This window comes from Podarcis cretensis (assembly GCF_951804945.1).
Source record: "Podarcis cretensis genome assembly, chromosome: 6".
Lineage (NCBI taxonomy): Eukaryota > Metazoa > Chordata > Lepidosauria > Squamata > Lacertidae > Podarcis > Podarcis cretensis.
Window position 1 is genome coordinate 18,369,123 of NC_137175.1, and position 144,179 is coordinate 18,513,301.

The window sequence follows — 144,179 nt, forward strand, 5'->3', positions numbered from 1 at the left end:
AGGTTTTATTGTTTTAGGCTGCGAAAGAATAACATTAATTGCCATCAATGGAGGCTACTATGAGGCTTGGGATTGTTACCGTGGAGGGGCGAGGGAGGTATGGCGGTGGGGGCAGATGTTATAGGCGAGGGGGATCGAGATATGGATATGCTCGTACCCCTTCCAATCTGCGCCTCATCCCGAGGGACGAGGGTAGGGTGAGCAAGGATTACTCACCTCCGTCACTGGTGCTGTGCAATGCCAGGTCTATAGGCAACAAAACCGCCTCCCTGCAAGATTTCTTTACCTCGCAGGGGGTCAACCTGGCTTGTGTGACAGAGACCTGGGTGCGCGAAGGGGATACTGTTACCTTACGAGAGATGGTGCCCCCGGGTTTCTCCGTCCTCCACCAGTCGCGGACTGTGGGCCGGGGGGGGAGGGGTGGCATTATTAATCCGGGAAGATTGTCCTTTCAGGGCTCTACCATCGGCATCGATTGGCCTAGTGTGGGGCTCCGAGGTGAGCTTGGCTGTCTGGCTGGTGTACCGGCCACCTAGCGCACCAGCAGCCACCTTGTCAGGCCTGCTGGAGGCGGTGACCGACTGGGCCTTGGAGTTCCCTAACCTATTGGTATTGGGGGACTTCAACATCCATGCTGATGCCACTCCCTCCTCACAGGCTCTGGACCTGGTGTCTTCCATGGCGACACTAGGGCTCTCCCAGTTTGTTTCGGGCCCCACACATCAAGCAGGCCGCACGCTGGATTTGATCTTTGGTGTAGGTATAGATGTGATCATGTTTCGTTCGATGAAGGTGCCATGGTCTGATCACTACGCTCTGAAAGCCAGAATTGACTTTCCACCCCTACCCTGCTTAGGTGGTGAGCCGATTTGGGCTCGCCCGCAGAGGCTGATAGACCCTGATAGATTCCTCCAAGCCTTGCGGGACCTTGCTCCACCTGGCGACTCATTGACTGAGCTTGTTGAGGGCTGGAATATCCAGCTCCTGGCAGCCATTGGTGAGATCGCACCTAAGCGCCCTCTGCGACCCCACAGAAACCGGGCTCCCTGGTTTACCGAGGAGCTCTGGAAAATGAAGCGGGACCTCAGACGGCTAGAGCGAGTATGGCGGGGTGCCTGTGACGGAGCCTCAAGAACATCTTATAGGGCTTTTATGAAAACCTACGAGATGGCGGTGAAGGCTGCTAAAAAGTCTTACTTCTTGGCCTCCATTGCATCCGCTAGCTCTTGCCCGGCGCAATTATTTAGTATAATTAGGTCTTTAACGTCCCTTGAGGGACAGCCAAATTTAAATAACAATTTGACACACAGCTGTGAGGCATTTGCAAGCTTTTTTGTGGAGAAGGTCTTGTTGCTCTGCCATGACCTCCCTGCCAATTTGGATACAATAAAGGAACTGGAGGCCCCTCGTCTGTCCTCAGGTCCAGTATTGGACCACTTCGACCGGATATCCCCAGCCGATGTGGACAGACTCCTCCGAGCTGGAAAGCCCACCACCTGTCCTCTTGACCCGTGCCCGTCCTGGCTGATTACAGCGTGTCCAGACGAGGTTTCGAATCTTCCGTTCCTGGGTAAGGTGATTGAGAGAGCGGTTGCTGAACAGCTTGGTGGGTTTCTGGATGAAACATCGGCTCTGGATCCATTCCAGTTCGGCTTCCGCGCTGGTCATGGGACCGAGACGGCTCTGGTTACCCTAACAGATGATCTTCGTAGACAGCTGGATCGAGGCGGGTCGGGGCTGCTGATTCTTCTAGATCTGTCAGCAGGTTTCGACATGGTCGATCACGAACTCCTGGACCACCACCTTGCCGACGTGGGGATCTAGGGCACAGTCCTTCAGTGGCTGCGCTCATTTCTCTCTGGTTAGGGACAGAGGGTGGTGCTTGGGGGGGAATTGTCATCGCGCCACTCCTTGGTGTGTGGAGTACCTCAGGGTGCGATACTCTCCCCGATGCTTTTCAACATCTTTATACGCCCCCTCGCCCAGCTTGTCCGGAGTTTTGGGCTGGGTTGCCATCAGTATGCCGATGACACCCAACTCTATCTGTTGATGGATGGCCATCCTGACTCGGCCCCAGACACACTGACCAGATGTTTGGAAGCTGTGGCTGGATGGTTACGTGGGAGCCGGTTGAAGCTAAATCCTTCGAAGACAGAGGTCCTGTGGCTGGGACGGGATGATATAGGATTGGGGGGGCAACTCCCATCTCTTGCGGGGGCGCAATTAGTGCCAGCACCGTCTGTTAAGAGTTTGGGTGTAACCTTTGACACCTCCCTTTCCATGGAGACGCAGATTGCAGCTATAACAAAGGCGGCATTTTTTCATCTCCGCCAAGCTAAGCAGTTGGCTCCTTACCTCTCTCACCCTGACCTAGCCACTGTGATCCACGCGACGGTCACCTCCAGACTGGATTATTGTAACTCGCTCTACGTGGGGCTGCCCTTGAGACTGACCCAGAAACTCCAGCGGGTGCAGAATGCTGCAGCGAGTCTCCTTACGGGGTCTTCGCTGCGAGATCACATTCACCCAGTGCTATACCAACTGCACTGGCTCCCGGTGGAGTACAGGATCAGGTTTAAGGTGCTGGTTTTAACCTTTAAAGCCCTATACAGCCTAGGACCCTCGTACCTATGGGACCGCCTCTCCCGGTATGCCCCACAGAGAAACTTACGGTCTTCAAATAAAAACATCTTGAAGGTCCCGGGCCACAGAGAAGTTAGGCTGGCCTCAACTAGAGCCAGGGCTTTTTCGGCTGTGGCTCTGATCTGGTGGAACACTCTGTCACAAGAGACTAGGGCCCTGCGGGACTTGACATCTTTCCACAGGGCCTGCAAAACAGAGCTGTTCCACCAGGCCTTTGGCCAGGGCACAGCCTGACTCCCTCCCTCGGCAATCTTTGTGGAGCTCTGGCCCAATGGTTGCCAGTGGCTTGATTTGAGTTAATTTTATAATGAATGATTTTAGAGTGTTGTGTTGTGTTGTACTTTTGTACTGTTTTATTGTTGTTAGCCGCTTCAGCTGGGGAGGGCGGGATATAAATAAAATTTATTACTATTATTATTATTATTCAGTGTATGGCCAGTGACACCATATATATAACCCCTTCAAGAGGGGACCCTGGAATCGCCGCCGCATGGGGGGGTGAGTCACCACTTCACACACACACACGCACACACACACACACACACACACACACACACACCATATAGGGAAGAAAATGATTCCACCCAAGGCCATAACCGCCAAAGTTGTGACGAATTGCTATGGGGAAGACAAAACCTGCCAATGCAGGGAAATTTCTTCCCGGTCCTTCAACAGTAACCAGTCAAAGACCATAGCAGCGCCTGCTAAACAGGAAGAAAAAGTTAACCTGCAAACAAGAAAACATTAAACAAAGGGAGGGGAGGGAGGGTGAATCTCCAGAGCCGACTGCCCGGCTATTGTCAGCTCCATCCCCTATTTATAAATGGGGCTGGCCCCACCTCCCAGCAAAAAACTTGATTACTGAGGCTGGTCATGAACCTCCAAAAATTAACACTGAGAGGCAAGCCAGCCCCTGTTTGCCAGCAAGTGCCCTGGGAACTGTAGCACCATGCGCGATCCGGCAAAGGGCACCCATAATGTAAAGTGTGAGTGCTCATTGTTGTAAGACATTAGTGCTCCATACAATGTTAGGTTAGGAAGAAAAGGGGGAAAGAGGGGGAGGGGTATGGTGAGTGGGGTGGGGTCGGGTGGCAATGCTTCAATTCTTCTGCTTAGTGTATGTGTGGGGTTTTGTGTCAGCGTCACTTGTGTGGGTTCTCTTTACTATTCGCTTGTTGTATTTCTTTGGTGGTGAGAGAGGTTGGGTGTGGCCTAGGGTGTGGTTGGTTGTCTTTGATTGGCTGTAGTGAAATTTGTTTTTGTGCGTGAGTGGTGTGGGTGGGTGGGTGTTTGGGTTTGGGTCAGGTCAGGTCAGCCATATTGATTCGTATGCTGTTGGCGGATTCTTGTTGTTGTCTTGTTAGGCTATGTACAGTACCTCGGGTTAAGAACTTAATTCGTTCTGGAGGTCCGTTCTTAACCTGAAACTGTTATTAACCTGAGGTACCACTTTAGATAATGGGGCCTCACACCACTGCCATGCTGCTGCCACGCAATTTCTGTTCTCATCCTGAAGCAAAGTTCTTAACCCGAGGTACTATTTATGGGTTAGCGGAGTCTGTAATCTGAAGCGTTTGTAACCTGAAGCGTCTGTAACCCGAGGTACCACTGTATGTGATAAAGGGGAATCATATCAGGGTGAATGCGTCTTCTTCTATTTGTCCCCATGTCCGTTTCAGTTTATTGGTTAGTTTTTCTAGTAAGGCTGTTTCCCATACTATTGGATACCATTGGTCTATGCTATACTCCTGACATGTCTCTCCAGTGTCTGGCTATGATGCTTCTGGCTGCTGAGAGTAGCTGTGTTATGGGCTCTTTGTGCTGTGAGTGGGCATTATTATCTTGGAAGATGTTTGGTAGGGCCAGTTCTGGCGTGATTTCTAAGACTTGCTTAGTTATTTTGCATATTTCTTGTATGAATGATGTCCAGAAGAAGAAGCATCTACGGTTGAAGAACACTGCCCTAGAACAGTTGTTTTCAATAATATTCTCAGTCATGTTCTCAGTTCAAGTGGGGCAACGGTGAGGCCTACTAGTGCTCTGTGTAAGATGAGGGTACCTCCTAAAACATGTCCCAGAATCCTTTGCCCAGGGTTTCCATAGCAATTGTTCAGGGTTTCTTTATTTGCAGAAAATTTTCTACACCACCAACTGATACAAAATATGAAGGCAAGCTTATAGGATGCATCTAGACTTAGCCAGAGCAGATCCACTGAAATTAATAGGATTTAAGTCAGTCCAATTGATTTAAATTGATCTACTCTATGTATGACTATCCATTCTTAAGGAAATCAGCCCTGAGTGCTCACTGGAAGGACTGATCGTGAAGCTGAGGCTCCAATACTTTGGCCACCTCATGAGAAGAGAAGACTCCCTGGAAAAGACCCTGATGTTGGGAAAGATGGAGGGCACAAGAAGAAGGGGATGACAGAGGACGAGATGGTTGGATAGTGTTCTTGAGGCTACCAGCATGAGTTTGAGCAGACTGCAGGAGGCAGTGGAAGACAGAAGTGCCTGGCGTGCTCTGGTCCATGGGGTCAGGAAGAGTCGGACACGACTAAACGACTAAACAACATGTATGACTAAGTCCAGATAAAAAAAATGTAGATGTAGATCAGGGGTGGGAGGCTTCTGGCCATGCCTCCTCCTGAGGCCAAACCTCCTCACCAACCCTGTTTTGGCTTAGCTGGAATGTGTCATTGAACTCTGACAATATCTTTTGTTTGTCTGGTTAAAGGATGAAGAGGGGTGTGAGGTGTGACTGGATAGAAACCTCTGCCTATTGCATGGTTTGGAATGTAGCCTACTCAGGGCCATCCCACTTATGAAGCAAGGTGAGGCAAAAGTCTCAGGCGACAGAATCCACAGGGGCAGCAGATCCCGATGTAGATCTTTATTCAGAGCCAGCCCACCTATGAGGCAAGGTGAGATAACAGCTTCAGATGGCAGGATTCACAGGAGCATTAGATCCCGATGTTGATCTTTGTCCATCCCCTTGTTCCTGACGTAGATCTTTCCTCACTCCTTCTTCCCTGGCAGGGAGGTGGGACACCATTTTGGGGTCCACCTCAGGTGCCAAAATGTCTTGAGCCGGCCCTTAGCCTACTTTAAAAAAATGTCTCAGGTATTTTCCTTTGCACACATTTGCTGTGGCCCTATCCACCACAGGCATGTGGTTCCTGAACATGGCTCAAAAGAAAGAATTTGGTACTTGGAATGAAAAAGATTCCCTTTGCCATACATACATATATGCCATACATATATAATTTTCTTTAAAATAAAAGAAACTGAAATACAAGATTAGCCAACTAAGTTAACTGTCACAAAGTGCATTCTGGGCAAATTCATGATAGCGAGGAGATTTCATTATGACAGACCTTGTTCAGGGAGTGTGAATTATCCTACCAGACTAGAGAGAAGGTTTTGTGGCATTCCCAGCTGACACTGATTGCATCACCAAGACATCGAAGTCGAATGTATACATGATTGAATCTCTAACTTTGAAAAGAAGACGGGAAATTGCCAGCCAGCCACTATGAAGAACTTTTGCTATCAATGCTGAAGAGCAGAAATTAACTAGGAAAAGTTCTACAAGGCAGTGGAGATAATGAATCATGAGTTCTGTAAGGGCGAAGCGACCATGCTGAATCAAAGTACAGCTGTCTTATATTTGCTCTGTGTGCATTTTGCCACCAGTAATTTTGTCATCAATTTTCATAATTTGTTTAAACATATTTGTCTTTTGGACACGAGAGGTCATATTTCATAGCCGTGATGAATTTTCTCCTTGGTCCAGCTTTACAGAATTTGCACTTAATTAATTGCACAACCTTTAATTCGACAGACTGTTCATTTCTAATGGCCGTATAGTTTCAAATGCTTATGCTGAGATGGGGAGGAGAGGGGGGAGGGAGCTGCTCTAATGTAGCTGTGTTTTTTAATGCAATTACCAAAGAAAGTTTCAGTCATTTGAAAGGTGCAAATACTGGCCAAGGTTTTTCATGTTGCTCCGGTAATGCTTGGAGCCTGTTTGGAATTGTCCATGTCACTTATTGGCAAGAGGATGAAACCTGGGAAAAGTTTGGGAATGCTAGAAACTTGTTTCTGGAGAATACAGAAGAGGGGCTCAATGACCAGCTGTAACAGGTTCCTTAAATATATCCATCCTTTGCTTAGCTGTTTACCTCTTGCTTCAATTTCCTCTATGCCAAGGATGGGGATCCTCTCAGGCCCATGACCAGTGGATAGGGATTATGAGAGCTGCCATCCAACAACATCTGGAAGACCATAGGTTACACACCATAGTAACTCTTGAAAGCATCAAGACCTCCTCATTGGCTAGCCAGAGCAACGAGGGGACATCAGTTACTCATTTCTGAGGGAAAGGCTTATGCTAGACTTTGGAAAGGGGAACCGGAGAAAGAGAAACCTCAGTGGTCTCCCGTCCAGTTATAGATCATGTCAATAGTCATTTAGTTGTAGCTCAGCGGTGGATCTCAGTGTCAATCCCCAGCCTGTTAAGGCTGAGAAATCCTGGAGTGTCACTCACAATCAGCATAGACAATATTGACCTGGATGGACCAATGGTAGCTTCCTATGCCCCTAGGCCTGCAATGATGCCATAAAATTAGTGTTTCCAGACTGTTCATTGGCCCTCTTATCACATGTGGTATGTTGGCATCTGTCTGTCTCTGGAGACAATGGAGGAGCTGTAGTGGAAATGCGGAAGACAATTGTATTTCGAGGAGTTAGATGGCATGTCCCTTTCCCTTCAATATCCCCAGTTTGATTCTGGTGTTTCACACACCTGTTGGGAGTTTATTGGGTTTTTCTGTATTGCAAGTGCTGGCTGGATGCCTGCTGCAGGTAGTGGAAGACTCTCAGCTGCTCTGTATTAATCATGAGTAATGCCAGGTGCACTTGATTACATCAAGGCAGGCTATAAAAGCCATAGGTGGGAGGGGCCCAGTGAGCTTCTGCCCAGATCAAAGGACCTCATGCTGGGAGACCGACAGTCAGGGTCTTTCTCCTGCTGGTCTACCTGGGGCTCTGGGCAGCTGAAGGGGAGATTGGGTGGCCCCTGTCGGGTATGTTTTATGTTATGCTTTGTTTGTTTGTTTGTTTGTTAATAAAACTGTCTTGGTTCCCCTTCCACCTCCTCATTCCTTTTGTCCTGACATCCTTGGAAATAACTGCTGCATTTGGCAGCACAGGAGTGCACCCTTGGGAAGTCAAACTGTTGGAAGGCTGTAGCGCCTGCTGTGGCTGTAGAGACTGATACAGGAGAGACAGGTTTTGTTGCAGCTGGGGCAGATGAAGGCGCCCAGTTGGGCTGTTGAAGATGCATTATGGCATTTCTTTTCTCTGTGCTCTTCCCAGCAGTCATTCCTCCTCTGGCCATTGCTACGGATACATAGCCTGACTGACTGTCTCCAGGCAGTTCAGTTGTGTGCAAGGGATTCCCACACGGTGGGGTTGATGTTGCCAACCCTCATGTCACATTCATAGACATCTTTGTAATGCAGAGTTGTTCTGCCAACGGGCCTGCTGCCTGAAGCCAGCTCCTCGTAGAGAACGTCATTGGGGATCCTGCCATCTTCCATTCTATGGACATGACCCAGCCGGAATAGATGTCGCTGAGACAGGAGTGCAAACGTGCTGGGAATGTGGGCTTGGGAGATCACATCTTTGCTTGAAACTCTGTCCTGCCATTTGATACCCAAAATCTTCCTGATGCATTGTGTCTCACTGGTCAGTTACTGCCTATCACTCAACATCCAAAAAACCAAAGTGCTGCACCAACAAGTACAAAATGACCCCTCTGCAGCATCACAAATCCAACTCAATGGTGTGATGTTGGAAAATGTCAATCACTTCTCCTACCTGAGCAGTTATCTTTCCACAAGGGCCGACATGGATGCCGAAATCCAGCATTGCCTGAGCTCTGTGAGTGCAGCTTTCTCCCAGTTGAAGTGCAGAGTGTTTGAGGACTGGGACATTCACAGGGAAACCAAAATGCTTGTTTACAAAGCTATTATACTACCATCCTTACTGTATGCTTGTGAAACATGGACGACTTATAAACCCTATCGCCAACTCCTCAAAAGATTCCATCAATAGTGTCTCTGAAAATTTTTACACATCACTTGGGAAGACAGGTGAACTAATACCAGTGTACTGGAAGAAGCAAAGATCACCAGTGTTGAAGCAACAATTATTCAACATCAACTTCGTTGGACTGGTCATTTTGTCTTCCAAATCAACTACTCTATTCCGAACTTAAAAACGGAAAGCGTAATGCTGGTGGTCAACAAAAGAGGTTTAAAGACTGTCTCAAGGGAAATCTTTAAAAATGTAGTATAAACACCAACAATTGGGAAACACTTACCTGTGAGCGCTCCAATTGGAGAACAGCCTTTACCAAAGGTGTCACGGGCTTTGAAGAGACTTGAACTCAGGATGTAAGGGAGAAACGTGCTAAGAGGAAGGCATGCTTGGCATATCCACACCGTGATCAACTCCTGCCCGAAAACCTATGTCCACACTGTGGAAAGATGTGTGGATCCAGAATTGGCCTCCATAGTCACTTATGGACTCAATATTAAAACTGTGTTCATGGAAGACAATCTTACTCAGCTACGAGTGATCACCGAAGGAGGAGGAGGAGGAGGAGAGAAGCCGGACAACATATGACATATGTGTTGTTCAACCCATTCCTATTCTGCAGGTGTGCAACAAGACTGCACATTTGTGAGGATTCACATGTGGGACCAGCATGTCCACTGATCTCTTGTGTGTGAGCATTTCTGTTCTATCAAAAAAAAACCCCACACCCTTCTTTGCGCATGCCCACGTCATTTCAGGTCCACTGTTCATCCTAGTCAGTCATTGGAGTTTGAAATTGCCTGTAATTATTTGACATGAATGGTGGGGTGGGGGGTTGCTGTAATCAAAATGCTGGGAAAACAGTGTGTTACCAACTGCTACATGACCTGATCTGTGTGTGGGGTGGGGGAGAAAATTCCCCTTCCTTCCAGCACAGTAAATTTCATTACAGGAGCTTAGCTATAATGCCTAAAAGCTTTCCTGGTTCTTAACAGGGCTCCCTCACCCACCGAGACAGCCAGTGTCTGGAAATGTGCCCATCAAATCTGTCTGTCAAGTTACCAGGCTTTTCCAAGACAACTAAAAGGCAGACAGGAAGAAATAGGCAAAGGTCAACCCTTGTCAGTTCTTTGTAAATATAATTGTACTGGCAGCCTGTAAGGCGAGGGGCTGCTCCCTAACAACTTTTGAGTTTGTGGAAAAATTGAATACATATTTTACTTGTGTTCTTTTTCCCCCCCTCCCCCATGGTTTATTCCATTGCTGTTGTTTGTAAAATATTACTGCACAGGAGGTTTTGCAGTTGTATTTTGGTGAGATGTTTATTCAGATAAATCATCTCACGTTCCAGACCGGGTTTGAATTATCTGCTGAGGAAATTTTCTGATTACTGTTCTGGAAATGGTTTATCCATTAATTATGAAAAATCTAAAATTTTAGGTTTCGAAAGAAGCTTCTCCCGGTCTAATTGGGTGCTGGATGGCCATAACCTTGAACAGATCAAATACTTCAGTTATCTAGGGCTCACATTCCATCATACAGGATCTTGGAAGCACCACTGGCAAACCTCCCTTCAAAAGGCGGAGATCACAAAGCTAGCCATACCCAGATTCTTTTTCACAAAGGGCGGCAAATATGTTCCAGCAGCCTTAAGGGTTTTCAACGCAAAACCCGTTTCCCAACTCCTGTATGCTGCAAATGTCTGGCATAATGGGGACCTGCCAAAGCTAGATGGCTTTCAGGCAAAATTTCTACGATCTCTGCTGCAGGTACCCAACTGTGTCCCCAACTCCGTACTTCTGTTAGGAGCTGGTGAATGCCCAATTTCAACTAAAGCGTGGTGGGCTGCCCTAAAACATTGGCTCAGGATTTCAGTGATGATCTAGGGAAGGGTTTGTACCAACACCTGACCAATGAGGAATTTGTCAGCAAATGGCAGAAAACCATGGCTAAAAAAGCCACCTCTATTGGTCTGTCACCCCCCCACCCAAACTGTGTTACCTGAGTTAAGAAGACGCCCAAAAGATGTTAAAGCAAAGATTATGGGATAATGCACACAGTGACTTGCAATCTCGATCACACGCAGTCTGTAGTCCGCTGGCAGTAGGAGTACAATATGGGCATGTCTTTAAGTTAACATCTTACATTAAAAACCTGACAGTACCAAACTATCGAAGGCTTTTCACCAAAGCCAGACTAAACGTCTTTCCTTCTGCAGTGTAGGATGGCAGGTTGAGACGTGTTCCCTACCAGGACAGACTTTGCTCGTGTGCTCAAGACATCGATTCCATAAAACATATTTTGTTGCACTGTGCAAAATATGAGCAAGCCAGGGCTGAACTGATACTACCCTTGTTGGTACCTTTCCCAGGAAAATCAGAGGCTCACTATGTCAGGTTCCTATTGCAAGACCGGACAAATGCTACAACATTAGCAGTTGCAAAGTTTTTATTGGTGGTTGCAAGAACCAATGATCCCTATATTCTGAACAAAATGCTTGTTTAACCTGGTGGTAGGCTGTATGAATTGTGTATTGCTTTGTAACAATTTGTTGGGTCTCTGGGCCGTAATAAAGATTGTTGTTGTTGTATAAATCAGATAAATTGAAGGACTGTCCATAACCTACTTTACCCATTGATAAAACTGAGGACCCATCCAGTATTTGGTCCACTCCAAGCAAACCAGAACCTGCAGGTTTTGCCATTCACTTTAGCATAACTAGAGCATGGCTTGTAAAGGAAACAATCATAAATTACTAAGCCAAACCTGCAAACAGGAACCTTTATACTAAGTTGCTAAGGACCTTTGCTGAATTAGAATCAAAATAGTGCATGGAACCTTTTAAAACTGCACTGATTTTAGCCAAATTTTGCATAGTGATTAACCACTGACTGTACTGATTTCCTGGTTTCTTGGAATTTCTGAACAGCAACGAGCATGGGACTGCTAGATCTCAATACATAATAAATGTAATGTTTGGGTAGCCAATGGGTCTCGAACCTTCAATGAGTTAGAGATTTCCCAGCACGCGAAGACTCCAGATCTGGTTGGACTCCAGCTCCCATCAGCCCTAGCCAGAAAGGCCAAAAAGTGAGAGGTGCAGTCCAGCAACATCGGGATGGCCACATGCACTCCATCCCTGCTCTAAAGCTATACATTCCAAATTCCTTTGTCTGGAGAAGCTACTTTAAAGTCAGTGGTCTACTCTGAAGATGACATGGTCCAATGACTGAAGTTCCTCCCACCCCCCTTTAGAGGTGTGTTTCATCTGCCTACATGAAACCAAAGAGAGAACTGCCGAGAGGATGCTAATGATGCTGATGCTGATATTTCATAACGAGGAACATTTCTCTAGCACTTCCAAGTATTTATTTATCCATTTTCTTACTGACACCAGAATATACTAATCTCAGTACAATTAACATTTGCCATTATTTCCCTGTTTACTTACATATTTATTTATTTTTTAAAAAAACCCTTCGTGCTGTCATTTTAGAACCTTGACGCTTCTTGAGCTATTTTTGTTTGTATTGTGCTAAGCTAGCTTGTTAATAAAAAATGCCCAAAATAAATCGAACAAGTAAATAATCCTAGGAAGAGGGGGCAGGAGATGGTGGAAAGAACGGCGAGAAGATCAACTTCCTAGGGCAAGCCAGAGGGGCAAATCAGAAGGCAACAGGGGTTCTGTCGACATGCAAGAAAGGACTGGCCCCCTTTTCAGGTGAGGCTGGTGGCAGAGACATACCTAGGTGCACAAAAATTAGCCCTCTCCGCTCTTGCTAAGAGTTGCTCGGAGCCCACATGCCCACCTCCCCCAGGCCAATCCTCTGCTGCTCTGGGAAGCTGGGTGAGGCACACATCCTCCTCTGGAAGCCTCAGCAGAGGAATTCAGTCGCTGGGGTGGGAATCTGCAGGGCCCTCTCTCCAGCCAGCCAGTGGCACCATCAGAAGTGCAAGCTGAGCGCCCAGTGGGGGTCAGAGGGAATAATAATAATAATAATAATAATAATAATAATAATAATAATTTATACCCCACCCATCTGGCTGAGTTTCCCCAGCCACTCTGGGCGGCTCCCAATCAAGTGTTAAAAACAATACAGCATTAAATATCAAAAACTTCCCAAAACAGGGCTGCCTTCAGATGTCTCTTAAAGATAAGATAGCTGCTTATTTCCTTCACATCTGAAGGGGGGGCATTCCACAGGGCGGGCGCCACTACCGAGAAGGCCCTCTGTCTGGTTCCCTGTAACCTCACTTCTCGCAATGAGGGAACTGCCAGAAGGCCCTCAGCGCTGGACCTCAGTGTCTGGGCTGAATGATGGGGGTGGAAATGCTCCTTCAGGTATAGAGGACCGAGGCCATTTAGGGCTTCACCAACACTTTGAATTGTGCTTGGAAACGTACTGGGAGCCAATGCAGATCTCTCAGGACCAGTGTTATGTGGTCCCAGTAGCCACTCCCAGTCACCCGTCTAGCTGCCACATTCTGGATTAATTGCAGTTTCCTGGTCACCGGAATGAATGAACCAACATATTAAAATACGTCAACAATTGTGTTGCCTTATATATGTATATATGACTATATACTATTATTTATTTGTTATAAAACATATAGATGATAATGTTACATTTTAGAAAATAAAATAGGTTAACCCATTTAGCTGACGCACTCTTAAAAAACAGACAAATAAAACAGGTATACACTAAGGTCAGTCTTACTCCAGATGAATCAATCCAGAATAATTTGCACCTTCTAGTTCGGCACTGAAATTCCCCATGAAGATGGGAATTATCATTCCCCCACAAAGAGCATCTGTCTTCTTACAGTTATTTGGGTTGGTGAGATTCTTCGTATGTCCTTTGGTGAAAAATCTGTGTTTTGTGTGACCTTGGGTATAGTGCAAGACTTCAGCACTGAAAGCCACATCAGAAATACGTGATGAGATGGAGCACTACATCCCATTTTCAACACTAGACATATGTAATTAACATAATTTGCATATTATACCATCATAAGCCTGGCAGATGCCAGTTCTAACTAGTGAAATGACTATAAAGGGGTGAGAATAGGGAAATTCTCACGTACCTTTCCTAAATCAAATTTGCTTGCAAAAATTAATTCCAATTTATATTCTTCTAATTCTCCCCACCCTTCCATTTTTCTCTGTTAAAATTATTGTTGGTGTTAAGGTGTGGGTGAACATATCAGATGACACAGTGATTCTTCAAACAGCTCTTGTTTATTCACAGGCCAGAACAGAACTGAACTGAAGGGTTCAGCCAGCCTGTTTATATAGAGCTCCACTACAACACAACAGTAACCACTTTCTGTAACTATCCAATCACTGAACGTCACTTTCAATCCCTTATTTGCATATGTGGACCTGAGTGAAAACTATCTACAGTATCCCCCTGCTGGCCCAGGGTGAGAACTTCAGTACATAACAGTTGGATTTAGAGATTTCAAAATAAACAAGTCGTAGAAGTATGTGAAGCTGATAAATAGTGTTATTGCCTTTAACGTTTCATTGTTTGGTGCCTGAAACACTGAATTCAAATTCTACTATTATTTCAAATTTGTGCAACTTTTAATTTCAGCTCCATTGCTCTTACTCTGAAGATACGACTTTCAAGTGCAATAAGAACCATAAGAATTTAGTAAGCTCACTTCATATATGGAATGCAGAAATAGAGCTCTGGGCAAATGAATTTCCTTCTTTTTCTTTGAGTGTTAAAGGTTTTGCATCATTTTTTCAAACAGGCTTCTGATACCATGAAGACTAGAAGCTCACTTAAAAAAAATATTAATAAAGCTTAATTTTGTGAGACTTTAGCATGAGTCTTTAGGCTGCACCATTCATTAGACTTCAGTTCTTACCTGCAGTTAAAAAAAACCCTGAATATGACCTGTGTAAGAGCGATTGCCTGGTGGGGGGGTTGGATCAAAGAATACTGATGGATGTTTCAGGAGTGTCAATTTTGCCCCACGGCCATGGGTGCCCAGAACCGTGGGTGCTATGCAGCATGCATGGCCCTGGCACCAAAATTTGTGAGTGCCCAACTCTTCATGGTGAATTTTGTGGATATTCTGGCATCCAGGGCCCCAGGGAGTTGACTCTTATGGATGTTATATTGTATTTTATTCTATTGTTTATTTTATTCTATTTTTCATTACTAGTTGTTTCATGCATTTATTGTATTACCTGCTCTGGGGGAAAGGGTTGACTATAAGTACTCTAATTTGCTGCAGTTTTTGGCACCTGCTTGGCAGGGGGTTGGACTCGATGGCCCTTGTGGTCTCTTCCAGCTCTATGATTCTATGCTAAAAGCTTTTTTGTTTAAACAAGCCTACCCAGATATGCAAAGCTGACATGCATTTTTATATGTGATTTTGATTTATACTGTATATCTTAATATAATGCACTATTGTATAATTTTGAATATAATGTATATTTTTATAATGTATACTTTTATCATTATAAAATCATAATGTGTATTTTTCAGCTGCTCATTTTATTTCTATTTTGAGGGGGTTTTGTAGGTTCAGCGCCGAGGGCCTTCTGGCGGTTCCCTCACTGAGAGAAGTGAAGTTCTAGGGAACCAGGCAGAGGGCCTTCTTGGCAGTGGCGCCCGCCCTGTGGAACACCCTCCTAAAGGTAAAGGTAAAGGTACCCCTGCCCGTACGGGCCAGTCTTGACAGACTCTGGGGTTGTGCGCCCATCTCACTTAAGAGGCCAGGGGCCAGTGCTGTCCGGAGACACTTCCGGGTCACGTGGCCAGCGTGCATCGCTGCTCTGGCGAGCCAGAGCCGCACACGGAAACGCCGTTTACCTTCCCGCTGGTAAGCGGTCCCTATTTATCTACTTGCACCCGGAGGTGCTTTCGAACTGCTAGGTTGGCAGGTGCTGGGACCGAGCAGCGGGAGCGCACCCCGCCGCAGGGATTCGAACCGCCGACCTTTCGATCGGCAAGTCCTAGGCGCTGAGGCTTTAACCCACAGCGCCACCTGTCAAAGGAAAAAACAACTACCATACTTTTAGAAGACATCTGAAGGCAGCCCTGTTTAGGGAAGCTTTTAATATCTGAAGGACTATTGTATTTTAATATTTTGTTGGTAGCCTCCCAGTGGCTGGGGAAACCCAGCCAGATGGACAGGGTATAAACAATAAATTGTTGTTGTTGTTGTTATAACCCTGAATTCTACTGATAATTTTTATGGGTTGTATCCAACACTGCTAACGCAAGTTCCCCTCATGCAATGGGATTTCCCCTTCCTCTCATGTCTCTGCATACCCTCAAAAACTCTTCAGCCCAATATTCATTTTATATTTCGCATTGACCGCTTAGAGGTTTTTATGATTAAGCAGTAGGCAAATTACATTTAATGAATGAGTAAATGAATATAATTAATAAATAAATCAACACGCCTTCTTTTGTGACAAGCTGAAGAAGTTGTGTTGAGGATGACATGACAGCATAAAAGTACCATTGGTTGGTCATAGAACTTAGCCTCTGGCTTAGTTTAAAGTAGCACCTGGGACTAATCTACACTTGTGAGTTACAATGTTAAAAATACGTTATAAAAATGTGACACGAGGGGGTGCTGTCAATGGAAAACTGCATTGAGAGCTATATAACATGTGTGTTTTTCTTAGCGTTTTTTAAGATCAGCGTAGATTCAGCCCTGATATCACATTGCTTAACTAAGTAGAGCAGGGAATGTTTGGAGATGCTCAAAATGTACCCTTCCAATGTTGACTGTGGTGCTAAATGGCATGTAAATTATTTAATTAAACAACTGAATAGTAGCAAGCGGACATTTTGAGTTGGAAGAGAAGGAAGGAAGGAAGGAAGGAAGGGAGGAAGGAAGGGAGGAAGGAAGGAAGGAAGGAATCTTTTGCTGTAGCTTCCAGAATGGTAGCTAAGCCAATTATCCTGTATAAGAAAATTATGTCCAGATTATACAGGTTATAAGTGAGGAGTGAGAGAAGTTTCAGAGTGTCTGTGTGTTTTCCAATGTACCCCCAATAATAGCCAAATTATAACAATAACAATTAATTGAGAGAGGTCTCCAAATTAACCCAACAACAGGCGAAAATGCAAAGTGATTTGGGCTGCAGTGCATTATGTCACATCCTTCTGGGTTTTCCTGCAATGATTCGCCAAAAATCCCCAGGAAGAAATAGTTGAGACCTGATATACTGAGTACTCTTAAATTACACAGCAGCTTCAAGTACAGTGCACAAAGAGACAGAAGCAGGGTGAATAAGTACATTTCAGGCTGTCATGTCCATGAACTGGGAAAGCTCGCCGGCTCATTGAATCATTTTCGAGTGCCCTGGCTCATCCATCGATTCTACAGTAGGCACCTCGGTCAGGATATTCGGAGATGAAAGCTGGAGCAATACAGAGCTGGCTGTAATTCTTGATAAAACATACACTAAGTATTTTTGTTGACTCCAGCATGACATTTCCAAGGTGGTTGGGAAATCAGGCCATTTATTACATGGGATCCGAATCAATGATGAGAGAGAGGTGGGGGGAGAGAAATGGTGGAGGAAGGGGTGGGTAGGAAGAAAGTTCAGCAGGAAATCTAGTGAAATTACTATATCCCAGTAGAACTGCAGGAAAAACTGACTTGCATATCTGAATGTCTCTCTGGGGCCACATTTCTGGACTTGACAGTTTGAGGAAACATCTGTTTCATTATAGGTTATAATAATAATATTATAATAATTTATTATTTATACCCCGCCCATCTGGCTGGGTCCCCCCAGCCACTCTGGGCGGCTTCCAACAAAACACTAAAATACAATAACCTATTAAACATTAAAAACTTCCCTAAACAGGGCTGCCTTTAGATGTCTTCTAAAAGTTTGGTAGTTATTTTTCTCTTTGACATCTGGTGGGAGGGTGTTCCACAGGGCAGGCGCCACTACCGAGAAGGCCCTCTGCTTGGTTCACTGTAACTTGGCTTCTCGCAGAGAGGGAACCGCCAGAAGGCCCTTGGAGCTGGACCTCAGTGTCTGGGTAGAACGATGGGGGTGGAGACGCTCCTTCAGATATACTGGACCGAGGCCATTTAGGGCTTTAAAGGTCAGCACCAACACTTTGAATTGTGCTTGGAAATATACTGGGAGCCAGTGTAGGTCTTTCAAGACTGGTGTTATGTGGTCTCGGTGGCCTCTCCCAGTCACCAATCTAGCTGCCGCATTCTGGATTAATTGTAGTTTCGGGGTCACCTTCAAAGGTAGCCCCACATAGAGCACATTGCAGTAGTCCAAGCGAGAGATAACCAGAGCATGCACCACTCTGGCGAGACAATCCACGGGCAGGTAGGGTCTCAGCCTGCATACCAGATGGAGCTGATAAACAGCTGTCCTGGACACAGAATTTACCTGTGCCTCCATGGACAGCTGTGAGTTCAGAATGACTCCCAGGCTGCGCACCTGGTCCTTCAGGTTAGAATTTAGCACAGGGATTGGGAAGCTGTGACCCACCAAATGCCATTGAGCTCCAAGTCCCATCATTCTTGACCATGCCGACTAAGCCTGATAGGAGTCCAACAACATCTGGAGAGCCACAGTAGGCAATCATTACAGGCACTGCTTTTCTCAGAACATCTCATCATTCTGAAAAATATATCCCTGTGAGAATCCCTACTGCTTTTGTGTTGTATAGGTCCTCATAGGACCAGCCCACCCATGAGGCAAGGTGAGATGAGCACCTCAGGTGGCAGGATCCACAGGGACAGCAGCTCTGGCCTCCAGTGCCCACTGCCACTGCAAGATGGCAGCAACAGCTGCAGCATGCTCCTTGGAGGCCAAATCTGCTGCCTCCTCGGTAGTTCCTGCATGCTCCCTCTTGGTTAATCGGAGGCACTGGTGGTTTCCTCACCCCTTGTTCTTGATATAAATCTTTATTTCCCCCTTGTTCCTGATGTAGATCTTCATTCACCCCTTACTCCCTAGGGAGAGCGCCATTTTGTGATTCACCTCAGGTGCCAAAACGTCTTGGGCTGGCCCCAGATCCTCACAGAGGAATAAGCAACAATAACTTACGCATTGTGACAAAAAAGAGGAGAAGGAATGCATCACCAAAAAAATGACAACAGAGGACACAGCCATGCATAAATTTACATTCACTAGGTGTGTTGTTTTTTTATGTATAGATGCAAATACAGAAAGTATTCTGATTTAAGTAGCAATGCATCTCACCAGAGTGGCGAAGGCTGTGGCCAGGTGACCTGTGTCAGCCACAAAATTATGGACCCTTGGAGTGGTATTATCCTCTTGAATTGAGTAACTTCTTTGGAGAAATAAACATTCCTCCTAGTTGTGAAAGCTGCATTCAGGCCCCTGAAAGTCTTTTGAGGTGTTATAATCGGAGGAAGTTCTTCAAAACAGAAGCTTATCCGGAAGCCTGTCATCAGCTGCTCAGAGTATCTTCAGTACAACAGTAATAATTTTTGTGCTCTGTGGTTCATTGTAAGCCTTGCTGAAATGTATTATTTGCGAGCGTACTGATAATTGCCAGCTATTTAGACTGACTAGGGCACTCTTCAGCAATTTTTGTGCTGTTTGGTTCTTTGTAAGCCTTGCCAGAATATACACTTTGAACTTGTATTGATACTTTGTCTATTTTAGTGCAAAAGCCTTTTCATTATCAATATATTGTTGTTTCTTATCAGGTGTCCTTCAGCATTTTTTTGTGGTCGTTACACAGAACTGTGCTTTTGTATAAGATTTTTATTTGTTTGTTTGTTTCAGGCAAGCTGTGTGCCTGCTTACTCTGCTTTCCAGGTGATAACTGCAGCTGAGAAGCCTCAAGTCTTCTTTTTTTATTTCAACCTTTAAACTGGACTTGGACTGGGCAGCCCTTCAAACAGAGAACTCTCCTCTGTAAAGCAGCCCACCTTAGAGGGAAAGCAGAAGTAAACAGGGAAGAATTATGCAAGTCTTTCAGATGAGGGCTTCAGTACAGATTCCCATCATGCTTTGTGGTGCGTTTTGGTTTGAACAGCAATGCTGTGGCAGATAAGGTGGCCTGGGGTCCACTGGACATATGTAGACTGGACTTAAACTGGATCTTTTGTAGATCTTTTTCTTATCCCAAATTCAACACTCATCCCAAATTCAGCATATATATTTAAAGCACACTGCTTCTCCCAAAGAACCCTGGGAGCTATACTTTACTCCTATGTGTCCCACCACCCTTAACAAACTACATTTCCCAGGATTCTTTGCAGGGGAAGCCATGTGCTTTAAATGCACATTAAATGTGCTTTAAAGGTCTGGTGTGGATGTGGCCTAAGAACAGGAGCCAGCAAACGCTTTCAGCTGGGGGCCAGTCCACTGTCCCTCAGACCTTGTAGGAGGCCGGACTATATTTTGAAGGGGGGGTGGGAGAAGAAGAAGAAGAGTTTGGATTTGATATCCCGCTTTATCACTACCAGAAGCCTCAAAGCGGCTAACATTCTCCTTTCTCTTCCTCCCCCACAACAAACACTCTGTGTGGTGAGTGGGGCTGAGAGACTTCAAAGAAGCGCAAGGTCACCCAGCAGCTGCATGTGGAGGAGCGGAGACATGAACCCGGTTCCCCAGATTACAAATCTACTGCTCTTAACCACTACACCACACTGGCTCTCCTATGCCCCACAAATAACCCAGAGATGCATTTTAAATAAAAGGACACATTCTACTCATGTAAAAACATGCTGATTCCTGGACCGTCCGTGGGCCAGATTTAGAAGGCGATTGGGCCGGATCTGGCCCCCGGGCCTTAGTTTGCCTACCCATGCCTTAGGCTTAGATCTTGCCTCCTTCTCCAGGAAGACTTAAGCCGTTATGTGGCACTGGGGGGGTGTCATTGGAGGCAGGTTATATTTCTCGTAGCAGAGGTCCCAGTGAAGGAAGTACTTACCTAATTGTCTCCTTTTGCAGTCTCTCTCCATCAGCAATGGAGCGCCTGAAAGGCAGGGGACTGGGGGCAGAATCCCGACCACGAGGAGTTTGCATGAAGATTTGACTTTTGATAAACAACAAAGCAGACTAGTGCTGCGCTAGCTATTTTTAACCCACCTTGTGAGTGTGCTTTTTTTATTGCTTTATACAGCATATCTGATTCCCTCTAAAGCACAAACTAAAAAATCTATCCGGCTGTCATTTGCTGCATAGTGCCATCTATCATCATGCATCTTGGCAGTTCCAGTGCATGAGAGAGAGAGGAAGGGGAGTTGAGACAGGAGGCACAGTCAAGGACTTTCACATGTAACAATGGGGGAGGGAAAAAAAACTTGTCACAATTATTTATGACTCTTGCTGGGGCACATAATAGGACACATAAAACCTCTGTTTCAGTTTCAAGCACCCTCACATCCCTGCTCCCTTGTTGAAGTTGGTCGCAGGCAGTTTTTGCTTTACACATACAATTTCCTGAACAATGCCGAACACTTGCGAAGTGACAGTGACAAATACAAAAGAAGCCGGCTTCAGCTCCCTGGGCTGTTAGGAGAACGCCGGTGTCAATAATCGAGGAGGTGTGCCAATGATACCCAAATGCCAGCATGGGAAGCCACTTCCTCTGTCAGCCGTCTTCAATGCACATACACACACACACCCCACAATTTATCTGAGGGCCTGAAATTAGGTGATCCAGCCAGAACCAGCCCTGCTGTGAGGCAGACCATGAGGAAGCAGCTGCCCCATGAAGAAAGGTTGGAACATTTGGGGCTTTTTAGTTTGGAGGTGAGCAAGGGGCAAAATTGTATAGAACTGTATACAGTGGTACCTCAGGTTAAGAACTTAATTCATTCCGGACGTCCGTTCTTAACCTGAAACTGTTCTTAACCTGTTCTTAACCTGTTCTTAACCTGTTCTTAACTTTAGCTAATGGGGCCTCCCGCTGTTGCTGCACCACAGTTGTGCGATTTCTGTTCTCATCCTGAAACAAAGTTCTTAACCCGAGGTACTATTTCTGGGTTAGCGGACTCTGTAACCTGAAGCGTCTGTAACCGGAAGCATCTGTAACCTGAAGTGTCTGTAACCCAAGGTACCACTGTACAATTATTCATAGCATGGAGAAAGTGGGTAGACAAACGTTTTTCTCCCTCTGTAGAACCATAACACTAGAACAGTGTTTCCCAAACTTGGGTCTCCAGCCATTTTTTGAACTACAGTTCCCATCATCCCTGACCACTGGTCCTGCTAGCTAGGGATGACGAGAGTTGTAGTCCAAAAAGCCAAGATTGGGAAACACTGTGCTAGAACCGGGGACACCCAGTGAAGCTGACTGTTGGAAGATTCAAGACCGACAAAAGAAGGTTATTTTTCACCAAGTGCAGAGTTAAACTATGGAATCACTCCCACAAGGGGAACTGATGGCCAGTGGGTGCCAACCTGGATGGCTATTGAAATATACCCGGAGTCGAGTGTGGATTTCATGCTCTTTATTCAGCTCATAGTAGTGAGGAATGGAACTTCCCCCGAAATGTCTGCTTTATATACAATATTTACACAATGGGCCCCACGTGATTGGCTAGTTCCGGGATTCTCCTGTAGGCCAATCAGACTGCTGCATTCTGGATCCTATTGTTCTAGGGCCAATCAGACGGCTGCATTCTGGATCCTATTGTTCTAGGGCCAATCAGATGGCTGCATTCTGGATCCTATTGTTCTAGGGCCAATCAAATGGCTGCATTCTGAATCCTATTGTTCTTGGACACCAATCAGGCTGCTGCAATTTGGATCCTATTCAACTCAGTACATAAGAGCTATAAAAGAGGATTAAGCAAATTCATGTTGAATAAGGACATCAGTGGCTGCTAACCATGGTGGTTGTGTTCTACCTCCACTGACGGAGGCAAGATGCTTCTTAATACCAGTTGGTGGAAACCATGGGTGGGGAGAGGGATGTTGCACTTGTGGGCTTCCCATAGGCATCGGGTTGGACACTCTTGAGAAAAGGATGCAGGCCGGATCTTGCAGACTGTTCTTAATGCTCCTTTGACAGCTGTCACTTACGGCAGCAGAAGCGGGGCTGCAGGCTGGCATGCCATTTGGCCCAGATGTGGTCGTGTGCCAGCTGTGAGAACAGCTCAGGATCCAATGAACTCTCCTTTATTGGAAGGTTTTTCTAAACAGATGTTGAATGGTCATCCATCAGGGATTTTTAGTTGCTGTCTTATAGAGGGCCAGGGTAGATGACTCTACAATTCTACAATTCTGTGGTTCCAACTCTACAATTCTGTGGTTCTATGATAGAGAGGGTCTTGTGGCAAAGTCTCTGCGGCATTTTGATGGACTCATCGAAAGCCGAAGGCCATGGTGGCAATCACTCTTTTAGTACCTACAGTTTTCATTACTGGTGTTACAGTTCTTTCACGTGCTCTAAAAAGACATGCTAAGCCGAAAAAGAGAAGCAAAGGCACAATTGATGTAGATGCGCATTTGCATGTGGGTTTGGGTCTCAATGTTCATCCAGCCCTCTTTGAACTTGCTAGGTGTTTCTAATATGCACATATTTATCTGGGACCAAGAACTTGCACACAAGAAAGTACAAATTGAACCATGACTGTGCTGCCACAGCTCTCCAGAGTTTCAACCAATCAATCATTTTATTTGTATTCCACCATTCTAAAGTTAAAACCATGCTCGAGATGGCTTAAAACATAAGAAACACTACAAACATAACAAAAGTGGTGATATACAATAAACAAAACATTAAAAATGCACAGCCAAATTGAACAATTGCCATAAAAATCATAAAATACAAAAGAAAGATACAAAAACAACAGCAGAAACTCAGAGAGAGAGAGAGAGAGAGAGAGAGCAAAGACCCCTAAACAATACCCCAGCCCAAGATTCTGTTCAGTAGCCTCAGCTTTGTAGCTGGAGTCAATCCAAGCCCTGCTCTCCACCCTGCCAGGTGGGAAAAGGCCTGCAAGGGTTTTCCAGGACTCATAGCTAACATGGCTTCTGGCCTCTTCAGCAGCCTCAGCTTTTGTAGCTGGAGTCAGTCCTGGGTTGACCAATTTCAGGCAGGGGCTTCTCCCAGACCTACCTGGAGATACTAGGGATTAAATCTGGGACCTTCTGTATATAAAGCAGATTGTCTGCTACTGAGCTATGTTCCTTCCCTGTCCATGCACACATCTGAAATCGTGATTAGCCTCATTTAGAGCGTTCCATTTCCCCAACAACTGCTCTGCATTTGATATCCATTCAACAGCTTTCTCATGGTTCATTCTGCTCTTATTAGTAAAAGTATTCAGTTGTGAAGCTTTCACAAAAGAATATACCTGAACTGCTCACAAAATTGCAGTGAATTGTGTGCATAAATTTGGTATATAGGCACACTCTCTTTTTTTGCATTAGCATTCTTAACAGATTTTGATAATCTGTGATCATAATCCATTTTCATGATGCCATAAAATAACATGCAAGCTGAAATAACAACACATTCTTTTTTTATGTTGCTCGAAAATGTAATTCCCTTTCCCTCATTTCCAAATATATTACTGTCGCATAACTTGCATTGCAGGAGATTTCCTGAAAGTGGACTATTGAAAGCTTCAGGGATCTGCAAAGATTTTATCTCCCATCAAATATATACTTACTTTTCACATTGCTTATGAGAAAGATAGACCAATTTCCCAAAGTAAAAGAAAAAAGAAAAAAAGTTATTTTTAAACAGACTCTTGAATGATTTGGATTAGATTCCCCCCCCCTAAAAATTATTATACAAAACTTCCAGCTCTGTTTGGAACCTCCCCGCCCCCCGCAATCCCTGCCACCGCCAAAGATACCACAGGATATTCTTTGTCTGAGATTATGACACCAATTTAGCAAGATGTGGCAAACATACAGCTACCAAGGAAATAGTTCCTTAGCAACAAGGAACCTATTGACAAGCCTCAGCACAGAACCCATTTTCATTCCCATACCATGCTGCTTCTAGGTTTTCACTCTCCACCCCCCTTCCCCCCCTCCCAGTTCTTTATGGCAGGTGCACAAATGTGACATCAAAAAGCCAAATCCTGCTTTTGGATGAACGTGAACATGAGCAGAGATCATGCACACTTTTCTGAAAAGAGAATTAAGCTTCAGATGGGACTACTTCACGATCCAGACCAGGGGTAGGCAACCTAAGGCCCGGGAGCCGGAGGCGGCCCAATCGCCTTCTCAATCCGGCCCATGGACGGTCTGGGAATCAGCGTGTTTTTACATGAGTAGAATGTGTGCTTTTATTTAAAATGCATATCTGGGTTATTTGTGGGGCATAGTAATTCGTTCATTATTTTTTTCTAAGATATAGTTTGACCCACCACATGGTCTGAGGGACAGTGGACTGGCCCAAGGCTGAAAAAGGTTGCTGACCCCTGATCATAGCTGTCAACTTTTCCCTTTTCTTGCAAGGAATCATATTAGGAATAAGGGGATTACCTTTTAAATAAGGGAAACGTTGACAGCTATGCCACTGATCCAGACTGCCGCCATTTTTGCATAGCGGTCAGACACATACTAGCAAATTCAGGTTGTGCAATTAAAGTTGATATGGCACTCTTACACACACACACACACACACACACACACACACACTCCATATCCCCACAAACCAGACTTTTTGCAGTAAGGAAAGTGAGGGGGAAATGCACGGGAAAGAGTGGCCTATCACCTGCTTGGGGGAACATCGTATTGCCTCCCCACAAGCGAATCGGAAAGAATGCCCAATTAATAGCCATCCTCATCTAACCTTCCCACAAACTTTGTGCAAACAAATCAGGGCGAGTGCTCCATAAACAGGTCACCTGACCCTACAGCTCAGGCCCTTTGAACCTTTGCATTTTATTATTCATACATGGCTCTACTTCGTCACTGTGAGCTGTTTCCCCTTTCCATCTGTCAAAGGGCTGATGCAATGATAAATACACAGCCCAGCCAAGGGCCTGATTTTGAAAAGTTCATTTTTGCATAGCCTATAACAATCCTATGAGTTTGGGGTAGGGCGTAGCTTTCTGTAAATATGCACAGGCAAGGGGTGTTCTTGCACAATTTTTTGACAAACAGCAGCAAGCAGCAAATGGGAAACACACTTTTAAAAGGTATATAGCTGTAGGAAGCTGAGGCACGTGCAACTTCATTTCCTTACCTTGATGTCTGGGGGGGGGGGAGCCTTCTTCGCTCCCTTGCCTCCTTCGCTCTGTTGTTTCCCTGTGATTCCCTGGGGGACCTTCAAGTTTGCAGAAGTACAAAAAAGGGGATGGGGTGGGGGAGTGCCTAAGGAGCAGCAAGACCCAAAACAGGGAATTGAGAACCAAGCATGTTCAATGGCCACAGAACACTGAGAATCTATTGGTGGTGGGGAGGAAACCTGGAGGAAGGATATGGAATGGAGTATGCTGCCAACATAGCAGTTCGAAAGCACATCAAAGTGCAAGTAGATAAATAGGTACCGCTCCGGCGGGAAGGTAAACGGCGTTTCCGTGCGCTGCTCTGGTTCGCCAGAAGTGGCTTAGTCATGCTGGCCACATGACCTGGAAGCTGTATGCCGGCTCCCTCGGCCAATAAAGCGAGATGAGCGCCGCAACCCCAGAGTCGGTCACAACTGGACCTAATGGTCAGGGGTCCCTTTACCTTTTTTATGCTGCAAAGGGGCACAGGTGGCTCACTGGCTGGAGCCCTGCACAGGACCATTCCATGCTGTGACATTCTGCTGCAAGTCCCATGTGTGTATACGAACAGCAAACTTCAGTTCAAAAGGAAAGCAGGGCCATCCCAGAGCAAGATAGTAGGTCTGCGTCCTTGGGCAACTTTAGAAGGCGTGAGGGGAGGGAGGAACTGCTGTGGCCCCCTCCTGATAGTGGCAATGCTGTCACTCCCTGGGGTTACAATGGGGTGTAACGAGGCAGCTGAATGGACAGGGGTGCTCTGGGCTGGATGCAGCCAGTGGCGGAGGAAGGGGGTGCAGGGTGTGTGGGTGTCATCCCTGAGGGGGGTGACAAAATGACAAAAATATGAGTTTTAAAACATAATTTTAAAAAATTGGGCCCACGAAGCTTTTTAGTTCAGTCAAAAAACGTAACAAAATGTGGCTGGCACTGGGAGCGACACCATGGAGGCCAGCAGTTACCATGGGGCCTGCAGCATGCCCAAGCCATGTGTCCCTCCTAGGAGTGATGTGTTGGCTTGAGCGCCTGAAGGCTCCACACTGCCTAAAACGGCAGCGTGGGACTTGTGTCTGCCCTCTGCCTCTCCCTCAGGTGACCTACAGCTGAGGGGGAGGTGGCGGAGAGGCACCACGCAGCGCGCCCTGCTCCTGGCTGCAGGATGCGCGCACTGTCCCCGGCACCCGAGCGGCTAGCTACGCTGCTGGATGCAGCAGCCTGGTAAATGAGCTCACATTTGTAGGATAACATTGCCACTAGCTCCTTCCTGACAGATGCAGTGCCACTGCTACCAGGAGAGCCTCGTTGCTGTTCCACCCCAACTCACACACCATCATGCATCACTGCTAGGTATAAATCAGTTTGTTTCTAAATTAAAGGAAAAGGTGAAAACCTCAAAGCCAACGAGGACTGTGTGTGAGATATGTTTATGTGCTTGCCACCCAGTGGCCAAAAGGCAAAAGTATTTCATAAGGAAATATTGGAACTGAGCGTGCTCCAGGCCTGTGTTCTTGGGAGTCGTTCCAAGATGGATGCCAGCCTGAAAACAGTACAGCGAGAACCAGGAAATAAAAACAGTTATCTGTTCATCTTGCTGGTGTAGCCTACATACATAATAGCAAGCTCAGTGGTCTCCAAGAATGTGGCTGGCTGGCACCTAAACAAGAGGGAGGGAGGATATACTGCAACATTTTGTTGTAGGATGCATCTCCATGCTCTGCCACTGGCCTATGGGGTGTTCGCTGAAATATCTGTGAAAGCACGCCCAGGGTAGCCAATGGGGAGCCCTCCAGATTATAGCACTGGATTCCAGTTGCCAACAGCCCCAGGCAGCAGGGATGATGGGAGATGTAGTTCAGCAATATCTGAAGGGCACAACATTGACAAACTCTACTGCATGCCTTACCAAGGGCTATTTCCGTGTTCTCTCTTATTGCGACCCAAATTGCTGCACCCTTCTTCTAGATTTCCCATTTCCACTAGTGTCTCTGTCTGTCTGTCTTTTAAGCCACCATGCTGGTGATAGCTCTGAGGTAGCTGATTGCAGTACTGCTCTCTAGAGGACTTCTTCTTGCATGGAGCACTTTGTAGAGACAGTTTGAATATTTTTCATTCTTCTTTGTCGACTTTATGACATCAATTTAGCAAGACATGGCAAGCATACAGCTACCAGGGAAATAGTTTCCTTAGCAACAGGGAACCTATTAACAACTCTCTACACAGAACCCACTTTAACCCCAAACCATGTTGTCTGCTTCTGGTTTTTTTCCCCTGTTTTCTTCTGTCCTTTTCATGTAACTAAAAATTTCGGTCTTAAATGTCCCCTCTTTTAATGCAGAATTTGATGTCTAGTTTTTTTTTTAATGTTTATGTTAGACAAACAAGCAAACAAAAATCTAGTGGCAAACGCCCAAATGGCTGTGTTTTGTTTTGATATATTGGAAACATAACAAATGTGATCTTGTTGATTCAAAGAATGAACCACGATGTAAGCATTTCCAAGAAAAGAATACATCCCATTTGTCGTTACTTTGCATTTTGAAAATGTTAGAATAAATTAAATGATCAATTTGGTGGGTTGGGTATTATTAAAGACACTTATAAACCTCCTTTTAGGGCAAGACCCTCCCAAGGGAGCAGGGCCGACCATCTCACTAGGTCACACACGTTAAGTATAGTGATTTAATTTACTGAAAATTGCGAATGCTTAGATGCATGGCTGTAATTCTGGAATGTTCCCCAGCAACTCTCGTGTGTGTGTGGTTAATTTTGGTCACATGGGAGGTATCTTCTTACATTCTCCTTTTTGGATTTTGTGTGTGAGTGACTTGACTGTAATGGCTGCATCTCCACGAACACTGAAGGAAAGACTGTGTTAGATAACTCCCCCTCTCTCTCTCTCTCTCTCTCTCTCTCTCTCTCTCTCTCTCGTCAGTAGAGGAGAGGACCACTAATGTTTCTGTGTGAATGTATGTGACAGAGAAACGTACAGAAGTTGATGTTCTCCCAAAGCAGCAGTGGGAAGGAGAAAATGGAAACCTCTCAGAAGGAACCGCATGCCCTCGCTGGGTTATGTGTGGAAGGCTGTGTGCATGCACTGCAAAGAGAAGAAGACACAGTTTGCTTGAATGTTCAAGGAAGAAGCTGTAATCTCCAACTAAGAAAAAACAAGCCTGTGCTTGGATAAGCATGAGAATGTAAATTCTTGGCATATATTCTTCTTTAGCTATATGTTCTGCAAGTAAAAGCTTCTGAATATTTCAACAAGTGTTTGGACATTGTTTTAATTTCAAGGAAAGACTCAGCACTGCACATCATTTGGCTTCCTAGCTGCAATTTAATTACTCTGCAAATGGAGTGAGGCATTTACCTCAGGCAATGTCCGTGGCAGCAGTAGCCTTGGTCATTCCTCCTGAGCTCCCTGGCTGTCCAGTTCCAGTCTAGTTGAAGAATCCTAAAAAGTGGGAGCAGGAGCCTCAAAGTACCCCGTCACCTGAACAGTAGACTGGGCAGGCACAGGGGTCACCTATTCAATATCCATCACTATGGTGAGTTGCACTGCATTCCTATTTAAATAATGGCAATTGTTTCTACATTTCCTCTCTTGTTCTTCTCTTCGGTGATGTGTTTTCTCTTTTCAACAATGCGCCAGTTACCATGATATTCCAGTATGGACTGCATTGAATTCTTGGACACCTGGGGAACATTTATGGCAGGGGAGGCAAGGCTCAGAGGCCAAATGTGGCCCTTGAAACTGTTCTCAGGTCATACCCATCAATGGCCCTGCTTCACACATTTTGGCCTGTCCAGAATGTTCCCTGGTACTCTCAAAATGTCTCTTGCTTGTCCAGTTGGAGGGTGGAGAGAGGGGTATAAATATGTGTACAAGTTAGCCTACAGCACAAAGGTCCAATTCATAGCTGTTGCCCCGCCCACTTTTGCTTCTGGCCCCGCCCACCTCAGAGGGAATGCAGAGCTCAGGCTGGAAAAGATTCCCCACCTCTGACCTAGAGCGTATTGGCTCATTTTGATCTTACGATAATGGATTTTGAGATGTCTTTGACCCAAGGACAAAGTCCCTCAAATAGAATCACAGAATCATAGAAATGTAGGGTTGCCAAGGACCCTGAGAATCATCTAGTCCAGCCCCCTGTGATTAGACATATACTAAAACCGACAACATTTATGTTTCAGTTTCCAAACATAGGTATTTTTGCACTGATACTTTGAGATTTGTGGCCCATTGCAACACAGATATCAGATCATTTGCGCACAATTCTAGTAAAAAATGAGACCTCCCTACCTGTGGAAGAAACCGTACCCTACAGGCAATACCTGTGCCTGTGACATTAACATCTGAAGTATGAGAAAAGACATCCTGCAGAAATCTACTTTTGTCTTGAAACATTTCCATAAGCTCTGTTTAAACCCAATGGGGTTTACTCATGAACAGGAACACTCTATAACTGTCTTTAAACTGATTCTGCCTTTCGTCCCACAGACAGCTCGGAAATAGTGTTCTGCAGTGAAAAATATCTATCAAAATAGCTAAACCTATTGGCTAGAGGCATTGCTATTTTGTTTTGAGAGGAAAGCTCTGAATATTCAGATACTTGAACTTGTGTTGGCCGTCCAAGAACTTTCATCTCTTGCTGTTAAACTGTTTCATTTAAATTGCTATCTCAGCAGCCCCCTGTTGAGTGTCTATTTTATTCTGAATGGCTGTGATTTGATTATCTCTTTCCATGCACCCTAGCAATAGTGTGGATATGCTTAAGTATAATTAGATGAAGTGTGATGTAAGCACCAACAATATTTTCTAGCCATTGGTTTTTAGAAAACCTTGCTAGGGAGAAGCCAAGCAATAAACTGATTTTTTATTTTTTTTCTAGTTTTCATGTAAATTAACAGTATTATAATCCATCATATACTTTAACATTAGTTTTTCTCCAATTCGAAAAGAAACTCTGATTAAAAACATAATTTAATACAAATTATTCAGTGGAGCATAATAAGGGAAAATATCTTCCAACCATAAAACTTTCACAGACATTTGGGCAAAGACAATAATGGTTTTGCAAAAGTTGTTTAAAATGACTTGGGGAAAGATGCTTCCTTATTCTTCTTCTCTTTTTTTATCCTTTGTTGCATTTTGAGGCTAATTTGTTTGTTGTTTTTTTCTTGTGTGCAGATGCATTTAACATTGTTGCCTTTGGGAGGGGGGTTGGTGTGAGGGCTTAAACTTTTAGTTTCAAAATATTTCCTTTCATTTGCATCCTACCTTTATTTCTTCATAGAATCCAAGGTGCCAGACATAGTTCCCAAGCAATCTCCTATCCAGGCATTAACCTAGCCCACACCTGCTTAGCATCCGTAAGATGCTTGTCTCATGTGCCTTCTGACCATACCTGGAACCTTTTGGACCAGGTGACTAGAAAAGCAAGATGCTAGGCTCTTGCCCCATCTTCACTATGTATCATACCACTTTAAAGAGTACCCAGAGCTTCCCCCAGAGCATTCTGGGAACTATGGTTTGTAAAGACAGCTGAGAGTTGTCAGGTGACCTGCTGTTCCCCTCACTGAGCTACAATTCCCAGAGTTTCCTGAGAAGAGGGATTGATCATTTAACCACTTTAGGAACTGTGACTCCGTGTGGGGAATAGGGCTCTCCTAGCAACACTCAGCGACCTTCACAAACTGCAGTTCTCAGGATTCTTTGGGTGAAGCCAAATAACGCAGTGGCGTGATACTACATTCAAACTGTAGTTCAGGTGGGGCCTCAGTTGCTCCTGCTCCATATACACAGTTCTCTTTTTTTTTAGCTGTACATGAAGATAAATATACAGCATTTGTCCTTGGCCTGCTGAGTCAGGTCTAAAGGTTAAGCCATGAGGGAGACTGAGGAACAAGACAGAAGTCAGACTGGATTTTTTTTTTTTTTAAAGGATCCAGGAGCTCAGGAAGACCTTGAACTTCAAATAAGGCTCAGCTGGAATAGGAAGCCAAGCCCTTTTATACCAAACAGGAAGCCACGGACCAGGAAGAGACTGGAGTCACTTCAGCATCTGAAGCAGGGAAGTAAGAAGGCATCCACTTCCATTCACACGCAGCACTGTTTCCATTCCACTGCAATTCAACTTCAGACAAAAATTATGTTATTCTCTCTCTGTCTGCTGTGGCAGAATTTTATATAATTAATTTGTTATGAGGGTTTTTGGGGGGGGCGATAGGCTGAATGCCTTTTAATTTTTGGAATAGCCAAGCTCGCTACCTAGTGAGGTGATGGGTCATTAAGGGGAACAAAGGAAGGGGCTCTGTGTGAGATAGCAAATTGGTTGGGCCCCCTCCCCCAAATAGTGGGTAGCCAGAAAGTCAAAGCCAGAGTTGAGAGCAGAGACTGTGAAGTGGTGTGAGCTGAAAGCAAAGCAGCAAGCCGAGAGAGAGAGTCAAAGCAATGCTTGATTTCTGTTTGAATCCAAGGCTGCCGCTATGGTGGAAGCAAGACCCTTTCTGGGTGTTAATGCTATGAATGCTGTCGTAAGCTCAGGTTGTATAATACTAATAATATAAAAACAATAGTTTTATTATTTGTACCCCGCCCATCTGGCTGGGTTTCCCCAGCCACTCTGAGCGGCTCCCAACAGAACACTAAAAACAGAATAAAACTTCACACATTAAAAACTTCCCTAAACAGGGCTGCCTTCACATGTCTTCTAAAAGTCAGATAGTTGTTTATTTTCTTGACATCTGATGGGAGGCCGTTCCACAGGGCGGGTACGACTACCGAGAAGGCCCTCTGCCTGGTTGCCTGTAACCTCACTTCTAACAGTGAGGGAACCGCCAGAAGACCATCAGTGCTGGACGTCAGTAAATAAACCGTATATCATAAAGATACCACAATCTCCACTGTACCACATTCCAAAGGAAACAGGAATCCCGGAAATCCTGGGATCTCACACCGCTTGGAGATTGAGATGGCGCACAACAAATTTATAGTACTCCACACCATTCATTTAAATGCAGAAGAAATGCAGTGAAGATGCAGGGGGAGAGGTAATCCATTATATATCTTTGTGGACGGATAACAATAGTGAATACCAATTGAAGAGAAGAAGAAGAAGAGTTTGGATTTGATTTCCCACTTTATCACTACTCGAAGGAGTCTCAAAGCAGCTAACATTCTCCTTTCCCTTCCTCCCCCACAACAAACACTCTGTGAGGTGAGTGGGGCTGAGAGACTTCAGAGAAGTGTGACTGGCCCAAGGTCACCCAGCAGCTGCATGTGGAAGAGCAAGGAATCGAACCCGGTTCACCAGATTATGAGACTACCGCTCTTAACCACTACACCACACTGGCTCTCAGCGAATTGTATTCAGTGGATTGACATGTTCCTGACATGGGACAAATAAACAAATAAATTAACAATTTCCGCTCCCATTTCTGTCTGAATTCTCTAATCTTTTTGAGAACCTGCTACTTCAGTGGTTTACAACACAGAGTAGCCAACCACAAGGAGATTCATCGCTTTCTGACATCTTGATACATTGTTGTGGATCTACTAGTGCATGGGTAGGCAACCTACAGCCCAGGGCCGGATCCAGCCCAATCTCCTTCTAAATCCAGCCCACAGACGGTCCAGGAATCAGCATGTTTTTACGGTGAGAGCTAGTGTGGTATAGTGGTTAAGAGCGGTAGACTCGTAATCTGGTGAACCGGGTTCGCGTCTCCGCTCCTCCACATGCAGCTGCTGGGTGACCTTGGGCCAGTCACACTTCTCTGAAGTCTCTCAGCCCCACTCACCTCACAGAGTGTTTGTTGTGGGGGACGAAGGGAAAGGAGAATGTTAGCCGCTTTGAGACTCCTTAAAGGGAGTGAAAGGCGGGATATCAAATCCAAACTCTTATTCTATCAGTAGAATGTGCCCTTTTATTTAAACTGCAACTCTAGGTTATTTGCGGGGTATAGGAATTCGTTCATTTTTTTCCTTCAAAATATCATCCGGCCCCCCACAGGGTCTGAGGGACAGTGGACCAGCCCCCTGCTGAAAAAGTTTGCTGTACTAGTGGGATGGTTGCTCTTTTGCCATTTTTTGATGCTGCAAACTGCTTTGAACTCAATATTAAAGGAATTGCAATATATAAACAAAAAGGCAATGACAATGATGTTGCAGGTTCAGTCCCACAGCCTGGGGGCTTGCTAAGTTAAAGGTTAAAGGTTTTCCCATTTTTCCCATTTCAATAACTGATAAGCCCACTACCAATGCTTCTCAGGGATGGATGAGACATTTAAAGCTGAATCTATTGAATTCTTACCTTCCGAAACAATATGCCAGCTGAAACACAGCTATCCTTCAGAATTCACACTTATCTGAAACCTGCAGTGCAGGTTGCCAACCACCCTTTAAAGTGCATAAAATGAATATATCGATGAAAATAACACAAAATGCATTGTACTTGGGGAAAGGCCTTGCAAAAATGTGTACATTAGTCAAAACCGCATATAAAAATGGGTTGATTAGGAGAAATTTGCACAAAAATGTTGACAAATTTTCATGAGGGTTTTAATAAATAAAGGAATAAATATATGAATTGCAAATTGCTGTGAAGGTGGAGAACTGAATTTGACAGATCCTTCCATCCCTAATCTCTATTTCATCAGCAAAACTGAGCATCAACCTTTGTGAGTCCGTTGAGTACATTGGAGTCACCAACCCTAATCTTCTGCTAGTTGTCTATAAGAATATCAAATGCCAATTTTTGTTAATGTTTTAGGCCTAAGGCACCATGTCACAGGATTTTCTTGTGTGCAAACCCTTTTAAAATCATTAGAAAGTGTACTTCCATACCTTCCAATCAGTTTAACAGGGTTTTCCCAGAGGAACAGTCTTCTGGGTTGGGTCTATGGAAGGTGCTGAAATCACAACATAAGCAGGCATTTGACTGCAAAGTATCACATGTAACAAAAAATATTGCATGTTCCAAAAGTTAATGAAAAAGAGCAATTGCATATCCCCACATGTATATCTCTGAGGGTCTTCTATTAACGGTGACTCGGTTCAGAAAGAAAAGGCAATAAGAAGATAATAAATTAAAAATCTTAATTGACACCTGAAGATATTGCTATTTTTAAGTACAGATTTAAACTAGGAAAAAAGCAAAGAACTTTCTGTTTCAATAAAAGTGAGCCTGAGCAAAGAAAAGGGAAATAAACCCAAAGATAAACACCACAAATAGGATTTTCCTTTTGTTTTAGCTTTAACTGGGGAAATGCTGAATATGCAGTGATTTTTTTCCTTCACATTAATAATAATAGGAAATGGTAGATAGTGGCATCTCAGCACAATTCTAATTTAATGAGAAACAATAAAACAGTTTTCCAAAGGGGCCTATTTAGGGGCAGGAGCAGGGAATATTAAAGTTTCAAGATTTATTTTATTTTTGTTAAGTATGCTGATGTGCATTTTCAGCGGCAATATTCTATCCGCTGATTAGATCTCTTTTATAATTTCCGTGCTTGAAAAAGAACAAAAAAGTTGGCATCCTTTATGTCAGATAATGTCCCCAAGGTGGTTGTCGGATCACTTTTCTGTTGCTTTGGCTACACTAATCTACACTGTGAAACTACATATATGGCGATCGAAAGCTTTGAAGGCTTACTGAGCTGTTTGCAAGGAGCTCTCAACTTGCAGGTGCTTCTCCATTCAAATGATTGACAGAGGATGCTACATACATACATACATACACACCATAAAGAACACCCCCTGGTATTGCATTAAAAACCTACTGCTTGCTTAGAGCTTAATCCACATGCATCAAAAACCTGCTGTTGTCACATATGTATTTCCCACATACAAATGTTTGATGCAACTCCAAAGTAGGGATCCCAATCTGCACTCCAAGGTTTTCCCCAGCCTCTACAGTGGCTAGAAGTGGCTGTTGGGTGGGACAGAGCCACAAAGCTAGACTCACAGTTCCTTACCAAGAACTAGGGGTGCCAGGGCGTGTCAAGAAGAGGTTGGTAGTGTAGGAACGTAAGATGAGACTGCTAGATCTGGCCAATAAGCCATCTAGTCCAGCAACCTCTTCTCACAGTGGCCAACCAGATGCCTGTGGGAAGCCTGCAAACTGGACATGAGGGCAACAGCAACTGGTATTCAGAAGCATGCTGAGAGCCAGTGTGGTGTAGTGGTTAAGAGTGGTAGACTCGTAATCTGGGGAACCGGGTTCGCGTCTCCGCTCCTCCACATGCAGCTGCTGGGTGACCTTGGGCTAGTCACACTTCTTTGAAGTCTCTCAGCCCCACTCACCTCACAGAGTGCTTGTTGTGGGGGAGGAAGGGAAAGGAGAATGTTAGCCGCTTTGAGACTCCTTCGGGTAGTGATAAAGTGGGATATGAAATCCAAACTCTTATTCTTCTTCAATAATAATAATAATAATAATAATAATAATAATAATAACAATTTATTATTTGTACCCGGCCATCTGGCTGGGTTTCCCCAGCCACTCTGGGCGGCTTCCAACAAAGATTAAAAATACATTAAAATGTCACACATTAAAAACTTCCCTGAACAGCCTTCAGATGTCTTCTAAATGTCAGGTAGATGTTTATCTCTTTGACATCTGGGGGGAGGGTGTTCCACAGGGCGGACGCCACTACCGAGAAGGCCCTCTGCCTAGTTCCCTGTAGCTTTGCTTCTCGCAGTGAGGAAACTGCCAGAAGGCCCTTCAGTGTCCGGGCAGAATGATGGGGGTGCAGACACTCCTTTAAGTATATAGGACTGTGGCCGTTTAGGGCTTTAAAGGTCAACACCAACACTTTTGACAGTGGGGGTGGAACAGAGCCATTTTGGCTATTAGCATGACAGTGATGCTCTCCATTCTCAAGATTATAAATGATCCACAATGGCTGGGTTAGAAGGAACAAACTCTGCTTAGCAATGTGCTACTGCAAAGCTACATGCAAAACTAGTCAGGTACCCCTTAGCTTCCTTTCCCTGCTGGTCTCATTCAGAATGGATTCCCCCTGAGGAACCACTTCTAAATCACTTTGGTTCCTATTCATGTTACATGGTGCGAATGCACTGGCCAATCCATTGCTCCTACCAGTGCCTTTCTTCCCCACCAGTTTGGACAACAGTCTAGAGCAGATTTTGAGGGCACACAAGGAGGGGAGAGGAAGGAAAAGTCCCAATGTGTCAGCAGAAGTCTATGTGACTAAGCCTAAATCCTCAGTGCCCTCAGACATTCTCTTGGTGTCCACCATGCTCTTCTGCCACACCTACTGTTTTATTTTTAAAACTGATTTTTGTGTGTGTGTGTTTTTGTTTCAGGGGTTACTTGTTTTGGACAGGGTTGCCTTCTTTTTCTCTGTGATTTATTTAGGAGGGGAGCTGTGTTCTACCTCTTTTTTTGGGGGGTGCTTCTGTGCATTGCCAGTTTGGGGCATTTTGTGGTGCCCATGACGGCTTCTTAGATTCCCAGATGTGCCCCAGGACTAGGATAATAATCCAAATGGAAAACCTCTTGGCAAGCTGTCCAGAAGGCTGGCTGACTGCATCTTTGGCATTTGGACATATAGCTCTGTCATCCCCCCCCCCATACTCTTTACAATGTTGTGTAAGTGTTCTTTCTTTTTTGTCCATTACCAGTCATTCTTTCTAATTAAATGTCCTAAAACAACCCCCCACCTTTGCTGCAACACTATATCTGGTTAGTCTTTGGACAAGGAAGGAAGGAATATTTCCATAACCGTCACCCTCTAACTCTGGCATCATTTATCATCTGTCTTAGGTTAAGAGGCTTGTGCCTTAGCCAGATTCCTTGAGAATGTTCATGGGACAAAGGACAATAGATGCTAAAATTGTCTGGAATAATTGCATAAGAGCTTGTGATCAGCTCCTGGAGTGACTATAGGTTTCAAAAAAGCACAACAATAATTCCCTAGTTTATCAGTTTCGTAAGGTCTGTTTAAAAATTGGTGGTGGGGCTTGTGACTGTTTCTTTGTCTTTCACTCTACAGGTCTCTGCGTTAAACAGAAAACTAATAAAGAGGAAAAAAAGCAGGGACCATTTTCTCCCTTGAAGGACACTTAATGTACAGTGCCTTTGTTAGGATTAGTTTGACCATCTGGTCCCATCCATCTTTCTCCAATTTGATCCTGTGTTAATTGCTCCTTGTCAGAGGGCGTGATTGACATTGTATGTATTTTCCCTTCTCCAAGTGGGGTTCATTACCACAGTGATAATGCTGAAAGCAAAGAAGATAAAATTAAAATCAAATCTTCAGAATTGCTGCACAGCTGTTTGGGTGGAGCTACCTACTTTCTGAAAGTATTGCACTAGGCTTTGCAATAAAACCATAACATAAGACTGAAACAATTCGACATTCAGCAAAAAAGGCTGTCGATGGGGGAAACTGCATGGCTTCCTATCTTTCTTCATGCAGGAGGTTAGAGTGCTGAATTTAAGTGTCAGAAACTGAGGTCACTTCCAGGTTGCCTGTTTATTGAGCATTCATCCCAATTTGTCTGCATTAAGTTTTGGGGGATGTTAGACAACAGCATCTATTTATTGAGAATTTGTTCTGATTTGTTTGCAGGGAGGTTATATGAGGTGCATCAAGCAGTTGTTGTCCCACATTTTCCAGTGCATTTTCTCGTCACTTTCATTACTTTGAAAGGTCTGGTTTTGTGGGGAGAGGAGTTCATGTGTGTTATGCAAGAGCTTCAAGTCAACTTTAACCACGTAGCCCAAATTTGGTGGTACATGATTAAATCCCATCCAAAAATAGCAACCACCCAGAAGCACTCTTGCATTTTCCCCACACGTGTTGTTCAAAATCTCCACTACCAGCAGTTGTTTTCTTCCTTAGAGGTACATGATTTACATATTTAGTGTTGTGACACCTCCAGCTTGGACATCCCTCCCCTTAAATATTAGACAGGTGCCATCTCTGTTGTTTTTTTGGCACCTACTGAAGACCTTTCCCTTCCAACAAGCCTTTTTTTTGTGTAAAAGATCCCAGTCTGCATCTGTCTTAGAATTTTTAAAATATCTTTTATAGACAGGTTTCTTGTTTACTTGTTGTAGACAGCCAGGAGGCAGATAGACCAAGGGGATCTTATGCAAGAAGCAGAAATTTTGGTGAGGAAGGAAGGAAGACTTCAAGGAACAAAAACACTACTAGCAAGTAAGGGTTCCTTCTAAGAGCCTGGTGAGTTCAAGGACTGTAATACATTGTGGCAAGAGGATCTCTGTTTGTGCAGCATTGATTTGGATTTTCTCCAAAGGGAACATGTTCAGTTTCTGTAATTTTTGAGCATCACGTTTCTTTCTCTGTAGCTTTGCATGTCTTACGCTCTACACATCACCCTTAGTACAGTGGTACCTCGGGTTACATATGCTTCAGGTTACATACGCTTCAGGTTACAGACTCCGCTAACCCAGAAATAGTGCTTCAGGTTAAGAACTTTGCTTCAGGATAAGAACAGAAATCGGGCTCTGGCAGCGTGGCGGCAGCAGGAGGTCCCATTAGCTAAAGTGGTGCTTCAGGTTAAGAACAGACCTCCGGAACGAATTAAGTACTTAACCCAAGGTACCACTGTATACTTATTTCATGTCTCATAAACCCTGTGTGGTCTCAGCTTATTCCAAACACTCTCACACCTAGAGCTTTAACAACCAGGCTATCCAAGGAGGCTTCAGAGAGACTCCAGGGAACTTTTGGAAGCTGATTGATAAGGGGCAGCCTGGTAAACAATTACAGTGGTACCTTGGGTTACATACGCTTCAGGTTACATACGCTTCAGGTTACAGACTCCGCTAACCCAGAGATATTATCTTGCTTCAGGATGAGAACAGAAATCATGCAGCGGTGGCGCAGCGGCAGCAGGAGGCCCCATTAGCTAAAGTGCTGCTTCAGATTAAGAACAGTTTCAGGTTAGGAACAGACCTCCAGAACGAATGAAGTTCTTAACCTGAGGTACCACTGTAATCTCTTGTCTGGCGGCAGCCTGTAATTCAAATGGGGGAAGGTAGGTACAAGAGAGGGGCACACTCTGCTGCAGCCTGGTCTCCCTTTGCCAGACACCACCCTTTCACATGCTCACCAAATACAATATTTATCACACTCACATGGCATTTGCTTTATCTACATTCTCTCTAGACTCAGGAGCAGATGGAGCAGGGCAGAGGTGCTTACCTGACCTCCCAGCAGGTGAGACGCTACTGCTCAGCAGAAGATGCAAAGCAACAGCAAGTTCAGCGCAGTGCAAATGCACCAGCAGAACCAATCCAGCATTCCTGCAACCCGGAGTTGCTTACCCTGCTATTAGCCCTACAGCAGAAAATATACGAGCGTCATAGAGCTGACTATCTTTTTTTTTTCTTTCTGCTGTACATCTAAAAGCAGCTGGGTTGGGAGAAGGACTTTAGATTGGGGAAAACTTGTGAACCAAAAGGGGTCAAGCGGCCCTCCCCTAGAATCAAGTTCCAATCAAAACCGGCACCCCTCCACCAACCTCCTGTGGCCATTTTAACATAAAGGACACCCAGTCATGGACATCCCATGTCGCATCCTTTTTTGTTGCCAAGATTTCTTTCTGAGATGGAGGGGAGATATCAAGAGCATTGCTGCTAGGAATTGTATCCGTCAGCTTGCTTTGGAATTGTCAGCGATAGCTGTAAGTTCATTGAATTAATGTTCTCCACAAGTCAATGCATTATTATTATAACTTACATCCAGAGAGTATAGTACCAGCTTAGAAAACACATTACTTTACAGAGCTGGGTGAAATATTTTGCACATGCAGCAAATGTGGCAAAATTTGCCACTTCACTGAGTTTGCACAAAAAACAGGGATGGGCGGGGGGAGCAGGGGAGAGAAGGAGGCAGAAAATGAAAGTAATCCCCATTTTCCCCAACTATAGTAAGACTAATTACTTCATTAGCAAAAGACAAAAGTGAATGTTTGAAAGGGCGGGGAGTAGTTTTCTTACATTTTATGTAAGCAGCCCTGGATGATGTTATGCAGGAACATATTATCTTATGATATTACTCCAGGAATGAAAAGGGAAACAAGAGCTGGTCATGAATATATACTGCAATACATGGACTGGGGCAGGCTGCTAAATTCTGGAAAGGGTGCATGCAGAGGATTTGGATGAATCCCAAACCAAAATGGTCCATTCTTGACATATTCAGAACTTGTCTAAGCAGGTTCTCTCCAAAGTGCCCTGAACCGAAGGACGCTTTGGAGATTCAGACATTGAAAAGAAACGCTACAAGCAGTGTGTTTGCAAAATCCAAACACTCCAAAGGCAGAGTGAAGAGATGGAGGAGGGAGAGCTCTTTTGTTATGGACGGCTCTGGCTTTTAATTGGAGGGAATGGTTTTACCAGGGCTCTCCAATCACAGAACTTTGGAGGCGGAATGCCAAAGTAGTTTATCACCCTGTTCTTTCCTTCCTTCCTTCCTTCCTTCCTTCCTTCCTTCCTTCCTTCCTTCCTTCCTTCCCTCCCTCTGTGTGTATAGGTATATCAATATGATATGCAGAGATGTATTTACAATATAAATGCCCGCACAGGTACTCTAATCTGTGGTGTTACTCATTGCAGTTGGTGAGGTTCATGTGAAATAGTTAAGGATGGTAATGTTGTTGTTGTTTAGTCGTTTAGTCGTGTCCGACTCTTCGTGACCCCATGGACCAGAGAACGCCAGGCACTCCTGTCCTCCACTGCCCCCCGCAGCTTGGTCAGACTCATGCTGGTAACCTCGAAAACACTATCCAACCATCTTGTCCTCTGTCGCCCCCTTCTCCTTGTGCCCTCCATCTTTCCCAACATCAGGGTCTTCTCCAGGGAGTCTTCTCTTCTCATGAGGTGGCCAAAGTACTGGAGCCTCAGCTTCACAATCTGTCCTTCCAGTGAGCACTCAGGGCTGATTTCCTTCAGAATGGAGAGGTAATGTACAATAGACCAATTTTGTTTTTTCTAGCATAACAACATTCTAGCTGCTTTTAAATGGTGTGACAAGCTACAGGCTGCATCCAAGTGAATTCTTTGTAGGTTATCCACAGCACAAAATTTCAATGTACTGCTTCCCATTTATGCTCCTGTTCCCCACATAACTGTCTCTCCAGGTAATGAATGTTGTTCAGTGTGTTGTTAGAGCAATACTCTAGAAATAACTATCAGATCCACCATGTTTAACATTCTGTTAAAAATTCTTAGGTTTTAGAAAAGAGAGAAACTGGTGTGTCCAATTTGATTAAGACACCTACCTTCAGAAACCAGTACAGGACAGGTTGTTGCATAGTAAGGCTGCAATTTATTCCATTTCCTAACTGTTAATTTCCACATTCTGTTTGAGCTTTCACACAGCGTAAAAGCCACTTCTAGAAAACTAACAGAATATTATACATGTTTAGTGACTTGCCCAAGGCGGTTGACTGAGCTTCATGGCTGAATCTGGATTGGAATACAAGCACTTGAGTCCAACATTTTGTCCTCTGCCAGGCGTCAACAGCTCAGTTGATGGGAGCATGGTGTTGATAATGTCATAGTTGCAAGTATGGGACAGCTGCATATTCCTGCATTGCGGGGGGGGGGGGGGGTTGCACTAGATGATCCTCGGGGTCCCTTCCAGCTCTACAGTTTGTGGTGTAAGAACGGTGGACTCGTAATCTGGTGAACCGGGTTCATTCCCCGCTCCTCCACATGCAGCTGCTGGGTGACCTTGGGCCAGTCACACTTCTCTGAAGTCTCTCAGCCTCACTCACCTCACAGAGTGTTTGTTGTGGGGAAGGAAGGAAAAGAAGATTGTTAGCTGTTTTGAGACTCCTTAAGGGGAGTGAAAGGCGGGATATCAAGTCCAAACTCCTCCTCCTCCTCCTCCTCCTCCTCTTCTTCTTCTTCTTCTTCTTCTATGATTCTTCTATGGCACAGTGGATCTGTGGTGCAAAGTGCATGGGCTTAGGTGGCCTCTAGGCCAGAGATTTTTACTGTGTCCCAGCCTGAGAGGAAAAAACCCTCTCCTGCAAAGCAGAAGGTGTATATTTTGGGACCAGGCTACTTGAAAGACCGCCTTTTCCCTTCTCAGGTCTCCTAATTAGAAGGTAAAATGTAAGTGGTAAAAAGGGAAAGGACCCCTGGACAGTTAAGTCCAGTCAAAGGTGACTATGAGCTGCGGCGCTCATCTTGTTTCAGGCTGAGGGAGCCGGTGTTTGTCCACAGACAGCTTTAGGGGTCATGTGGCCAGCATGACTAAAACACTAATGGCGCAATGAAACTCTGTGACAGAAGCCAGAGCGCATGGAAACACCATTTACCTTCCTAACAAAGCAGTACCCATTTGTCTACTTGCACTGACTGGCATGCTTTCAAACTGCTAGGTTGTCAAGAGCTGGGACAGAGCAACGGGAGCTCACCCTGTTGTGGGGATTTGAACCACCAACCTTCCGATCAGCAAGCCCAAGAGGTTCAGTGGTTTAGACCACAGCGCCACCTGCGTCCCTTTTTTTCACACACACATACACATATAATTCTTTTTTTAAAATAATATTTATTACTTTTAAACACTACAAAAAAGAAAGAAAAAAGACAAAAGAAAAAAAAGACAATACAATATAAAAAAATTACACAACACTAACACAATAAACTAAACAAAACAAAACAAAAACAGTTTAGCACACATCATACAATTTCAGTATCTTATCTTTCATTCACTTGTTTCAACAACCTCCTCACACCTCCCTTTTTGTATTCCACTTCTATTAATTGTTTCAGCAATTCCTTTCCATCTTCCTCTATTTTCTGTCCTATAATTATCTTAACATATTCTAACCTTATTTTTCCTTTAATACTCTAATAATCTATGTATACCTAAAGCCATATAACTTCATTCCAACATTTTTCTAACATTCATTAATTTTACAATATTTCTATAAATAGTCTTTAAATTTTTTTCCAATCTTCTTCCACCGACTCTTCTCCCTGGTCTCGGATTCTGCCAGTCATTTCCGCCAATTCCATATAGTCCATCAACCTGGTGACCTTCTGTCCGATGCTCTTAGCTCTTTTCCAAGTCCCTTCTGCAAATCTTCTTCGTATTTATACAAAAACTTTACTTTGTCTTCTACTGATCTTATTTTTATTTTCCTTCCTTTAAAACTGAAGAATAGACCTTGAGGAAACTCCCACCTAAAGATGATTTTATTCCTTCTCAGCAGGGCAACCAAATCTCTGTAGTTAGACCTAAGATCCAAAAGGTATTTCGGGACGTCTTTAAAAATTTCCACTCTTGGCTGTTGTACTTCTAGGTTCTTCTGGTAGTGCCAACAGTCTCTTATTCTGTTCTTCTCTTTTTTCCCTCCTCTTCCAAATCTGAAGGCCCTCACAGTTTTAAACTCTTCTTGACCCAGATCCAAGTCCCAAAAATCAGCAAATTCCTGTGTGAAGAAGTCTATCAAACTTTCCTTCTCCAATTCAGGGAGGGCTCTGATCCTCAAATTCATCTGTTTTTCTTTAAATTCAATCATAGCAAGCGTCGACTTATGGTCATCAAGTTGCCTCTGTAAGGCTGGGACTCTCTCTCTCACCAATTGTGTTACTTTACATTCAGCAGCAACGGCTTTCTCCCTAGCTTCCTCCGCAGTCTGCCGTATCAAAGTAGATTCCTGTATCAATTTCTTGATTGTTTCTGTGTTGATATTCATCTTTTGTCCCAGATTATTTATACTTTCTGTATTTAAGTCAATTTTAATAGTTGCAGCGTCTACTTTCGCATTTGTCACATCTGTTTTCTTGTTAAGCTGTTCCAGTGAATCACTTATCTTACTTAATGCAACCGCTAAGGCCTCTTCTGTCGACATTCCTCTTGATTTTAAATATACTGTTACAAAAGCAATAGCAGAAGAAGTAGGGGGGGCCTGATATTGAGGCTCTCCTAGATTGCTGCCAAGTCCTCCCAGACCTTAATGTTTTTTCAGGAATTGACTAGTCCGTTTTTTCCTTTCCATTTGCCATAACACTTAACCGATTCAAGGTCAGTCCCAGAGTCTCACAGCTTTTTATCTTGCAGCTGGAAATTCCCCAGCCCAGCTCTTGTAACAGTTTCAAAAGCTTCCTCTAGGGGGAAACAGTTTCTGTTTATATTTAAACACAGCTCAAACAATGAAGTTAGTTTCAATTTTCAGTTACTTTTACTCCTTTTTAAAAGCAGACAGAGACAGTAGAAACAATGTATTTCTCTTATTAGCTAGCTGTCAACGAACGTTCTAATCGCTGTCAGTGAGCCTTCCAAAGAACGTCAGTCCTGCTAGCAGCCCGTTTCCAGGGTCTGAGCGGCGGTATTTTAACTCTCTTCACTCTCTCCTGCAGGCATATTCAGTTCACAACTTCCCCCCCCCTCTTCTCCTGCCTCCAAGGGGGGGGGGGTTATGTTCTTTACCAATGGAAATTTAGTCCTTTACAATAGGCTTTCCAAGGCTTCAGCTTGCAGCCTCAATGCTTCAGTCTATTTACAAAAGGGGAAGGCGGACTTCCTGTATTGAACCTCCCCGTTACGATACCAAATTAAACTTTTAGAAATCCAATTCTCCCGCTTCAGCTCTACTCACGGGTAATTACGTTAAAATCAAATTGTCCACAGGAAAAAGTCAGCGTTCTCCAGCAACAGCTATGCGGCTTCACTCCGTGGAAGAAGCAGACGATTCGAAGCACCGCGCCGCTCACCCCACGTCGCTCCAGACCCCCGAAACCAGGTTTCCCCGCGAGTAGGGGAGGCGCAAAAGGTGCCTGCTGAATCCCACGCTCACAGGCTTCTCCCGCCTGTGATTTTTTGCAGGTCTCCGCCTTCGCCGTGACGGCCAGACCCAAATTCCCACGGGGCAAATTCCTCCCGATCAGAGGAATTCCGCCATTACCGGAGGCACCAACCCGGAAGTCCCATACACATATAATTCTTACATGTTCTTACATTTAATTCCTAGCTTTCCTCCAAGGAGCACATGGTTCTCCTCTCATTTTACACTCACAACAAGCCTGCAATGTAGGTTAGGCCCCAAAAGCCCATGCCAAATGAAGTGAGATGCATGGCAATTATGAAGAGGCCCTTGTCAGTGCTATCACCCCGTTTATAGGGCAGCCTCCCCAGAGGTCTTTAAACCAACTTGTGTTTTTAATCTGGGCCTCTTAGTTGTACAATTTCTGTTTTACCATGTATCTGCCAAATTGAGTCCATACCAACAGAATGAATGAATGAATGAATGAATGAATGAATGATGAACAAATGCATGAATCTGGGGAGCATTGCTTGGTTCAATGGGCCCATCACTTAACCTGGGTTCGGTTTGTGTTGGGTCTATTAAATGCCTATGGCTCCCCAGATAACTGTCTGAACATGGTGGGTGCTTGAGGTGTCCTTGGCTGTCAGCCGCAGATAATTTCTGGGCTATTATGCAGCACGCTTTGTCATTGAGGTATACCACTGGGAATTGGATTTATAGGCAAAGTTTCCAAATTTGCACGTTTTGAGGACAGAAGAGCTTATCTGTCACTTTCAAGGTACCTCGCAAGCATAATAGAGATTAAGAAATTAATAGGCTACTCTGAAGCTGACTTCTGGTCTAGTGTGTTCCAGCAGCTTAACTTGGCTCAGTCCCTGCAAACACAAGGCACATATTGACTGATCTTATTGATACCCCTTTCCTAAATGTCAAGACAAGAAGTACTTATCCCTTCGGATAAGCTGTGGCAAGCAAATGAATACAGTGCAGTTCATCTGCTCAATTCATTCCTACCTTCCCAAAGGGAGAGTTCGTTTGTCTTCAAAGCTGCAGAGGACTCCCCCCCCCCCTCTCTTTCCAAGCATGTGAGATAAATGCATACCTTCAGAAAACTATTTCTACACCTCTGGAGTCACAGCTAAAACCAGGCAGGGAAAAAAAACATCATACTGGAAGGAAGGATGCAGAGAAAATCAGATGCAATTAAAAAGAAAAGTCCCATCATGCTTTAAGCTGTTGGGTATCTTTCCTTTTAAAGCATTGCCCTTATTTTTAAGGGAAATGTCTCCATTTTGTTATATCCTTTCCCACCATACTTTTTCCTTTCTGTCTTGCTTTCTGCTATTATAGCCGTCTGCTATTTAAATCTGAATGACTCCTTGGTGTCTCAGCTGGTGGTCCCAGCTAGAGATGTTCATACCCCACACACATTAATAAAATACTTGCAGCTAGTACAATGGGGCTCAGAGGTGATCCAGCCAGAGTTAAAATCATTTCAAGAGAGTTAAGAATTGAAATCATTGGTTTTATTCAACACCAGTCATGCTTAGTGTAGACCCATTGAAATTAATGGACACAATTAGCTTAGGCCCCTTCATTCCAAGAGGTCTACTCTGTTTAAAACCTCATTGGGTGCAATCCTATATATGTATTTGCACACTTCCTGTTACGTATATGCAGAGGTTGTACATAATTTGTATGTTTAGAATTTATAAGAAGCTTGAAGACGAACGGGTTTTATAAGGTGCTTTGTATGCAGAAACTATAATAATAGCAGCAACAAGTTCCTTTGAAATATGTTTCTCAAGAGCCACACTGGAATCAGTGGCATGCCACAATGGCACCTTTGAACAATGACACTTGCGCACCCAGTGCCACAATCCAGTTCCCCAACTGTTCCTGAAATCCCTAATTTGTGTTGAGATTAGCACAGAGTGTGTAGTACACATGGCTGCAGTTGGTCTGCAATTACATCATAAAAGGTACTTTGCGACTAACACCCACTGTGTTGGCTTTTTGCACTTAAGTGTCACGTCAAGAGTTTTGTAAGCGGCACATAATGGGTAACCAATGTGGGTGGCTAAATTACCCTTCTAAGATCCAAATAATACTGCACGTTCCAAAAACTTTGTGCTTTTGAAACTGTTCCTGTTTTGTTCTTGTTCTTCCTAAATTTGCACTTGGCAGTGCTTCATCTTTCCAAACAGACATTTTCTATAATGTACTTTCTTATTGTCAGCGCTGCTGGGAAGGAAATTCAGTCAGCCATTAAGAGGTGGGAAAAGCATCCTGCTGTTATGTATATGAGAGCAGGGCATTGTCTTGTCACACAGATACGAAGCGGCAGAGAGAAAGAGAAAACCCTATCAGTATATGATGGAGGTTGCAAGGTGTCCTTCAAACCTCAATTACTAGAGTACATCCCAGAATATGAACAGGGGAAGGGGCTTTGCACCACCAGACCGTTAGTCCACCTACCTCAGTATCAGGGGCTGGCAGGGGCTCACAAGGGTTTCAGAAAAAGGCCATTCCTAGCCCTACCTGGAGATGCTGTGGGCTGAACCTGTGACTTTAATAATAAAAATATTTTTTATTACTTATACCTCATCCATCTGGCTCTACCACCCAACCACAGCCCTTTCTCTAAGTCAAAGTTCATTTCGGGGGCCTAATCTGGGCCGCTGGTTGGTTTAGGTTTAGGTTTAATCTGCCCTTGCGGCAGTTTATCTCCTGAGGTAAAATCTTTAAAAAAGCTCACCAACTTTAATCCTAAAATATGCTCAACAACTTTGTGGTAAAATTGTAAAAAAAAAAGAGACAACAACTTCAATCCTAAAAAAAGTCAACAACTTTGGCCGGCCCTCATGCATGTTCACTTCATCAAATCTGGCCCTCCTTGAAAAAAGTTTGGGCACCCCTGCAAGGGGATAATGATGAGGCCACTTATGAATCCTGTGACTTTGAAGAGGGTGCGATAATGTCACAATGAGGAAGAAGCATTTAGATCTTACCTGTCATTGCTATAGCTATCCCAGAAAATGCAAGGTGCAATATATATATATATATATATATTCCAGGATACTAGATAAAGGTGGTGGTTTGACAGGAAGAGGGGAGGGCCATAAATGACCTTACAATGGTTTATTAACGGTTGTCACCAGGGCTTTTCTTCAGCCGGAACTTGCCGGAACTCAGTTCCAACCCCTCTTAGGTGGGCGCCATTGCCATTTTAAGAGAATAAGGGCAGCATTCATGGTGAGTCCCGCCCCCCTCTTTTTCTAGAAAAATAACATTGGTTATTGTACTCAGAGCTGGAAAGGAAATTGCCTGCAAACAGATTGGCCCAGATTTTTGACTTCCTTATAGTGATAGTCATAATTTTTTGGTGGATAAGGCATTGGGTGCAATCCTTAGTCTAACTCTGGGTTGGGGTGAAGTGGTGCATCATCTCCATACCAAAGAGGTGCAATCTCAGGGTACACCATTAGAGGGGTCATAATGGATGTCTCTGTCCAGAAGCCAAGTGGAGGGGAGCATAGAGCTTCCAGCAGTGGCCTTGGAGGACCATCTAGGGAGACCCACACCTTGGGGATGTCCCATAATCCCAGGCATAACACTGCTCAAGCATCAGCCCTCCATCTGGAGGCTAAGAAGTGGAACACACCCAATGCCTAACCCAAAGCCTACCTGCAATTGTAATCAATAAAAGTTGTGGCCAATTTTTAAATCCTAGACCATTGTCTTCTGCAGTTTGTTACAAGTATCTCTGTCTCAGAACCGCTGAGTGTCCCTATTTTCCAGGAAGAGTCCCAAATTTACAGAAGGTCATTTAAAATCAGAAAGTCCCGCTTTTCCTTAGGACGTCCCTAGTTTCATCAGAGAAATATTGGAAAGTATGGAGTTTAATAATAATAATAATAATAATAATAATAATAATACCTTTCTTTTCAATGTACAACCTGTGTACAATGAAATTAACCGAGCCTCCCCACCCCCACCCCCCCATACACTCAGTCTCATTGCACTCTGTGTGCTTGACCCCCAAACCAAGGAGATAAGTAACTATACAATCTTTAGAAGACATCTGAAGGCAGCCCTGTATAGGAAATTTTTTTTTTAATGTTTTATTATGTTTCTATATATGTTGGAAACCACCCAGAGTGGCTGGAGCAACCCAGTCAGATGAGCGGGGCATAAATAATAAAATTATTATTATTATGGAATTCCATAATAATGGGTCGTCCATATTTTCTTGAGAGAAAGGTTTGCTTTCTGGGGGTGAGGGTCACTGCAAGTGGGTCCACAATCCAATCTAGAAATCCCTATAAAAGAACCAGTCCTTCAGTGGGAGAAAGAAGGGGAAGGAGGGAAACCTTTGTATAATGTCCATCAGCATGGAATACGTTCAGCTATTTTGTGGTTTACTTTTGAAAGCTTCCAAACAGCTTCGGGGCTTCCTGAGTGCGCAACTTGAAAATAATTTTTGGCAGTAAAGAACTGGATCAGCACACTCATTGTAATAGTCACTCTAAGACTTCTAGAAGCACAACATGCGTCGGTACAAAGAACAATGAAGTTATTGCTTCCAGGGAATATGGGAAACAGCTCAGGAGGGCTCCGAAAGTGCCACGAGGGGAATTCTCAATTGTGAGTAAAACAAAAGGGAACAGGCATGGAAGGAAGCATCACAAGATGTGGCATGCTGGTGGGGCGGAATTTTTTATATAAAGAATTTGTACATGTTTTTAGTGTTCTGGGGAATACAGAATCATAAGGTGACCCCAGGCAGGACCAATCGGAATACCACAGGGAGGAACAATAATCCTGATATTCCTCCTTGTTCATCTGAAGGTCGTTCAAACGTTGTTTCTTCATATTCTCATATCCATCTTCTGTACCACTTACTTCTTCCTCAGGGCCTAGACGATGTAGCATGCATTTAAGGCATGTTTTAAAAAGGTAAAGGACCCCTGACTGTTAAGTTCAGTTGCAAACGACTCTGGGGTAGCGGCGCTCATTTCACTTTACATCGGCTGAGGGAGCCGATGTTTGTCCGCAGTTTTTCTGGGTCATGTGGCCAGCATGACTAAGCCACTTCTGGTGAAACCAGAGCAGCGCACGGAAACGCCGTTAACTTCCCGCCGGAGGGGTACCTATTTTGCACTTTGATGTGCTTTTGAACTGCTAGGTGGGCAGGAGCTGGGACCGAGCAACGGGAGCTCACCCTGTCGCGGGGATTCGAACCGCTGACCTTCTGATTGGCAAGCCCAAGGCTCAATGGTTTACACCATAGTGCCACCCACACATTTAAACCACATTATTTCCCCCAAAGAATCCTGGGAACTATAGTTTACCCATCACAGGACTGTGGTGTGTGCCAGCAGACATTTCCGTGGTTTGCAAATATGCCTAAAACACTGGTATAGAGGAATCCTCATCCACTGCATGTATGTAGAGATAGATAAAATCCACCAGTGGGATCAGAAATATATTAATACAGCACTGCACTGATTTCTGGTAATTTTGATTATTTCAAGTAACTATATTTACTTTTGGCTATGGATACAGATACATCATCAGTCTACTGATGATTCAGATGGGATAATTGTTCAGATAAGATGTAAAGTATGCTGACAAGAACCTTTTTGCAGCTATTCAGATTTAAAAGACAAGAACTTTGCTATGTCTTCAAACAAAAAGCAACTGTGAACGTTCATTTTCTAGCACCAGCGTGAGTAATTTTTGGGTGTAAGTGACTATGATCACACTGTATATGCAAATAGAAGTTAAAAATACACTTCTCAAAGTATGCTTGTTTACACAATATTAGCAGTACTTTATAAAAGTGGATGTTAATTAATGCTTCGCTTTCTATGAGCTTGCAACGGCATGAGAGAGACATCAAAATAGTTCACTTGCAAAATTACTGAGACTATTGTGATCAAAATAATTCAACTATTACTGTGTCCTCCTTTCTCCCTTTTACTCATTGGCCTATTATGATCTGCTGTTTTTGTTTATGATTATCAAATGAAATCTCTTGTATATTTATGTTTATGCAGTGGCTGGTTATCACAAAACAATAGATGAGGAAGATGGGAAGGTGGTTCTGAGGTATACTCGTGTATACTCTTCCTTCATGATTTCCCATTTCTTCCATGTCTTGTACATGCGCTTCTTAAATCTCATCCCATCTGTAAACTCCTTATGCTGCCACACTGGTTTCCTTAGATGTCTCCCACTTTTCTTTCTTGTTGGATTTGTCTGCATTTCAATATTTCACCTTTTGAAAAACTGCCATCCATCTTAGACTCCCTTCTCTGAGTATTTTTGACCATGGGATCCTACCCAGTAGGACCATGGAATCCTACCCAAAATGCAGCAGTCTGATTGGTCCTAGAACAATAGGATCCAGAATGCAGCAGTCTGATTGGTCCGCAGGAGCCACCTAATCCAACTCCAGGTGGAAGTGAATCCGCAACCTGATTGGCCTACAGGAGAATCCCCGAATTAGCCAATCACATGGGGCCCATTGTGTAAATAATGTATATAAAGCAGACATTTCGAGGGAACTTCCATTCCTCACTACTATGAGCTGAATAAAGAGCATGAAATCCACACTCAACTCCAAGTATATTTCAACATCCAACTACACTCAGTTTTCCCTCGCTTTTGTATTTTGAAACTCAGGAGGGCATGATCACTTCCTCCCAGGGTAGTTGTGAGATTAAATCTGATTGCGGGGTTTGGGGGAGAGAAAATCTTGTAGTCTACCGTGAACTCCATAGAGGCTGGGCAGGATAAAAACACAACAAATGAATAAACTTGAAACTTTCAGCAAGCAAGACATGTGCCCCAACACTGCGCAATTCTCCTTTCCCAGTCACTTAAATAAAGACAATTGTTGTTTCGTATGATAACTTTCACTCATTGAAACTGACATTCAGGGATTTGGAAAGCATCTTTTAATTTAGAAGATTCCGAGAAAGTGAAGGTTTGGTAGTGAGTTTTTAATTTGTTTTTCTATCTATTTTCAGCACTGCAATTTCCAGCTTCCTTAATTTGAGATTATTTTCTCTTGTAGATCAAAGAAGAAAGATACTTCAGAATTAAAGTATTAAAACACATTTTACAATGGTCACTACTTTTTTATGAGCCAGCAAGCAAAGAATAATGATGATAGTTATAATTCCTGGTGAGTCAGGCATAGAATTTACTAATTTAGGTCTTGGGTTATGTCAGTGATTTTTAAACTTCATACCTCCAAGACTCCTTTCCCTGTTCATTTCTGTCAAGGGTCCTGCCACTAGAACCTCCCATGCCTCACAGTTTATTCTGAGGCACACATGAGTGTGCTCACCAGTCCTGTTGTGTGTTTCACTATTCATAGAATCATAGAGTTGGAAGGGAACCCTGAGGATCATCTAGTCCAACCCCCTGCAATGCAGAAATATGCAGCTGTCCCATACGGGAATCAAAGCTGCAACCTTGGCGTTGTCAGCATCACACTCTAAGCAACTGAGGACTCAGCTACATTCGTAAAGATAAAGCGCTTTATATGTGCTATAACACCGTGACACCTGATGGCACTGTGGAGTCCTGTTTTTTTGCAAACGGGATCTCCCTGTTACGAAGTTTACAACGCGCTTAACTGAATCGCTTCTTTGATATGTCTAGATCCAGCCTGAGCTATCTTAACATCTCACCTAAGAGATCTACAGCAAACCTTTTTAGAACTAAAATACCCAGCAGATGAAGTTAGACAACAGATCAACAGAGCCAGACTGATACCCATAGAGAACTTGCTGCAAGACAGACCCAAAAAAGAAAATAACAGAACACCTCTAGTCATCACATACAGCTCCCAAGTTAAAACAGTACAACGCATCATCAGAGATTTACAACCTCTCTTGGACAATGACAGTTCTCTTTCTCAAGCTCTGGGAGGAAGACCTTTCATTGCCTACAGACAGCCACCCAATCTTAAACAACTCCTAACCCACAATAATACTACAACCAGACTTAACACGGACACTGGCACCAGAGCCTGCAATAAACCCAGATGCCAACTTTGCTGCCACATACACCCGGACAACACCATTACTGGCCCCAACAACATCACACATACCATCTCGGGACTATTTAATTGCTCATCGTCTAACATTGTATATGCCATCAAATGCCAACAGTGTCCTTCAGCTCTCTATATTGGACAAACAGGCCAAACCTTATGCCAAAGAATAAACGGACATAAATCTGACATCAGGAACCACAAGACAGAGAAACCAGTAGGAGAACACTTCAATCTCCCAGGACATTCTATACAAGATCTCAAAGTAGCTGTTCTATTACAAAGGAATTTCAGAAATAGACTGGAAAGAGAAGCTGCTGAATTGCAACTTATTACCAAACTTAAAACCATGGAGAGACCAGGTCTGAACAAAGACATTGGATTCTTATCTCATTATACATGACAAAGCCATTTTTCACCTTCTCACCCCTTGCTTTTTCCTGTAAGACCTATTGCAGTCGTTAAGAGTCGTCAACAGGCTCATCACAGCTATCTGCCAATCACCCAATCCCACCACCCTTCTGAGTAATACCCCTCCCCACCTTCTCACTATATAGAAGGGTCTGGTGACTTCTGTTTCAGTGTATCTGAAGAAGTGTGCATGCACACGAAAGCTCATACCAAGAACTAACTTAGTTGGTCTTTAAGGTGCTACTGGAAGGAATTTTTTTATTTTGTTTTGACTATGGCAGACCAACACGGCTACCTATCTGTATCTTAACATTGTTACAGGTGCCAGAAGCTATTCCAGAAGCACGCCAAAGCTGCAAGTTTAGGAGGAAATCCATATGCAATGGGCAATATATGGAGATGACTTGAAAGGAACTCTCTGAAGTGCCTAAACCTCTGTAGTAAAGTTACTCTGGCGATCCAGCAGGTTTCCTCCCCCTGTGCCTTCAAGGTTATGTTAATGTAGGGAAACACTTTTTGACTAGTGAGGAGCCCACCATAGTGAGGAGCCCATCATGTTACTTCTGTGCATGGATCTAGCCAAACACAGCCCACTGCTGTTCTTGCAGTCCAAAACAGAGAGCAAAAGCAAGATGTTAACTATGAGGTGTAATCCATTGGAGCAGTCAAATACAACATCCCTTGTTTCCCTAGAGTGGACACAGGGAGGGGGATGTTACTCCCGCCAGTATAACTTCCTGTTCCACTGGTCTGGAGCGTCCTCCCCCTCCATGTGACCAGGGAGATGGGTGTGACCCTGGCTGACTCCATAAAGAGCCAAGTCACGTAGCTATCTTTCTCTCTTGATGCCATGCTGCTCTCCTGCAGCCTTTTGTTCTCTTAATGCTGTTCTCTTAATGTATTTTGCTGTCTGCTGGCTCTCAGCCAGCAGCACATGGGCTCAATTCCCATAAGGGGTGAACTCACACTATGTTCTGTAACTACAAGCTAAAGTCTGCCTTCAGGGATCTTACTGTGAACTGAATGTGAGTTACTTGTTACTTTTAAGGAAAGACTATTGTGTCTTTATTCTTTTAAGAGGGATAAAAGGAGACACCAGGAATAATCCAATCTGGGCTACCCAGACTGGATTGCTTAACTAAAGAGATTCAAACAAATCTGCAAACTAGCTTCCTGCTGTACAGTGGTACCTCGGGTTAAGTACTTAATTCATTCCGGAGGTCTGTTCTTAACCTGAAACTGTTCTTAACCTGAAGCACCACTTTAGCTAATGGGGCCTCCCGCTGCCACGGCGCGATTTTTGTTCTCATCCTGAAGCAAAGTTCTTAACCTGAGGTATTTCTGGGTTAGTGGAGTCTGTAACCTGAAGCGTATGTAACCTGAAGCGTATGTAACCCGAGGTACCACTGTACTGAGGGGGATCTGCTCTGCTACATGACTCACTAGTGTGAGTGAAGGAAGGATAATATTTAATCAATATATCCTCTGCTACTGTCCTTAACATTCTCACATGAACTAAGTCTCAGGTGAGCCACCATGCAAGGTGGCCTGGTAAGTCACAACTTGTGCTGGCCTGCTCTGTGGAATTACTATTACATGAGCCCTGATTATATAGAAGTGGCCCTTCTTCGGTGATGAGTCCCCATCACCACCTGCTTCCAGTCCTCTTTCCTCCATGAGTAGCTCAGCTGTGGAGCATCTACTCTGCATGCAGAAAGTCCCAGGTTCCATCTCCATCATCTCCTGATGGGGGTGGGAAAGTCCCCTGTCTGCATCCCTGGAGAGTTGATGCTCATCAGTTAGATGTGCCAATGATCTGACTTGGTACAAGCTGGTTTCCTATGTACCGGCCGATCTTATGACTTCTATGTTGTGTGTGTTCATTCTCCAGCCAACTTGCCCACATGAAATCGATGACGGTGGCTAATGAAAGCAAGAGAAATGTTCATTTAAAACCTGGCTTGCTTCTTGATACCCCAGAAATATGTCATCCAGCTGCAATAGTCTTCAGCTAATCTTGAAAGATCACAGAAGGGGGTAGGAGAACTTCAAGGAGATGTTAATAAAGACGGCAAAACCCACCCTGTGAAAGTTATTAAGAAATCAGACACTACATGAGAAGAAATGATTGCAAATGCAGACACACTGAAAACATAGCAGAGGTAAAGTCCAGATTGGCTGCCCGTATGAGTTTCAATTTATAATATTTTGGCATTTTGAAATGAAGACTTGAGTCATAAGCATGGCTGCCAATAGTCCCACCTGGGCCCTATGAAAAAGATAATAAATACGTTCTCCCTGCACTTTTTCTTGTCATTGTATAGATATTGCAGTGATTGCTTTGGGGGTTTCAAGCAGGAGCTCTGTATCCATGTCCCCCTGTGCCTTTTCTGTTCCATAATCAGACTGGGGTTATAAAACATTTTCATCTGTGTTCTGTATCTGAAAACATCTGCATTGTGTTATATTTCACCTTTGCGCCAAGAAAATAATATGTTTTCGATCTTTCAAGCACCGTCATGTAGTTTTCATTAATAAAAAAGGGGTGGGGAGGGAGGGAGGGAGAGCACCCAGGAGGATGGAGAACTTTACCATCTATAACTCGACATGGGCTTTGATAGAAAAGAGACCTGGAGGAAAGTTCATATAATCCAATGATATTCACTCAGACCCGGAAGAAGAGATTGTGTACAGATGGAATCAGCTTTGTACATCAACTCCTTTGAGGGTGCCTCCAGTACCACATGCATGTGGGGGGGAAGGAGATGGAAAAGGGGGTGCGTCGTCATCCAGAACTCGGGAGTCCATGCATGATGTGCCCATACAACGGGGTTTGTTTCTAACTTGATGAAGCCATACTTATGAAGAAGAGAGCAAAGGAAGGAGGCAAGGAGAACATCAGGGCCTGCTCCAGTCAGACTGTCCCCTCCTCTCCTCCACAGGAGACTCACCTGTCCAGTGAGAAGCAAGAAGAAAATGAGGAAGGCAGGCAAAGATGTCGTATTCATTGATGATCTGGCAGGAAGGGATAGTGGTTTTTGCTCTCCGGTCCTGCTTTTCGACTTCCAATAGGCTTCTGGTTGGCCACTGTAGGAACAGGATGCTGAACTAGATGGACCACTGGCCTGATCCTGGATGTTCTTCTTCAGTCCTTATCAGTCCTGCTGTAGTCAGACTATCCCCCTCCTCTCCACAAGCAGGGGCAAATTTATGTCATTTATTTGTTTTACTGATTATAAAATTGTAAACTGCCTTGGTTGCCTTGGCAGAGAAGAGGTATATAAGTGAAACAAACAAAGAAGCACTTTAAATTGGGCTAGATCCTAGTCCTGATATCTTATACAGTGGTACCTTGGGTTACATACACTTCAGGTTACAGACTCCGCTAGACCAGAACTAGTACCTTGGGTTAAGAACTTTGCTTCAAGATGAGAACAGAAATCGTGCGGCGGCGGCAGCACGGCAGCAGCGGGAGGCCCCATTAGCTAAAGTGGTGCTTCAAGTTAAGAACAGTTTCAGGTTAAGAACGGACCTCTGGAATGAATTAAGTACATAACCAACACTAGGGAATTTGACCTGGCACATGTGACATGCGCTTTATCTATGAGCGCTCCTTCTGTCAGCTGTAACAGCATTGATCACCTGTATTCCAGGTGTGGGGTGGAAAGATTATTGTCCTCCAGGTGTTGTGAGGAACCATGGAACATCCAGGTGCTACCAAACTACAATTCACATCATTCCTAGTAAGCATTGCCAGTGGCCTGGGATGATGTGAATAACAGTCCAGCAATGTTTAGGAGGACCATAGTGTCCCCACACCTTCTTTTCCCCTTCTGCTTCCTTCTCATCAGTCTGAGCCTGCCAGTGGACCTTGACCATTCCCAAGAGGATCATAGTATCCATGATAATACCTTCCGGAATTACTAAAGTGTGATAACTTTCCATAGATCAACTGGTAAATAATTACCAGAGCTGTGGGGCAACCACAGAAAGGCCCTTTCCCTTGTATCCACCCATCTCACTTGTCTAAATAGCAGACAAACCAGGAAAGACTCTACTGCAGATCTTAACATGTGGGCAGGTTGATATGGATCCTTCAAATTGTTGGGTCCAGAAATGCACTGGAAACCAGTGCAGCTGGTATAGCAAAGGTGTTACACGATCCAACTGGCTTGCCCCATCTGGATTCTGGCAGCTGCATTTAGAACCAGCTTAAGTTTCCAATCTTCAAAGGCAGCCCCATCACAGCAGTCAAACCTGGATGTGACTAGAGCATGGATTACTGTGGTATGTCAGGTCTCTCCAGATAGGACTGCAGTTGTGAAATCACTCCTGGCTACTGCCTCCAATTAGCACAGAGCTCAGGAGAACTCCCAAACTGTGTACCTAGTAGGCCACCTTCTGGAGCCAATAAACAGTTACAACTTTATTAATACAATAAAATATGACTCTATTTATTTATCTTACAGAGGTATCGGTAAGGGACAAGGTGCCACCATCCTCATGGAAGAAAAACTGTGATCACTACATTTTTACTGATCTGCTTTTTTAAAAAGTCAGTAGAACATGACCAATGGACTGTTACTTGGAGGGTGTTCCACAAGCGAAGGGGCCACCACAGGCAAGTCCCTGCTTCTAACAAATGCTTGTCTGGCTTGAGCTAGTAGGAATTTCAAACAGCCTCGCTGGAAGATCTCAGCGGGTAGTAGAATACTCCCTGCTGCTAAAGCTTTATAAATGATGCAGCAAGAGAAACTGCCGTGTGCAACAAAGGAAATGTTGCTTGAATGTAGCATTGCCAACAGAACAGAAAAAGGGCCCCAGCTGCTGGGCCCACTCCCCCCCAAAACAAATTTTACCTCTGGGCCAGCAGAGAGGAATTTCTGCATGAGAGCCAGAAACCAAGCTGAGTTGCCAGAATTTGTTGAGCAAAAGCCAGAAGTAGCAGTTTTCCATAATACATGAGCACTTGAATTGTGTAGTCCAGAGATAACCTCCAGATGTTGCAGAATCACAGAACTACGGAGTTGTCCCCAGCTGTCAGACTACAACTCTCAATAGCACCCCCAAAAGTCAGGGGTGATGGGAGTTGTAGCCTACACACATCTGGAGGACCACAGGTTCCCCATCCCTGGTGTCACCCATGCAGATGTGTTGAGGTGTCGGGTAACTGAGCTCAAAGCCTTTGCTTGTGTGTGCCTCTTCCACCACAAACACACACATGCACAGGTCAAGTAGAGCCAAGGGAGACTGGGAGGTGTTGGGTGTTGGGAGAGGGGAGCTGGCAGTAGCTCAGCAACATATTAACATGACATCAGCAACTATGACAATCGCTCATGTTCTCTCTTCCATATATGGCTCCCACATGGCTCTGTACTGAAGATAGGGTCAGCTTTTGCTATTGGGCTGCACTGATCTACTCTCAAGATCCGCCCTCCTGATTCTATCCAGGTAACAGAACTTGCCTGATCAAAATTTGGCAATCTTAATTGAATGACCCTTACAGTCTTGATGCATAGGAGGCCTCACCAACTTTTGGGGGATCATGGGCACATTTGTCGTGTGCAACTGCATGCACCCCACAACCTAATTCGTTGGCTACAATAAAATACTTCACTCAAGTCAAATATCAGTGGTGGGGGGACCCCGCTTGCCCCAGGAAAGGCCTCTGCATGGATGCCATGTTGGCCGTAGCTGATGTCTAAAAGTAACTAGTGCTGTTGGTTCAGTTTACTTGGCTAATGTTGCTTCTCTCCATACAGCAACATGTACAACACTTTTGTTCTTCTGATCAGTAATTGGATGTTATACGTACATAAGGCAGAAGGTGAGAATTCCATTTGCTGGGATCATTGTCAGGTCAAATTAATTAATGGAAATGCACCAGGGTTGAGTCAGAAAGTATTCCAAAACAGATTTCTGCTATTCAGTAGACAATGACAGTGTTAACTCTTTCTGATGAATATTTGTGTGTGTGTGTGTGTGTCTCTGTGTGTGTGTGTGTGTGTGGTGTGTGTCCCCTGTTTTAAATTATCCAGAGCACACACAATAGCAGCTTTAGCCAGGCTAGATTGTCTCTCTCCAATAATGTAAATACAATTAGTTGATTTAAAGCATATTTCCTGTTGTGCTTATCTGCTTAACGTTTTGCCGCTGTGCCATCCGAACCACATTGAGCCGCCTGCTCCATGTACCTCCAGGAAGAGCCAAAAGATGGGAGGAAAATACCACCCGAGGAAAAAGTCTATAAAGATTTCTCGCTTTTCTAATCCCTTCTCTCTAATGTTTCTTTGTAAATTTGTCAGATGGGAATGAAATTGCCTCATAACTCTCCAGACGTGAAGAGCATCACTGCACAAAATTACGTACTTGTCAAAGCAAGGGGGAATTTATGCTGGTGTTCCTGAGATGTGATTTTATACAGTCTATTTCCTTTCTGCAGATCATAGCAACTAGAGAGACAAAAACAAGTAGTTTATGTATATCTTTTCTTTTCTTGCATTTTTTTTCCAATTTAGTGGCTCTCTCCCTCTCTCTCTCTCTCTCTCTCCCTCTCTCTCTCTCCCTATTTCTCTCTGCTTCCCTTTCCCCTTTTGTTTTCTTATCCCCTTCTCCTTTTATCTCCAGTTTATTGCTAGTGACAGTAAATTTCCATCCAACATCACTATAATGATAGCAGCTATGATTCCACCAATATTAGGCATTCTTCCCTGATGCCTCAAGGTGTGGGTTCCATTCGGTACCCCTCACACAAGCCCTCATCACAAAGGATTAGAGTCTGGAAACTTTTCGGGCTGTTGTGAGAAATCGTGGAGGGATGCATGTTTAAGAGAACAAGATTTTTAAGAATGGAATTGGGATGAGAAGCAGAGCCCAAAGGGCTGCCTCACACCAGTCAATTCTGCTCTCCAGTATGTGGTTCTGCTCCTACCAGTGTGCTATGCCAGTGAGCAAGGAAAAGTGCTTCTCACTGCACTGACAGAGAAGGGACAAAACACTACCCCCTTCTCTGACTAAGTGGTGTTCTGTGTTCTGTGTTTATGCTGGCTGGAATGGGAAAGCATCCACACTAGGGATAGGGAAGGAGTTCGATTGAGTTCACACTTAAAGGGGACCCTATGTAATTCACACTTTCTGGGGGAAAGAAAGGCAGACCAAAACACAGCCATCCTTTGAAATTCACATATCTCTGAATCTTGCAATGCAGTTCTCCAGCCAAACGATGTGTACAGAAAGGCATGATCTAGGGGGAAGTCTGCAGTAATATGCAAATATTGCATGTCTTGGGAAGGAGGCATACAAGACGCCAAAATCTGGCAACCCACCCACTGCCTCTGGCATAGTTACAGTGTCCCTGCAGTGCCCCAAAGGGTAAAACTCCTCTAAATCCACTTCTGCCATATTGGATTTAATTTCTGTGATGGAATGTTAATATTTCTTCATTTTTAGGATAGGAGCTTTTCCTGTTACCCTTCTGGGCTTTCCTAATTCTTGGCCTTTTCATTGGCATCTTCCCTATTTAAACATAGTTCTTAATGGCATATGAGAGAGCCACATTCTCAAAGGTCTTACCCTGAAACACAATCTGCATCCCTAAGAAACAGCATTGCAATTCATTATTCAAGGTAGTCCTTTCGTTGAAAATTATGGACGGTACCCAACTTAGTCATACTCAGAGTAGACCTCCTGAAATCAATGAAAGCCCATTAGTCTCAGGACTCTCGTCTTGGGAGATCTGTGGGTGCTCTTTGCAGGCATCTGCCAGGGAGCTGTACAAGTGTTTGGTTGCGGGCCTCTTCTTCCTTCCCTTTGTGTGATGCACTCCAAAACAATGGCTGACAGTGAAATCACTACCCAGAAGTTACCTAGAAGTTTCGAATTTATTTAAACAAATTATATGGATACATACTACACTGTGTGTGTGTGTGTGTGTGTGTGTGTGTGTGTGTGTGTGTATATATATATATATAAATCAGAAATTGCCAATTGGCAATAGTAGGGGACGTTGCTGGCTGTGCAATGGAGACTGCTGGAGGGGTGCTGTTGCATCATCTTGCGAGGTCAGTGTGGATGGATATGCAGTGATGCAGGGAGTGGTCATCACTGACCTAGTCCAGCAGCCAGGTTCTTCGGACAGTCTTCTTGCATTCTTCTTGTTGTGAGTTTGATGGTTCCATTTGTAGGTGGCTGGTACGTGGACATTATTGCTGGCCCAGTTCCTGACTAGTGGACACTGGTGTGTTTTCAAAACTGCTGTGAATGTGCCTGTTACCCCTGCCCCCTTCCTTCCTTCCTTCCTTCCTTCCTTCCTTTCTCTCTTTCTCTCTTTCTCTCTTTCTTTGTTTCTATTCCACCCTTCCTCCCAAAGGATAGCTCAGTCGGTAGAGCGTGAGACTTTTAAATTCAGGATTGCAAGTTCAACCCCAAGATTCCTGCATTGCAGGGGGTTGGACAAGATGGAGATTAGTTAGCCACTTTGAGACTCTTTAAGGGGAGTGAAAGGCAGGATATCAAGTCCAAACTCTGCTGCTGCTGCTGCTGCTGCTTCTTCTTCTTCTTCTTCTTCTTCTTCTTCTTCTTCTTCTTCTTCTTCTTCTTCTTCTTCTTCTTCTTCTTCCATTCTATGGCTCTATGATCTTAAAACAATTCCAATAAAGACAAGTATTGGGAAAGATCTCTAGTTTTAAAAAGGCCTCTTGCATTTCCATTTTTTTCCTTGCCCCTTTTTCCTTTCAGACAGAGCATGCTCTGGGTTCGGTGGAAGTTTCTCTAGTACAGCAGTGACATATGCCTAGCATGCAAGCCCGAGTTGGTCCTGTACATCTGCTTGTTTGTTGACTGTGCTCGCGTCCTGTTTTATAGACCCAAAAGGCTCTTAAAAGCTGCTTGCAAAAGAGCCTCTCTCCATAAATGACATTCAGGTCTGGCACTGGGGCCAGCATTTCTCAGCTGGCATTTCCTGCCCTCATCTTTCCTGAGGTTGCCCTTCAGCCTTCACCCACTAGGCAGAAGCTCCCACTGGTGTCCCTCGAGGCAAAGGAAGTGGACCTGAGGAGCTGGATCTCTGCCCACAATGGAGGCACTGGCTAACTCTTTAAAGGTCTTCTAGGAAATGCCTCCTAGGGGCTGGAGGGAAGAAGGATGCTGGAGAAGAAATTAGTTAAGCTTTTCAGCAGGTTATGATTAGCAGTAATAATAACCCTAATACAATTTGTTTGCTACCTTCTTTCCTCCTTTTTTTTAACAGCTTGGATCAGAAGGTACTTGTTTATAACCCCTCGTTTACCGTGGCCCAATATCATTACAATGTCTACCCTTTTGATATATGTTTGGTTGTTACCCTTTTAATAGATTTTTAAAAAGAAAGAAAGATTTAAGTACTTCATTCTGTTGCATTTTGACAGCTGTTAGCCATCATTTTTCCATTCACCTGCATTTAGCAATACCATAAAGGGAGGCAATCTGAGAACTAACAAGAGCCGGGCACTACAAGGTGATAATTCTGTATCACTTCGGCCTATAAATACCTGACAGGCTTTGCGCTGACTCAGCAGTCTGTAACAAAGTGGCAGCTGTGCCCTTTTATCTGTGTGAGTGTTTCACAGCAATTGGACTATCAGCCCCTGCAGTGAAAATCCATAGTATCGATCAGGCCATTTCTCCACTGTAATTCTTTTGTAGGAAATCCCTGATGACAAATTTTAGCTGCACCACTTTTTGATCGCTGGTTTGATGTAAGTGATCTCCAAGGGCAGAGTTAAGCTCTCAGCCGTTCCAGATTATCAAGCACTAACTTTATTTACTGAAACTACAGTTGTGGTCACCCAAAGAAGGGGGAGGCGGAGGCGGGGGAAGGATGGGGAGGAGGAGGGAGGGGGGTAGAGATTGAAAAATAGGAATGAAATAATATTTCAAAGAGGCAGGAGATGAGAGGGAGAGAGAAACAGTTGCGTCAGCTACTTGACTCTAAATGCGGGTTATAAAAGCATGTTCCACGTTTATAAACTCATAAATAGTGGGAATGTGTTTTGATAAAAATGCCTCTGTGATGGAGGGCGATGCTGTGAAACTGAAGTGTTTATGGACACAGTCCGGAAAGGCAAGCCCTTCTTTGTTTGGTTTGTTCCTTGGGGGGCTGTGACCATTCGGAGCCTCATTTTTAGTATATACTCGACGGAGAAAGAATTAGTTACAGATAGGTAGCCGTGTTGGTCTGCCATAGTCAAAACAAAAAAAATTCCTTCCAGTAGCACCTTAAAGACCAACTAAGTTAGTTCTTGGTATGAGCTTTCGTGTGCATGCACACTTCTTCAGATACACTGAAACAGAAGTTTCCAGACCCTTATCACAGCTATCTGCCAATCACCCATTCCCACCACCCTTCTGAGTAATACCCCTCCCCACCTTCTCACTATATAGAAGGGTCTGGAAACTTCTGTTTCAGTGTATCTGAAGAAGTGTGCATGCACACGAAAGCTCATACCAAGAACTAACTTAGTTGGTCTTTAAGGTGCTACTGGAAGGAATTTTTTTTGTTTTGGAGAAAGAATTAACGCTCGGGCTTGTGGGCATCCAATGAAACTGAGCATTGGAAGAGTCAGGGCTGATCAAATAATGTACTTCTTCATGCTGTGTGTAGATAAACTATGAAGACATGGCAGTGATGGCCCACAACTTGGTGTCAGGAGTTCAGGTCTCTAGCTTGGTACACAGTAAAGGTAAAGGTACCCCTGACCATTAGGTCCAGTCGCGGACGACTTTGGGGTTGCGGCGCTCATCTCGCTCTATAAGCCGAGGGAGCCGGAGTTTGTCCAGCTTCTGGGTCATGTGGCCAGCATGACTAAGCTGCTTCTGGTAAAACCAGAGCAGCGCACAGAAACGCCATTTACCTTTCTGACAAAGCAGTACCTATTTATCTAATTGCACTTTGACATGCTTTTGAACTGCTAGGTGGGCAGGAGCTGGGTCCAAACAACGGGAGCTCACCCCATCGTGGGAATTCGAACCACCGACCTTCTGATCAGCAAGCCCTAGACTCAGTGGTTTAGACCACAGCGCTACCCGTGTCCTGGTACACAGTAAGCGTAGGTAATTAAAAAGAAAGATTTATTGCCAAAACAAACAGATAGCTCTGGCCAGCTCTAATGGAGCTGCTAACATCATGAACTAGGATGACCCTTCTAAAGAATTGTTCTTCTTCTGGAGCCAGAAAGAAGTGAACAGTCATGTCTGACATCTCTGAAATTGCTTCCTATCTTGGAGCCTCCCTATTCGCCGAGCCCTTGGACTAAGAGGGTCAGCACCCGCCCCTTCCTGATTTTCCGAGAGGCTCCTCCTTGGCTCTTTCCCTCCTGATGAACTACTTCCTTCTCTCTTCACATCCCAAGAGCACTGACAGGCTTCCAACTCACTCTCCAGCACTCTCTTATCAGCTCGCATTCCTAAGGGCAGGGGAGTTGGCACTCGTTTATACTCATTCTTCCTGGCAGTTAACTCTCTCTGTTCCTGGTGGCTTCCTTCATCTGGCTGCAACTCTTCCCTAGGGGCTGGCTCATTCATGACACTTGGATGGCTTTAAAAGAAGATTAGACGATCAGCGGAGGATAAGGCGATCAATGGCTACTAAATGGGAGGGCTGTGCTTTGCCTCAATGGTTGGAAGCAGCAATGCTTTTATTTATTTTTTTACCATTTTTTAATTGGTTTTTACAGTTTACATTTATATTCAAATCATAATCATACATAAAAAAGATCCCCTGAATCCTTGGAATTCCCTCTGCCCCTCCGTGGGTCCCATCAACATTTTCAACTGCGTCTTATAAGATCCTCCATTTTTCCCATAGTTCTTGTTACATTATGAGTGTTCTTACAATACTGTCAAAGTTTTTAGTTGTTTACAGTGTTCTCCAAGATAAATTTCTCCCATTTCTTAGTAAAATTTCTATCTTCTTGGTTTCTGATCTTCCCGGTCATTTTCGCCATTTCAGTGTAATCCATCATGTTTATCAGCCATTCCTCTCTGGTCGGGATCTTGTCTTCCTTCCATCTCTGGGCCAGAAGTATCTGCACTGCCATCGTCATGTACATAAATAGTATTTTCTTCTCCTTCTGCATCTAAGGGTATAGGATAAAGGGGCCCCTGACCATTAGGTCCAGTCGTGGCCGACTCTGGGATTGCGGCGCTCATCTCGCTTTATTGGCTGAGGGAGCTGGCGTACAGTTTCCAGGTCATGTGGCCAGCATGACTAAGCCGCTTCTGGCGAACCAGAGCAGCGCACGGAAACGCCGTTTATCTTCCCACCAGTGTGGTACCTATTTATCTACTTGCACTTCGACGTGCTTTCTAACTGCTAGGTTGGGAGGAGCAGGGACTGAGCAATGGGAGCTCACCCCATCGCAGGGATTCGAACCGCCAAACTTCTGATCGGCAAGTCCTAGGCTCTGTGTGCCACCCGCGTCCCTCTGCATCTAAAATTCCTGCAAAAAAATTATTCTGTTTAAGCAGCAATGCTTCTAAATGCCAGTTGCTGGAAGCCATAGGAGGGGAGAGGGCTCTTGCACTCAGATCCTGCTTCCGGGTTTCCCATAAGCATCTGGCTGGCCGCTGTGAAATCCACTGCTGGACTAGACTTCTCTGTATCTGTTTTGTCCCTTACTAAATGCTTTTGTTCCTTAGAAAGCTGCCTTGTTTGTTTGTTGTATTAAATTTGTATAGTGCCTTTCATCCAAAGATCACAGAGCGGTTCACAATATAAAAATGCAAAATGAGAACACAAAAAACATAATAGAACAAACACAGAAACCCATCAATAGCCCCCCCAACACATTTAAAAGGCCATAGACTGTTAATCAGCTCAATGTCTGGTTAAAGAGAAACATTTTTGCTTGGCACCTAAAGATATGCAATGAAGGCACCAGGCGAGCCTCCCTGGGGAGAGCATTCCACAAATGGGGAGCCACCACAGAAAAGACCCGTTCCCATGTTGCCACCCTCCAGACTGCTTGTGGATGATCCACATTTAGAATGGTCTCAGATGATGATTGCAGGATCCAAGTCAGTTCGTACCAAGCAACACCAGGTTAATACCAGGTTCATACCAGGTGACATTTGTTCTTCTAGCCCAGTGTCTGACTAGCAGCAGCACTCCAGGGTGAAAGGCAAGTGGTCTTTTCCATCACCTGCTTCTAGATCCTTTTAGCTGACAGGGACACCCGCAGCTGGGGACATTCTACATGGAAGGCAAGTGCTCTCTACAAGTGAGCCATGATCCCTCCCCATACTGTTACTTAGTCTATATCTGTGCTGAAATAATAATAATAATAATAATAATAATAATAATAATAATAATAATAATAATAATAATAATAATTTATTTATATCCAGCTCATCTGGCTGGGTTGCTTCCAACATATATCAAAACAAAATAGAACATTTAACATTAAAAAACATCCCTATACAGGGCTGCCTTCAGATGTCTTTTTAAGGTTATATACTTACTCATCTCCTTTACATCTGATGGGAGGCGGTTCCACAGGGTGGGTGCCACTACCAAGAAGGCTCTCTGCCTGGTTCCCTATAGCTTCACTTCTTGCAGTGGTGGAACTGCCAGAAGGCCCTTGTTACCAGATCTCAGTGTCCGGGCTCAGTGTTGCTAGCTGCTAAAAACCTTTTTGTTTCAGCAAGCCTACCCAGATGCATAATTTAGTTATGTATTTTGTAGAATTTTGCTGATTTTTATCACTGATTTATTAATAATTATTTTATCTAACGTTGTTTTTAAAATATTTTTTATTTGCATACAGTATGACAGAACTCTCATTGACCAGGAGACACAGTTTTTAATACGTTGCAGCAGTTGCAGCTAGAGTTCTTTTATTAGGTTTTAGAAAAAAGAAAGAAGAAAGAAAGAAAGAAAGAAAGAAAGAAAGAAAGAAAGAAAGAAAGAAAGAGAAAAAAATGAACATTGCCTTTAAATTTTTAACGAACTTATAGTGCAATCCTAGCAGTTCGAAAGCACATCAAAGTGCAAGTAGATAAATAGGTACCGCTCTGGCAAGAAGGTAAACGGCATTTCTGTGCGCTGCTCTGGTTCGCCAGAAGCGGCTTAGTCATGCTGGCCACATGACCCGGAAGCTGTACGCTGGCTCCCTCGGCCAATAAAGCGAGATGAGCGTCGCAACCCCAGAGTCATTCGCGACTGGACCTAACAGGCAGGGGTCCCTTTACCTTTACCTTTACCCAAGTCTACTCAGAGACAAGAACGATACTCTCAAGTAAGATAGTATATGACTGCAGCCTAACTGAATAAAGATTTAGAAAGCATTCCTTACAAATGTTGGCTGCAACCTTGGATGGATTTAAAAGAAGATTAAGACAAACTCATGGGGGATAAGACTACTAGCCATTCTCAGAGCTCATCTACATTTCCACTTGCCATGTGCTTTCTAGGCACGAGCCCCAGTGATTTTCCATTTGCCCGACCACTTTCCCTGGGAAAACCCACTGAATTGGAGCAAACCCAATTGATGTTTGTTCTGATTCCGTGGTAGACACCAGGCTTCCCTGGGGGAAGGCTGTAGAACAAGTGGAAGCATGGACAATCCCTCTGCGATAGTACACTTCTGAGCACCAGTTGCTGGAAATGGTGAGTGCGAGAGGGTTATTCTGCTCCGCTCCTGCTTGTGAGCTTCCCATAGTCACCTGGGTTGCCACTGGCTTGATCCAGCAGGCATTTTCTTTTCTTTTTCTTACAATTTAGAATATTCATTTAAAAACCTTAAAATATCAATGACTTCCCTACTTCTCTTTCCATGGTTCATTTTGCATAACATAAATCCCTGCATATTTTATATAAACTAAACCATTCAGTGTTCCATTATTGCATCCATCAAAACTTATTTACACTGTTGAATCTATCTTAATGCTACCAACGTTTTCAAGTGTACACAATTTCCCTCCATATATTCAATAAACATTTTTCAATCTTCTTTAAACGCATGTTCTTCTTGTCCTCTTATTCCATGGGTAGGCAAACTAAGGCCCGGGGGCCAGATACGGCCCAATCACCTTCTAAATCTGGCCCACAGATGGTCCGGGAATCAGCGTGTTTTTACATGAGTAGAATGTGTCCTTGTATTTAAAATGCATCTCTGGGTTATTTGCGGGGCCTGCCTGGTGTTTTTACATGAGTAGAATGTGTGCTTTTATTTAAAATGCATCTCTGGGTTATTTTGGGGGCATAGGAATTTATTTATTTATTTATTTATTTATTTATTTATTTATTTATTTATTTATTTATTTATTGCAAAATATAGTCCGGCCCCCCACAAGGTCTGAGGGACAGTGGACCAGCCCCCTGCTGAAAAAGTTTGCTGTCCCCTGCCTCAATCTATAAGTTAAGTCTGCAAGCTGCGCATATTCCATCAGTTTAAGTTGCCTTTTTTCTTTAGTTGGAACCTCGCTCATTTTCCCAGCAGGCTCTTCTTATGTGGTTGAGAGCTGTAGCAGCCTGCTGGTTTTTTGTGTGGAAGATCACTCCAGAGCCTCACACAGCTTGTTCCCATCCTTTCCATTGTAACTGGAACAACCATGAAGCAAATCAGAGGACAGCAGGAATGCAAATTCTTCTCAGAAGAATACGGGCTACTCACTCCTGAAGTTCTGGAGCTGTGTGTACCACATCTTTGTAAAGCTGTGGCGTCTTTTATGAGCAGTGCCCCATCGATATTGTTAAGGAAATAAGACTTTGGTAAAGTTTCCATTGCATCAGGGCCAGCTTACTTGGAGCAACACTTTGGCGTGTCACACTCTGTCAATATTAGCAAGGAATAGGATGTTGCAGGCAAACGCTTCTCTTGGTGGATCTTAGCCAATTGCATCTACACTATCTAGTGACCTCTGTTGTTATGTGGGCTGACAATCCAAGACAGCTTCTGATCTCAGGTCACTGAACAATGAGCTTTTGCAACACTCAAGGCAATTATGAACTCACGATTTGTGTCACCCACCCGGCATTTCACCTTCTTGATCTCCTTCTTGGGAATGTATTCAATAAAATACAAATTTAACATGGGTCCCAGCACAAAGAAGAGGCATAAGCCCAGGCTAAATTAAACCCAGCTAAATTAAACCCAGGCTAAATTAAACCCAGTTAAGTTCCTCAACCACATAATCTCCCCTCGCTCTTTTAGGGGCAAGGTGATGCAAAAAAAGGACATACTACATTGCATCCCATTAGACCAGAGAGCACAGATGACATGGTGTGGCACATTTGCGCTGCCCTGGGTGAAAGCCATTGACAGAGATTTAGAAAAAGTTGGTTGTGGGCTGAAATGTAGTGATCGGTTCTGACAGCATCCTGCTCAACTTGATATTATTTCTGATCTGCCTCCAACCAAATGCCAGCGAGCAGCGCCTTGCTTCTCGGAGTTCAAGAGGGTAGTTGCAAACACAGGCCATAAAAGACCTGCATGTCTCTGGCTTGTAGAGAGTCGTAATTCTTTCCAGCAAAGTTACCTTTCCTGTTTCTATGAATTACTCTTACATTCTTGTAAGAGATATGGTTTGAGGTATTTATGGCGCATTCAATTCTGCTATCATTGATTTACTGGACCAAACCTGCTCCAGGATATGATGTAAAGCCCCTTCTTCCAAAAGGAGAGGGCGGGGAACCTCCTTACATCTCATAGGGAACTGCATTTTCTGCCCTGCTGCCCTCCAGCAGATGACCAAGAGAGATAAACAGAGGGCACTTCACTCTCTAGTTGCAATGCGCCTGGTGATATGAAGGAATCAATCAGACAAAAGCAGATTATTAGAGTGTCTGAGAGAGATCAAACATTGCTGGCATCTTCACCCACACACGGTTGATTTACAGGCAAGCTGATAAAGTGCTGCAGCTCACTGTCAGAAGTACATGACAGTTCCTCTAGCTCTATGGATAAATTATTGCTGAAGCCCATGATAACATTTCTCCACCTAGCAACCAAACATAACAGGATGTGGCTTTTAGCACTAAGAGCCAGAGCGATACAAAGAGAAACACGGGAACTCATTTTGTAGGAATGAAGCATACCAGAGAGGGAGGGGGGAGTCACACAGCACAGACACAGACACAGACACATGTGTGTGTTCATGTGCGCTTTGTGTGTGTGTGTGTGCGCGCGCGTGCATTTTGCATATTTGTTTGAAGGCAAATGTTGGGAGTCACATGAATGGTAGTATACTTAATATGCACTGGGTGTCTTTAAATAACCCACCTATGGACTGACTCGTGCTAATCTACATGATGCATTTGCATGTTTGATTGTAAAAAAATGATGTATATGCTGCACATAAAATGAAAAGAAATGCATACGAAAAAGGTTTGTTCAAATACCGCTGGCTGCATGACCATGGACATTAATTGCTTGTTCAGATTATGCATGTCAGCGGTATATGCATAGTTCTGATTGTTTCTGTAATGTTTAATAAATCTCTGTAATGTGCATGCATGTGAAGAAGGAAGGAAGGGCATGTCCAAGTGGTTTGTTTGAATATCATGGCTGCCTGGTGTTTTTTATCATATCTATGCATGCACTGTAATTTGTATTTGCAGTTTTAAAAGCTATACCCTTTGATGTGTACGTGTGAGCTTCACTGCCTTGCGTCACATTATTGTTTTACTCATTCCAATGTGGGTATAGCAAAGGGACTAAAAAAAAAAGGTTAAGTAATGAAAACATAGAATACTATTTAAAAAATAAAACAATGGTCTGTAGCTAATTTATTATTATCTATTAAATTTGTATAGCACCCTTCCTCTGTAGATCTCTAGGCAGCTCATAACAGCAATATGCAAGATAAAAATCACAAAATACATAACAATAACAAAAACAAAAAAAGGAAAAATACTTCTACAGCGCTTTGGGATTTGCTCCCACAAGATGTAGTAAAGGTAAAAAAAGGTAAGGTAAAGGACCCCTGGATGGTTAAATCCAATCAAAGGTGATTATGGGGTGTGGTGCTCATCTCGCTTTTCAGGCCGAGGGAGCCGGTGTTTGTCCACAGACAGCTTTCCGGGTCGTGTGGCCAGCATGACTAAACTGCTTCTGGCACAACGGAAACATCATGACGGAAGCCAGAGTGCATAGATACACCATTTACCTTCCCGCCGCACCAGTACCTATTTATCTACTTGCATTGGTGTGCTTTCAAACTGCTAGGTTGGCAGGAGCTGGAACAGAGCAGTGAGAGCTCACCCCGTCGCACAGATTTGAACCACCAACCTTCCGATCGGCAAGCCCAAGAGACTCAGTGGTTTAGACCACAGCACCACAGCACTGTGATGTAGTGATGGCCACCAACTTGGATGGTATGCCCCTCAAATGTATCAATTTAATCAAGACGCCCCATTTGGGGGGGGGACATGCTCTTGCGTGAGATTGTGGCCCCAAAAGATGAGCACCATGCTTTTGCAGCGGTCACAGGACTCGTGGGGGAGCACGGGCCCCCCAAAGACACACATTTTTGAACAACATGCTCTTGCGTGAGATCACTGCCCTAAAAGGTGCACACTTTGGAGCGCCGTGCTCGCGCGCTGGTCACATGACTCGTGGGGGAGCGCAACACCCGAAAGATGCACATCCTGTTTTTCCTCTGGAACATGTTGGAGGGTATAGGATGGTGTTAGAAGATTACATAAATTCACAGCGAGTGGAGCTATCTGTAGTTACTAGCCACCATGGCTATGTTCCATCTTCACTGTTGGAGACAGTACACATCTGTATGTCATTTGCTGGGAATCACAAGTGGGGAGAGTGGTTCTGCACCCATATCTGCTCATGGGTTTCTCATGGGTGTCTGGTTGAGCCCTTCTGGACCAAACCTGCAAGCAGAACCAGAGCACAAGAGCATTCTCCCCTCCTGTAGTTTCCAGGAACTAGTATAATATCCATTGTACTAGAAGAAGCAAAGATCACCAGTGTTGAAGCAACAATTCTTCAACATCAACTTCGTTGGACTGGTCATGTTGTGCGGATGCCTATTATCGTCTTCCAAAGAAACTACTCTATTCTGAACTTAAAAATGGAAAGTGTAATGCTGGTGGTCAATGAAAGAGATTTAAAGACTCTCTCAAGGCAAATCTAAAAAAATATAGTATAAACACCAACAATTGGCAAACACCTGCCTGCGAGCACTCCAATGTGTCATGGGTGAAGAAGAAGAAGAAGAAGAAGAAGAAGAAGAAGAAGAAGAAGAGGAGGAGGAGGAGGAGGAGGAGGAGGAGGAGGAGGAGGAGGAGGAGTTTGGATTTGATATCCCGCTTTATCACTACCCTAAGGAGTCTCAAAGTGGCTAACATTCTCCTTTCCCTTCCTCCCCCACAACAAACATTTTGTGAGGTGAGTGGGGCTGAGAGACTTCAAAGAAGTGTGACTAGCCCAAGGTCACCTAGCAGCTGCATGTGGAGGAGCGGAGACACGAACCCGGTTCACCAGATTACGAGTCTACCGCTCTTAACCACTACACCACATTGGTTCTCTTATATATGAGATTATGAGTCTACCACTCTTAACCACTACACCACACTGGCATCTTTGAAGACGCTCAAACTGAGGATGCAAGAGAGAAACATGCTAAGAGGAAGGCACGCTTAGCAAACCCACACCGTGATCAACTCCCGCCCAGAAACCAATGTCCCCACTGTGGAAGGCCATGTGGATCCAGAATTGACCTCCACAGTCACGTACAGGCTCACTGTTAAAACTGTGTTCATGGAAGACAATCCTACTCAGCTACGAGTTATCACCAAAGAAGAAGAAGAATATCCAGTGTAAGAGGCAGTATGTCTCTGAATGCCAGTTACTGGATAACATGAGCAGAAGAGTGCAACTGTATGTGGGCATCTGCTTAGCTACCGTGGGATCTAGATGAACCTTTGGTCTCATCTAACACAGCTTTTCTTAAACTATTTTATTTTATTTCATTTATTTTACATGCGCTCATCCATAGGATCTCTCATTTGTGACAATAATGTGCATATATGCCTGTGCCTAAGTATGCAAATGCAGTGTACAAACATATACGGCCGTTTTAAGCCCATGTGCTTTAAGCAACACAAAATATGCATGAGTTCACCGAGGACAAACTAGATTTGTGCTGCTGGGTGGAGAAGGTTCCACAGAGAGAAAGAGAAGCAAATGGTTTTCCATGCTAGCAGTGGGTTCACTTCACTTTTTAAAAACAAATATTAAAAGGATTCATTCATGTAGAAGACAGCATTACATGGAAATTGAGTTCAGAGCAGAGCAGAGTAATATTGTACACTTACCTAACACATGGTTACCACCTTTGCATTTGGGTGGGGGAGGGAGCAGAAATAAGGCCTTTAAAAAACCATACACTGTTTTTAATTAACAACATTTCATTATTATTATTATTTTTATTATTAATTATTGTTGTTGTTTTACTTTACTTGGGACCATGATATTCGCCAGCATTTCCAATATGAAAATTCAGTAATCAGAACTGATGAGAGCCAATAAACTGAAAAGTCATCTTGATAAGTCAGAGGCATTGTGGGTAAGTGGCTGTTGTTGCTGTTATTAATTATTTGTATGATTTAAATATATTTTAATGTGTGTGTGTGTGTTGATTCTATCAATGTTTAATGGTTTTTAATTTTTTGTTTCTTTCCCCTACGTTTTTAGCTGTTCTTATTTTCATCTGTAAGCCACCTTGAGTCCCTGCCAGGGGGGAAAAGGTGGGGTATAAATAAAGATATATTACTTAAATAATTAATTGGCTTTCTTACCTGCCCTTCATCACAAGATTACCACAATATACAAATACAGGTTTAAAATCATTTAAATAATTTTTAAAAGCTCAAGTACTGGGGAGGGAACTGTAAGTTTTACAAAACTGGCTTCTTCTTTTTTAAGAAACAGGGGAAACATACTCTGGAACAGACATTATTGGATCATAAAATCATAGAACTGTAGACTTGGAAAGGACCTTGAGGGTCATCTTGTCCAACCTCCTGCAATGCAGAAATTTCAGCGAAAGCATCCATGACAGATGGCATACCCTCCAAGATGTCCAGGCCCCAAACCAAGATGTGTGTATTTTGGGCCACATTCCCAGGTGAGTCACATGACCCGCCCAAGATTGTGGTTTTTGGGGAGGTGAGATCATGGCATGAGATTGTGGTACCCCAAATGGCTGCCATTTTCCTGGGGCAGTTATAGGGCTTCAGGTGGCCATCCATCCTGTTTGAAACCTCCAAGATAGGCAAGTCCACCACTATCTGAGGGAGTCCATTCCACTGCTGAACAACAGTGGTTCAGAGCGGTGGACTAGTAATCTGGTGAACCGGATTCGATTCCCCGCTCCTCCACATGCAGTGCTGGGTGACCTTGGGCTAGTCACACTTCTCTGAAGTCTCTCAGCCTCACTCACCTCACAGACTGTTTGTTGTGGGGGAGGAAGGGAAAGGAGATTATTAGCCGCTTTGAGACTCCTTAGGGTAGTGATAAAGTGGGATATCAAATCCAAACTCTTCTTCTCTCTTCTTTTACCGTCACTCAGTTCTTCCTGATGTTTAGTTGGGAACTAGCTTTTTATTCCAGTTTAACAAAAAATCTTCCTTATAGCTATACAATTATTTGTTGTACTCTCTTTATAAATCCATGCAGAAATATCTACATCAAAAGTTCCTTAGGCCAGGTGTCCAGAAGCTACCAAACAGCACCAGTGGCAAGGGAGGTCCAGTTCTGGCTATGGGGACTCTTAAACTGGACATAGTTTAGGGTCTCAGCATGTCTTAGAGTCACGGATTTACTAGGATTCTGGAAACAGGGTTGTCCACAGTAAGCAGGGATATGTGGAATGTGTGGATTATTTTCTGCTACTGCCCATTTATTGTCATATGTGTTGCGTAAAAGGGATGGAATGGGTAGAAACTCCAGAATTTTTAAGAGGGGAAAATATTCCTCACCCCACTTGGCCAGCACTGAGAGCCTGAGCAAGGCTCTGACAGCCTCCCTGCATTTACCTCAAAGCAGTTTGCAGCTACAATACACCTATTAGAGTCAGTGGCAAACCTCCCATAGATTTGAGCAGAGCAGGAGCTGCACCCTGCATCCTTAAATCAATGTTTGAGCAAATTAATGTGCAGTTGCAGATCTAAACTGTGTGCTGGTATTCATTTCTTTCTTGGCATGTAGTCATACTTAATTGCATGTCGAAATCCTGTCTAATCTACATTGTGTGCATGTAATTAGCCACCGAGGTTCATAATAACTGCTTGGATGGATCTGAAAAGGGGACCCCTGAAGCGTTCTCTTCGTTAACAACAGAGCAATTCCATGTCTCGCGAATCCCTTCTCCTGCCTTCTTGTCTGAATCGCTTTGAATGTATTGCCCCTCTCTGTTTCAGCAAGAGCGCTTCAGAAGATCCGACGAAAGGGGTGGCAGAGTAATATGTTACAATATTTAGCACAGCCCGCCAGACACGCATACATAGCCTACTGATCAATTTCCAGTGGTGTGCAAAAAAAAAAAGAAAAAAGAGAGGGGATTTAGCCGTAAGACTCTGGAAAATGCCAACGGGAATCGCATGGCTTAATCCTTGCAAGCAGCACTGAAAAATTACCCATAAACATTTCACCATTGTGGTTTATTATTACAGTCAAATTTGTTTTATATACTTATTACTGAAGGGATAATAGGGCAGGTGTCCCTTCTTTATGAGGCAATAATCTGGCTTGCTTTGTAGTTTATACCTACCACTGAGCTGGTTCATAGCCAAAAGAAAGGGGAAATAAACTTTGTTGTTGTTGTTGTTGTTGTTGTTGTTGTTGTTGTTGTTGTTGTTAGAGTTTTTAGACGATTTCCATTAGATAGCTGGAAGCTGAAGATCTACCAAGAACTGTTGTGACTTGGACTCCCTCAGAAGAGGTGGACTTCTCCTTCACAGTAAGTTTTTAAGCAGAGGTTGGATGGCCATCTGTCAGGGATTTTTTAGCTGTGATTCCTGCATTTCAGGGGGTTGGACGAGATGGCCCTCATAGTCCCTTACAACTCTATGGTTCTATGATTCTATGGTTCTTGTGGCCTAGAGAAGAGTAGGAAGAAGGCAGTAGGGCTGGATGGGATCCTGTGGACTTCCAGTTGCTATTGGACTTCAAAATCCCTTCAGCCCCCAGCCAGCATGGTATAATAATAATAATAATAATAATAATAATAATAATAGAATCATAGAGTTGGAAGAGACCACAAGGGCCATCGAGTCCAACCCCCTGCCAAGCAGGAAACACCATCAGAGCACTCCTGACATATGGTTGTCAAGCCTCTGCTTAAAGACCTCCAAAGAAGGAGACTCCACCACACTCCTTGGCAGCAAATTCCACTGTCGAACAGCTCTTACTGTCAGGAAGTTCTTCCTAATGTTTAGGTGGAATCTTCTTTCTTGTAGTTTGGAACCATTGCTCCGTGTCCGCTTCTCTGGAGCAGCAGAAAACAACCTTTCTCCCTCCTCTATGTGACATCCTTTTATATATTTGAACATGGCTATCATATCCCCCCTTAACCTCCTCTTCTCCAGGCTAAACATGCCCAGCTCCCTTAGCCGTTCTTCATAGGGCATCGTTTCCAGGCCTTTGACCATTTTGGTTGCCCTCCTCTGGACACGTTCCAGTTTGTCCGTGTCCTTCTTGAACTGTGGTGCCCAGAACTGGACACAGTACTCCAGGTGAGGTCTGACCAGAGCAGAATACAGTGGCACTATTACTTCCCTTGATCTAGATGCTATACTCCTATTGATGCAGCCCAGAATTGCATTGGCTTTTTTAGCTGCCGTGTCACACTGTTGGCTCATGTCAAGTTTGTGGTCAACCAAGACTCCTAGATCCTTTTCACATGTACTGCTCTCAAGCCAGGTGTCCCCCATCTTGTATTTGTGCCTCTCATTTTTTTGCCCAAGTGCAATACTTTACATTTCTCCCTGTTAAAATTCATCTTGTTTGTTTTGGCCCAGTTCTCTAATCTGTCAAGGTCGTTTTGAAGTGTGATCCTGTCCTCTGGGGTGTTAGCCACCCCTCCCAGTTTGGTGTCATCTGCAAATTTGATCAGGATGCCCTTGAGTCCATCATCCAAGTTGTTGATAAAGATGTTGAATAAGACCGGGCCCAAGACAGAACCCTGTGGCACCCCACTAGTCACTCTTCTCCAGGATGAAGAGGAACCATTAATAATAATAATAATAATAATAATAATAATAATAATAATAATAATAATTGTATACCACCTTATACTCGCAGGTCTCAGGATGGTTCACAGGATAAAATCATGATATAAAAACAGAGAATCCATAATAAAAATTAAAACAATGGTCAGGGATGATGGGAGTTATAATCAAGTAACATTTGGAGGGCCACAGGTCATTGGGAGGGAATCTGTAGCAAGTCTGGGAATCCTGAAGACCATCAGCATCAAATGAATGCTCCAACTGTCCCTTAACGCTCAGAAACCCCAGTGGTCAAAAGTGAGGCTATCCTCAGACTGAGAAAGTTATTATGCCCATGAATATCTGGTTTGCCACTGTAGGAATCCTGTTGCTGGAATAGTTAGGACTTTGGTCTGATCCAGCACAGCTTTTTTTAAGATGCCATTACAATACTTGATGGCTTTAAAGAGAGAATGACCACTAGTCATATATGGTTAGGACTGGTCTGAGAACACATGATGCAGCCACCTTATTGAAGCTAAGCAGGTCTGGGCTGGGTCAGTGCCTGGATGGGAGACCATCTGCAAACCTCATCTACTGTATCCTGTCTTGATTCTCATGAAGGAAAGTAGGTAGGATATAGATAGATAGATATATACACTAAACAACAACAACAATAACATTGCATGTTTCAGCAGCCATATGCTTTTCCTCGTATGGGGAACAACAACCAGATAGGGCCAGTTCCTTCATGCTGAACTTTGGAGTTTCCAAGAAGCATCTTGATGGTCGCTGTGGAAAACAGGATGCTGGATCAGGTGGTCCTTTAGCCTAATTCAGTTGGGCTCTTTGGACTGAACCTGCACATTCAGAAGCAGTATGCCTGATTGCCAGATGCTGAGGACAAAGGGGCTGGAAGTGACACCAATTCCCCATGACACCTGCTCCTAAGCTTAGCACCTGGCTTGCTGCCCATCAGTACTGGGATGCTAGATGAGATAGTTTGACCCAGCAAGGCAATCCGTATACTCTGTGCAGGACTGTGTGTCAGGCCCATTATGGCAGGTCCTGTGTTTTAAATAGCTATGTACAAACTGATGGTTCCTGCTCCTGACAGCTGTTTTATGGGGGGCCCAGCTACTCGGGTTGTTGGTTAGCCTTCAGATGATGCTAAATAGCATGCATGCCCCCAAATGTCCACCCCCTCAGCTGAGTCTTCTGTGGTGAGGTGACAAAGTATCTTATCACTCAATATTTCAAAGGCTCCAGACAACCCTAGAATGTGTGACTGCAGCCTTTCTTCTCCATCGCAGCCTGCCCAGGGGAGATTGGTTGCCAAGTTGAGATTAGGTAGGTAATGTATGTTATCAAGGGAAGGAAGGCTTTACCCATGATACACTGTTTCCCCTTTTGCATTTGTCACACCGTAAGGTTGTTTTTCTCCCCCTCTTCTTCCTCTCACTCATCTCTTTTTCTTTCTTCTTTCGTACTACATCCCCAAAACAACCTGCCGCTATCATTTTGTTACTCTTGCATCCTTCACCACTTTGAATTTTAATATGGAGGGATGTGTTGGTATGAGTACCTTGTAAGTATTTAAATAAGTACTTTGGGTATATTTAGACCCATTCATTTCAGTGGAAGTGAACTAAGCAGCCTGAAATCAATGGCCCAAATTCACCTGCACCTGCATTATAATTACATTTCTATTTTTACTATTACTATTTACATTATTTCAGCTTCTTACCTGACTTGTGCTGTAACTTCCCAGGAAGAATCACAGCAGGGGGTATACACACACACACACACAATGTTGAAAAGTGGTTTAAAACAAATTGCAGTCACAAGTACAAGGTGGTCCTATATATATTTGCTGAATATGTACAGGGTGGGTTGTCTGAAGAACCTTATTTTTATTGATAGGTTTAATTAGTCTGAATCTATTTAATCCATATCTGAAGTCCTTTATGAAGGAGCATTTTTCATGATGGGTTTTGTGAAATGTCATGAACCAATCAGATCTTAATTAATCAAAATAAAACAAAGGGGTCGGGGGGGAAAACAGAACTGCATGAGGAGGGTTGGACTAGATAACTCTCAGGAACACTTGCAACTCTACAGTTTCATACCCCTCAACTGTCCTAGTAAAACCAAAACATTCCCTTCTTTTTACATGCGAGACCACAGTGGTCAGTTTGGGCTCCGTGATCTTGCACGATCTTGCACCATGATTTCCTCTCAGAAGTGCTGGGGGGGGGGGCATGATCTTGCACAGGTTAAGAATTATCAGATACATTCAATAATTCCCCAGCTCTTCTGTCAGTCATTAGGAATGGTTGCATTCTATAGGAATTCTGGAACATGTGGTCATGATATAACAATACATTTCCCCACACAGGATCAATTGAAATTAGTGGGAGATGCAACCACCATTTTCATGAAACCACTCCCATTAATTTCAGTGGGATTTGGCTTTAGGCTGGTCATTCTTGCATCAACAAATAAGAATAAAGGCACCATGCACCAAAGAGAGAAAGTGAAAGAGAGAAAGAGAACTAAATAGGGCATAGATTTGCATAGCATATGCCAGGCATAGGCAAACTCCGGCCCTCCAGATGTTTTGGGACTACAATTCCCATCATCCCTGACCACGGATCCTGTTAGCTAAGGATGATGGGAATTGTAGTCCTAAACATCTGGAGGGCGGGAGTTTGCCTATGCCTGGCATATGCATATGCTTTTATAAAGATGCAGAGTTAAAAAAAACAAGTATTATAATTCAAATAGGTATACAGTACATCTCACCATAGTGGTGAAGACTGACAAGTTGACCCGTGTGTCTGCTCAATCTGCTGTCCTAGCAACTTCAAGGCTCCTGCTCTCCCTTTTAGGAACATTTACACCAGATTGGATCCATACACCCCTCCAAATAGAGGGCTGGGACCTAACTGCCCTGATGTAAAGTAGGACACCTGGCTAGGACACTTTACTTGGTTTGTACTTGGTTTGTACTTGGTTCTTTTATGGAAGGAAAATTCTCGTAATCTTGATGGTGGCAAATGGAATCCTCCAACGCTCTTACATCGCTAACCCCCCCCCCCAAAAAAAAAAAGTCAGTTTGGAAGATGTGCTATCAGGTTCATACTGCAAAATGGCTAGTAATTGGATTTTGCAATATCCCAATTACATGTTCGATGCAAATATTATGATCACAGGTCTTTACAGCGGTAGAGCATTCTAATGGCACCCCAGTAAATTGAACTCCAGAATGAAAGCATTTGCCAGGGAGGAAAACTCAGAGAAATGTTTTATCCAAAAGTCCCCACGGAGCACCTCGGAATTTGCTTTGCTATGTACAGTAGATTATAGAAAATTGACTCAATTACGCCTTCAATTACAAGGCGTGGCTCAGTGGGAGTAGCACCCCATAGCCAAGTGAGGGGCTGGGGCCAATCACTCTTCACCAAGGAACGTGGCACTTGAAAGTCAATCACAGAGCACCAGGCTGAAACTCACTGTGGTGCAGGATCATAATCTGTGCTTTGGGGAGTCATTTATTTAAGGCAGTTGTAATCCCACTTGAAACAATAAACAGCACTGGAGCTTGGAGGGCATTTTTGCACGAATGCTAACATTACACTAACATATTAAGTTAATTCCTAAAGGGCAGATTTTCCCCCTTAGGCAGCTAGAGCAGGATAAGAGGAATGTCTTGGGTATTTAACTCCCTGCAACAAGAAGTGCAATTATGGAAATGCACACAGGCACCGTTTTACCCAGGGAGGCTGAAGTGTTAAAGGTGCTTTAATTGGAGGAATTATACAGACTTTGCTGGGGTCCCTTAGGTTCACAAGGATTTGCCTTCTTCACAAGCAAGAGTGGTCATGGCCTGCAAAACAACTGATTTAGCCCTGAGGGACGCATCCAAATTATCACTGAGGTGTGGCAAAATGTTGGCTGTCTCTGTGACATTTTAGGAAAAGACCCCAATCTGGAAAAAAAAATACGAGACAGTTGCTCCACTTGCTAAGGTAATAATAATAACAACAACAACAACAACAACAACAATATTTATACCCCACCCATCTGGCTGGGTTTCCCCAGCCACTCTGGGCAGTTTCCAACAGAACACTAAAATACAATAACCTATTAAACATTAAAAGCTTCCCTAAACAGGGCTGCCTTCAGACGTCTTCTAAAAGTTTGGTAGTTATTTTTCTCTTTGACATCTAGTGGGAGGGTCTTCCACAGGGCAGGTGCCACTACCGAGAAGGCCCTCTGCCTGGTTCCCTGTAACATCTCCTCTTGTGTTTTGCATGCAACAACGACAGGGGCTATTTCCTGCAAGAGTAGCCAGTTTGTTGCCCTCCATACATTATTGGGCTACAACTCCTTGGCCATTGGCCATGCTAGTTGGAGTGAGAGGAGCTGTGGTTCAGTGACAACTGGAAGACACCAAGCTGGCTACCCCAACCTCTCTCACCACCAAAGGAACACAAGTGAATAGCAAAGAAGCTGTACAAGCGACGCTGACACAAAACCCCACACATATTAAGTAAAATAGAAACATCATCACCCAACCCCACCCCCATCCCCACTCACCTCTAGCCCCTCCACCTCTCTCCCCCTTTTCTTCCTAATGTCTCAACAAACAAAACTGACCTGTAAAAAATGTTACTTGAAAAAAAAGAGAGCGAGACATTACACATACTTTTGTAAACCAAGAAAATCTTTAATAAAAATACATTAAAAAAAAAACAAAAGCAGATCTATAGAATAACTTTATTTTCCATGGAAGGAGTTGGCCTATGTTATAAAACAAATTGCTCTACTGATGGTTTTGTGTGTTTTTTTAAAAAAATTATTTATACCCTGCCCTCCACGGCCAGAGCTGGGCTCAGGGCAGCTAACACCAGTAAAATTACAATAAAAACATAATGGGGGTGGGGGAGATTTTTTTTTTAAAAAAAGATACAGGTTAAAATGCAATTTAAAATGCAGCCTCATTTTAATAGTTGCCCATAGATCAAAACCATAAGGGGACAGAAACATAAGGGTCAGACTGAGTCCAAACCAAAGGCCAGGCGGAACAGCTCTGTCGTGCAGGCCCTGCAGAAAGATGTCAAGTCCCGCAGGGCCCTAGTCTCTTGTAACAGAGCGTTCCACCAAGTCAGGGCCAGTATTGAAAAGGCCCTGGCTCTAGTTGAGACCAATCTAACCACCTTGCGACTTGGGACCTCCAAAGTGTTGTCATTTGTGGACCTTAAGGTCCTCCACGGGGCATACCAGGAGAGGCGGGCCCATAGGTATGTGGGTTCTAGGCTGCATAGGGCTTTAAAGGTCAAAACCAGCACCTTAAACCTGACCCTGTACTCCATTGGGAGCCAGTGCAGTTGGTAAAGCACTGGATGAATATGATCCCATGGCAAGGACCCCTGGCCATTCCAGGGTCCAAATGCAGGTCCAAATAATCCAAAACGCATCCATATCCACCCACAATCTCCTTTGTTAATGCTCACAATCTCTGAAGAACCAAGCTCATGCAATAAACATGTGGATACATTAAATATGTGGCCTTTCTAACATAAATAGCAGCCACCATTCCAAGATACTCCTAGGACTCCAATGGTTCCAACAGAAAGTTCACTTCCAAAGTGAAAAATGGCTACACAATGTGATTTTCAAATGGACCATGGTGTAAGATAAGAGTGGGGAACCATTTTTTTCTCCTGTCAATTTCATCATGGCATTGTGATGCAAATGCATTTGGAATATTCTGTACAGTTCTGGTTGTCCAACAGTTGAAAAATGTTCAGAAAAGGGCAACCAAATGGTCGAACAACTCCCTTATGATGAAAAGTTTTTTAAAAATGGGGATTTTTAGATTAGAAAAGGGTGATTGAGGACATGACAGAGGTGCAGAAAATTATATATTGCATGGGGGAAGTAGATAGGGGGAGGGGGTTTTGCCCTTTCTCATAATACCAGAACCCAGCGACTTCCAATAAAATGGAATATTCAAAGATTCACGATAAAGGGGACAGCTCAGATTTCAACAATGGAATTCACTCCCACAAGAGGTGGTGATAGTCACCAACTTGGGTGCGTTTAGAAGAGATTTGACTGTAAGTAGCCACTAGCCAAGTTGGCTATGCTTCCACCCCTGAAGGCAGTAAGCCTCTGAATATCAGTTGCTGGGTGTCACAAATGGGGACAGAGCTGTTGCTGTCAGGTTCTGCTTCTAGGCTTTCGAACCAGCTGGTATGTGGTTGGTCATGGCGAAAACCAAATGCTCAGGCCTTTGACCTGATCCAGAAGGTCTCTTCTTATGTGATGTCAAGGACTGTGTGTCCCCTCTGTGGTAATATGTGGGGGTCCGCATGCCAATAGTGGGCAGAGTCAAAACCCAAAGTGGGTGAAGACCCCCTGTTTCCCCCATCTCTTTCCATCCCCCCAGTGTGGTGTGGTGGTTAAGAGCGTTGGACTCATAATCTGGTGAACCAGGTTTGCTTCCCCGCTCCTCCACATGCAGCTGCTGGGTGACCTTGAGCTAGTCACACTTCTCTGAAGTCTCTCAGCCCCACTCACCTCACAGATTGTTTGTTGTGGGGGAGGAAGGGAAAGGAGAATGTTAGCCGCTTTGAGACTCCTTCGGGTAGTGATAAAGCGGGATATCAAATCCAAACTCTTCTTCCTTCTTCCTTCTTCTTCTTCTTCTTCTTCTTCTTCTTCTTCTGCTTCTGCTTCTGCTTCTGCTTCTTCTTTTCTCTCTCCATTCTGTAGGGGGGGGAGTTATCTCCCTCTGTGTGTAGCACAACTCCAAATTACAATTAAATAATTGTAATAATATTACAATTAACAAACTATCTGATTGGGTCCTGTGGCTCAAACCTCTGCAAACTTACCTCAGAGTAAATCCCACTATACTACTCCTGCGTAAACATGCTTGAGACTGCACTACAAGCCAGATCAAGATCACCTTTGTAATAATAAAATCCATATACCACATTTCCAACTTTTTGTGACCTTATAAGTATAAAAAGGGTCATTTTCCCCCCTTTAAGCCTCTTCAATTACAAGAAAATTTCAGCACTTCCCTTCCTGTAAGAGTCCTGCAGTATCTCACAGTAATGATCAGAAGGCGGCAAAGAGAATTCAGACATCTCCCCCAAATTCTGTATTGAACAAAACGTTCATTGATTCCTGCTGTGCTTGCACCCTTTTCACAGTCTGCTTTTGTCTAAAACAGCCTCCACCGACCTGATACCCTCCAGATGTTTCGGGCTTGCAATTCTTATCAGTCCCAGCCAAAAACATCAGCTGGTGGGAGTCGTAGTCCAACACATCTGGAGGGTTGGCAAAGATGAGTCTGAAGAGTCTGGTAAGCATCTTATAGGAAGGTGTGCTCAATAAGACAGCAAACTGTTGAATTTTACCTATGTGAAAACTGTGGCAACATTTCTTTACCTCAAACCTGATTGAATCTGTGTTGATTCCTTGTGATTCAGATCTCCTGGAGAACCACAGATGTTCCATTAGGTGAACATGGCCTGCTTCAAGCAGCAGTCTTTGGGGTACATTCAGGAGACCATAAATTGTCAAGGACTGCTATTATATTTTGACCACTAAGAAAGCAGGAGAGGAATACCATTTTTGTTTTCTGCTACAATGTCTTGGCTTGTCTCTGCAATGACCCCATGTCAGGTCTCTTATAAGATATTGTATTAACACACATCGTGTTTTCTCAAAATCATCTTTAGCTCTCTTGCTTTTCAGAGATCTAAATTTCTTTGATCACAATACAGAACAAACCTTAACACTGAAGACCTACTAAAAGAGACAAGCCTCTAGCTGGTGCTTTAAAATATGCTGCATTGGAGTAGGCTGGATTTCTAGGGCAGGGGTTGGGAATCCTTTCCCGTCTGTGAGGGCCACAGTAAATAATAATAATAATAATAATAATAATAATAATAATAATAATAATAATTAATTAATTAATTTATACCCCGCCCTCCCCAGCCAAGACCGGGCTCAGGGCGGCAAACACCCCTTTTGGGCAAACATCCCAGGGGCCACATATCAGTGACAGGCAAGTGAGGGCAAAGCAATGAATGTGAATTCTGAATAGCTCAGTTGGGTAGAGCTTGGTGTTGATGATGCCAAGGTTGCCGGTTCGATTCCTGTATAGGATAGCTACATATTCCTGCATTGCAGGGGCTTGGAGGAGATGATACTCAGGGTCCCTTCCAGCTCTACAATTCTATGATTCTTTGAATTCTAGTTTTGTATGCTGCTGCCTGCATCCATCTGTCTTGGGGAACAATGGAGGGGTGCGCCTTCGGGGGTGAGGTCAAACTGTTGGGCGGTTGTAGCGCCTGCTGCAGCTGTAGAGACTGATGCAGGAGAGACAGGTTTTGTTGCAGCTGGGGCAGATGAAAACATCCGGTTGTGCTACTGCAGATGCACCATGGCGCTTCTTCTTTCTGCGCTCCTGCCAGTGGTCATTCCACCTCTGGTCACTGTTATGGATACACAACTTGCCTGGCTGCCTACAGGCACTGGGGTCGTCTGCAAGGGATTTCCATATGGCAGGGTTTACGCTGCCAGCATTCATGTCACTTTTGCAGACATGAATGCATTGATGGCCTGCCAACTGGCCTGGTGCTGGAAGCCAGCTCCCCGTTGAGCACATCCTTGGAGATCCTGCCATCTTCCATTCTGTTTTGCATGCGACAGGGGTGGGAAACCAGTGTGCACCCAGCTATTGCTGAACTCCAACTCCCATCAGCCTCAGCCAGCATGTCCAATGGTCAGAGAAGAAGAAGAAGAGGAGGAGGAGGAGGAGGAGGAGGAGGAGGAGGAGGAGGAGGAGGAGGAGAAGGACAACTCCCATCAGCCTCAGCCAGCATGTCCAATGGTCAGAGAAGAAGAAGAAGAAGAAGAAGAAGAAGAAGAAGAAGAAGAAGAAGAGTAGTAGTAGTAGTAGTAGTTTGGATTTGATATCCCGCTTTATCACTACCCAAAGGAGTCTCAAAGCGGCTAACATTCTCCTTTCCCTTCCTCCCCCTCAACAAATACTCTGTGAGGGGAGTGGGGCTGAGAGACTTCAGAGAAGTGTGACTAGCCCAAGGTCACCCAGCAGCTGCATGTGGAGGAGCGGAGACACGAACCCAGTTCCCCAGATTACGAGTCTACAGCTCTTAACCACTACACCACACTGGCTCTCTGAGATGATGGGGGTTGGAATTCAGCAACATCTCATGTGCCACAGGCTCCCCCACCCCACCTCAAAAACAATAAGACCCAAGGACGGGAGCAGCAACATTTTGATTCACCTCCTGCACTTTGGGTGCTTGTATTTTCAATACTGTTCCAACTGGATTTTATTTTTTTTATGGCACTATCTTATATAAAGAACATCTGCCCTATTCTTTTTCCTTTCCCCAAATCTATCTTGATGCTGTATTTCAAAAACCTCATTTCAGGCTTCTGTGAATACAAGCCCTTCCCAGAGGCCCGAATGCCTTCATTAATTCTGGGTACTCTTCCACTCAAAACAGAAGCCGGTGTCACTAATGGCACCCATTCTTATCATGTGAATGATTTAGAGGGAGGGAGGAGGGGGGTGAAATAAACAGGGGATAAGGCCCAAACACAGGCGTAAAACTTTAAACCTTGATTCATACCCCTTATGAATATATAAATCAATAACCAATTGTCCCACTAGGGATTGGGTTGCTGGTTTTCCCCTTGTTTGTTTTGCAAAGAAGAACCCAAGTGCTATCTCATGTCCACTTACATACTGTATGACTGCAGTCCTTGACATAGAAATATCACAAAGGGTGAGCTCCTTTATTTCGAGCAGAATTAATAGCAGGCGCTGTAAGGGTAGAAAATGTCAGTGAATATTGTGTGTGTTTTTCCCAAGGACTGGGAGGATTCTTGCCGAGGAGAGATCAAGAGATGATAAAACATAGTTCCAAAGAGTTCTGTGACCCTTTGCTTATTTCTTTCCTCTTCCTTTCCCCTAAATCAGGTTCTGATACTTGAGAAATCCATGGGCTCTAATTCTGAGCAACGGATCCCTCCTAAAACTATGGCCATGATTCTTTGAACAGGACACTCCATATATACCCCGGACATCTGACTGGGTTGCCCCAACCACTCTGGATGGCTTCCAACACATATAAAAACATAATTAAACCTTAAAAGAACTTCCCTATATAGAGCTACCTTCAGGTGTCCTCTAAAGGTTGTATAGTTTCTTATCTCCTTGGCACGGGGGTTGCATAACTCCATACCCTCTAACATTTCTCCAATGAAAATAGGGATGTCCTAAGGAAAAGTGGGAGGTTCCAGGGTCAAATCAGAAACTGGGGTGGCTTCTATAAATCCAGGACTGTCCCTGGAAAACAGGGGTGCTTGGAGGGTCTGTTGATAAGGACTGCATTTTGCTCCCAAGCCTGAGGTTCCCCATCCCTGCCTTAGCTAAATCCATGTACAGTGATACTTCTAGCTACGAACTTAATTTGTTCCGGAGGTCCGTTCTTAACCTGAAACTGTTCTTAACTAGAGGCGTGCTCTTGCTGCCGCTGCACCGCCAGCACATGATTTCCGTTCTCATCCTGGGGCAAAGTTCTCAACTCAAGGTAATTCTTCCAGGTTAGTGGAGTTTGTCACCTGAAGTGTTTGTAACCTGAGGCGTTTGTAACTCGAGGTACCACTATAACTAGAAAATCGGGACTATACACAATGCTTTCAACAAGAGGCTGGAGATTACACGACTCCTGTACAGTGGTACCTCGGGTTACATACACTTCAGGTTACATACGCTTCAGGTTACAGACTCCGCTAACCCAGAAATAGTACCTTGGGTTAAGAACTTTGCTTCAGGATGAGAACAGAAATTGTGCTCTGGTGGCACGGCAGCAGCAGGAGACCCCATTAGCCAAAGTGGTGCTTCAGGTTAAGAACAGTTTCAGGTTAAGAATGGACCTCCAGAACGAATTAAGTACCTAACCCGAGGTACCACTGTAAATGGTGGCACAGATAAGATGCAGATGCATATCTAAGCATAAGAGGATCCTGCTGGATCAGGCCAAGGCCCATCTAGCTCAGTATCCTGTTCTCATTTCAGCCAACCCTTTGGCCAACCAGATACCTATGGGAAACCAGCAAACAGGACCCAGGCACAAGCGCACTTTCCCCTCTTGTAGTATTCAGAAGAATTCCTATCTCTGACAATGGAGGCAGAGCATAGCCACCAGAAACAACCACTGATAGTCTTGCCCATGATTTTTTCCCAATCCTCTTTTAAAGCCATCCAGGTTGGTGGCCTCCTTTGGGAATGAGTTCCATAGTTTAACGATGCCATGTGTGAATAAGTACATTATTTTATCTGCCCTCTGCATGTGGCTGAGTAAAGCACAACAGGTGTCTTTTTTATCCATCTTCAGATGGAAATCTCCCTGCATATGAGTGCAACAGGTGCACATATGTATGGCAATCCTTTTATATCATATATGTATAGTTATTCCCCATATAATTCTGGAAAGCATATTGCCAGTACGTATCTACTCATACACACTTTGAGGTGTGTGATGCAGGGACTGTTCAAATGAGCATTTTTAATATTGTAAAAGCCATGGGTTGATTTTTTTCAACTTTAAAATGCCAAAAATGATGGGTGCTAAAATGTTGTAACATGATTTGGGAATTCAAAATATATTTTCATTAATTTAATATAATTTAGTTTTGCTTAATAAGCAAATTAGGTGTAGAAGTGCATAGAAAACATTGAAAATGATTGCCAAGTACTTTCAGTTATGTTGTTGTTGTTGTTGTTGTTGTTGTTGTTGTTGTTGTTGTTGTTGTTAAGCATTACCTGGTATTTTCAGAAGGTAAAATTAAAATTCTTCGGTTTTCTGAAAGCAGTTTATATCCTTCTTCGTCAAATGTAGACTTACCAGGCTAAAAGTTGTCCAACCACAAAAAAATAAAAGCAGATTTGAATTCCTCACACCCAAATAACATATTTTTAAGACCCCTCACTGAATAAATTTGCAAAGCTTAAGTATCACCTGCTAAGATGACATGCCCTAATGGGTTAACCTTTCCAGCAGACATGAAATGGTTCTGTGAATGCTAAGTTGAGATATGAAATGCACCATCATCGTCATCTTCAAAAACAGAATTTCATTCATCTTCAGAAACAGGGTCATCAAGACCAACCAAAATCATGCCCCTGTTTCTTCTTTCTTGTTAGTTTTCTACCTTAGAAGCCACAGAGAGCCAAACAAAAATGTCACCCTTGGCCTCACAACACAAGACACGTTGTTATAACACGAACTGGTTTTCTAAACAACTGTTTACAAGGCTTGAGTTAAAATAGTAGTAAAAGTCGTCTCGAGCCAAGGAATGACACTGCCTTCGCCTTGCTGTTTCCCTCCCCTGTCAGTCCTTGAAATGACCTTGGTTTAATTACCTGCATCTCAATGAGTGAATCTACATAGAAACTGAAGGTTAATTAATGAAGGATCGTTTCTTACTCTAAACCCATTAGGCAGTGGCTGACAGCAAGTCTGGACCATGCAGTATTATCCTATATCTCATTAGAAATGGCCAGATTGATGTGTTAGCTTTGGTCTCAGGAAAAGAAAAGAAAAAGAAGCAGAAGAAGAAGAAGAGGACATTTTATTAATGAAGAGTACCTGTAGTCCTGCTATGGCCCCAGTATTCCTGAACATTTGGTGGATCAAACAGAAGTAGAGTTCAAGAGGACCACTCAAAACTTGCAACAGAGAACACACATAGAGGAATCACTCAGACATCACTTGAGTGGCCATTCTATTTCTTAATCCAACACAGGGGACCAAATTTCCATAATATTTGCATATGCTAATATATATGAATAGATGCACTTTAGAAATAATTGCTATTGTCCTAGAAATAGAAGGTATCTCACTATAGTTGAGAAGATTGACCAGGTGACCTTTTCCTGCTTAGTCTGCTAACTATGACTTCAGGGCCTCTTCTGCACTATGGAAATTTAACTGTTGACTCTAAGTTGCACAGCAACGATTGCAGCACAGCTATTTGCCAGAATATGTCCCCATTTAAATTAGGGGAAGCTGAACAGCCATTAAATGGAAGAAGTTGCTTCCTTTAAAGTTGAGAATCCATTGTTCAGTGAACACAACCTGGGATATGCAAATTGAATATTCAGAGAAGAAAGAAACTACTAGTTCAAAGGCTATTCATATTTCTCTAAGACTAGAGGAAGCAATTTATTGGATTATACCTTAAGGGTACTTGAAGCACAAAGTACTTCTCAGTTTGCATACGGACACTTCTGACTGAGGCTGGTGGGAGTTGTAGTCCAAAATATCTGGCGCGTACCTGGTGGAGAATTCTGAACTAAGCGGTATCCTTGTTTGGGGTGACTGTGAGAAAGTCTCCCCCAAAGAAACATGTCAAATAGATATTGGTTCTCCCTGCCAGATCAGTCACCATTCTTAGACTGGAGATGAATTTCAGTTCCATGATGTTTAAAACAGTGCTCAGCTTGCAGGAGATAGGAGAGGGAAGCTTGCCCCACATACTTGTTTTGACAGCCCTTTTCAGTGGCATAGCGGGGGGCGGGGGTCAGTTGCCCTGGGTGCAAAATTGTTAGGGGTACAATATTTCAACACCTGGTGCTGCCTCAATATAGCTGTTCTTCTGTCACTGGGCTCCGTTGAATATGGCTTCTTCATGCAATTTTTTTCGTATCTCTGCAGCTGCATCTCTTGGGTGATGTGGGCACCATTAGGCAGTTGAATGCATATACGTACTCTGTCTGTCTCCCTCTCTCCCACCACACCTCTCTCTTTGCAGCCCCAGGCACTGGCAACCCATGCTACGCTACTAGCCTTCTTAGTGCAGTTTTTAGGCTATGGGGTGCATGGTTTAGTTAAAGCTGAGGGGCACTTAGAGGCTGAGACTTGTGGATTTCATTGAGGGGGCCCTGTCCTTGCTCCCATAATTTGACACTGCTTTAAATGTAGGTTTGTGGCCTTGAGTTACTGGCTAAGATTACAATATATCTAGGCTATGAGGCTACCAAAACATGGGAAGGGCCATAGCTCAGGTGCAGAGGATCTGATTTCCATGCAGAAGGTTCTACGTTCAATCCCTGGTTTCCCCAGGTAGCTCTGGGAATGTCCACTGGCCCCAAACCCTGGAAGAATCACTGCCCACTAGTGTCAACAATACTGAGATAGATGGACCATTGGGTCTCACTCAATCCAAAGAAGCTTCCATTGTTCCTATGTTTGAGGGCTATGGCTTTTTGTGATCATTTTTGCCCAGAATTCATGTTTGGCTCATGTTTAAAAGGTAAAGGTACCCCTGCCCGTACGGGCCAGTCTTGACAGACTCTGGGGTTGTGCGCCCATCTCACTTAAGAGGCCAGGGGCCAGCGCTGTCCAGAGACACTTCCGGGTCACGTGGCCAGCGTGACATCGCTGCTCTGGCGAGCCAGAGCCGCACACAGAAACGCCGTTTACCTTCCCGCTTGTAAGCGGTCCCTATTTATCTACTTGCACCCGGAGGTGCTTTCGAACTGCTAGGTTGGCAGGCGCTGGGACCGAACGACGGGATCGCACCCCGTCGCAGGGATTCGAACCGCCGACCTTTCAATCGGCAAGCCCTAGGCACTGAGGCTTTTACCCACAGCGCCACCTGCGTCCCATTTGGCTCATGTTTATTCATTCCTAAAGAGGTATGGGTTTTGTGAGGTTTTCCCAGAGCAAGTCCATTTTACAGCTGAATTCCTGATAAAGACTACATTAGCCTATATGGAACTGCAAGAAAACGTCAACTTGCAAGTTCACAATCAATGCATAGTCCCATATCTATGTTCAAACAGTTGCTGAACAGATCTAGTTCCTTACTGGAGCTGAGAGTCTTTAGGCTTTTATCTCACTTTGACTGTAAACAAGGGAATCTTCAGTTAAGTGCATGGTGGTACTGCAATACCCAGGAAGAAGGAAGCTTTTACCCTTCTCATCTGGAAGCTGTTGAGAACCCTGCTCATTATCTAATGTTTTGCTCCCATTGTGGAGCCTGAAGATTGCACCTGCTGGGTGCTTTTTCTAACCAGAAAGGTAGACTGGCCACTTCTACAGAAAAAATAATGTTAAATGGTGCTGGTAATGCATAACTTTAAAAGCGGCCCATTTTGCTGTTTCAGTGGCTAAATAGGAAACAAATTTGTGTACGTGAATGTATTCAGAATTTCAAAGCCCTGTTTCCTGTACTCTTTCAGTAGTTTATTTCTCTCCCCACCCTTTTGTTTGCCATTGATGCTAATCTGTTTTGTTGCATGTAATGTATATTTTTATGTGTTACACTGTGAAGTATTATTGTTTTACAATGACTGAACTACTGCGATACTATTACTGCAGCCCCAGGAACAGCTGTATAGTTAAAGCAGTTGGCTTCCCCCAATGTTTTACCATTACATAGCCGGGGGGGGATCTATTCATTATAAACATTTGTCCTATCGGTATGAAATTCACCATGGAGATTTGCAAAAGATGCTTGGGGGTTTGAGACCAGAGGAAAGTCTGGGTTCATAGGAGCTGAGTTGGAAGCAATCAGAGTATGGTAGACTATAGGACATGTTTGCTGCTCACATGGTGTGGAAGTCAAAGTGGGCACTGGAACCCACAAATTTCATATTTTTTTATGCTTGAGTGAATATCTAAGTGCCTTAATGCTTCTTGTAAATACATGAATAAATGTGTATTGAATGTGAATATCTGATCAGAATACAGAAGGATCCCCAACTTGTGGGATCCAACAGAAAGAAAGAAAAATGGCAACTGGGGAGATCTCTTCTTAAAGCAATTGGGGAAATCTCTTCTTAAAGCCAACACTGTGCCCTGCAAACATTGCTAGGCAACAGCGTCTCTGCCATCCTTGACCACAGGCCATGCTGGCTGGAGACCAGCAAAGCTGAAGAACACCAGATTGGCTACCTCTGGCTGCTTGTGTAGACAGGATAACACAAAGTGAGATGAAAAACTTCTCTTGGAAATCATGCTCAAGGAAATCCACATAATGAATGATATTAGGGAATAGGATCTGGTGGCCTTTAGGAATATCTTAAGGGGTTTAGGGACACGGGTGGCACTGTGGTCTAAACCACTGAGCCTCTTGGACTTGCCGATCAGAAGGTCAGCGGTTCGAATCCCCATGATGGGGTGAGCTCCCACTGCTTGGCCCCAGCTCCTGCCAACCTAGCAGCTCGAAAGCACACCCAAAAGTGCAAGTAGATAAATAGGTACCACTCTGGCAGGAAGGTTTCCATGCACTGCTTGGTTTTGGTGTTCCATTGCGCCAGAAGCAGCTTAGTCATGCTGGCCACATGACCTGCAAAAACTGCCTGTGGACAAATGCCGGTTCCCACGGCCTGTAACGTGAGATGAGCGCCGCAACCCCAGAGTCGTCTGCGACTGGACTTAACTGTCAGGGGTCCTTTACCTTTTTTTAAACAGGGTTCTAAAGGTGGACAACCTGTGGCCCATACGCCGTATGTGACAAACTTGACCGCTCTCTGGGTGGTATATCAAGCCCTGAGGAGCCCTGACCACATTTTAAAACAGCTCAGCTCCTGGATCGTTAACTGAGCAGTGGGGGAAAGTCTGCTGTTCCAGTCGTACGTTTGGGTTCAATATATTGAAACGGTAGTTAACAGGGTGGTTTTTATTAAGTAGCAGTTGTAACAAATGCTAGTTTTCTGCTGGAGTCCTCTCAGCCAGCACACCACACCATACTCCAAACTCCCACCCCAAGGTCTCTAGTAAAATAAATGTCTCCAAATTACTACAATAACTGCAGTTCCTGTGTTGACAGAGCTGGCTCACCTATTAGGCAGAAGGAAGCAGCTGTCTCAGGCAGCAGAAGTGCCCAAGGCAGCAGTCCCACTTCTGCTGCCAGCACAGAAGTGATGCTGGTGTCACACTGATTTAGGTGAGGTCTGGACAAAATTGGGAGCTGCGTCTCTGCAGGATGGGCTGAGCAGTGACACCACCAGCAGCAGATACAGCAGCTGCAACGGGGATGGGCAAGGTGGTACTTCTTACTTCGCCTTGCTTGTAGGAGCCACTATGGATGCATCTTATTGTCCAGGCCTTGGTTATGTGTGTCTGAAGGAATACAAAAAAATGATCTCTAATTTCTGTTTTCACCAATATCGAATTCCTATTTCATTTACATTCGCGGGTGCCGAGGAGAGAAAATAATGAGCTACAAAAATATTTTTTGTAACCATGAAACAGAGCTCATTTACCTTTGTAATTTTCTCTTAATCTACTCCTAATATTCACTTTGCATTTAATTTGGGCCTCTAAACGCTTTAAAACTATGTCTTTGGTCTTTCCACTTTTCTGAGTTCTGTCATGTCAAGCTTCCTCGCCTCCTTTATGTTCATTTATTTTAACTTTTGCTAGTCTTCTACCCAATCTTTTATCCTTTTTATTATTATGAAAGCATGAAATTTTATAATCCCCCAGAGCTTTCCTAGTCAGCTGCTACAAGGTTCTTAACCTTCGTTAATTTATTCCTTCATTTTTGTCATTCAGCCATTGAGCAGGGGGGCTTAATATTTTGTTATTTTTGAATGTGAAAGCAACTTTTATTAAGTAAGTTTATGGCATTAATAGATTTTTATTTCATTTTTTAATAGTTGCATTTGCCTTCCCTGTGAATTATGCCGCATATAACTTTCCATAACAATTTATATGCTTCATAATGTAAATTACATTTTTATATAATCTAATGCAAGCCATGCAATAATGGGCAACATAATTCTCAATAACTTTTTTCCGAGAGCATCTGTGCGTGCATGTATCCAGGTTGCTGGCTTGAGAGCAAACCTTTTTTTGAAAAAAATAATAATAAGGTTTTATCACACCAAGAGCTTCTTGTGTCTTTTGACTAAAATAAAGAAATAAAAGAATTCAAGAAGTAACATTTAGACCACCATTTAGAGCCACCTGTTTCTGGTAGAGCAACATTTGCTACTGGGAATTTTTTCCAGGGGCCACATGCCACAAGGGCCAAGGCAAAGTGGACAGAGCAATGAATGTACCATTTTCTTTCACACCACTTTCTGCAAACTGTCTCACACGTTTCTCTACCTTCCATCCAAGCAAACATGAGGAAATACCAGAATTCAAGGACACAGTCCAGCCAGGACTCACTCAATGAAGGTTTAGAGCAGGACCAGTGAGGGGTCTGGCTGAGGAAGGTGTGTGACTTGGGAAGAGTACAAAGGGCCAGTCAGGTACACTTTTCGATTCATCATTAGAAAATCGCCATTCGGAATCCAGGTGAAGAAACATACATAGCCTGTGCTGCTATACCAACTGGTAAGGGAGTATTTTTCAGCGGTGGGATCTGAACTCCCAAAATGTCTCTGCTGAAAGTCTTGCCTGGTCCCAAGTTTGTTTTCTTTTTAGTACCAAACTCCCACCTGACAGACACAAAGCCTGGAGAGGACCCAAAGGCATCACCCAAACCAGCCCCCAATCCTATAACAGTACTTAAGAAGGCTACTTTTAGGGTTGCCATATTTTGAAGAGCAAAAAAGATGACACTATGACGACTCTCATTTTAAATACCCCTGTAGGCTACAGAAGCTGTGATATATTGCTGAGGGGAGCAGGAGAAGAGAAGAGGAAAGCAAGTCTTCAACCAACAGTCATATCCATTTCTCATCCAGAAAATATAGCCAGAGACATTTTGGCAAATTTTAAAAAACCACCCAGACAAAAATTTTACCCCAGAAAAAGAGGATGTGTCCTGGCAACCTTAACTTTAAGAATTCTAAATTGCCATATGATTTTGAGTCTAAACTGTGGTTATATGTCTACATCAGGCTTCCTCAACCTCGGCCCTCCAGATGTTTTGAGACTACAGTTCCCATCATCCCTGACCACTGGTCCTGCTAGCTAGGGATCATGGGAGTTGTAGGCCCAAAACATCTGGAGGGCTGAGGCTGAGGAAGCCTGGTCTACATGTATAGGATATCCATCCATTGTGTTTATTTCTATGCTTGCAGCCTACTGGGAGCTCACTCTTAAAAAAATGCTTCTTTAAGAAAGAAGGGAGTATTTCATTGTCAGGTAAAAGCTTTTAGTCATTATGACATACCCTAACGTACAGCAAAAATATTACTAATGCTATTTTGTCTCCAAAGTGCATTTGTTATCGGTGTGCACTTAAACTAGTGATCAAGATCTAGTAAGGAGACACACCTGCTCTGCATTTCATATCTCTTTAATACCTTAGGGATACATCACTTAATAATTTAGTGCTAAACCATTTAGCATTTTAGCCCATCATCGCTTATATTACACACAGGATTTCAGTAACGTCTGATAAAATTATGTGTTAGCTGCCTTATGTGTGTGTAAAACTTAATAAGTCTTCTTCTGCCCTCCCCTCCCTTCCCCCCCCCCCCCACCCTTGCCCAAGTTTAATAACTGATTTCTTACATTTATGGAAGTGAAATTTTATCGCTTGTGGATATAGTTTGAACCTAAATCTTCATATCTTATAAATTGATTTTTAGTTTCCTTTTTGACCTTATGAATTTCAATCAGACGTTGACCTCTTGTTGCTCATGAATCTGACTGATTTAATGTCATATAACAATAATACTGAAGAAAAGGATTATCATAAGAGCCCATAGGGCTTGTTGAAACCCATAACTAGGTTTCGGAGGCCTCTGGCAATCATAATTCTTGACCCAAGACCATTTGCTAATGCCTTCATCTTTTAGCACTCTGGACTGGCCAAGCCTTATGTTAGTACAGTCAAGGAAAGCAGTGAAGATTCCCAGGAGGCTAACAGCTAAAATTGCATATGAAGGATAGATTGAATATACAGCAATCATGTGAAGCATATAAAAAAAAAGCTAATTCTATTTGGATTTGTCATGTTTAGAAAGGAAGGGTGAACGACTATGAAGAGAGTCTTTTGCAGTCAAATTAGCGTTTCTGTAGAGTGCTTAAGCTTTCTAAAAATAAAAAATAAAAAAAATTAAAGGTGTGTTTTTATAGGATCTATTCTTAGCCTTCAGTCTGTTACCATCAACAGAAGACGTGAACAATGGTTTCTTTGTTTGCTTCATTGTGCTAATTTAATTTAATGAAATTTAATTGCTTATATGCACAGGTTTCCTGAATAACTTGGGTGTTGATGTTCATTATTCATTTTTGAAGAAAGACGCTTTAATGCAAAAACAAAAAGCTACCTCCTTTTAAAGATGAAAATAGAAGTTGACTTTCCATCTTACAAAGTGATTATTGCTCACCTCTAAAGATGAATGGTTAAGGATTGAGATCCAGAACCTTATCTGACCTTGCAGAAGCCTATAACTTGATTAATGCAGTGCAATGGGCTTGGAGAAGCAGTGAGTGGGAAAGAAAATATTATGAGGAAAATATGTAATTGCAGAAAGGGACTCATCAGTGGGTATTATGTCCAGGGGTTTGTGAAGTCTGAAGCCATCCTGGAGTGCAGAAAAGGACCTAGAGGGACAAGAAAACACTTTCCTGTTTGTCATTCAGGCTCTCACTTGTGGGGTGCCTCAGGGTTCTGTCCTCTCCCCCATACCTTTCAACATCTACATGCAGCCGCTGGGAGAGATCATCAGGAGGTTTGGGCTGGGTGTTCATCAGTATGTGGATGATACCCAGCGCTACCTCTCTTTCAAATTAGAACCAGTGAAGGCGGTGAAGGTCCTGTGTGAGTGTCTGGAGGCAGTTGCAGGATGGATGGCAGCTAACAGATTGAGGTTGAATCCTGACAAGACAGAAATACTGTTTTGGGGGGACAGGAGGCAGGCAGGTGTGGGGGGCTCCCTGGTCCTAAATGGGGTAACTGTGCCCCAGAAGGACCAGGTGCACAGCCTGGGAGTCATTCTGGACTCACAGCTGTCCATGGAGGCACAGGTCAATTCTGTGTCCAGGGCAGCTGTTTATCAGCTGCATCTGGTACGCAGGCTGAGACCCTACCTGCCCGCAGACTGTCTCGCCAGAGTGGTGCATGCTCTAGATATCTCCCACTTGGACTACTGCAATGCTCTATGTGGGGCTACCTTTGAAGGTGACTCGGAAACTACAACCAATCCAGAATGCAGCAGCTAGACTGGTGACTGGGAGTGGCCGCCGAGACCACATAACACTTGTCTTGAAAGACCTACACTGGCTCCCAGTACGTTTCCGAGCATAATTCAAAGTGTTGGTGCTGACCTTTAAAGCCCTAAACAGCCTTGGTCCAGTATATCTGAAGGAGCATCTCCACCCCCATCGTTCTACCCGGACACTGAGGTCCAGTGCCGAGGGCCTTCTGGCGGTTCCCTCCCAGTGAGAAGCCAAGTTACAGGGAACCAGGCAGAGGGCCTTCTCAATAGTGGCACCCACTCTGTGGAACGCCCTTCCACCAGATGTCAAAGGAAAAAACCAAGTACCAGACTTTTAGAAGATATCTGAAGGCAGCCCTCTTTAGGGAAGCTTTTAATGTATTTTAATATTCTGTTGGAAGCCGCTCAGAGTGGCTGGGGAAACCCAGCCAGATGGGCGGGATATAAATAATAAAATTATTATTATTATTATTATTATTATTATTATTATTATTAGATGTAGCTCCCTGAAGTCTGGTTCTTCATGTTCTATGGAGATAAGGAATGAATTACTAATGCTGGTTCAGCATGTTTTTTGCCTCCCTTGGGGATGCTCCACCTCCACTTAGGTGGGGTTTTAAGAACATAAGAAGACTCCGAATCTGGAGAGTATAGCCATCATGGCTAGTACCCACTGATAAATTTGTCCAATCCTCTTTTAATGGCATCCAGGTTAGCGGCCCTTGCTGCCTCCAGTGCTTAGATTGGTTGATTTGGCTGTAGGAGGAAACACCAGCAGTGCAGAGAGCATGAGAATGGGTTTGGTAAATGCTATCTCAGTTGCAACTTGGCAGCAGGAGCAGGGCTGTCTTTACCCAGGGGTGCAAGGGGTGTGGGGCACCCAGGCACTGAATTCTGGAGGGCATCAGGCGCCCGCCGCTGAACCCGCCTAAGCGCTTAACTATCTACCTGTTATGAAATAATAAATAATTTTGATCAAGCTAGAAAAACAAAATACATATATACCTAAAGGTAAAGGGAACCCTGACCATTAGGTCCAGTCATGACCGACTCTGGGGTTGCAGCGCTCATCTTGCTTTATTGGCCAAGGGAGCCGGCATACAGCTTTTGGGTCATGTGGCCAGGATGACTAAGCTGCTTCTGGCGAAGCAGAGCAGCACACGGAAATGCCATTTACCTTCCCGCCGGAGTGGTACCTATTTATCTACTTGTACTTTGACGTGCTTTCAAACTGCTAGGTTGGCAGGAGCAGGGACTGAGCAATGGGAGCTCACCCCATCACAGGGATTTGAACCGCCAACCTTCTGATCGGCAAGTCATAGGCTCTGTGGTTTAACCCACAGCACCACCCGTGTCCTTTCACATATATACCTAGGTATTACCAAAATGTATACCTAAAAGGTAAAGGTAAAGGGAATGCTGACCATTAGGTCCAGTCATGGACGACTCTGGGGTTGCAGCGCTCATCTTGCTTTATTGGCCGAGAGAGCTGGCATACAGCTTCCGGGTCATGTGGCCAGCATGACTAAGCTGCTTCCGGTGAACCAGAGCAGCACATGGAAATGCCGTTTACCTTCCCGCTGTTTACCTTCCCGCCTATTTATCGACTTGCAATGGCAGGAGCAGGGACCGAGCAACGGGAGCTCACCCCATCACAGGGATTCAACCAAAGATCACAACCTTTGATCAGCATGTATACCTACTGTTCACTAAAGGACTTTCGACTTTGTGCGCTCATTTACCAAAGACGTGCTGCGCCAGCAGTGGCTCTTGTCATTCACAATGGCGGCGCTTGTCATTCTCAATGGCGCCATGCACGCAAAATTAACTCATACATCATAAAAGTTAATTGGGGGGAGCTAAACTAAATTTGGGGGCACTGGGCGGATCTTTGCACGCCGACGGCGCATGTGCTAAGGACTGTGCTGAGCAGGAGCTCAAAGACATTTCAGCTAGTCAACAGCAGTCAATTAAGGTGCAAAGCAAGTTGGTGTCAGGGACTGGGCGGAGGAGGAACGGTGGAGACCGCCTCCCCAGCCTGACCCTCCCAGAGAAGAAGGAGGCAGTTCAGAATTACAACAGGGAGGTCACACCTCAGAGGCAGATGAGAGGAAAAGCTGGAAAATAATGGGAGACGAGGAGGAGGAAGAAGAAGAATCACCAGGGAAGCAACAGCTGACAGACTCAGTGCCTATGGGAGCATTCCAGACCCGCCCCCCAGAACAAGGCAGGCCTTGAAAGTAGGAGAACAAAGAGCTCAAAGAAGAAGAGGAGAAGAAGAGTTTGGATTTGACATCCCACCTTCCACTCCCTTTAAGGAGTCTCAAAGCGGCTCACATTCTCCTTTCCCTTCCTCCCCCACAACAAACACTCTGTGAGGTGAGTGGGGCTGAGAGACTTCAGAGAAGTGTGACTGGCCCAAGGTCACCCAGCAGCTGCAGGTGGAGGAGCGGAGACGCGAACCCGGTTTCCCAGATTAAAAGTCTACCGCTCTTAACCACTACGCCAAACTGGCAGAGGGGATGTCCCAGCACCCATAGTGATGACTCATGAGGAAGTGGTAGAGTTGGAGATTCACTCGGAGCAATTCCATTATTCCAAGAGGCCACATTCACAAGCCTCTCTCTGTGAATATTGAATAAAAGCAGATGGTAAGGACTTTCCCTTGTCTTGTCTATTCCTGGCAACCTGCCTTGGGGGTTGGTTCCTCTGCTGCCTGACAGCTGGCGAGGGGTGTGACTCAGGAGGGTGTGTTGCCTGAGCAGAAGCGAGAGGAACTTTGGGGTCAGTTGAGAAGGGATGGTGGACTCCTTCACCATCTCAGCCGAAGCAGGAATTTATCCCAAGGAAATTGAAGCCAATGCCCATACCACAGGAATACAGGGTAGCTAAATGGAACAATATCAATCCCCGTGGAGGGACTTTACTCCATTGCTCTGTTTATTCCTTTTCTTCTGAGGCTGTCAAATCAAAACATTTTTTTTTAAATTTCAGAATTGTTGCCTTTGGGAAGGTAGCCCAAAGGTCAACCCGTCCAACCCCACGTTCAGGGCAGGATTTGCAAGGAAGGATCCCTGGCTGATGGCCAGCTAAGGTAAAGGTAAAGGGACCCCTGATGATTAGGCCCAGTCGTGACCGACTCTAGGGTTGTGGAGCTCATCTCGCTTTATTGGACGAGGGAGCCGGCGTACAGCTTCCAGGTCATGTGGCCAGCATGGCGAAGCCGCTTCTGGCGAACCAGAGCAGCACACGGAAACGCTGTTTACCTTCCCACCTATTTATCTACTTGCACTTTGACATGCTTTCAAACTGCTAGGTTGGCAGGAGCTGGGACTGAGCAACGGGAGCTCACCCCGTCACGGGGATTCGAACCGCCGACCTTCTGATCGGGAAGTCCTAGGCTCTGTGGTTTAACCCACAGTGCTACCCACATCCCTGATGGCCAGCTAGTCTCTGCTTAAATGCCTCCAGCAAAAGGAAGCCCACCACCACCCATCAAAGGTGTCTCAAGAGGTCTTGGTGCCTGAGGCAAGAAATTCAAATGTAGTGTAAAAATATGATAGGTGACAATATGCTGCTCTTAAATAGCACATCATCGTCTGACCATGGAGGTGTTCTCACTCTTTCTCAAGGTTTGGCCAGGTCGGATCTTGCATGAGCTGCTGTCTCCAAAAGAACAAGCTTTTTGATGCTGGGGACCATATCTCAGTGGTATAGCACATAATCATCTTTGCATGCAGAAGGTCTGCGGTTCAACCCCTGGAATCTCCATTCTAACAAAATCAGTAATCCTTTGGACTGGATCAGCAAATCCACTGTTCTGTTTTACCAACGATCTGTGTGTCACCTTACAGCTTTATATATCCAAAGCAAGCTGCACAACACAGATGTTGGTTTACCTTAGCAGGAGTGACTCATCATTTTCCCACAATTAATTTTTTTGCACGCTCTAATGCAAAACAGACTTATCTGCTTTGACAGAATTCTACGGGAATAAACAGAAAAGACTAAATTTGTATTGGCAGCTACCACTGCGTTGCAGTTATGAGTAATACAACATAACTAGAAAGGACACTGAGAAATCAAAATAGATTATGGCTGCTGGAGAACTGGGGGGGGGGGGGGAGAGAAATGAAGGGGGAGAATAATACCTAGCACTTCCTGGCAAATCTGATTCTTCTCTACTTTATGGAGCCACTGAATAGTAATTGTTATAGCTATGCTTCCCCTGCTTTATTCTTCATTGTATTGATTTTATTTAACATGTGGTTACATGGCATTCATGCGCTGGGAGTTAGCTGTGCACTGCCCCTTTAGCAGAAAACCCAGCCTCCTGTGTTGCACGATGGCTATGCTCTGCCTCCATGGATACAGACAGCAATGTTTTTGGATAAAAGTTGCTGCAAGCCGCAGGAGGCGAGAGGGCTCTTGTGCTCGGATCCTGCTTGCTGGTTTCTGACAGGCATCTGGTTGGCCATTGGGAGAACAGGATGCTGGCTTAGATGAAGCATTGGCTTGGGTGCACATACTCTGCAAGGCACGTGTACACACACACAAACACACACAGAAAAGCAGGACAATTCACAAGGACTCGTATACAGTGGACGCTCAGGTTGTGAACGCGATCCATGTGGGATGCACGTTCACAACCTTCAGTGTCTGCATCCCACAGCGGCACGTCTGCGTACGCGTGGGTTGCGATTCGGTGCATCTGCGCATGCACAAAGCGCGATTTAGCGCTTCTGCGCATGCACAACTGCTGAAACCCGGAAGTAACCCGTTCCAGTACTTCCGGGTTTCGGCGGTCTGCAACCCAAAAAAACAGAACCTGAAGCGTCTGTAACCCAAGGTATGACTGTAGATGCATTGAAAAACCATGATTTCCTCCTACATGCATGAAGAGGAAAGGGGAGCAGCTTCTAAAACCAAAGGAAGCAAAAGGAGAGGCATAGCCCCAAGATTATGCTGGAAATATATTTATTGAACAATAATAGTCCTAGTAAAATAGTAAGAAGACAGACAGTTTTTGGTTGATTGCAACCTTTCTCAGAGACACAAGGCCCACAATCTGTGTATATCTCTCAAGGCAAATCTTTTTTTAAAAAATGCAGTATAAACACCAACAGCTGGGAAACACTGGCCTATGAGTGCTCCAATTGGGGAGCAGCCTTTGCCAAAGGTGTTATGGGCTTTGAAGACAATTGAACTCAGGACAAAAGCGAGAAATGTGCTAAAAGGAAGGCACACTTGGCAAACCCTCACTATGATCAACTCTCACCTGGAAACCTATGTCCCCACTGTGGAAGGGCATGTAGATCCAGAATTGGCCTCCACAGTCACTTATGGATTCACTTTTGAAACTGTGTTCATGGAAGACAGTCTTACTTGGCTACGGGTGATCACCAAAGAAGGAGGAGGAGGAGAAGATATATATATATAAGTAGACCAGCTTTAAGGGATTACCATCACTTGAACAAGCCTGTGGAAGAGTTTGTCTCATGTGCTCCATGCTCTACTCCTGGTGCACAGATGCAAGAAGAGGATCAGAGCTTTTGTTTTCCACATTATGTCAGAACTTGGGGAAGGCTAGTTTCTTTACACTGTGGTTTTGTAGAGCAAGCCAGGATCAAACCCTGATTTCGGATCCTGGCTTGTTCTGAAAGCACCACTTAAAACAAACCACCATTCCCTCAACTCATGTATAAAACTGCAAGGGAGGAAAGAGCACGTGAGAGCCAAAGACTTATGCATGTAACAGAACAGCCATAACTCAGTGGTGGAGCATGTTGCTTGCACGCAGAAAGACACACGTTTAATCTATAGCATTTCCAGGTAGAAGTGAGAACAATTTCTGCCTGTCAGTATAGACAGAGTCAGCTCTGCCACCAGACAGACTGAGGCAGGTGAAATCACGTCTGCAATTGTGCAAGAGTGCATAAGATCTCATGTGATTTCTGTGAAATCCCACCCCAAATTGATGCTGAATCCAGAGCCTTCCCATTTTGCTACAAGCGGTGAAATGGGAGTCGCCATCCCAGAATACAGACAACCCTGAGCTAGATGGTCTCAGTACAAGGCAGCTTTCTATGCTCCCAAGAAGATATGGTTTCCCTTCATATCCAAACAGGCCCTAACTGTTGCCAAACCAAGGGCATATAGTGAACTGCCACATTCCAAGGCAGCCTAGAGGTCCGTCTATTCCAGTATTACCTACTTTGGTTTTCACATCAACTGCTACCTGTGGAGAAACTTGAAGAACATTTTCAGTGGCTGAGGGTATTTTCCTTCCATGTTTTTGTGCTTCCTCTGCTCGCCTTAGGGAAAGGCCATAGCTCAGTGGTCTAGAGTACAGTATCAATATTGCATGAGGAAGATTCAATCCTTGGTATCTCCAGGTAGGGTCAGCCTCCTATATTTCTTCCCATGTTTCTAAGGCAACTTCTTGCGCTTCCTATGGACACATGCAGTACATTCCAAAGGCCCTTCTAGCTGCTTCTTGTGGCTCACGTGTCCTAAGGCAAAGATTCCAAAAAGAGGGTAAGTGAACCCTCCATGACTTTGCCTTTTGACGTCAAGAGAATTCCTTCCTTGAACGAAAGCTTGAAGGGTATGGCTATGCTGTTGTTGAGGTGCATGAGTTGTGCGCTGTAAATCTAGAATGTAGACGGATCCATTTAACTTTGCAGTCCTACATTATTCTACCAATGCTTGCAGTCATATCTCACACAAACTGATAAAAGTCATAACGCTGTCACGCCTTGGTATACTAGTGCTACTCAGCTTTTATTGCTTCCTCCTCCTGTGATCCATAGTGCACAGCACTGGGATATAAAGTGTACTTGCGTTTAAGTCCCCCTAATGAAAACTGGGGATAATCTGGGCTGAATTATACTCTGAACCACAAATAATAATCTATCAAGTGCTGTGGAACTGTGTGGACACACCCTATGGCTGCCAAAAGATCACGTTCCTTGCTTTGGTCTTTCATCTTACCCACTTTTGCTATAATATTCTTTGATTCCCTCAATAAACTAAAGAGGAAACTACAGAATATCTTGTCTGGGTTGAAGAAGATTCCTACATTGCTCCAATATGGTACCAGTTTTGTGCCACCTGTTAGTCTATTTTTGTCTACTGTGACTGGCAACAGCTCTCCATGGCCTTAGGCAAAAGTCCATATTATCTAATCACCTGATCCCTTTTAATTTGAGATTCCACTTATTGAACCTGGGGCCTTCTGAATGTGAAACGATGGCTCTACCCCTGAACTATGGGCCTTCCCCAAGAAACAGCTTGTTATTTGTTGAAATAACACAAATAAAGTATTATATATGAGCTGAGCCAATACTTGCCCTATTTTGTGTTCATTTCATGAGTGTTGAAAAGCACCGTCCTTTCTGACAGTTTCTGCAAACACATTCATTTTGTTTTGATACTGTTCTCAGCGCTGTTTTGCTCCCTCTCTGTGTCGTCACTAACTTTGGACTCATTTGCCCTCACTGCCATTGAATCCACACCCCCCCCCCATGGCAACCCACATGAAGTTGCCAATGACATCATTACGCTGTAGCTCATGTGATGACATCACAGGGGAAAGTCAGCGAAATGACCATGGGTCAACACAGCCAATTGGATTTGCCGAGCAGTGTGGGTAAATGAAGGCAAAAGGGTGGACGCATAGCGAAAGAAGGGAAATAGAGGTCAGGAATGCAACAATGCAGGAATCACCCAAATATCCTGCTAAGAGGGTCTTCTTCATTAATTTTGAGGAGCATCCCAAAATTAGAGGTGATCTGGGACAGATGTAAATAAAACCAGGCTTAGCTTTTCCTTCTTGCACAAATTTAACAAGCCAGGGATTTTCCTCCCATACTGTCCTCCCTCACCTCCCCAGGCTTAGTTGTCTTTACAATATCAGCACAAAAGGGAAATGTCTTTATGTGGCTATCCTCTTTCATAACTAATGGGGTTTGCCCTGCACCAGACAAATCTGATTAAACATGGCAGGGCAGCAGATGATGTGTCGGGATGCTGGAAGTAGTGTTTAGTGCCCTCTAACGGCACTTGTGATGTAAGCCGATGCTGGAATTCCCTGGGGAATTCCAGCCTAGGGGCCAGAGGACTATAAATGCTTAGTTCATTACTTCATCCCACTGTGGCAGATATTTGTTGTGACAGAGCATTCCGTATCTAGAGCACAGATGTGAAATGCACGCTGGATACTTGCTGTTTGCCCAGACAGAGATAACAAATACAATGAACAAGGAGCAGCAAGCCACACAGAGTGGAAGGTGCATTATCAGCGAAACACCCCACCAAAAAAAAAAGAAAAGAAAAAGAAAGGAAAAAGCGAATTGCTTACTTAGGAACAGAAGTTGCTCGGTTTGCAACAAAATGTTTTCCTTAACAGATGACTTGGCGATGCTTTGAAGGTGTAGGATTTGATACATAGCCTGTGACAAAATATTATCAATATGTATCAGTAAACTCCATCTGCATGTCTTTTTTTATTTTAAAAAATGCTAATTTTAGGCTTTTGCAGAGGGACTGAGGCAATGGTCGGGGCACCATTTCTAGAGGGCTGCCTGGCTATGTCTTATACCATGCACACACATATATACATTTCCAGTTTTTTATTTATTTTAAAGCTAGGTAAAGGTAAAGGTACCCCTGCCCGTACGGGCCAGTCTTGACAGACTCTGGGGTTGTGCGCCCATCTCACTTAAGAGGCCAGGGGCCAGCGCTGTCCGGAGACACTTCCGGGTCACGTGGCCAGCGTGACATCGCTGCTCTGGCGAGCCAGAGCCGCACACGGAAACGCCGTTTACCTTCCCGCTGGTAAGCGGTCCCTATTTATCTACTTGCACCCGGAGGTGCTTTCGAACTGCTAGGTTGGCAGGCGCTGGGACCGAGCAGCGGGAGCGCACCCCGCCGCAGGGATTCGAACCGCCGACCTTTCGATCGGCAAGTCCTAGGCGCTGAGGCTTTAACCCACAGCGCCACCTGCGTCCATTTTAAAGCTGCCTTTGTGCAATTTAGGATGCAATGCTAAGGTGGGGTAGGAGAGGGCGACTGAAGGCAGTTCATCCACCTCATTGGGTTTTACAGAGTTCTTGTGTTTTCCCAGTTTTGCTTTGTTTTTAGTTACCCATTTCCTTCCCACTGGAAACATGGAGGGAGGCACTGAAACCTTTAGACCAGTGGTTCTCAATTAACTACATACTGCGGACCTGTTTTTCAAAATCCAAGCCATGGGCTCCCTACTTTGGGAAATGTTGATATCTCTATGGTAGTTTTTGTTATGTGGATGGTACCACAGACTCCCTGGGTGTGTTATGCAGACTTCCTGAGCTCCATGGACCACCAGTTGGGAACCACAGCTTGAGATCCTTCAGACCCAATGCCTTTCCCTGGTTCATTTCCCAGCACATTCTCCAGACACTGGAGCTTCAAAATCACCACAGAAGGGCAATTGTCACTTTCTCAGTGGCTGTGATGGGTCCTCCAGCGTCCGATCCCCCTCTCTGAACTCAGAACACACTATTTCAAGCACTCTCTTCAGCCTTGAAAGGGGAAGTCTGCTGCTTCATATGACCACTGAATGTCCCGAAGACTTTAGGTTTGTTGGTTATTCCTGAATACCTACAAGATCAGGTCTAAGTACCATGATTTGAGTCATATGCCATTTCCAAAATTAAATATTGCCTTTCCCTGTTGAAAACTGAAATGGGAGAAATTTAAACGAATCCCCAATTTCCCAAGGGAAACTGGAGCCACACGGGGCACTAGGAAGATGAACCTCTTTGTTTATGTATGCTCTCCTCTACATTTATATTCCAGTTTTTTCCCTTACCTTTAAACTCTGACTATGCTCTGCCCTTCAGTTATGTTTTATTCTCCCTATGCTCTATAGGCGGCTTACGAGTATAAGAACAAATCATACAATATATACAAGAACCACGAAACCAAGCATTCCCTTTTGTGAATGAAATGGAATGAGGTGAAAAAAGACACTCCTGCTGGAGAACGGAGTGGGGGTACTATTTTTTACTGATTCACCCAGAAGCTTCCAGCCTCTCCCAGCCTCTCCCAGAGCCGGTTTGGGTGAGGACAGAACAGGTGGGCTGCAGATAGCAGCAGTATAAGCAGGATTTCTGCCTCCCTTGGGATGCTTTTGTGGGGCTTGCAGCCAAAATCCCAAATGCATGTTTTGCTAGACAAACACAGGGCTAGTGCACAGAGAGTTCTTGAACTTCCTAGATAGGTCACTTCCTTTGCCTTCTCTGGGTAGGAACCCCATAACAAAGGAAACAATCCTTTATATTTATTTCTGCCTCTGGGGAGACTGTCTTTTTACCATCCCTCCAAGCTGACCAGACAGGCATGGCTAAAGACTACCAACTTATATTTTGCTGCAACTTAGAAATACAGTGGTACCTCAGGTTAAGTACTTAATTCGTTCTGGAGGTCCGTTCTTAACCTGAAACTGTTCTTAACCTGAAGCACCACTTTAGCTAATGGGGCCTCCTGCTGCCGCTGCGCCACCGGAGCACAATTTCTGCTCCCATCCTGAAGCAAAGTTCTTAACCTCAGGTACTATTTCTGGGTTAGCAGAGTCTGTAACCTGAAGCGTATGTAACCCGAGGCACCACTGTATTGCTTTCGCATTTCTCCCGCTGTAGATCTAAATCTACAGATTGAATCCTCAGACCATCTCCCATTGCTTCCCTTCCCTTTTAGGCCACGTTTTAAGAATGTGTTGTTGTTGTTTAGTCGTTTAGTCGTGTACAACTCTTCATGACCCCATGGACCAGAGCACGCCAAGCACTCCTGTCTTCCACTGCCTCCCGCAGTTTGGTCAAACTCATGCTGGTAGCTTCGAGAACACTGTCCAACCATCTCGTCCTCTGTCGTCCCCTTCTCCTTATGCCCTCCATCTTTCCCAACATCAGGGTCTTTTCCAGGGAGTCGTCTCTTCTCATGAGGTGGCCAGAGTATTGGAGCCTCAGCTTCACAATCTGTCCTTCCAGTGAGCACTCTGGGCTGATTTCCTTCAGAATGGATAGGTTTGATCTTCTTGTAGTCCATGGGACTCTCAAGAGTCTCCTCCAGCAGCAGAATTCAACAGCATCAATTCTTCAGCATCAATTCTTCTGGGCTGCATCAATAGGAGTATAGCATCTAGATCAAGGGAAGTAATAGTGCCACTGTATTCTGCTCTGGTCAGACCTCACCTGGAGTACTGTGTCCAGTTCTGGGCACCACAGTTCAAGAAGGACACTGACAAACTGGAACGTGTCCAGAGGAGGGCAACCAAAATGGTCAAAGGCCTGGAAACGATGCCTTATGAGGAACGGCTAAGGGAGCTGGGCATGTTTAGCCTGGAGAAGAGGAGGTTAAGGGGTGATATGGTAGCCATGTTCAAATATATAAAAAGGATGTCACATGGAGGAGGGAGAAAGGTTGTTTTCTGCTGCTCCAGAGAAGCGGACACGGAGCAATGGATCCAAACTACAAGAAAGAAGATTCCACCTAAACATTAAAAGAACTTCCTGACAGTAAGAGCTGTTCGACAGTGGAATTTGCTGCCAAGGAGTGTGGTGGAGTCTCCTTCTTTGGAGGTCTTTAAGCAGAGGCTTGACAACCATATGTCAGGAGTGCTCTGATGGTGTTTCCTGCTTGGCAGGGGGTTGGACTCGATGGCCCTTGTGGTCTCTTCCAACTCTATGATTCTATGATTCTATGATTCAGCGATCAGCCTTCTTTATGGTTTAAGAATGTAGGAACATCGAAAGAGTCTGCTGAATCAGGCCAATGACTCACCTAGTCCAGCATCCTGTCCTCACAGTGGCCAACCAGATGCCTGTGCGAAACCCCCAAGCAGGACCCAAGCACAATAGGGCCCCCACCCCATGCCCTGGGGACTTTCAGCAACTGGTATTCAGAAGCATTGCTGCCTCCAGCCATGGAAGCAAAACATAGCCTTATTCTGGGTATACTTGACACTTGTCAACTACAATTGTCTGCTTATGGTTGCCTGTTGTTATATCAAGTATATAACATTCTCCCTGTGCTCCTAAATTTAAGGTAGCTGCGACATTCACTGGGAGGGGGGAAATGGCACAGACAAAAAAAAAATTGTTCATGCAGGTGAAAGCTAGATCAAGGTCAATTGCCTCCCTCTCTCCCTCCCCAATCTATATATCCCCTATTATATCTATCAGCCAGTAATATAAAATGGCACCTAAAACAGCTTATTTGAGGGCATTTCCCCTTCCCCATCCACAGCCAATCCTTTATTGTGGGTCTGCCTTACTCTCTTGAACAACTTCGTCACAATTTTCCTTTCCAGCGTGGTCAATAGCAGAGGTGACTGTTCTCCCTGGTATTACTGCAGAATCCAACTTTAGGGCAAATCAAATAACCTCTCCGACAATTTTCTCTGTGCCATCAACAGTGGCTGCCTATTCTTCTCATTGTTTCCCAGCCTCGGAGAAATTACCTTTAGAGCCCATCCACAGCACATTACACATAAATGCCTGCATTTGTCTTGCTGTTCTAAATTGGAGATTATTTTGAGGAGGAGTAACAAGAACACCTATTCTTCTGAAGTGTCAATCGCAGGAAAACAGTGAGAGGGAGCATAATATCACCCAAGCCTCTGAATAGAGATGTGTAATGAGCTGTTAATATCCAACAGCTCCTGGTGAAATTCTTTCCTTTGGATCTTTCTTTCCCCTCCCTCTTTTTTGATGCTACCTGCCTTAGCCATCAACATTATGTTTGCCATGATAATAAGCAGTACATGTGACCAGCCCTGGACTGGTTAAGAGAGAGTTCCCACCCATCTCCTTGCCTCCCACCACTTTAAATTTCAAGCATCACCCAAACCAAGCTGTGGTTGCAACTATCTCAAGTAACTACCCCTTTACTCTTAAGCAACTAACTTTTTGCTCTCTAGGTGGCCAACATGGTGCCCAAATGGCATTGTTGGACTCTACAATTCTGATCAGCCTCAGGCAGCACAGCCATCAGTCAGAGATGGCTGGCATTGTAATCTAACATCCAGAGAGCACCAGATTGGCTATTCCTGCTCTCAGCATCTTTGAATGCCCACATTTCCAGTTTGAAGAAAAACTGTATATGAGAAATAATAATAATAATAATAATAATAATAATAATAAATAAATAAATAAATAAATAATTTATTATTTATACCCCGCCCATCTGGCTGGGCTTCCCCAGCCACTCTGGGTGCCTTCCAAAAAAATATAAAAATACTGTAATATTAAAAGCTTCAAACATTAAAAGCTTCCCTAAACAGGGCTGCCTTCAGATGTCTTCTAAAAGTCTAGTAGTTGTTGTTCTCTTTGACATCTGGTGGGAGGGCGTTCCACAGGGCGGGTGCCACTACCGAGAAGGCCCCCTGCCTGGTTCCCTATCAAGTGAAAGCCTCCATGTGGGCATGGCACCATGTGAACAACCCACCATGCCTTGAGCATATATATCTGTACACCCATGTATGCCATAACCTCAGTCCTCCAGACATTTTACCCATTTGTGAGGAGCACAGCAAACAATAGGAAAAATGCATGCCAAAGTGTACACCTAGTGGCAAAACAGTGCAGCTTTCATACATTTCCAGTGATGGGAACTGGTCTTTCTATCATATATTGTTGCATAGCTGATATTGGGGTGCATCAAAGTCTAGGCCTATTTCTTTGGGAAGGGAAGAGGAGATCATTTAGGATCCTGGCCCTTAAAGTCAGAGAGGATCACAGTGCTGTGAAGGGCAGAGAAGGCTCCATTGGGTTTTAAGCTCAGCTTAAATGAAGAATCCATGGAAGGCGTTGAACTCAGTCCCAACCTGAAGCCCATAAGCGATATTTCCATATTTTAAAAGGAATTAACATCTAGAATGGCATGTGAGTAGCAGGGATCATAAGGGTCAATTCTTTGGGGGAGGTTGATTCTACAGGGGTCTACGGGAACAGCCTAAGAACAGCTATATAGCCTGGTGATGACGTTAGAAAAATATAGAAGGTGAAAGCATACTGGCAGATTCCAATGTGTGTCTGTAGAAACCTCTGGCCTTTGCATGGCTGAAATGCAGCCTACCCTACGGTGCAAAGTTAGAGTCGCATCCATTTCTCTACCCATTTTTGCCTCTGACCACTTTGGCTCTGGCTCCACACTGGCATGTGGCACTTGGAGTTTGTCCACAAAGATATTCAGGCCTAGAAAAATAAAAGGGTCTTTGCCTGGCACTGAAACGATAGGAAAATACATACAAGATCATCTTTCCTCGGGACAGCATCCTACAGGTGGGGGCCACCACCAAAAAGCCTTTCTCCCTGGTTGCCACCCACCTTGTTTCTGGTGGCTGGGGCAACCAGAGAAGCACCTCAGATACTCACCTCAGTGCACAGGCAAATTGATATGGAAGGAGGCAGCCCAGCAGATATCTGAACATGCTCTCTGACATGCTAGTTTGCACACAGAGTGTGTGTTTTTTTAATCCAAACATGCCTTACTCCTTCATTCGTAGAAATGTTCAACAAATAAACCATCCTACTTCATTGTCCCCTAGCCTGTTAGCCTGAGAAAATACCCACCGTTTTTGTCTCCCACAATGCTCTTCAATCTACAGAAAATGAAAGACTGGCATAGTCCCCTTCAGCATGCAACCAGAGAACCAGAGCAGCAAATCGTCTTCATCTATGCAATACTCCATGTTGTGCCCAATTTCTCCTCAGATTTTTATCCCCCTTTCAAGAGGTTGTGGCACTGGCCTTCACTCTCGTTTAATGTTTGTAAAGCACATTGTACATCCCCATTTGGAATGAAGACACTGAGGATGAGATTGAGTCAATATTGATCAAGGAAGCTGGAAAAACACTCAAGTGTTATGATGTATGACCAGCAGACAGCCTACTGGTCGATATTTTAAAGTTAGAACTTGGAGCAAAGTTACTGGAGGTGGCGGGGAGGGAGGGGGAATGATGTGCCGATACCAACCTGACGGATCAACAAATACCCGTAATAAATTATGTAGTGACAGAGACAGACAAACAGACCTGGATGCCATCCCAGGAGTATGCCTGGAGTTTGATAATCTCAACAGCATGGAAATGAGAGCAGGCGGGGTATTCATTCAGACAACCCAGGCACCTCAGAATGAATGCTCTCTCGCCTCCTCTGAGGGAACTTGGTCATCTGTACCATCCTGCCAAGCCTTATAAATTTGACCACACATCAACTGTCACTGAGTAGCAAAATGGCTTGGTAAAATAGGTGGTCATGTGGTCATCTGTATTAGAGCTCAATGTTAGCTGTGTTTTGTGGCTGATTTATTTTATCAGAGGGTCGGAAGGGAGTTGGTGGTGGTTATCTACTCAAAAGTATGGGCTGCATCCCACTAAGTTATACACAGAGTAAACCCACTGGATTTTACGGGTATCAGTCATGTTCATTGTCTACTCTAAGTAGAGTTAACGCTGGATGTCATAATCATATGGCTGCCAGATTCAGGTTCTCAAACACCAAAGGGAATTCACTGTAGAACTATGGTAACTGATGCTGTGGCTACGCTGAAAATTTCTCCTGCAGTTTTTCAACCATCCACCATCAAGTAATAAGGAAAAAAATCCATTTGGAAAAGTGAAATTCCCATTCAGAGTTTGTGTTTCATTTACCTAACTTGTGAGGAAGTTGAGGGGTGTTTGTGAGTGTGCCTTCATTCTGCAAATCATCTCATTGGTGGTCCCTTCTGACTTCAATGAAGCTCCTCACATGGGGCTTTTTTCACATCAGGGAGCATATGCTTCTAGGGAGGCTGCAGAGTGTGTGTGTGTGGGGGGAGTTTATTGGTTTGAAATAACACCCATAACCACCTCGCAAGAATAAGGCAAACTCAAAAACCTGAGGACTTTTTTTGCAGGAGAAATAGTGGGACAGATTTTGGAACAGCGCTAGCTGATATGAACTGGGACAACCTTTAAAGCCCTTAGCAGCCTATTTAGCTCCCACACACCTTAAGAACCACTTATGAACCTGCCAGGCCTCAATATCAGCTTTGGCGCCTTTTCAATGGTGGCTCCAGAATTAAGGGATCTCCAGAGGCTCCCTCTTGTCAACCTCCTGACATCATTATGACAGCTGTCATTGTCATCCTTATGTCATTATGACATCATTATGATATCAGGTGACTACTTCAGAGGGGGCCCCTCTCAGCACCCATAAGCATCCATTGTGCGTGGGGTTTCCCAATGGCAGCTAACCCCAGCCACACCATCACCAGCCCCACACCTGATGTCACACATACAATGTCAGGTGTGGTGCAAGAGATGTGCTTTGGGGAAAGCAGCCCTGCTGGTCAGATTAGGACCCCTCCTGGGTTTAATTTTGTGGGGGGGATGGAGGTTCCTCACTGCTGCTCCAGTTCTTCTTACCATTCTTGGATTTAGAGAGTATTTAGCAATATTAACCATTAAATGTGAATGTTTTGATTTACAGAACCAGTCTACACCCACAAAAGAAAGTGATACTTGCTGGGAGGGTTACTAAGGCTGAAGTTGTCACCCCACTTCCCTGGCAACCCCACTGAATTCAACAGGACGTTGTTTTGAGGAGACGGGATTAGGATCACACAGCTAGCCCATTTTCCTCCCACATAACAGCTTGATGCGGATTACTCAGTTTTTGGTGTTTGAGATCAGAGACTGTGGTGTTCGTCACCTTTGTTTACTTGGAAATATAGAGGGGGGGTTGTTGTCAGACATTTAAACTCCTGTTTCACTGGCGAGCGAATATAGCATTGTCAATAAAAGCCTTTTGTGGGTTGCGAAGAAAAAGATCCTTCACCAAATACGGATGCTTTGTGCAAGTGAGGTTAAAGTCCCTGCTTCATTGTTAATTGCACCTGGTTGATACCAGAAGAAGTTAGTGTGAGAGAGAGAGTTGTGTTGTGTTTGTCACTGGGAAATCTAAATCTGCACCGCCTACCACTTCATCAGTAATGGCATATCTATGTGCAAGGACACACAGCTGCATTTCAAATAGCGTTTGCGTGCTCTGCCATTCACCATCAGTCTTCGGGATGCTGATGAATGTGCTGACAGACAGAGGCTAATTGGCAGACAGTACGGAGTCGGTTTTTGATGACACAGTGGAAATCATCAGAGACGGAGAAGGTAACAAAGAAAAGTTTAGAGGGAATAAGGAAGGAAATCCAGACAGGGACCATTTCGCATGAGGAACGAGGGCAATCTGAAATGCAGCAGGAGGCCACAAGAAAAACCACAGGCCATGCAGGAAGGAAAGAAAAGGCATGGTGGGACAGGAGGGGGAGGGCTAAGCAGCAAAATCCAGCTTCCCAAGGGACAGTCTAATCTGACACACTGAAATTTTAGAGCCCGTGTGGACGTTAGTCCTGGGCACGCTTCCACATTCCAGTTTGAAAATCAGAATAATCCCAACCTTCAGCTCAAGGTTCACGAACCTCCCAAGCATGGGCGTAGCCAGAGGGCAGTGAAGGAAGCTGCCTCAGGGACGTCCAACCAGTAGATCATGATCTACTGGTGGATCCCCAGCTGATCCTGGTATAATAATAATAATAATAATAATAATAATTTATACCCCGCCCATCTGGGGTTTCCTGGGCAGCTTGCAACAGAATATTAAAATACAATAATCTATTAAACATTAAAAGCTTCCCTAAACATGGCTGCTTTCAGATGTCTTCTAAAAGTCTGGTAGTTGTTTTTCTCTTCGATATCTGGTGAGAGGGTGTTCCACAGGGCGGGTGCCACTACTGAGAAGGCCCTCTGCCTGGTTCCCTGTAACTTGGCTACTTGCAGCGATGGAACTGCCAGAAGGCCCTCGGCACTGGACCTTAGTATCCGGGCAGAATGATGGGGTGGAGACGCTCCTTCCAGTATACTGGACTGAGGCTGTAGATCGCAGGATCCTTATCGTGTGCAAAAAGTTACAAGAGAAAAGCAAAAAAACTCTGTGCAATCCTCCCCAAAAAAAGCTCAGCAACTCTGGGCAATCCACCCACCCCACGCACACTCCTCCTCCCTCCAATGACAATGATCACTGCCAGGTTTTTATACTGAGAGTAGATCACAATCTCTTGGGAGTTGGATGTGTTTGTAAATAAATAAAAATACGTAACTAACTGACCAATGATGTCACAGATAGCTCAGTTTACAAGCCATCCACTTGTAGTACCCTGAAAATGTAGGCCTAAACACTAATTGGCTCTCTACGCCACCATTTGAAGCACTGTTAACCCACTTTAACAGTCATGGCTTCCACCAAAGAATACCGGAAAGTGTAGTTTGTTAAGAGCTATAATTCCCAGCACCATAATACCATAAAAAGAGCCTGCTGGATCAGGGCAATGGCCCACCTAGTTCAACATCCTCTTCTCGCCCAAGCACAGGAGCTCCTCCAGGAACTGTCTGTTCAGGTGCTTTACTGCCTCCAACCGTGGAGGCAATGCTAGTAATAATAATAATAATAAATATTATTTATACCCCGCCCTCCCCAGCCAAGACCGGGCTCAGGGCGGCTAACAACCAATAATAAAAACAAGTTGATTAAAATACGATTTAAAAAGATTAAAATACAACATTAAAACATTCGGATGCAGCCTCTTCACAGGAGGAGAAAGGAAAAAGAAAAAGGGGGAGGGAATCAAACTGATTCTAAGCCAAAGGCCAGATGGAACAACTCTGTCTTACAGGCCCTGCGGAAAGAAATCAGATCCCGCAGGGCCCTGGTCTCGTGAGACAGAGCGTTCCACCAGGCTGGAGCCAGTGTTGAGAAGGCCCTGGCTCTGGTTGAGGCTAATCTAACTTCCTTAGGGCCCGGGACCTCTAGGGTGTTGCTATTTATGGACCTTAAGATCCTCCGTGGGGCATACTGGGAGAGGCGGTCCCATAGGTATGAGGGTCCTAGGCCGTGAAGGGCTTTAAAGGTCAAAACCAGCACCTTAAATCTGACCCTGTACTCCACCGGGAGCCAGTGCAGCTTGAAAAGCACTGGGTGAATATGCTCCCATGGCAGGGACCCCGTGAGGAGCCTCGCTGCAGCATTCTGCACCCGCTGGAGTTTCTGGGACAGCTTCAAGGGCAGCCCCGCGTAGTGCGAATTACAGTAGTCAAGCCTGGAGGTGACCATCGCATCGATCACTGTGGCCAGGTCGGGATAGTAGCCTTATCCTTTGTATAATCCTCTTTGAAAATCATCCAGCTTGGGAACCATCTTTGCCCCCTGTGGAAAGGAGTTTCATAGTTTATGCCCTGCGTGGGGAAACACTTTTAAAAAATCTTTTCCTGAATCTTCGATAATTTGACACCATTTGATGTTCTAGTGCTATGGGGGGGGGGCTTTTTTCTCCATGCCATGTACATTTTCATAAACTGTCACCTTTTCTCTACACTAAAAAAGCCCAGACACTGCAACCTTTCCTCATAGGGGAGTTGTCTTATCACCCTTAACAAACTACAGTTCCCAGGATTCTTTGGGGGAAGCCAAGCTTCTTAAAGTGGTATAAAGTTAAAGGGGACCCCTGACCATTAGGTCCAGTCGTGACCGACTCTGGGCTTGCGGCGCTCATCTCACTTTATTGGCCGAGGGAGCCGGCGTACAGCTTCTGGGTCATGTGGCCAGCATGACTAAGCCGCTTCTGGCGAACCAGAGCAGCGCATAGAAACGCTGTTTACCTTCCCGCCGGAGTGGTACCTATTTATCTACTTGCACTTTGATGTGCTTTCGAACTGCTAGGTTGGAAGGAGCAGGGACCGACATCATTGCTATGCAGCTTCAAGCTACAAGTGGATCTGCAATGGCCTTTCCACACTATCAGTGTTACCACACTTTTTCTTTGGGTACAGCCCCACTGTTTCCCATCCACACCAGTGGGGTCATGCACACATCCCCAGCAGGGGAAAAATAGAAAGCCCAATTCACATGAGCAACCATTTAAAAAAGGAAAGAATTCTGAGCAATCGGGGTTTTTTTAGAAAACCAGTTATTTAATCAGCATTTAAAAGCACTTATCCGTTGCAATTTGATTGCTGCCCACAAAATGCTTAAAATAAAATTTAAAGTGTTTTGGATCAGAACTGCAAATTGCAAGTGTTTCATTTTTTCAACAACAACAACAAAACCATCCTGAATTTGGGTGACAAGAAAGAGAATGGGATGTTTTGTATTTTTTTTATTTATCGTTTGAAAAAGATTGATACATTTCATGAAATTTGTATACCACCTTTCATCACGAGGCTCCTCACGGGGTCTCTGCCATGGGAGCATATTCACCCAGTGCTTTTCAAGCTGCACTGGCTCCCAGTGGAGTACAGGGTCAGATTTAAGGTGCTGCTTTTGACCTTTAAAGCCCTTCACGGCCTAGGACCCTCATACCTACGGGACCGCCTCTCCCGGTATGCCCCACGGAGAGCCTCAAGGTCCATAAATAGCAACACCTTAGTGTTCCCGGGCCCTAAGGAAGTTAGATTGGCTTCAACCAGAGCCAGGGCCTTTTCAACTCTGGCGGAACGCTCTGTCTCATGAGACCAGGGCCCTGCAGGATCTGATTTCTTTCCGCAGGGCCTGTAAGACAGAGTTGTTCCGCCTGGCCTTTGGCTTGGAGCCAATTTGATTCTCTCTCTCTCTCTCTCTCTCTCTCTCTCTCTCTTTCTTTCTTTTCCTTCTCCTCCTGCGATGAGGCTACATTTTAATATTTTAATGTTCCATTATTTTAATGTTGTATTTTATTTTTGTTTTTAAGTTGTAATCATTCTTCTTGTTTTTATTATTGTTTGTAAGCCGCTCTGAGCCCGGCCTTGGCTGGGGAGGGCGGGGTAAAAATAAAAAATATTATTATTATTATTATTATTATTATTATTATTATTATTATTATCAAAAGACCACAGGGTGACACAGTAGCATAATAAGCAACATACTAAGTAAATACAGAACATATTATGAAAATATTAAACAGTTAGAGAAATACAATGAATTAACAATTAGTGCCCCATTTGGGGACTTAACATATTATTATTATTATTATTATTATTATTATTATTATTATTACTATTACTATTATTATCATCATTATTTATGGACTTTACACAAGTGCCTTACAAAACTGGCTACGACCTGTTGGAAAAGCTGCTGTTGTGCTTTTGTTGTTTAGTTGTTTAGTCGTTTAGTCGTTTAGTCGTGTCCGACTCTTCGTGACCCCATGGACCAGGCAGTTGAACTGAATAACGCTTGTGGTCCCTTCCAATTCTGTGATTCTAAACAGTACATATGGAAGTGAGAGCTGGACCATAAAGAAGGCTGATCGCCGAAGAACTGATGCTTTTGAATTATGGTGCTGGAGGAGACTCTTGAGAGTCCCATGGACTGCAAGAAGATCAAACCTCTCCATTCTTAAGGAAATCAGCCCTGAGTGCTCACTGGAAGGACAGATCCTGAAGCTGAGGCTCCAATACTTTGGCCACCTCATGACAAGAGAAGACTCCCTGGAAAAGACCCTGATGTTGGGAAAGATGGAGGGCACAAGGAGAAGGGGACGACAGAGGACAAGATGGTTGGACAGTGTCCTCGAAGCTACAAACATGAGTCTGACCAAACTGCAGGAGGCAGTGGAAGACAGGAGTGCCTGGCGTGCTCTGGTCCATGGGGTCACGAATAGTTGGACACAACTAAATGACTAAACAACAACAAGTTCAGCAAAATCTGGAAGGCCACAGGCTCACCACCTCTGATACAGAGCTATGTGTTATTTGCGGTCTCTGCCTTCTTTCTTTATATATATTTTTAACAATTTGTTTGTTTGTTAGAATCTACTGTTGAATTTTGCATTACGGATTTACACTGTTGAAAACCACTTTGAGTGGTGCAAGGGAGCTAGCAGGACAAGACAGATATCTATATAAATAAATCTCGATATGAATTTTTTAAAAATACAAAATATAGTCACTTGCATTTGGCTAAAAGAAACTTTGGACATTTGGGGTAAAAAAAATACATTTCCTAAATACAAGTGTGATAAATATAATCAGTGAAACCAGCCATCTGCACATAATATTATTTTTTTCCCAAGCAAAAGCTGCCAGGCAAACCATCTGTTTAATCTTGGGGCATCTCTAAAGCAGTTTATCTGCCACAGCTTCCTCTCAAGACGTCCTGCGGTGTGTAGTTGTGCCAGGAAGCTGGGGATTTCCAGCAAAATATGATACGCACTCTTGCAAAACTACAGTTCCCAGGATTCTCTGAATGAACACTTGGCAGAGTCCCACTGACTTGTGTTTGCAGAATAGATGTTTCTTTGCTCCTGAGACGGCTTTGGTTAGATATGTTCTTGGTTTGAAGCTTGTCATGGTGACTGGGTTTGGAGATCTTTCCTATTTCACCTTCCCCAAAACAAAGTACCTCTTCACACAACCATAAAATTCAATCCCACAAGAGGTAGTGATGGCCATCAACTCTATGATTCTATAATCTAAACATGTACCATACAGTTTCCAAATTGTCTTTGGTCTTTGTGTTCCTTAGTGTTCTAAGATGTTTTGTTAGTTTCTCCATAAGGGCTGTGTTCCATATTTCACCCCACCATGCTTCCAGAATTAAGTTAGTCACTGTTTTCCATTATTGTGTTGATATATTTCTAGTTGCAGACATGAAAAGATGAGTACAGTGGAATCTTGGTTTTCAAATTTAATCTGTTCCGAGAGTCTGTTCGACTCCCGGAACAGTTCGAATACCAAGACACGGCTTCCAATTGGCTGCAGGAGCTTCCTGCAGCCAATCGGAAACCACACAAGCCACGCTGGACGTTCAGCTTCCGAAAAATGTTCACAAACCGGAACACCCACATTCGGGAGCCAATTTGTTCGACAACTAAGCCGGTGGACTACCAAGGTACCACTGTAGGTGCTTAACCCAGAAATTCTTATGGTCATCTATAAACAGATTTAGTAAAGCTTTCCTATGCTCTTCATTTCAAACAGAAAATATGCCAGTAGTTCTTCACTATTTGCCCAGCTCTCTTGCCTCCCATTAACTCCCAAAATATGTAAATATTGCTGCCAAATATATAATACACCTTATTATTATTGAAAACTGATGTTTTTAAAACAAACAAACAAACATCTTCCAGTGGGGATGCATTCAGAGCAGGATTCATGTTCCTTTAATTGCTTCCTAGAAGAGGGAATTTCAGCTAATGCAACTTTTCTTTGCAAGAGCAGTTTTCTCCTTACTCTTCCCTGCAACTGATCAACCTACTGCTTTCCGGATCTGAACTGAAATCTACTTGTTCAAATCAGAGTTCCCATGATAGCATGCACCGAAAGAGTGGATGGTTCTACTCTTTGAAAAGACTACAGTGGTACCTCAGGTTACACACGCTTCACATTACAGACGCTTCAGGTTACAGACTCCGCTAACCCAGAAATAGTACCTCGGGTTAAGAACTTTGCTTCAGGATGAGAACAGAAATCCCGCGGCGGCGGTGCAGAGGCAACGGGAGGCCCCTTTAGCTAAAGTGGTGCTTCAGGTTAAGAACAGTTTTAGGTTAAGAACAGACCTCCAGAACGAATTAAGTTCTTAACCCGAGGTACCACTGTATACCCATTCTTATTGCATTTTCAAGGGTAGGGATCAAACTAGATGAGATACAAGAGACCCATGGTGAGATTTCCAGCATTTGGGAGGCGGGGATTGCTAACTGGAGAGAGTGCAAGTGGGACTGGTCATTTATTTTCAGGGGGCAATTTAGAGCACTGTATAATCTGGGGAAAGGAATTAAAAGCACACATCCTCTTCCAGCAAGTGCTGAACCAAAATTCTCTCAAAGAAGTATTGGTAAGGCAGGGGGCGTTGGTGTCCTTCTCTGGCTGTCAGTTGCTGCAGTTCCATTGCCACTCGCACAGCAAAGCAACAAAGTTTAAGAAAGTAAGTTTTTCTTAAGAAAATGAAAGGAATTGTTACTACAGTGGTACTTCGGGTTAAGTACTTAATTCGTTCTGGAGGTCTGTTCCTAACCTGAAACTGTTCTTAACCTGAAGCACCACTTTAGTTAATGGGGCCTCCTGCCGCTGCCGCACCGCCGGAGCACGATTTCTGTTCTTATCCTGAAGCAAAGTTCTTAACCCAAGGTACCATTTCTGGGTTAGCGGAATCTGTAACCTGAAGCGTATGTAACCTGAAGCATATGTAACCCGAGGTACCACTGTACTGCTTTCCTAGTAAGGCCCTTCCTCCCTTTGATTTTTTTTAATAGAATTTATGCTGTTCCCTGAGACAATCCCCTCAAATTCCACCCCCCAAACACACTGCACCTTTTCTGGCCTGATAATTAAATTAATTAGTTAATTAATTATGTTTATATCCCGGCTTTCCTCCAAGGAGCTCAAGTGGTGTACATGGTTCTCGCCCTCCCCATTTGACCCTCAAAACAACCCTGTGAGGTAGGTATCTTGTTCCCATTCAGTGTTTTTGATCAGGTACCCAAAAAGACAAGATATTCCTTTCCTAACTGCTCTAAACAACTCTCTGTTCCTCACAACGCATAAGCCTGTTTTCTCCCAATTCCCTGTGGAAATGCTAAACATTCCTCTGGGGCGGGAAGTATTTGGAAATCCAAGCCTAACGCATTCCTTTGTTTCACAACTAGGTGGGTGTATAACAACCGCAAATGCTTCGTGCGCACCGAGTTCATTGCAGCCTACCTTTTTCTCTAGGCTCATGCGATTATAATAATTTGATTGTATTGGTGTCTATCCTAAGACCCTGCTTTGACAGTAATCTTTACTGAGTCATGAACTTTCACATCATTAAATCTCTCCAGCTTTATTTTAAAATACATCAGAACTGTCAAATGACTTGAGATGTACTGAAGTTTTATTTGCATCTGAGTAAAGTGAAGTTTAGCCAGTTGGGGAAAATAATTAAATTTGGTTTTAGTTGTACTGTCAGGCAGCCTCACTCTTTGGCTGTGCCATACAAATGGGTGCCCCCCACCTTCTCCCCATTACTTGTAGGGTAGCCATGTGTGCAGAAGGGGGAAAGTCCTCTATCTCAAAGTCTACCAGGAGCTTAGTTAAAGGAGTCCTCTGTTTGGTCCAAGACCAGTAAAAAGAACTACCAGAAGGGTGAGAGGGAAGGGTCTTGAAGTTGCCAATCCACAGTTAGAACTAAGCAGGCCCACAGGTCACAGTCTTCACCACTATGGTGATCTAATGCACTTCTACTTATTTTTTATTCTGCATATGGCATCCATCTATCTTAAGAGACAATGGAGTGCACCTCTGGAAATGAAGTCAAACTGCTGGGGAATCACAGCACCTGCTGTGGCTGGAGAGACTGGTAACTAATAACTGCTGCCCCCTGCTCCTCTGGGGCGCAAGCCTGGGCAGTGTGAATGGAGATCTGGGGGAAGCAGCAGCCCCCTTCTCAGACATTCCAAGCCACTTGGCCATTCACCCCTTCTGGAAATCAGATCTGTGTGCCACACAAAACCAATTATCACCCCCTTGTGGGAATGTTAAGGTTAGTAGGAAAGGATATACAGTGGTACCTCGGGTTAAGTACTAAATTCGTTCTGGAGGTCCTTTTTTAACCTGGAACTGTTCTTAACCTGAAGCACCACTTTAGCTAATGGGGCCTCCTGCTGCCGCTGCGCTGCCAGAGCACAATTTCTGTTCTCATCCTGAAGCATAGTTCTTAACCTGAGGTACTATTTCTGGGTTAGAGGAGTCTGTAACCTGAAGCATATGTAACCCGAGGTACCACTGTACTGAATAAGTATTATCCTTCCTTCACACATGCTAGTGAGTGATGTAGCAGAGCAAATTCCCCTCAATGTAGCTGGAAGCTAGTTGGGAGATTCATTTGAATCTCTTAGTTAAGTTTATTCCTGGTGTCCCCTTCTGATCCCTCTTAAAAGAATAAAGACATAAAGAATAAAGTTTGCTCACATTTCAGCTCACAGTTAGATCCCTGAATGGCAGGCTTCGCTTAGTGGTCACACAACAAACTGAGTTCATCTCATAGGGAGACGGAACTCATGTGCTGCTGGCTGAGAGCCAGCAGACAGCAAAATCACATTTAGAGTACAAAATGGCTGCAGGAGAGCAGCATGGCAGCAAAAGGTAGAATAAGACAGCAGTGGAACAAGACAACTTCAAGACTGAGAAAGATGGCTGCGTGAATCAGCCAGGGTCATGCCTATCCCCCAGATCACATGCAGGGGGAGGAAGCTCCAGACCAGTGGAACAGGAAGTTACACTGACTGGATGTCCCCTGCCTGTGCCCACTCTAGGGAAATAAGGAATGTTGCATTTGACTGCACCAATGGATAACATCCCACACTCCTAAGCTGGTGGGACCCCTGAGGTTCACCCAGATGCAGTGGAATACATTTGTTGAGATTCCTGCAGTGCAGGGAGTTGGACTTTGAGGTCCCTTTCAAATATACAATTTGATGATTCAATGGTTATCACATTGCTAAAGGTAAAGGTAAAGGTACCCCTGCCTGTAGGGGCCAGTCTTGACAGACTCTGGGGTTGTGCGCCCATCTCACTTAAGAGGCCAGGGGCCAGCGCTGTCCGGAGACACTTCCGGGTCACGTGGCCAGCGTGACATCGCTGCTCTGGCGAGCCAGAGCCGCACACGGAAACGCCATTTACCTTCCTGCTGGTAAGCGGTCCCTATTTATCTACTTGCACCCGGAGGTGCTTTCGAACTGCTAGGTTGGCAGGCGCTGGGACCGAGCAGTGGGAGCGCACCCCGCCGCAGGGATTCGAACCGCCGACCTTTCGATCGGCAAGTCCTAGGCGCTGAGGCTTTAACCCACAGCGCCACCTGCGTCCCATCACATTGCTAGTATTGAAGTAATAGTCAACTACCTGGCTAATCATCTTCAGGAGGAGGTTACAAAGCTGTCCTTTGCCTCAGGTGGTGAAATTCCTTGGGCGGACCCTGGTTCTTCCCGGCCATTCGCTTACACTGACCCTCTGGGTCTAATCTGCACAACCACCCAGAGGAAGAGGATGTTACTGCCTCTCCTCACTTTGGGCACATGCTCAGAGCAGGCTGCTGCAGTGATTTGAAGCAAGGAGACAATATTCAACAAAGTGATATCTAGGGGTTAGAGTGCTGGACTTTGGCCTGGTTCAAGCCGGGTTCAAATCTGCACTCAGACCTGAAACTTACTGGGTAACCTTGGGCTATTCATAGTTTTTCAGCCTAACCTACCTCTCAGAGTTGAGGACCAAACAGAGATTGTGAGAACCATGTGTGTCACCTTGAGAAGAAAGGTGGGATATGAAAGTAATAATCTGGAAATATCTCATTGATTGATGGATAAATTGAAGATTTCCATGCCAACATTCAGTAAAAACATCCCAGGGAAGTGTGCAATAGAATAATAAAAACATTACAGGGAAAACAAGCCTAAAACAGCAGAAGCAGCAATTAAGATAAAACTCGGGCAGGGTGAATAAAATTATAATCAAGCAAACTATAATTACAGTACATGATAAAATTCTAAGGCAAACAAAAAGGTATTTGCCTAGCATCGAAATGGGCTATAATACTGGCACGGGACAGGACACTTCATGGGGTCCTGAGCCAAAATGAAGTGAAAGAGTGAAGAGCGAGGCTACAGGAATCCATGTCACAGTGTCTTAGGACACAACATTGGAGAAAGGAAAGGGCAGAAGTTCTAGGGTCTGCCAGCCCAATGGTGAGTGCAGAGGGGAAGGACTTGCTGAAGGAAGCTGTTATCTGACAAGAGAATGGAATGAATCTCCAGGGATGAAATAAGTGATCTCTCTGGGGCACAAGTCTGGGCAGTGTTTTTGGAGGTCCTGGGCCGTCCAGTTGAAAAGACCCCACTCTTGGACTTGCCAAAGGAAAACAGAGCAATCTGTCTGGCACCAGTTTGGCTGCAGGAGTTGCCAGAAGGAGGCATACAAGGCACCATCCAACTTTCTTAGGGGCACCACTTTAGATCTGTAGTTCAGTGACTTCAGGAGAGCCAAAGGTTCCCCACTGCTGGTTTGCATAAGCAGAATGCAGAAGGACTCTGAGGGTGCAAAGCGTTCTAAAATCATCTGAGGGCAGAGATCTTTATTCAGATGTTCTATGGAGGCAAGAGAACCCCTGGTGCTCTGAATACCCTTGAGATCAATTGTGGGAGGGTGGAAGTTCTCATAACTTATACTTAGAACCCTTCAAGGGGCCCAAGGCAGCATATAGAACTCTTCCTCCTTCCATTTTGCCCTCACAACAATGCTTGAGGTTGATAGGCTGAAGCAGAGAGCGTGACTGGCCCAAGGTCATCCAACAAGCTTCCTGCATGGCATAAGGCAGGAGTGTCTAAATGGTGATTGTTCCAGATATTATGGAACTCCAACTCCTACCAGCCTTGGCCAATACGACCAATGATCAGGGATGATGGGAGTTGTATTCCAGTAACATACCAAGGGTCATAAGTTTGCCACCTTTGGTGTAGAGAAAGTTACAAGAGAGAATTCCCTCCATTCCATGATATTAGAACCCAGAGTTATCCAATGAAGCTGAATACCAGAAGATTCAGTCTGGATTAGATGAAGTACTTTTTCAATACTGCACTTTGGATAGCTATGGAAGAGGGCCTCAGAAGACCACCATGAAGTTCAAACGGGCTCCTGTGGAAGACAGCAATCCTTTGGTTCCCTTGGTTCCATGCCGTTGGGAGTCACACATTTCTCGAACTAGGAATTACAAGGAAAAGAGATGGAACCAGGAACACGACTTCAGCAAAGAGGCATTTATTGCAACACTTGAGCCTGGGTTTACTGGGGGGGGGGGGGCGAGAGAAGGCAGGTTGAAACTGCCCCTTTAAAAAACTCCATTGCGTGTATGAATCACCTCCTGTAATCCCCGGCGAATAGCTCCCCTGTAGCATTCCCTGGGCCTTAATAGTTTTAGGACACAAAAGTAGGCGGCGGCTTTAGCCTCATTAATTTCGTGTGGCCAAATCCCTTAGTCAGCGATGAGAAATCTCACCGAAAGGCCCTTGTAATGATATCTCTGTGGCTGACAGGCCTTTGCTGCTGTTAACAAACCCTCTGGTTTCCTTTCTGTCAGAAGGATCAGTCACCTTCAATTTGGGGAGCCTGACATGAGTAGAGCTGACATGGGTAGCTTATTGTCACATTTCTGCATTATAAAACCGCATTTGGCGGGAGTAGGGAGGGCTGCACAGATGCCTTTGTAATTACATATATTAGGTAAGCGGAGTTTGGGACTGACAGGCTGGAATGTTGCTATTTAAGAATGCCTCTGCGCCTTTGCAAAACGAAAAACGCGAGGGGTGAGGGAAAAGGGAGAGGAAAATATATAAATGGCTCAAGGTAAGATCTAATTGACTTTGGATAAAGTACTTAGTAATATACTACAGGGGGAAATCTGGATATGTCAGGAGGATGAACATGAAAACTGAACAGGAAACTTTTTTGCCTCCCAGCAGGGCTGGGCCGTGAGGTTTAATTGGTTTAATGTTTTACAGCCCTTTGAAACTATAAAGTGCTAGGTATTATTATTATTTTATGACATCCATTGCACTCACCTTGCAAGACGGCAGCATTTTGAAGAGAGTGTGGCAATGTCTCCTTTTACAACCCGACTTCTCGTAATGATGACCAAGGGCTGACAACAAAATTTAGCATTTAATGTCCACTTTGGTGTCCGTTGACCCTTTCTACGCAAATCAGCATTTGACCCTGAAAATTTGCATTTTGCTTTGGGCGTAAAAACCAACCACTAGCAAGCTCAGCGTAACTTGGAAATGGATCAGGGAGATCTCGGCTTCTGTCTTTGCCCCATCATAACTCAATGTCTCAGCGCAGATGTAATGTGGCTGCTGTCTCGACACAGAGATTGAGAATGGGCTATGGGCTTATAACAGTCCCTTTCCCATCTTATTCCCTCCTCTGCTCTGAGTGCTCCTCACACTTTCCCTTGATGATTTTAACCATGGTTTAACTTTATATTGCACCCATGCCACTGAGAATTTTTAGCTGGGAATTTTTAACCACCCTGTGATCTTCAGTTGAAGGGTGGTATACAAACATAAATAAATAAATGTTATACTAAATAATAGTTGAGACCAACTGTCTTCACAGCTCTTAACTAAGAATGAGGAACTTATGGCCCTCCAGATGTTTGTTTGTTTCATTCATTCATTCATTTCTATCCCACCTTTCTTCCATTATGGAACTCAAGGTTCTCAAGCAACCACCATCCAGGACTGACCAGACACAGGACTGCTTAGCTTCAGCCAGGTGGTGGCCTCATATAGCTTCAGATCATATTCCAGGACCATGTTGTTCAGCTACTCCTATGGTCCATGACTTTTGGCCTAGCTGAGCAGGGCTCATGGGAAACATAGTACATCAACATCTGCACAGTTCCCCAGCTCTGCCTCAAACAAGAACAACCAGAATATCTCAAGAGCTGCGTTCCTCACCCTGCCACTCCACCCATGCAAGCCTTCCATAATTTTTGTTTTACCCCAGAAGCTCATTCAGATCCTGCTCTTAACTAAGCAAGGCAGGTAGGTATTCAGTAAAGAGCCTTTTCCACTGAAGTGCCCAGGGATTGGAAAGACTTCTCAAGAGAACGCTGCAACTGGTTGGCCCCTCACTTCCTCCATTCAGGTGGGCGGCAGACAGAATTTTACTTAACTGAGTCTTTTCAGAATCACAGTTGTATCTACTGCTGTTTAAAATTACTCCTTTAAACTGTTGTTTGGTTCGGTGATTTAGTGTTCTTCTGTTTTTAAACTGTCTTTTTTTTCAAAGTTGTGTTTTTATTCTTCCACACATACTTTATTGACATTTTGTATGAGGTGACAATTGTGTGTGTGTGTGTGTGTGTGTGTGTGTGTGTGTGTGTGGTGGAAAAGAAAGAAAGTTTTCCTCTCCTCACTTTCAGTGCATAACTCAGCAGAGAGGAGGATGGAGTAAGAACCGGAACCAGTTGTCTCTGCATGTCATTGGCTCTGGCGCCACCTACTGTTGAACTCCCTGCCTTCCGCCCTACCAGTTCCAACAGGTGCCTGTCACCACTGGAGCAGGAATAAGATACAACAGCTGTTCCATCAGCATAGAAGCTGTGTATCTCCAATCCCAGCATAGCCTGTCTAGCCATGTTTATAAGCCATTTATCTCAGGGTTGCAAGATTGTGGATGTGAGTAACAACGAAGGAAAATCCAAAACAGCAGGAAGAATACTACTGAACGCAAAGCCATGTTGCTTCGTTGCAAAACAAAAAAAATAAAAGGGTACTAACCCAATATCCCTTTCCCCCCTTTACAACAACCTCATGGGTAGGTTAAGCTAAGAGTTTGACTGGCCCAAATTTATCCAATGAGCTTCATGGCAAGTGGGAATTTGAATCCAGACCTCCTTGGGCCATGTCTAATATTCTAACCACACTAAAACCACTGTATGTTGCCATAGCATATTCAATTTTTTAAAAAACACTTTCATATTAATTACTTATTAAATAATTACATACCAAAATAGCCCAAATATAAGCCACACCTTTAAAATTCAAGGGGGGGACAATACCTGAATATAAGCCGCTCCTTTAAAATTCCACAGGCACTCACGCCTGTTCCATTTTACCTTATGTCTGTTTCAGCAGCGATATCGTAAAAGCCCATTTTTGTAAGGTCGCAAATTTAAGCCACACTTTAACCTTTCACAGCTGGAATTTGGAAAAAAAGTGAGGCTTATATTCAGGCCAATACAGTATTAATATATGTATTAAGAGCTAGTGTGTTGTCCTGGCTAAGAGACTTAACAAGATTTACATCCTGCCTCTGCCATTAACTCATGGGGCTGGTTTTAGGTGAGCTACTATCATCCTTCCACATGTATGGTGACAATAATCTTGGCCTACCATGCAAGGCTGTTGTAAGGATTGCTGAGACAAAGAGTGTGAACTACCTTGCATATTCTAATTTTGTGTTTGTGTGTGTGTGTGTGTGTGTGTAACTGTAGACCACAAAGCTGTTAAGATTTCACTAGTGCAATAAAATTAATACAGTGGTACCTTGGGTTACATATGCTTCAGGTTACAGACGCTTCAGGTTACAGACTCCACTAACCCATAAATATTACCTCGGGTTAAGAACTTTGCTTCAGGATGAGAACAGAAATCGTACTCCGGTGGCGTGGCAGCAGCGGGAGGCCCCATTAGCTAAAGTGGCGCTTCAGGTTAAGAACAGTTTCAGGTTAAGAACGGACCTCCAGAACGAATTAAGTTCTTAACCTGAGGTACCACTGTACATCTCTGATGGGTTCGTGTTGCAGCCAAATGAAGCCAACGTAAGATTTAGTATTGGTTTCAGATGGAGGAGGGCTGAATCCAGAAAGATGACAAGACAAGAGTACCTACTTATTTCCTTGACGGTTTCCTGCCTTTTGAAAGAAACAATGGAGGTGGATCCCGGAAACCCAGTATCTTGTGCAACTCAACTATCTTTGATTATTATTTGCTTCCATGTTCTGAGCAGAAAACCAACTACCGGGCTTGTCTGTCTCAGTCATGCTAAAGCCGAAGATTTTCATACATATGTATGCATAGCTTAAGTTTTTATGAGCATAATTTGGGCTTTTCAAAATAGTGACACAATAACAAAGCAAAATTGAGACATGCATGTAATTTGAATGCTGATTTGGTTTCATCTTTTCTTTGTGCTGGCACTTTTGATGCTATTTTCCCTACCTCCCTTCCATTTTTCTTCTGCTCTTTTGCGATAAATGGATTGGATTGTAAATGATCCACCACGTGGCATCAGCTACGTCTAGCATGTAAGTGGGGTGGTTCTCTCAGAGAGAGAGAGAGAGAGAGAGATCTATAACTATAAGGAAATCTGTCTTTTGGTGAGTTCTGGAGTTGCTTTTGCTAAGTTTCAGGAAAAGTTCCAATTAAAACACATACAAAATTGTCTGCCGGTGCTTCATGTTGGCTGAGAAGAAATATTCAGCATTCCTATCAGCAATCATAGTTGGGTCTGAGTGCTCAGTGTGAATGAATGTGACTTTGCAACTTTGCAACTTTGCCAGTGTGGCGTCGTGGTTAAGAGTGGTGGACTTGTAATCTGGTGAACCGGATTCGATTCCCTGATCCTCCACATGCAGCTGCTGGGTGACCTTGGGTCAGTCACGCTTCTATGAAGTCTCTCAGCCCCACTCACCTCACAGAGTGTTTGTTGTGGGGGAGGAAGGGAAAGGAGAATGTTAGCCGCTTTGAGACTCCTTAGGGTAGTGATAAAGCGGGATATCAAATCCAAAGTCGTCTTCTTCTTCTTCTTCTTCTTCGTCTTGCACACGTTCATGTTTTGCAAATTGAATGCTCAATCAACCTTCAATCTTGTCCCATCTCCAGTGCCCCAGGCAGGCTGTCCACTTTATTTATTTATTTACTTACTTACTTACTTACTTACTTATTATTAGTATTACTAGTATTATATCAAGTGGTATATATACAGTGCTTTTCTTCTGGGGTACTTAAGGGTACACAGTACAGTGGTACCTCAGGTTACAGACGCTTCAGGTTACAGACGCTTCAGGTTACAGACTCCGCTAACCCAGAAATAGTACCTCAGGTTAAGAACTTTGCTTCAGGATGAGAACAGAAATTGTGTGGCGGTGGGGGGAGGCCCCATTAGCTAAAGTGGTGCTTCAGGTTAAGAACGGACCTCCAGAACAAATGAGGTTCTTAACCCAAGATAACACTGTACTGGAACCTTTCTTTCTGAAAGAAAAGAACTGCATATATGTGTTTAAATGTATATGAATCCATCTGTCACATTATCAGGAAGAGGAACCTTTGAAACAGTTGCAATGTTGCTCTGTAGACTAACTGGGAGGAAGAGATATCTTGGTGACGTCCTACAGCTTTTTCACAGGAAGCCTGCAGATCCCAATTCAAGGTGTCACTGTCAGCATCTAAATCCCTAAATAGTTTGGTTCCAGGTTACTTAAAGAATTGTCTATATCCACATGGACCCACCTGAACTTTATCATAAACTTCAGAGGCCCTGTTCATATCTATCATGGTTTATGTACTCGAACTATGGAATTAGACAAAATTAATGGAGGCTTCGACTGGAAGTAGGGTAGCAGCAAATTCAGACTTTCAGGGTCCCTTTACAATAGTCACCAAAGGGTCCCCATCACAGCCACGCCCCTTCTAAGGTTATACAACCTTCTAAAATTGTACAATAATCTTACAATTATACAACAGTAATAATTCAGGATGGATTGCAACCGTCAGTGCAGATCTCCCTATGCTGCTTTAAGCTAGATCTTCTGCACACATACATGGGCATATGATTTGGAGTGCTGCAATATCTTCATTTAGAGTGACTGAAGTTACGTTTTCCAAAGGATCAGAAAAGACTTTTTATGTATGGAACTACAGCAGCCAGGATGTTATTAGCCCAGAGATGGAAAGAAGACAAGCTCCCTACCAGAGAAGAATGGCAAACCAACCTCAGGGACTATGTCAAAATGGCAAAGCTGACTGGAAGACTCAGGAATAAAGAGGACAAAAACTTTACAAAAGAATGGGAAAAATTTATGTTATAGACCACTGTAAGCAGCTGGAAACACTGGCAGGATTTTGATTTCACTAGTCGTGTGACAATTACCATGGAAAATATGGATCGATATAATAGTTTCGAAGAAGATGCAGTTTTAAAGATGCAGCCACTCTAGGCTATGTATTTGAATTCTTATAATTTTGTATTGTAAAAATCAAATAAAAATGATTTTTCAAAGAAGTTACATTTTCCATGACGTTCCATTGCATGTAACAGAACTGGCAAACCGTTCTCTCACAACGGAAGCACCTTGCTTTTTCAGTCATCTTAAATGCTTGGCTTTGGATTGGCCAAAAAGTTCCCCTTCCATATGGATTGGGCAGCTCTGTCACTGGCCTCCATGACCCCAGACCACTACTCCACTGGCTAGTAGTCATTCTGGCCAGGACTAGAAGTAGCAAGTCTATAAATACTGAATGTGGGAAAAGCATAAGCAGGAAAAGGCTATTGACTTTATATCCTTCTTGGGCTTCCCGGAGGCATCTGCTCAGCCACTGTAGGAAACGGGATCCTGTATAGATAGGCCTTTGGCTTTGAAGAATCAGCAAATGACAACAACAAAAGGAAAGTGAAGCTAAACGAATGTAGCTGCTACCCACTGCCCACCCTCCAAGAGGCAATGTCAAAATTACTAAACTGTGCAGCTAGGGAACATCCTTAAATGCCACCCTGGGCTCCTTTGGGAGGAAAGATGGGATAGAAATGTATAATCAATAAATTAAATGCTAACCAGAAACGTACACCACAGTGTAACAGTTATCTATTTCTTCTAGTTATTTCTAACCCACCTTTCAAAGAATTCCCAGGGTGGATTACACAGACAGAATACAAAAAAACAAAGAAAGAGCATCACGCTAAACTCATTTATTGAGAAATAAGCCACACTGAGTTGAATGTGACCTACTTCCAAGTAAGTAGGCTTACGGCTGTAGCCTTGATTACGTTTCCCCCTTGGATACCGGAGGTCCATATTTTTTTAGAACCCATGCTCTTTTTCTGATTGTAACTTGTTTTAACTGATTTTAATATTGTAAGTAATCCATCCTGGGAACTTATTGTGAAAAGCAGGTAAGAAATCCAATAAATGCAGTGGTACCTCGCAAGACGAAATTAATTCGTTCTGCGAGTTTTTTCATCTTGTGATTTTTTCGTCTTGCGAAGCACGGATTTTGGAAAAGCTTCAAAAATCACCAAAGTCTTCAAAAACCTCAAAAAAGGCTACCACACCGCGTGCTATGAGTTGCTCCTCGAAGTCAAGTCGCAACTGCACCCCCTGAATGCACAGTTTTAAGAAAAAGGAAACAAACTTGCAAGACAAAGGAAACAAACTTGCAAGACATTTTCGTCTTGCGAAGCAAGCCCATAGGGAAATTCGTCTTGCGAAGCAACTCAAAAAACGAAAAACTCTTTCGTCTTGCGAGTTTTTCGTCTTACGAGGCATTTGTCTTGCGAGGTACCACTGTAATAATAATAATAATAATAATAATAATAATAATAATAATAATTTATCACTCCCAGTGAACTGCATGAGCAGATTCTTGTTTGAATCTAATTTTTAATTCCTAATCCATTTGATCATGTCATACAAAGATGGATATATCTGCCCCCAAAAATATCATATCCTTCCACACCACCACCATCACTTTGATGCCAGGGGATGTCTCGGATCTCATCCAGGAATTCATGTCACATCACCATAAATTACTAGAGCTTCTCAACAGCTACCCTGTAATGGATGATGCCTCTGGAAAATGGACATGTGCTTTGCGGATACTGTGCAACCAGGCAAATATGGCATCTGAAAATCTAGCTCAACATTGGTTTAAACTCGAATTTAAGTTTGTTTGTTTGTTTTACGATTAACAGGACTGTGTTGCCGTCGTCCAGTTTAGCTGGCTTTGGGGAGGTTTATTAAAAGTGATCATTTTGGCAAAGTGCTACAGAAGGCAACATAATAATAATAATAATAATAATAATAATAATAATAATAATAATTTATTATTTATACCCCGCCCATCTGGCTGGGCCTCCCCAGCCACTCTGGGCGGCTTCCAAAAGAATATTAAAATACTATGATACATCAAACATTAAAAGCATCCCTGAACAGGGCTGCCTTCAGATGTCTTCTAAAAGTCTGGTAGTTGTTGTTCTCTTTGACATCTGGTGGGAGGGCATTCCACAAGGAGGGCGCCACTACTCTACTCTTGTAGAGTATTTTTGGAAATGTATGTCTAACTGAACAGTGTTTTGTTCTATACAAGGTGAAACAACTGTTGAAAATTCATCCTTCACACATGCTCCCAAATTTCGGGGTGGAGGCAATGGCTTGGTAGTAGAGTACTTGCCTCCATCTTCAAGCATGCAGGTGCAATCTCCAAGCATTCTTGTTAACAGAATCTCAGTCCGGCTCCATGTTTCAGGAGGCCCTCGTAAGAGCGCCCCCAAGTGGGTCCACTACTGTGCTGGTAGTCCTAGCAGCAGGAGAGTGGCGGTAACAAAAGGAGAACAGTGTAGACTGGTGGGCACTGCCAATCCACTGGCTCTGATCCTTCTTCCCCTGGGGGTTCCCTTGGGGGTTCCCCAGTTGGTGCCTCTCACCACTCCTCAGGATTCAGCCAGCCCATGACACCTCAGCCCAGAGCTTTGATCTGCTGACACCAGGACCAGCAAAAGGATTAGGAATATATTCCCCTGTGCGTTTACCAGTTGAATGAAAGCTCTTTCCTGTCTTTGAAGATTTCCATCAACATACCCTCTAACCGTACCATAATAAAACCATGGTTGTCCTGTTGATCTGAAGACAGGTGTAATATTTTCAGAGCAGCCACAGCGGGTTCGTCCCCAGTAGGGTGAGTCTCTCTCTGTAGCTTCCATGACAGATGTACTGCACACTCAACCCACCGCAGATAAGCAGCATCAAACATGGCAGAAATCAGAGGCACCACCTTCTCCGCATGACTAGGGGGGCACAACTATTGGTGTTTCGCAACTTTGACCTGTTGCAGGACCATAGCCAGACCCTAGCAGAGCATACGCAGAGTTCCAGAAAGCAATCAGTTGCAGGCAGGATGGACGAAGCAGGAACAAGACAATGCTACTAGTAACTTGGTTACTTAGAGATGTTTATTATTTACAGCAGACTCTACAATGTCCGTATAGTTAAAGCTATGGTTTTCCCAGTAGTGATGTATAGAAGTGAGAGCTGGACCATAAAGAAGGCCGATCGCTGAAGAATTGATGCTTTTGAATTATGGTGTTGGAGGAGACTCTTGAGAGTCCCATGGACTGCAAGAAGATCAAACCTATCCATTCTTAAGGAAATCAGCCCTGAGTGCTCACTGGAAGGACAGATCGCGAAGCTGAGGCTCCAATACTTTGGCCACCTCATGAAAAGAGAAGACTCCCTGGAAAAGACCCTGATGTTGGGAAAGATGGAGGGCACAAGGAGAAGGGACGACAGAGGACAAGATGGTTGGATAGTGTTCTTGAAGCTACCAGCATGAATTTGACCAAACTGCGGGAGGCAGTGGAAGACAGAAGTGCCTGGTGTGCTCTGGTCCATGGGGTCACGAAGAGTCGGACACGACTAAACGACCAAACAACAACAACTACAAGCTACTATATACAAGAACAGATGCAGATCTTTACTAGGTCTCTCTTAACAAACTCCAAACGACTCTCAGAACTCAGAACACCACACTGAACAAAAAACTATCCAGTCAGTAAGGTCATAAGTCATCATGCTTGTGTGAGACCTCAACCAATGGTAGAGCTGTCTCCAAGGTCCCATATCTCCAGGCAGAATAACTCCTCTCTGCTCAGTCATCCTTGGCTTTTGGCCAACACTTAATTGACTCTGTGTGAAGCTGCACAGAATTGCCATTTTGACATAGTCAAAAATCCCAACAACAACATGGCATCCTGATGTCACATGTATGACGTTTCACGATGTTCTGGCATCGTGGGGCCCTCTGAATATTGAGAGGACCAGGCCTCCTAAAAATATATTTGGGGGGGGGGTTCAAAGTGCATCGGTTCCCTGGTTCATGCTGACCTTGCTCTGGGAATGAAAGAGGTATTCTTCTTTGGATAAAGGGACGCGGGCAGCGCTGTGGTCTAGACCACTGAGCCTCTTGGGCTTGCCGATCAAAAGATCGGCGGCTTGAATTTGTACGATGGGGTGAGCTCCTGTTGCTCTGTCCCAGCTCCTGCCAACCTAGCAATTCGAAAGTGCACCAGTAAGAGTAGATAAAGAGGTACTGCTGTGGTGGGAAGGCAAACGGCATTTCTATGTGCTCTTGCACTCGTCACGGTCCTCCGTGCACCAGTAGCCATGCTGGATTTACGTGTAAGCTAAACAAACTATAGCTTAGGGCCCCACTCTCTTGGAGGCCCCCAAAAAATTAAAGGAAAAAAACCCGGATGTACATTTCCAAAATAAATGATAAAAAACAAATAAATTAAAACCTACATACAGCAACAGTGTGTAGGCTCCTATGATGTAAGTAATGGGCCCCGCCTGCTAGCCTGTTCCCTAAAATATCACTGGTTTGTTGTTGACAAAGGACAGCTGGACATATAAAGGGTCCCATTACCTTCAGTAGCTTAGGGCCTCATCAAACCTAAATCTGGCCCTGCCAGTAGCAGTTTAGTCCTGCTGGCCACATGACCCAGAAAGCTGTCTGTGGACAAACACCAGCCTGAAAGTGCGATGAGCACCGCAACCCCATAGTCACCTTTGACTGGACTTAACCATCCAGGGGTCCTTTACCTTTACCTCTTCTTTGGATCACAATGAGAGCATTTTGAAAATGTCTTCTTGAGATGTCTGCCTTAATCCCTGCAGTAGCTCCTATACTTGTATACTGAAAACATCTGCTTTGGTGTAACTAGTCATCAGACTGAGCTCTGTTTTAATTTGGGGCGGTCGGAGTGATGGGTTGCCATTTAATTGTAACAGCAATCCCCATAGGTGTGTTGGGATAGATAGGCCAGCAGATCCGCTAAGCACTTTCCAGCCGCTCTCCACTATGCTGGAAATCATTTGGCCCATAAAGAGATCTATAGCTGTGCCCCAAAGCTACAGCCATCCCACCATCTCACTAGTTCATACTATATCTGCACTAAAAAGAACAGCTAAGTAAGCTTTTGTGGACCAGACACTTAGTGTTATTGTAGCACAGAGGGGTTTCCTCCTTCACTTAAAATGTACCGATATTTAATTTGCATTAGCTCAAGTGACATACGATAGATCATGCCATAATCATGATTTATATTAGATGAACTGGCATAAATTCAACATTATAAATTAAGCCTATAAATGAAACTATTATTTTACAGGAATTACTGTAGTGGAAAGGCTTAAGGACCCTCAAGTCAACCTTAGTCAAACCCACTATTTCGAGTTTCATATTTTATGCCTGCCGTAAACGCTTTGGTGAAAGCCTATAACCCACCAAAAAAAAAAAGTCATTCGAAGTCTATTAATTATAATAATACTGCCCCAAAAAAGCTGCGAGGGCTTATTTTTGTGACATTACTCTTTGATTTGTTACTGCCTTAAATTATCTCTTTGTTGGCCTGGCAAGATTAACAATCATACTTTTGTCATTAAATATAAGGCATTTTAAAGCCTGATCCACCTTCACTCTAATTGATATTGCTTTCATTTGGCAGATACTGACCTGATTTATAATTTAAATATGCATCATTATATGCATCTCTTCTGTATAATGAAAATGTGGAGCTGCTCTCATCTTTCTCTGAAATGTTAACATCAAGGAAAAGTATCTTCCTCTTCCCCCTTTTTATACTTGGTGCCTAATTGAAAACTGTTCATTGAATTTCAACATGATAGAAAAGTCTTTTTATCTCTCAATTTGTCCATTAGCTATTATAATTGAAGTATCTGCTGCACAGCGGAATTGATATTGTTCTTGTTTAAATTCTGAATTTCTTTAAATCTTCCATGAGGCATCAACCCTTTCTTTCTCTCTTTCTACACACACAAAAAAAGCAAAAAAACAAACCACACACACACACAGATATCCAGACACATATAAGAGACATTAGCTAACAATACTGGCTAAATGGGACATTAGGCTAGCTCTCCACATGTGTAAAGCTACTGAAAGTAGGAAGTCATCTAATTTTGCTAAAGAACGTGTTGCATAATAATCTTAACAGCATGACCATAAGGTTTGCTAATTGCCACATCTGTTTAACAGCTGTCAGATGGTTGCCATATGCTACCATCAATATTACAACAGAGTACATTACAGGGAGTTTTATTGTGTTCCACTGTTATTTATTTCCTGTAGACATTACTACAGTCAGTGACATATATTTATGTTAGAGCACTAATTATTTTCTAAAAGCTGCACGGCGGTCCAGCCTCTCCCCCCTGCCATCCCCTGCTTTCCCCTGTCCTGTTCCTCCCCAGTTCCAAAACCTTCACTTAAAAGTCTTTGTTTCAGCAACACTTATGAGATCGGTATGCACTACTAACGAGAAATCCATAGTCAAATATTCTTCTTCCCACAGCTTGCTTATTTGGAAACATGGTTTTTAAATAAGAAGAATAAGAATAAGGTTAAAGTTTTGTGAATGGGGAAGTCTGTAGGGATGGGAAACAGAGGTTCTCACACTTTGATCTGAGCCATATACAGCTGGTGCAGGGAGCAGCGCTGCAGAACTGCCCCCCAACCCGTTACTGTTACTGCAGCTTATCTGAACAGTGTTGGGGTGGAGAAATCTTCTGCAGGTGCTCTGCAGGATATCTGTGTTTTGGTTCCTATATTGTCCCAAGAAGTATGAATCAGGTAGGACCAGCTACATAGGAGGAAGCCCAGTAGAGGGTGCTGTGCTATTGGACCACTCGGACCTGGAGACATCTCTGAACTGTAGAGTTGGAAGGGACACTAAGGGTCATCTAGTCCAACGGCCTGCAACGCGGGAATCAGAAGTAAGGAATCCCCCACAGATGGCCTACCAATCTCTGTTTATAAACCTCCAGTGGAGGAGGAATTAAGATTGCCAGAAGAAATATCAACAACCTCAGATATGCAGATGACACAACCTTGATGGCAGAAAGTGAGGAGGAATTAAAGAACCTTTTATTGAGGGTGAAAGAGGAGAGCGCAAAATATGGTCTGAAGCTCAACATCAAAAAAACGAAGATCATGGCCACTGGTCCCATCACCTCCTGGCAAATAGAAGGGGAAGAAATGGAGGCAGTGAGAGATTTTACTTTCTTGGGCTCCATGATCACTGCAGATGGTGACAGCAGCCACAAAATTAAAAGATGCCTGCTTCTTGGGAGAAAAGCAATGACAAACCTAGACAGCATCATAAAAAGTAGAGACATCACCTTGCCAACAAAGGTCCGTATAGTAAAAGCTATGGTTTTCCCAGTAGTGATGTATGGAAGTGAAAGCTGGACCATATATAGAAGGCTGATCGCCGAAGAATTGATGCTTTTGAATTATGGTGCTGGAGGAGACTCTTGAGAGTCCCATGGACTGCAAGAAGATCAAACCTATCCATTCTTAAGGAAATCAGCCCTGAGTGTTCACTGGAAGGACAGAGCCTGAAGTCGAGGCTCCAATACTTTGGCCACCTCATGAGAAGAGAAGACTCCCTGGAAAAGACCCTGATGTTGGGAAAGATGGAGGGCACAAGGAGAAGGGGACGACAGAGGACAAGATGGTTGGATAGTGTTCTCAAAGCTACCAGCATGAGTCTGACCAAACTGTGGGAGGCAGTGGAAGACAGGAGTGCCTGGCGTGCTCTGGTCCATGGGGTCACGAAGAGTCGGACACGACTAAACGACTAAACAACAACATCAACAACAAAGTGGAGGAGAGTCCACCTACAGATAGATTTCATTCCACTGTCGAACAGCTCTTACCATCAGAAAGTTCTTTTGTTTCTCTCAGTACATGCTTGTGTGCATATAGATACAAATAAAAATTAAGAGACATAAATTAAGAGGAGAAATACATTTTTTTTAAAAAAATGGAATGAGGGATAATGGTGCAAACACTGCCTGGAAGGTCAGCTATGAAATTAATGCACCTGACCTGAACCCAGCAATTTTTGCTGCGGACATTGGGACCCCATCAATACGGGCTTTGCTCAATCAGAACAGCTCACTCTGTCAAAATGAACGGGACAGAAAGGAGTTCCCTGGGTGCGGCAGAAAGTGCCAAGAGCTTTGAATCAGAGTGGTTCCTTATCCTACACACACACACACACACACACACACACACCAAATGTACAAGGCAAAATGAACACCAAGCTCATGTTACATGGTAAATCCGTAAGCAGATCTGTTGACTTCAAAAAGTCTTTCAAATTGCAGCGGCATTGGTAGACCAGCTCTCGAAAAAAGATCCATATCACCCTTGCCTTTCCTCCCTTCTATATGGTCTTCCCTGGTTGCTAGTACCAGTTGTGGATACCTTAGGATTGTGGTGTTTTACCAGTGTGGAAGACAGGAGTCGGACACAACTAAACGACTAAACAACAACAACAACCAGTGCTTTTCACTCAATTGACTTTTTAAAAGGTTTTTCATAATGTGAGACGCCTTTTTATTGTCACAAACAAAAAGCTGTATGGACATTTAAAAAAGAAATAAGAGTTTGAGGAAAGGGTGTCTACCTGGTTTAGCTCAGTTAGTAGAGCATGAGACCCTTAATCTCAATGTTGTGGGTTTGAGCCCCACATTTGCGCAGCATCTCTGGTGCAGCATCCTAGCAAACTCTGCTCATTCACTCATTCATTCATAGAATCATAGAATTGTAGAGTTGGAAGGGACCTTGAGGGTCATCTAGTCCAACCCCCTGCAATGCAGCAATCTCAACTAGTTCATATATGATGGATGGCCGTCCAACTTCTGCTTAAAAACCATCAAAGAAGGAGAGTCCACCACCCCTCATGGGAGTCTATTCCACTGTCTGGAACAGTGGAACAGAAAGTTCTTCATATTTTAGTCAGAATCTCTTTTATTGTAATTTCAATCCATTGGTTTGAGTCTAACCCTCCAGACCAGGAGAAAACAAGCTTGCTCCATCTTCCATGTGACAGCCCTTGAGATATTTGAAGATGGCTGTCATATCTCCTCTCAGTCTCCTCTTTTCCAGGCTAAACATACACAACTCCCTCATCCTTCCCTCATAAGGCTTGGTTTCCAGATCTTTGATTGTCATGGTTGCCCTCCTCTGCACACATTCCAGCTTGTCGATATCCTTCTAAAAATGTGGTGCCCAGAACTGGACACAGTATTCCAGGTGTGGAAGAAGGAAGAAAAGAGGGGTACTATTATTTCCTTTGATTGGGACGCTATGCTTCTGTTGATGCAGCCTTTTGCTGTTGCTTCACACTGTTAATTCATTTTAAGCTTGTGGTCTACAAGACCTCTAGATCCTTTTCATTTGTACTACTGGAAAGCCAGGTGTCCCCCATCTTATATCTGTGCAGCTGGTTCTTCCTGCCTAAGTGTTCAGCGTAGCTGCTTCAGTGATTAACAAGAACACAAAGATTGACAAACTGCAGATGTGGCAAAATATGCAGAATCTGATTTAATCAGAGTTGATAGGTGTCAGTGATCTGCATTATAAATAGTGTGCTTGAATCTCATATGATGTATTATTTATCTGTTATAGATGCCTTTTTGTTTCATTAATAAAGCTAAAATCAGAAAGAGAGAGAAATCATTCAGATGATGAGGGGGGATTTTTGACATTAGGAAACATGATGATGTTTGCAAGGCTCAGTTGTTTCTTTAGAAACTTCATTTCTTTCAAAACCTGCTTAATTTAAGACATCACAGACAGGATTCAGAAAGCTAGTTAAGGAATTATCAAGGACTTGGGCACAGTTGGTGTAATTCTATTCCCTCCTTCCACCCA